Source organism: Hypomesus transpacificus, unplaced genomic scaffold (genome assembly GCF_021917145.1).
Source record: "Hypomesus transpacificus isolate Combined female unplaced genomic scaffold, fHypTra1 scaffold_31, whole genome shotgun sequence".
NCBI classification, from domain to species: Eukaryota; Metazoa; Chordata; class Actinopteri; order Osmeriformes; family Osmeridae; genus Hypomesus; species Hypomesus transpacificus.
In genome coordinates, this window is record NW_025813837.1 from 479,478 (window position 1) to 618,689 (window position 139,212).

Below are 139,212 nucleotides of genomic sequence, written 5' to 3' on the forward strand. Positions count from 1 at the left end.
ACTAACAAAGTTTTTTGATAATACAAAACTTGTTTTTAGTCAACCATTATGTCAAGACCTTTTAGGCCCGTGGTGACCTCTGAAAAAAGAAATATCAACACTGTCATTACCATAACATAACGTTTGGTAGTTAAAAAGTCAATTGGCAGAGCTAGTTCAGCCATGGCACTCAGGCTGCGCGTCACGTCATCTGCTGGTGTCACTCACGCAGTCAACTGCAGGTGTGTTAATTGAAGGTCTAATATGGAGTTAGATTAGTTTCATAATTCAAACAAACAAACGCAACACGATTCAAACAAATTTAACACGATCCAAACAAACGTAACACGATTCATACAAACATAACACGATTCAAACAAACAAACGTAACACGATTCAAACAAACGTAACACGATTCACAAATGTATTTCGTGATTCACAATTGTAACGCGATTCACAAATAAATGACCCTATTACATTCGTTTGCAACCTGACAAACACAAGTTACAAATCCCTGCATTCGTTGGTGTGAATCCTTGCATTCGTTCGTGTGGATTTTTGGAACTTTCCTGACGCGCTTTGATCCACAAATGCATTTTTTCTAAAAGATATCCTCAGCAGCCTATCAGGTCGTCTCTTCCAATTTTAGCCAATCACATTAACGTGTCTATGTGGACTTCAACAACCTGCCATAATGACGGACATCGTCTCCTTCAGATCATGAGCAATGTCGTCTGGTTGCATGTAGGTGAAATATTGCTTGTTAATCTTATTAAACCGATGATCATACCTTATTAAATATTGTTGAGAATGGCAGGATTCATGTTTAGTCATTTTCCGTGTTTCCTAGGCTAACGCAGAGCCCGTCTACCCATATTAGACATTCTCCGGTGATTGGCTAAAATTGGAAGAGACGACCTGATAGGCTGCTGAGGATATCTTTTAGAAAAAATGCATTTGTGGATCAAAGCGCGTCAGGAAAGTTCCAAAAATCCACACGAACGAATGCAAGGATTCACACCAACGAATTTAGGGATTTGTAACTTGTGTTTGTCAGGTTGCAAACGAATGTAATAGGGTCATTTATTTGTGAATCGCGTTACATTTGTGAATCACGAAATACATTTGTGAATCGTGTTACGTTTGTTTGTTTGAATCGTGTTATGTTTGTATGAATCGTGTTACGTTTGTTTGGATCGTGTTAAGTTTGTTTGAATCGTGTTGCGTTTGTTTGTTTGAATTATGAAACTAATCTAACTCCATAGTCTAAGCCTTGCCCCGTAGAGGACCTGAATACTGCATTCATGCACAGACGCAGCAGGCACACATGCTGACGCATCATGCGTTGCTATGTTCCTGAATATTGTGCGGATCCTGCGACTGTCTTCTGTATAGTTCATACAGGATGTTGTTGTTCCGTGAAGCGAGCTGTGAATCGTTGAAATGATTCCTGTCTACCGGGGAATCTTATGTCCTATGCTCCCTGCCTTGTTATTGCATGCACTTGTAGTATGCTAGTTACACTCCAAGGCAGGGAGGTTCCCCTTAGAAAGAACCACACCGCCAACGACAAACCTATTTCCATTGCATTAAAGGGTTAAATCAATATGTGAGTGTCTTGACTGAACTCCTTTGTCACCAGTGTCACAGACTTAACAGAATACACTCGATAAAGTTGATGTACTGATGCCACAGTGTATCTGGTCTGTTCCTCTTGCAGGAGCATGCGTTCGAGAGCAGTCAGAAGTACAAGGAAGGGAAATTCATAATCGAGCTGGCGCACATGATCAAGGACAACGGATGGGAGTGACCTCCAGGATATGCTTCCTGCTTCATGACTTTCGAACTCTGTCACGACTCCACAGACCACCAACAGCCCGGCGATCAACAACAGCCATGACCCCCCATCCCTCCCGTCTCCCTGTCCCCTTAAAACACACCTACTGTAAACAGTAACACACCATAACACCCTGATCCCTAGGAAAACTGCACACCATAGTGAAGAGGAATCCAAAACAGGGATGACCCAGCAGCAGGGATGACCCCCCCCCCCCCCCCCCCCCCCCTCAGCTGCCACAAAGAGTCTCTCCCTTCCTTTTAGTGAAGCTGCGTTTCTTCTTCTTGGCTCCCAGTTATGTTTGACCCTCCTCTCCTCCGGAGCTGCGTGTTTCTGATGACATGGTGGGCAGGATGTCGAAGGGGAGAAAGAGAGACACGACTGAGCCGTTTGTCTCCTTCCGCAGTGAGCCGGAGGTAGGGCTCTTCGGTTTGTTTTGTTCATTTTACGTGTGGAGGTTTTTTCGGCAGATGTTATAGTGTTACTGGTTCGTATTTGTGTCCTCCTCTGCCCTGGTTAAGGGTCTCTGTTCCTGGTGCTCTTTATCTGCAAGGTCCAAATGGGACTACGGGTTGGGGTAGGTATACCAAGGCTCACGTGTCAGCAACTGTCTATTTCAAAGTTAAGGAAAGAAACAGGCTCGATGGCAGTGGTTGTGGGGTTGTGTAACTACTGTGTTTTTTTATTACGTTATCTCCTATGATTAAAACCCTTTGTTTTCTGTATTGTCATTAAGACTTCACTGTGCAATCTGTGGGACATCCCTGTGCCTTAAAGCACCCTAAAAGCAAAATGATGTGTTTAAAAAAAAAACATTGAATAGGGTGCTTTACGGCACACATGCATACACAACTGTAATGTTTTACTAAATGTCATTTTGGCTGGTTCCATTTGACAACAGTACTGACACCCTACACTTAATGCATCATCGTGTTACATTGATAAAAAGTATATATACATGTGTATATTTATAGTAAGGATATGGATTATATTTACGTGTATGGACATTGCTCTCATACATGCATACAGTATATATACACGCTGTTTGTATATCTGCATGCCAATTTGTGTCAACTTGCGTATTTCTAAAGCAGTTTTAAGTACTTGAAAGCAGTTACTTTGTTTGCACTTTGCAGAGGCCTTTGGTTCATGAGTTTTGAGGCATTTTTTTTTTCCTATGCATCTGTCTTGAAGCCCTTTTTAATGGTTATTGAAATAGTGTACAAGATGCATTGAATTAAATAAAGAGTTATTAGACAGCAGGTGTGATAACATTTAAATTACAACCACTTGAGCAAACCACAATCTGAAAAAACCCACCTGTGAAATATTTTGCTGCTGTAACGGAAATTCTATTCTGAATTGATGTCTTTGAGAATGCATTCTCATACACATCATTCATAATGTAGACGTGTTAGTACTTTACCCCTATTGGAGAACCTCTAAATTATTTTGTTTTTTTTATTTGCCTCTAAGCAGCATGAATCTTGTGCCTCTTCAAAAATTGAGCCCTTTTCTCATCCTTTTGCTGTGGAGTGCGTAACTCAAAAAGATCCAGCAGAGAACTGATGGGTTTCTTCCTTCCTGTCAACATTCCCCTCAGAGACACTCTTCTTCAAAACTTCATAGAGCTCTGACTTGAGCCTATCCAAACCTAAATGTACCAAAACATTTGATCTAGTAGGAATTTAGTGCTGAAAATGTAAAGAGCAATGATTTAAAAAAACGGTTATTATATTCAGAGTAGAGTGAATCTGTATATGTACATGTTAGGGTATAGGGAAAAGGATCGTGTTCTATGGAGGAATGTATAGGGATGGGGATGGGGTTGTGAAGTAGCTTCTAATTACAAATATTCAGACTTCAACATATTTGTATTGCAGTTGTTGTAGCAGTTAGGAATTGAGTGGGTAAGGATGTTGGGTTGCTGGTTGAAGGGATTTGAAATCAGTGAGGGCTTACTTTGCCGGCAAGGTCAGGCCGATCACATAACCTTATAATCTAAAACAAAGACAATGAAACCCAACATGATTTCCAACAACCTACTTGAAGATCGAACAAAAAAACATTTAGTTGATACATTGTCTGAGTTTTTGTACGCAGTGACATATTTAAGGTTTTATACAAATTTCTACTGGATTTGTTCTTTTACTTCCCTGACTTAAAGCACTTTTGTTAACTATACCTCTGGCTTTATGGGGGGGGGTGAATGTTTATATGCAGGAGTGTGTCGGTTTGCCTTCCTCGTCTTTCATTTTGATTATCAAGTGTTCTTTTTATTTTGTGTTTGTGTTTGCGCTTTCTACCTGATTTGCAAGCTTTATAGCAAGTACATTTTTTCTTTGTATGCTTTCTTTTTATTTTGTCCCTTTTTTGTATTTTGTTTGTCAGCTGAAAATCGAAAAGAGGGCCATTTTTATCTTTGCTGAACCCAAACCGAAGTAGGTTTAGGATGAGCTGGGTTCTCCAATCAAGTTTTGAGAGACTATTGGCCAAGACCATATAACCTATACTTAAGACTCCCCTGTGCAATTATTTTACATTAATTGTACCAATCATGTAGGATTGCGGGCGATCCCCAAAACCTTTCCTCGTTTGTGACATTGAGCACACAGTCATTTTCCTCTGTGATTTTGCATGCCGACAGTTGTCACGGGAATGTATCATTGTCCGCAATGTATCTACATTGTCCGTCACTCCAATCGCCTTCTAGCACTGCTCAAATGAGACGTACACCACCCTTTCTCGTGCACATTTCCAGCCACAGGGACATGTGTATTCTATCTTGCTCACATAGTTTGTCGCTCACGTTGATTATTGTCGTGGGATATTATTTCGCAGGAGATGTATAGGATTCCTCTACCTTCCTAAAACATTGAAATAAAAAGGCAGTTTAAAGAAGGATAGACGAAATTACAATTACAGCTGATTAAGAAGCTGTCAACACTGTTTCCTTTTGACCACACCAACTGTTTACATCAGTGACTGTCTACTCTCAGTGTGTCTAGGAACAGCCAGAGTCCAGAAACATTGGTGCCACCAAAAGTGAAAGGATAATGTTTTTGAATACTACAGTGTATCTATTTATAGTGGCTATTACATTGCTGTGAACTTATATTTGCTGTCACAGACACACATTTCACTGATTTCACAGACTAGTTATATTTACGTTTTCTAATGTCAAACCATATTTGACACTGAACTATTTGAACTGTCGTTTTCTATTGGGTTTTTGCTTGAAGTACAGTTTTGATGGATGTTGTTAATTATGAGTCTTAATCGTTTATGATTAGTGAGAATATTCCATTAAGGCTGCTAAACGGCATTTAAAAGCAGGTACAGTCAAATTAACCTGTCAAAAATATATTGCCTGGATCCCATAGGTTAACATAATATTTTCTGTAGTGGGTCTCTTTAATTACACAGACACATGTAAAAGCAGCAGCTATTTTTTACTGTAGTGCAAACCAAATATCTTAACTAAACAATATGGGCACTTCATGTTTCCTGGAGATTCAACCACTAGGACAAACCAAAACAAAAAAAAACGAAATGCCTAGCCTCTCAAATATAACAAATCTTAAAGATTTTTGATGATTAACTTTTGTAACTTGAAAAGGCAGCCTACAACATGTACTGTTCAGATATCTGCTACTGAAAACAATCCCAGACATCTTATTTGGTTACACAGTAACTCTTTATCTGTCAGTCAGTATATTGGAAGGACTTGAATCCAGGTTAAAATGGTTTTACATTGGAAAGATTCATTATTAATAGTTCTTTTATAGGACTGTTAAAGTAACGAACAAGGTCTTTGGGATGTATTTTTCATATCTATATTAAAGTTTTGACCTTTTTTCGCCTTTTTTCTTTTTGCTTGACTACATTGCTTTACGTTCTGGTTGAGTAAAGTCATTAATCTGTTTTCATTTTGTTATTGTATCAGATATCACAATAAAATGTAAATGGAATTCAAATGTGAATTGTTTGTCTCACTATATAATACAAAAATTGCCTGTTCATCCAACTTGAATTTCCTTTGGGAAAATGAAGTCACTCATATCCACTGTGTGCAATTACCCAGGCTCAGCAAACGTACATGTAGTCATTTAGCAGACGCTCTTATCCAGAGCGACTTACAGTAGGTACAGGGACATTCCCCCCGAGGCAAGTAGGGTGAAGTGACTTGCCCAAGGACACAACGTCATTTGGCATGGCTGGGAATCGAACCGGCAACCTTCTGATTAATAGCCCGATTCCCTAACCGCTCAGCCATCTGACTCCTGAAACGTTTCTTACATATTTCCAAAGTGCGAGAGCAAAGCTCTGGACGGGTGGCTGATAGGAGACTGTGATTGTTCATTAAAGACCTGGCTCCTCGTGCCATATTTGACATAGTCCTCCGCTGACACAATACACGTCAAATGAAAGCTGTCAACGAGTCTGACTGTGCCACCTGGGTTTTTGTCACCTAGGAACTAACTAAGGCACTGCAAGGTTCACCTACCTACGTACAGAGGAGCAGTGTGTAAAATACTAAAAGGAAGGAGAAACTGGAGCAATTAAGAATAATTATTTATTGAATACTTTCAAATTGTCCTAGTAGTAGGTGTCTGAAGAGGTAAGGAAGTACTAATGACACCCTAATTCAGCCCTACATAGCCTAATTCAGCCCTATATACCCTAATTCAGCCCTATATACCTTCTGTCTTAAAGAATCTGATCATAGATCGATGTGTGGTTCAACCTCACCATTCATACGGTCCGTGTTTGTAAAATTGGGGAACTGCACACAGGCAGTTCGCTTATTAGGACTAATTGTAGGGCTTGTGCTAAAACACTAATTTGGTACTGTGTTATCAAACTTTTCATACAGTAAGTAGAATATTGTTTTTTGTCTGTTGTGTTTGTATCATTTTCTCTTCTGTTCATGTTGTTCAGCTGTGTGTCGACTGTATGAGTTTCAAGGATAATATTGACAAAGGCTCTCCTCCTCTGTGTTTCTTGTCTCTTCATTTCTTCCTCCCTCTCCCCATTCAACCATTCATCTCCATCTCTATCCCCCTCCCCTCTTGCTGTGTCTTTCACCTGAAAACAATAGCTGGAGGTGACCGTAGGGTGTGCAGACTCTCAGCTAGTTGCCACGACTTGAACGCTGCTTCTATTTAAAGTGCAGTGATGTCATCAGGGGGAGGGGCCACCTGTCCCCTGTGTGGAGATTCACGGCAAAAAGATGGGAAGGAAGCCATGGAGTAGAGGGGAGAGACTGCAAGGAATGTGCCTGCAACGTTTTCACAATGTTTTCCCCATGCTGTCACCTGGGCAACAGCAACCGATTCCATGCAGAGAGCAGGGCATGGGCAATAAAAATAACAAGAGTGTTTTTGGCCAACAACCAGAGACAGCTTCTAGCAAGACAATGTGCCACAGGTGTACAGCTCCAAAACAGCAACACATTCACAATCCGTCCGTCAAATTAGCTGATGATTAAATTGTTCATACATGTGACTAATTGTTCAGAGTTGAGTTCACGGAGTCAGATGAAATGTTGTGTTTACTTAATATAATGTTTACACAACCAATCCTTGACATGATCCGTTTTGCTCGAGACACAAGAACACACCATTGAAGAAGAAAACACAATGTTTGCCAAACAGATGAAAGGATCAACACGGACAGACACAAAAATCAGTGCAAAAACTTTCCCACGTTTCATCATTTGTAACAGTTTGATCTATTCATCCTCATGATTGCACTCTCCTCAGACACATCCTTTGGAACTGATCTTTTAATTATCTTCCAGTCCAGTGTATAATGTAGCAGTACTCTTACCCCCACCATCTCCATAGCTACAGAGCTGACACAACCACCTTTTCCGCCCATGTTTATTGGCAGGGCACCATTTGTCAGCCCATTAGACTGACAGGTGTTTTGTCCTATGATATTCCAACTTGGTGATGTCATTGGTTATAGGGAATCTGAAGGCCGGTCCTCCTATTTTTATCCGGCTGTTCCATTGCCCGTTTTCTAGTCTGGGTTTCCAACTTATTCATCCATCTCCTCATAAAAATGATCCTCTTTACTCTGTTTTCTGATATATATGTGTATACCATTCAGCATGTTCACTTCCTCAATTATTCTTAATTTTTCCAGGTCTTCTACGTGTCTCTTACCTTTTCTCTGTGAAATTCTCAGAACCTTGTGGTGCCACATTTGAAGGAATATGACTGCACTTCCTCTCTCTCCAGCGTCAATGTTAATGTCTTTAGATGTGTGTGCTCAGCCAGCTGTAGCTGGGCAGTCCAATGGTTATAGTTACATTACATTTACATTTAGTCATTTAGCAGACGCTCTTATCCAGAGCGACTTACAGTAAGTACAGGGACATTCCCCCCGAGGCAAGTAGGGTGAAGTGCCTTGCCCAAGGACACAACGTCATTTGGCACGGCGGGGAATCGATCCAGCAACCTTCTGATTACTAGCCCGACTCCCTCACCGCTCAGCTATCCGACTCCCTTCACATGTCTGGCTAACGTCACACGGATAATCACAACATCCAAAATCAAAAGGAAACCAAGCTCCTCTTCGTCTCTTCTAGACCCTCCCTCGCCTGAGCTGTCTCAGTACCGATGGCCTCTCTGTGGTAGCCTCTACGAAGCCTGCACGTCATCCTCGATGAAGAGCTGGATTTCGAGAGACACGTGGCTTGAATGAACTTGGGATCAAAGTGTGTGCATGTACTACTGTCCTTTCACCAGTCCAATCACCTTTTTTGTCGTTCAATTTCACTTTACAGTAAGAAAGAACGACATTTCGTTTCAGTAGGCTCAGGATAGTTCAGTGATGTGCTTACATAAATAAATGGGTATATTCACTATGTATACAAATTATGTCTAAAATATATATGAGATATTACATCCAATTCCCAGACATAGAAATCTGTGGGGAATGAGAAATCTCCACCAATCCTTTAATTTCTATCCATCTCTACGTTAGTTCATGTGCATTTCTTGACTTGGTGAATTTAAGTTCCTAATCTTTCTACATTGACTCACTTCTTTCCCCCTCAAATACCGAAGAAAGAGACTCAAGGAGCAGTAAACAACTGTCTGAAGCTAAAGGCCCGAGAACAAAAAAGCTCAAACTCTCACTGCTGTATTGAGCGTGTTTGATGAGGGGAAGAACACACCAAAACCTCAATGCGCGGTGGCCGGGAGTCAAGAGGGACCATTCTTGGAGCGAGTCAAGGAAGGAACTGAAGGCCTTCTGTACTGTGGGGCAGATACCAGGTGTTGGATGCAGGTGCACAACTTTTAATATGTTCAAAAGTACAAAGGGTCAGTTCAAGTCTGTTAGGGGTGGGGTCAGGAACAGGCAAGGGTCAGTTCAAGTGTGTAGGGGCGTGGTCAGGAACAGGTGATCAAGGTAATTCAAGAGTAGTCACAGGATAAGGGGCAGGAACTGGAACACGGGCAAAGGTTAATCCAAGGATACAAGAAGAAAAGGCAGGGTATACGTAAGGAACAGCAAAAACAAACTGTTACAATGTCACTATGTTGATGATCTACAGCAGTGGTTCTCAAAGTGGGGTCCGCGAACTATAGCCAGGGGGTCCGCAAAATCATTTGGCATAAATTATAATATTGGAAAATTGTGCTGTATCATTAAAAAGTGACAAATATAATACAATCTACAGATGGGGACCATTTGCGCCAGTAAAACAAGCATATTGTGTCCAGTTTAGACCACAAAGGGTATGTTGAATGGGTGTTAAGATCGTGGTGGGGTCCTTGGAAAATGTCCACCCCTGTAAGAGGTCCCTGGCCCCGAAAAGTTTGAGAACCCCTGATCTACAGGGCGCGAGTGGGATTCAGAACAGGTCTGTGGGAAGTGATGAACTAATCAAGAGATCAGGTGGGGCCAGCATTCGGGGAAGAGCGACCTCTGGTGGTGAAGCTGGGAAGGGTCATGAGGTCGTTGTGCTCATGTACAGTACATCAAAGGTGCTCAAGAACGAAATGAAGGAAGGGGTATGGAGTTGGAGAATATGTTGTTGGCTGACCGGGGCTTCAAATGGATTGTTCTGCCTGTTCTGCCGGTTTTAGTGCTACTAATAAATTAAACAATTCATGTCAAATGACATATCAAGAATTAGCCTATATCAATTAATCATTTGTGTATTTATGTTATGTCTAGTCTATCTAAAACAATAGTTTGGTTAAAACGGTTTGTGTTATTGTGAGTACATGAATGCATATTAAACCTATTACAAAGAGTTTACTCTTTGCCTATAATGCATCAAATGAAAGTTACTGATACAGCACACATAACCTCCCACATATTAAATGAGAGGAAAAACATCACATCACAACGATGACATTGCTGCTGCAGTTTTTTCTGACCCTGGACAAACGTTACTATTTTGTAATATGCCCCTTAAAATGACGTGCAATAATAATACATTGTGCATACTATCTGATTATGTAATCTGATTGCACCTCAATATTGAAAATATGGGAATGAACATGAGGTTTATGTTACATTATAAGCCTCGTGTGTTCTGATCTCAGATCACATGACCATCTCCATTAGCCTTCATGCTGCCAGTTTTCTCATCCGCTAGCGAAAGCAACTCATGCACACAGTTGAGCTGTGAGCAGTCTTTGAAACAAGCATCGTTTTGAACATATTGACCAAAGAGACCAAAGGAAGAAGCTGATTCACAATTCAATTCACAATCCTTGTTGCGCGTACAAGATTTACAGCAGCCTCGTTAAATAATGGCGACAGCTGCGGTATCTGCCACTGCTGCTTGCGGGCACAACCCCGGATCGGACGCCGAGTTAGTTCGCGGGCAGGCCTTCGATGTTGGGCCCCGTTACAGCAATCTTTCCTACATTGGAGAGGGGGCCTACGGAATGGTGTGGTAAGTTTTTTAACCAAAATGTCAATTATTTAGCATAAACTCTTACGTCTAAACTTTGTTAATCAGGAAATCAAATAAAAAATCATCCGCCATTAAATAGTTTATCGGCCTACGAATCGGGAAACGCCTTTAAGTATTGAAAATATATAGGTGTTGGCTAAATTGTTCTGCTACTTGTTGGTCATGTTACCTATGTGCTAGAAATAGAAAATGTTATGCTAAGTATACGCTGTTATACAGGGGTCTAGGCATCCACATTTTTGCGTCATTTATATGTAGCCTATGGCTAGGTTATCCGAAATATCAAATTCATTTCAGTTTGGGATATAGCAAAATATTGTGGTCAGAAATCAGAAGTTTTCGTTTGGCACAACTGGAAGAGGCTCTGGGTGGCAGTAGTGGCAGCGAATGGTTTGGGGGGAAATGCTATCTGGCATTGTGCAAGTAACCTACTTTGACGTTTAGGCTACCTAACATATTGTAGAGTTTAGAATAGTTTTTGTTCTCTACAATTGATTTGATGCAGAATGTTACAGTGCAGAACTGTATTTGCATTCTACACACCTGATTGCCTTAATGTTCTCTAGATGTGGGAGCGAGTAGGCTACGCGACTGAAACTGAAAACTCAATAGTGCAGCTTTTTCATCTCCCAATGTAGGCTACTGTGTGTAGGCCTACCTTGCAGAGCTTTACAATTTTGGGCACAGCTCTGCGTAGCAGCATGTATTGTGGGTGCATCAATTTTTATTATGTAAAATGATAATATACTTGCGCACTTGCATAACCTTCTGTAGACCTAATGGATTTATGGCTGTGCGCCTGGGACTTTATCAAGGCCAGCTAACTGGAGGTATTTTCAGTTATCTGATTCTATTGTAACTGAGCAAACTTGTTGTAATGCTAACGTTTCTCAAATGTCAGGATGTCAGACTTTTAACTTGCACTACCCTGTTATGGTGCTATGAAGATTTAATATATAATTTAAATATAATGTATATAATATTGTGTATAATATAATATAAAATAGCCTATAATATAATGTTTAAAACACATTCAGTATATTTTGCCTGATTTGTTTGATACTTCTTGGATTACCATACAAGCTTGAGTAAGAAAATTAAAAATACATGAATATACATGTTTCATGTCTTCACTCCATATTTTAAAAAAGTATTAAATTATGTTTAATCAGAAACGTTAATACTTTTTTTGTTGTTTTTAAGACATCTTTTTTGCCTTTTAGTGGCTGTTTTGGACAGACACAGTTAGAGATAGACAGGAAATGTCTGGGAGATAGAGAGAGAAGTGGGGGGAAGACGTGTAGAAATGGCTTAAGCAAGAATCAAGTCCGGACCGCTGAGCACGGGCCTCAGCCCGTAGAGTGCGTGCGCTATCCAGTGAGCTAGCGGCTAGCGGCGCGCCCCTACCTTATTGTTTATTTGACTCATCATAACATGTCTAGTGGAGGTAGCATTCCTTGCAGTGCTTTTTACAAGGAACTGATGCAGCCTTTTCATATTTTCTTTCTGGGGAAAGTTGAGTTACGTCTTGTATAGAAGGAATTTAAGACTCTCCTGGACCTGTGAACTGTGTTGACAAAACTTGCAAAACAGTTGCCCCCTGATTTCTAGAAATCCACACAGGCGTGTGTCGCTAATTATTATCTAACTATACAGACAGGAATCTCTGTTAGCGTGTCTGTGGATTGATTATCTCATGATCCAGGGACTGTAAGAAGTTGCAATTTGGGCAGTGTATTGCACAGAAGTGCAGTGTGACGTTGTTTGGCTTAGCTGCTTGCGCATGCCTTTGCTGTCATGTGGAGCTGCACTAAGTGATGGAGCCATGGCTCTCCACAGCAGCCAATGGGCAGTGCACTGGCTTTTGCCACCAACGGGCACTCCAGTAGATATTAATAATCTGAGCCGATCTACCAAGGGACTTTCATTCATTAAAATCGTTTGACAAAACAAATGGATGAGCTGTCCTATTGGGTAACATATTTCTTAGCCAAAATCACTCAAATGATGCATGTTTTAAGACGTCAAACTAAGATGGACGAATGAATTCCTCACCCCAATAGCCATGCTCACACCTTGCACTGGTGCTTTTGTCCTGGAGGGGGAGCCAGGTGTGTTTCCAAATACTGCCACCATGCCCATCTCTATGGCAACAGCTCTGGTGACGTCTGTACTACAACACTGTTGTGCAATTTACAGAGAGGGATAAAGTGTGTTTGATTACCCACAGTCTCCCTCTATCACTTCTAGAGCACATAAAACCACTGTGTTGTTATCTAAAGACTGGCCAGTGAGAACACAAGAGACCTTCATTCCTGCCTTAGTCTTAATTTGCATCAATGGGGTGGCAGCCATGAGGTAAAACAGATACACATATAAAATGTCTGAATCTATTTTAAGGTGATTTCCTTCTTGATAAGATTGATACAAAACATGCCCCAAGTTCCTGTTAGCAACACACATGATGAGCAACAATTCTGCATTGCACTTTCCTGCAGGGTTTCTGTTGAGTGACCTACCATATGCCATCACTAAACAGATATGACGTCATGGAGCGATGTGTTTCGTGTTCCAGAGACTTCTTGGTTTTCAGTGTTTACGTGGCTCCAAACCGTAAGATGCCAGAGGAAACTGAGTTAAATTGAATGTCATAAAACGACAACACCGAAACAAACGACACTCTACACCCACATGTATGTTGATGCAGACGCGGTATACTGACACCTGCTTTTCAAATCCCTGTCAGTTGAGATGGTCCAAACATTACTGCAAGAGTTTGCTTCCATTCGGCTACTAGATCATTAAAACAGGCCACTGATGTTGGCTGATTGTACCTGGCTTACAGAAGGTGTTTGCATTCATCTCAAATGCGTTTTTTTGGTGGTAACGTACTTGCACTGAAGTCTGCAAAACATTTCAGTATGGACCTTGCTTTTTGCATGGGCCATTATCTAGTCAAAACAGCTAGTAGCCTCTCAGAATGACCTCATCTATTTCGGTAGAACATCTTTGCTTGACCTCTAGATCTCTTGTGGCAGATGTAGTATTGGCTTCTAATCAAATGTTTAATTCAACTGTTTAACTATTCCAAGCCTTATCAGACTAGTGGAAGCAGTTGGCAGTTAGGGGCACAGAGGGCCCCCCAACTCTATATTAAAACTGATGATTATGGAATGAGATGTTCATCAAGGTGTCAGCAAGCGGAGCTGGGATCTTATTTGGTGCGCTGAGCGGGTCTCTGAAGATGAACTGGCCTCTCCATGCTGGGGACTTGTTAGGGAGGGCTTTTCTTTACAGCCAAATAAATTGTACTTGACTTGCTATAATTGTTCTAGATTACAGTAGTACAAAAGGCATTGAGCTTTGAGTCCTTTGAGAGTGGGTAATACTGTTCCCCAGTAGCTTCCAAACATAACTCTAGCCTACATAATGAACATCCCATTTGGCAATAGAGAAATTGAGACAACATGCACCCATCTATTATGGCCAGGCATCTCCCCTGTTGTTCCCCTCGTGAAGGAACACAGCACTTTAGCACCAGATGCTGAACCTACCAGTCGAGCTACTCCTTTCACCCCCTTACCCACTAACACATTGTCATGGCAACAGCTTGTTGCATAAAAAGCAACATTGGCTCCAGTATAAAGCCTTGAAGTCAGTTTCCTTGGAAACAATCCCCCCCCCATCCTCCCTCTTCCTGCGTACGAAAAAACTACAGAAAAGTGCATATATTCTTTTCAAAATGTAGGCTATTGTGTGTCATGAAATTCTTAACGGTCCCTCGCTTTTCTAGGTGTAATCCTTAGAAACTAGCAGAGATGGTCTATCAAGCCTGCCAACTTTAACCGACCAACCAGCTGGCTTGTGAATCTTTTAAAATTGTTCCAGTACATGCACTACCAGACCAACATGGCTACAACAGCGAGCCTAGGTGCCAATCAGGGGCTGTTGACACGTGACTTGCAATATAATAAAATGAAATATACATTATTCTAATATAAGAAAAATATGAGTAGTTTCCTGCCCGTCCATAAAGATATACTGTCTAGCTGTTTACGTCTCTATTGAGTGAATTATAATGTTAAGATTGTTGTGAAGGCCTCACAAAAGTGGTTAAAGATTCAACTTCATGGACTGTGTGATGAGTGCTACTGCTCTTCTCCCTGCCCACACACTTCTGTGAAGCTGCAAAACGTGGAACAGTGTTGTTGAAGGTCTCTTAAAATGGCTTTCCGGGAATCCTGTACACATTTCTCATCTTTTAAATTTAATCTGATTCATCACTAGAGCAACCGATTCTCATTACTTTTTAATGTTTGTATGTTTTGGTGTGACAGTTTCCGCTTCAAGTTGTGTGTGGTGTAACGTTGCACAAACCCCCAGCAGATCTGCCAGAGTTAAGACTAGGTGACGTGTTCCTTCCTTATGAAATCAACCCGTTCAAAGCCATTTGGTCACCTTCCATTGTCAGTCATTCTGAAATGGATTTCCGCAAATTAATTAATTTCACTGGATTGGATTGACCAGATTTGAACAAAACTCCTACTTGATAACGATATAGTCCTCACGAGCCAGACAGTGGTCTGCAGGCACCCACGTTTTTGGGACACTGCACAATAAAAATCCCTTGTCAACAAGGAAGTATGGATTAAAGTTATATCAATCTCATTATTCGATATCTCATAATTTTTGTAAGCTCATTTGCACTTTTTGTTTAGTGCCTTTTCTGTAAATGTTCTTGTTACATATTTTATCTTGGTTGGTAGGTAATTAAAGAGAGAGAAATTATTACTGAAAAGATCTCTAAGAAAAGTTTTTTATTCAACACATTTTCCTGTTGATCTCAGAGCATCGAAACCTTTCCCAAACATTGTTACATTACATCTTCATAATAACAAAAGAGTATCCTTGTTGATCCACATATAATACCACATGATGACAACATAAACGGCAATGTTGATTTTTTAAAAATAATATCTGATTTCAAAATATAGACATTCAATAATTGTCTGAAACATGAATCTTATATTTGTTGTCATGTCTGTCACAGCTCTGCCTATGACCAGGACAACAAGGTACGCGTGGCCATTAAGAAGATCAGCCCCTTCGAGCACCAAACGTACTGTCAGCGCACCCTGAGAGAGATCAAGATCCTGCTGCGCTTCAAACATGAAAACATCATCGGAATCAATGACATCATCCGCACACCAACTGCTGACCTGATGAAAGATGTGTATCCTTGTTCTTAAGCTCTTTATTTGTCCTACAATGTTTTTGAAGAACTGGAAATGATCCTTTTGCCTTCTTAATGGACTTTTTATCATGTTTGATTGATCAAGAATTACAGAAGAAGGAGAAAGGAACAGAAGGCAATATTTTAGCATGAGTACTAAGATATTGTGCTTTATCTGGAAATGTTTTCATGGATAGGATGGAGTTGCCAGTTCTGATGCGCTTACACGATTATCAATAAATGGGAAGTCATTATAAAGCTCTATTTCAACTAACACTTATTATGAAGACCAATATAAAGCTTGGTGCTCAACTAATCCCCATTTTGTGTAGTTGCTATGCATTTTCAGGGGATCATAATTCCTGCGCGTGTAGGCCGCAAAGGCCGCAAGCTATAGAGTGAGGAAAAGCCCTCAGGAAAAAAAAAAATTGTGTTCCTCATTGTTAATGAAACACAAGACGATGCTTCAACTGGCTCTCTGTCTCTGTGGATTTCTGTCACCCTCCATGACTGGATGCCACAGAAAACATGTGTTTGCCATTTTATCTGAAAGCTCGGGTGTGAACAATCAGATTGGGAGATGGGAACTACTCATGTCACTTTATATTTCAAATGAGAGTGTTGTCACTGATTTGTTGCACGAATGTCAAATAGTTTCTTTAACACATTGCTATGAAGCTATATTGTCCAGGATCTGATGGAGACAGACCTCTACAAACTCCTGAAGACCCAGCACCTGAGCAACGACCACATCTGCTACTTCCTGTACCAAATCCTGAGAGGACTCAAGTACATCCATTCTGCCAACGTTCTTCACAGAGACCTCAAACCCTCGAACTTACTGCTCAACACGACCTGCGATCTCAAGGTACGCCACCCTTGTCCTCTGTTCTGAAAACGGACGATTTAGAGAACACACAAGCTCAACAACAGTGTGACTCTCTTGGACACAAAGCAGCAACAGGCTTTGTCATGTTGCTGCATGTTGTATTGGGCTGTGTATTTTAGGCATATGTTGGCCAAAACCTGAAATAAACGAATGGCATTACAGGGTAACAAAAAATACTGAGCGGGAAATGTAATTACTGTTTATAGGCCATTATATTTGTAGCCAATTCCAGAAAGAAATTAAACCAAAGCTTCTGCTTGAGCGTTTTGCATTTAAATCACCACGCCAATAATGACTTCAACCTTTTACCGGCTTAAAGAATGACGATTACTTATTCATGAATACAAAACGCATTTTATTACATGGTCGGCAGATCCCCTTTGTTTTGTAGTTGCATTATTCGCATGTCGCTTTGGATAAAAGCGTCTGTTAAACAAATGACAATTTTAACGTGGATACGCTTTTCAAGCAGGCAATGATAGTGATGGATGGAGATAATGTACAGGGTTAAACTGGACAATGTATTTTTATGAACCAAATATGCTAGGATTGCGGTTATTTGGATTAGATTTGTATTGGTTACATTAGCAAGAATTGTCAATGTAAAGTTAAATGAAATTTATATTTAATAATTAGCAAATGAATTAAATCGGTTACAAGGCAAAATACAAAATGAAGGTTTGAAATCTTACTTACTCTACCATGAATATTATAAATCGGAGAGAGAAGACAATGGCAAGTACAAGGAGAAGCAGGAGCTTCGGAGAAGTACCTAAGGAGAACAATGTAGATAACAATGTTCCACATTCCCTTTTATACCCAATTGTTATCCGTAGAACAACCAATCAAACCACATCTTGACCTTTGCTTAACAACATGACATAATATTACGACTACCAATGCAACAAGAAGTCACACAATGAGGTGTGAGAACCATCATGCAAAAGCAATTCAAGTTTATAGCCAATGACGGGTAAGGATCGGATACCTTCCAAATTACAATAATAATGCCGTGATAAGCTCCCTGCATGCATCGTTTCAATTAGTTGGGACCAAAGGTGTTAAGCAGAAAGTGATTTCCACTGACACCCTTTTCCACAGCTTTGACATCTCTGTGGCATTGCTGCTGCTACTGTAACCCTTTCTTCAATCCTTTTTCTTCAGGTCTGTGACTTTGGTCTGGCCCGCGTGGCCGACCCTGACCACGATCACACCGGCTTCCTGACCGAGTACGTGGCCACCCGCTGGTACCGGGCTCCTGAAATCATGCTCAACTCCAAAGTAAGCCCCTCGCACTGCCGCACCGCGATAACTGTAGGCGATGGTAACCAAAAGGACTTCTGTGTTGTCCCTTGGGCGGTGGATAATTGGCATTGTGTGTTGGTCATAAAGGAGAGCTCTTGTCTTTTAATGTTATTTATGATCTTTTTCTTTCTCTCCCCCTCCGTCTCTCTTAGGGTTACACCAAGTCCATTGACATCTGGTCAGTCGGCTGCATCCTAGCAGAAATGCTATCCAACAGGCCTATCTTCCCTGGAAAACATTACTTGGATCAGCTCAACCATATTTTAGGTAAACTAACATTGCTTGGGCTTATGTTCACTCTACAGTAATAACACTAATACTACCACTTAACTAAACAACTCAAAACTATTTGCAGTGCACATAAAGGTAATGTAAAGAAAAGCTGCTATTATGACTAACACTTAACCATGCGCACGTACATTCACACCCTTAGTTTTGCCTCCACCTAGCTACGAAATTGAGTTTGTCAGGTCATGTGATTCATTACAAAGTAGGGTCAGCATACACCTGTGGTTAACATTGTTACTCCGTCACCATCCTTCTCAGGTATACTAGGTTCTCCGTCCCAGGAAGACCTGAACTGTATCATCAATATCAAGGCAAGGAACTACCTGTTGTCTCTCCCCCTGCGCTGCAAAGTGCCCTGGAACCGCCTCTTCACCAACGCCGACCCCAAAGGTAGAGAGGTCAAACTATGGGTCTAATTGAACATTTAGCACTTGTGCGACTGTTCCTTATTCCATTCTGTCTTGATCTTTCAGACATGTTGACTTTCTCCTGAAGAGGCATTGATTACAAATGAGTTTTTTTTCCTCAAACAATACAGTTTTAAAGACACGTCACATCTTTTTGATTCTGATTCTAAAATGACTATTGCAGCCTAGTTTAGTCTTGCTATTGCAGGCAGCAAGACACCTTAGTGCAATAAATCACATTGTACACCAGATCCTGTACTGTATGTTGTATAAATGTTATTTCAATATGCTTAAGAGTATGTCGACAAAAACTTGGCATATTGACTAGAATGCAGAATGTTTGTGTAAAGTATGGTCTCTCTTACTTCAATACTCTTCTCTTTTTCCATTCCTGCTGGTACAGCGCTGGACCTATTGGATAAGATGTTGACCTTCAACCCCCACAAAAGGATTGAGGTGGAGGAAGCTCTGGCCCACCCGTACCTGGAACAGTATTATGACCCCACAGATGAGGTGATAAGCGCCATATGTGTAGCTAAATGAATAAAATGCAAAACCCTTCATGTAAACTTGTCAGCTTCAACATATTGGTTTGTGGGTAGTTAAATTGATTCATGTCCTCTCCATTTCCTACTCTAGCCTGTAGCCGAAGCTCCATTTAAGTTTGACATGGAGCTTGATGACCTCCCCAAAGAAACATTAAAGGAGCTAATTTTTGAAGAAACGGCACGCTTCCAAACATGATTCAGGCCCTAACCTCCCACATAGGTAAGTTCAGCTCAGAAGCCCATAGAAATAGCAGCTGACCCCTCAATAATGCTCTACTTGTTAACTGACTTGAGATGTGAATGATTTGCAGCTTAATTTATAGAATGTAGTGTGTTTTTTTTGATCTGCCAAATACCAATGGTTTAGAGTTTGCCAATAACTGATATTTCTGACCAATATTCTTATTTCATGCTATAAAAAGTACAGAAATTATAGGCACCAACTTCCTTTAGAATAATTGGTTTACTCAACCTTCAATGAAAATTAAGTTTTATCCTTCTATTGGTATTGTTGTTCACGTTTACTTTTGATTTGTTGGTTGCCATTTGTTTTGGTGCTATTTAAAGTAATCATAATTATAACAATAATAATTAGAAAAAAAAGCAGATCTATCATTGAAGGACATAACTTATTACTAAGTTGAAAATGTAAAAAGAACATTGCGTGATAGTGTAGAGCTACAGTACATTTTAGATATTGTTATATGTGTAGAAAGTTTTGAATTTCCTCTTTTTGACCACAGTGACATAATAAGATGTATTTGACGGCTATAAGATTCTTGCTTCTAGATTCTTGCTGAGGGGAAGTGTACTTCAACAAAATCAAATTTGCGGAAGTTTATACAACACATACTAGAATATAGTAATGCCATTATCTGGGCTCTTAAAGTGAAATATTATTGCGCTTATTCAGCACGCCATGGTCCTCCACTGTTAATGACACAGCACTCATTTTATGATTGAGCCTAGCTAAAAGTATACGTGTCAACAATTTCCGCACGTGGTAAACATGAAGCTTTAATCCAGTTTTGTGCCCTCCCCTTCCCCCTCTAGACGATGCTCCGGACTTGCTTCTGCTTCGCCACAGTTCTGCCTCTACCTTGTCGCTGTGGTTTAACCTGTCTCCAGGATTGCCTGTATTCCGTTGTTTGTCCACTGCTCAGGAAGGATGTCAAATCAGTCTCTTTTTCCTCTCTCTCTCTCCCCCCCCCCCCCCCCCCCCCTCCTCACATCCCTCAATTCCCATTTTCCAATTTTCTGATCCGGGTGTGATTTTATTTTTATTTTTTTCTCTTCCCCTGTTCCTTTCTCCATGATATCCTTCACCCTTTGTGTATTGGGTGAATGGCTTATTAATGTGGAGGTGCTTATGTATTGAAGCCAAGATTAACAAATATGCTATTTCTGTTCAATAAGATATTTGTCTGTCTTGTCAAATTAGTCATGAACTTGCTGTTCTGTGCAAATTTACTTGTGGCTATTATAAATATACAATGCACAAGCAATGGTAAATTTGGTGAATTGCTTTTGGAGGGAACGTCTGATTATTAACATACATTTCAGTTTTAAACTTGAGCCCAATTTTAAAGTATATAATTTGTTAGCTCTTACATTAGAGATCAAATCAACGGATTTATGCAATGGATTAATCACCTGATGACTTCTAGGTCACTAATGGGTTTTGAGGGAGAGCACATGTAGGGATAGGGTTTGTTAATGGGTCTTATTGGGGCTTCGAAAATGGCTAACCAACACTCGGAGCAACAACATTTCCTTGGACACCATATAGATCTGCTAAGAGCATATTGTCACCAAAGCCTGACAGTTTGTCATTATATTGTAGACTGAATAGGAGGGAAAGGTGAGGGATCATATAGATTGATGCGTTTACTAATGGACCAGCTGGAAAATTACGTGAAGACCACATTGTTCCCATTGAAGATTTGGATCTTTTGTAGTTCAGTCTTTTTGCTTGTGGTCAGTTGGAGAGATTTTCCTTTCCAATTAAAAATGCCTGGAAAGGGTGTTCCACTAGTTCAATCTAATTTGTGGGAGACAAACACAAATAAAATCTACAATTTAAATGACCATAACATCACAGATCAATGAATGAATTACACTGATAACTCATTTGTAAATAAAAGAATTAAGTGCAGTTCCGCCTTTTTCTCCCTTCAGATTTTCTATGTGCCTCGTTGCGTGTGTCTTCTGTTTCTTGCCAAGTGCTCTTTGCATGACTGTTAAAGCTCTGTATACAAAGACAGTGTAAGTGCCACATAGTCAGATATTCTAACTGGGATGCCAAGGCTCTTCTTATTTTACCTTTTGTGGTCTCAATCTTCCTAATCACAGGGTTCTTTCTTTTCCTTTTTTTTACCTCTTATTTTCAGTTTTTATTCTGCTATTAGTTTGTCTTTTTGTATTTATTTTTATTTTGTATTTATTAAAAATGTGTTTTGTTACGGTGCATTACTTTTTAAAGCAGTTTTCCTTCGCATGCTAAAACATTTTGGTTTAATGGTTGTACCAGGCTGAGGAATTTGGTTCCTGGGAAATCATGCTGCATAATGTACCTGTACAGGATTATGTATTTAGAGAATCATCTGGGCCTCTTGTAGATTTTTTTTTAGTTTCTCTTTCCAACTAATGCCAGAATAATGTCTAAATTATGAACGGTTCTTTTTAAGATTTTGTCCACTGGAAATGTAGAATTTTATAAGTACTGTAATATTAAATATAATTAGTGGTTACATCATATCATTGCAGCATCTCAGGTTCTAACCCTGGCTTTCATTTACTACTGGCTTTACATGCACTTACGCCGTTAGTTATTGAAATGAAAACAAAATTACAATCCAAAATTCACAAAAAATATTATCTGTGCTTTTGTGTGTAACACTTTTTCGACAAACAATGATTGCACTTATTTCAGTGTTTTTTTTACAATGCTTTCTTTGGACGTGTCGATTCAGAATCAGGTGCCAACAGGGCCTTAACTCACTCCACTGCATATCTGTTCTAATATAAGCTTCATTAAGTCTGTGTACACCCTGTTTGCTTTTTGTGCCTTTCTTAAATTTTATTTCATGTTCATGGACAAGTATTCTTAGATTTGTTTTGTTAGATATTTTGTGATGACAGTCAGTGGTTTAAAACTATAAAGAAAATGAACACAAAAAAATATTGCTACATTATATTTGTTTCTGCAACCTTTCAACTGTGATTAAGTATAATTTTGGCTTAATGTATTACTGCCTCTATTGCTTATTTCCTGATGTTGGCATATATTATTTTGTGAAATGAATGTTATTAAATATTGATCATGTGTAAGATGTTAGCATGAATTTAAACGCTTCTGGGTATATTTTGAGTAAGAACCTTTAATTAGAAATGTCAAGGGATCGAAAAGTTACTGTTTGTGTTGTATTTTTGCAGTTTACATTGGCATCAGTCGGTAAGAAAAAAAAAAAAAAGCAACTTTGTCATTTAGTCTTGTCTCGGATTTGAACAAACCATATGCAAATGTTTAGGGCTTAGTCGCTTATGATTTATCCAGTTCTTGTCATATACCATACTATATCATTTAGAAACTATTAAATACCCTGTTTTATTTCATGTCTAGAGCTGTGTCTTTCGAAACATTTGGAAAACTATGTATAACTACTGTATGGCGCTCTGCTTCTCTCCATGAACTGCTTAATAAGACAAGATGGCTTTAATTCAATGTACTCCAGTAAAATACTGTGCTCATCATAAATTGCTTTAATTATGTATTAAGAAGAAAAGATTTGCATGTGTCATTGCGTCGGTCGTCAGTATAGTTTCCTCCTTCGTTTGTCCACACTGGGGTAAGAACTGCTGACACACTCAACCACCTCATAAACACTGCTTTAGCCAGAAACACCGCTGAAAGGTTTAGGCCCTGGTGGGTGGTATTTATCCTGAGGAGTGACTTTAACCAATTCAACTCGGTTGCACGTTTCATGGGGTAACTTGGGATAAGTAAGTGTGTCCGTACCATGCTTGGTAGTATGTGGCGGAGTTGGGTCACCTCTGCTTACACTAGTGACCGCCAGCCACTAGTTGCCTTGGAATGGGCTTGACAGTGTCATGGTTTTGGTTGAATGTGTTCTTAATGGAGTTGCACATAAATCACATCAGGTCACTCATTGCCCTTTCCCTACTGTGGGGCCTTATACCTCTATCCCACCAGACCACAACGTTCATAATTCTGTGTAGTCCCCACTGTTTGTTCTCACCTTTTCATTTACAACAGCTGTTCTGTTCCAAGACAGTAAAATACATATTTTTGGTTAAAAGGGTCAGCTGTTCCCATAATACATGAGTATAAAATTGATATGCATCTATGGGGTATCTGGCGATTTATGCAAATCAATTTATATAAATGTGATGTAGTGCCACTCACTGGGTACTTTTAAGGGGTTATTGGCCTCAGTGTGATTACTGCTGACAACCTTCAGCAACCAACCTTAGTCAGTGTGTGATCAGGGACAATCCATGAGTGCTGATGTTTGATAACAGCACAGGTACTTAGTTAGGCCTACTATGCAAGAGCTCTAGGAATGTAGTTTGACTGAGTCAATGAAAAAACGATTCCATCAAAACCTCTTATTTTAAGGATGTATTTTCAAACAGGTTGCCTGGATTTGTTACACCAAAGATAGATATTGAGATCTCTAAAGATAGAGACAGTTGTACAGTTAATTTGGGATCAACGGCAATACATTAGTCTGATCCATCATATCTTGATCAGCCATACAGCACTATGACCACCTGCCTAATATTGGTTCCCCTTTTGCCCACAAACAGCCCTTATCCGTCGAGACATGGACTCCACTACACCTCTGAAAGAGTACTGTGATGTCCTTTAAGTCCTGTAAATTGCGAGGTGGGGGCATCCATGGAACAGCTGGATCAGCCATGATAACGAGATAGCCTATATTCACTTCACCAGTCAGTTGTCATTATATTTTGGCTGATTGGTATATTCCATTATGGGTGAATTCTGACAATATTAATTTTTTAGGGAAACATGGACAAAGATATGATGGCCAACAAACATTTTCAGGTATTTTAATTTATTAGCAGACTAGCTCTACAAATAGAAAAGTACAGCAGGAAAAAATATATATATTTACTCCAGAGAGGCTGGAACATTTGGTAATATAGCCAATTTTTTGCTTATTATTGATGCAGTCTACAACTTTGGCCCAGTTTGGCTGCTTTACTTTATCTGAAAAACTAAGGGAAATGTTAGAGGGTATGGGAAGGTCTGAATATGTATTTCTTCATTTTATTTCAAATTATACTGTATTAATAGTCTTTCTAGTTACATAAAGACTACATTGATTAAAGCAGTGGTTTGCTGGGGGGTGGGGTGATAACGCATGTGATCTCATTTCAAGCTTTTGATCAAACTTGAGGAGCCTGAAAGTAGGCTACAGCAATATAGAGGATGTAGTGACCTTTGAACTAGAGCAACATTTTTTATGACTATCTGATCGGATTCGGTTTGTGGTATATAGACCTTTGAAAAAACCTTATTATTTGACGATTTCATTTATCATTTAAAATTTGTTAGGAAAAAAACTTCAATACAAAATCCCATTGACAGATTATCTAATGTGTAGGTTTAGTGCCTACTCCCAGACCGACTGTGCTAGCTGATACCTAACCTGTGGAGGGCAGCGTTTAGTGTGCCGCAAACCAAATAGAAGAAGAGAAGCTAATGCGGAAGTGGCTGTAAACTCGAGTCTGATGTTTTGTTATGCTAATCAAGCTGCTAGTCTTTATTTGGCAAACTCACTCCACCCTTTGGATGAAATGCTTGAGTATATGATTGTAAAATAAATCTTCTTAACCATAATCAGGTAAAAAGAAAAGCATCTTTCTTTGATTTTTCATTTATGTTTTGCGTTCCAGCACAGTATACAGTACAAGAAAGCTCGGTGGCTAGATCTAACTAAGTAAGTCATTGCAAGTGTAGCTAGAGCTAGCATTTAAAATACAATGGCGCAATTTGGCACTATATTCGCTTTAAAAATAAATACATTTAGACCTATTACCTAGATTTCTAAGTATTTCCAGCCAACAAGTGTTTGCTACCATTTACATCTAGCAAACTCGTTGCCTACCTATTCCGTCTTGTCTTGAGCGGGTTTGCTAGCTGCTGTAGCTGGTAGCATGGCGACTGACTATTAGCCAAACTATATAGAGGCTAGAGCTAGCTGACCAAGTGACAAAACTTTTGAACTTACTAGCTCGTTATAAACAAATCATTTGGCTGAAATGGATAACCTTATAACATGTTCATGTTAATTTATTAGAACTTTCAACAACGCTATGGAAGACCAGTGGCCCATGTTTGTATAATAACCACTGCTGTGACTTCCCTGTGAAAAGTAGCTCTAGGTGGCACCATGGCTGACCACAATGATGTTAGCCTTTCACCAGAGCAACGCGTCCGCGCCTTGACCAAGAAGGGCAGTTCTGTGGATGTGAACGATGATGTGCCCCCACGCCGTTACTTTCGCTCTGGAATGGAAATTATTCGGATGGCATGTATCTACACAGAGGAGGGGAACGTTGAACACGCTTTCGTTCTCTACAATAAGTATATCACGTAAGGAAAAGTGCATGTTGTCATATCATTCAAAGGACTTGGATGTAGCTAGGTGACTAGAAAGATACATTGGAATGAAATGCCATAATGGAGTAAGATGCATTAATTATACCTTTTAACAGCAAACTTGCTTTAAAATTGAGTTTATTGACAATATTATACTTAAGCATGAGCTATCAGAACAGTTGTCGAATGCAGTGTGTGATTGTAATGCTTTATGAAGTCTCCGTTCTGTCATTCGTATGTATAGGCTATTTATTGAGAAACTTCCCAAGCATAGAGATTATAAATCATCAAACATTCCGGAGAAGAAGGACACTCTTAAGGTATGTTGTAAAGTTACACACTAGCCTACATTGTGTATTCTGTGCAAATGTCAATAAAATGTGATGGCACATAGTAGTAGCCTCACATGCTATTTTGCTTTCAAACAGAAACTGAAGGAGGTTGCCTTTCCTCAAGCAGAGGTGCTGAAAAAAGCACTTTTAAAAAGATATGAGCAAGAACATGCACAGTATCTTGTCAAAAAGGTAAACTTCACAGCTGAAGATATTAAATGTATCGTCTGATGAAACGTATTTTCATCGCCATATGGTTCTGTCCCTTGAATGTACTTCTTTAAAAATTGACTTGAAAATGACTTTTGGACCATACTGTATTTTCTATTTTTATTTTTTATATAGGCTATATAACATATATGTATATGTGTTTTTTTATTTATTTATTGGGGGTCTTGATAAGGAAACATGAATGAAATCCATTTGAAATGAAGACCAAATTTGACATCAACTCCTGTTGATGTGTTCTGCTTCCAGAAAGCCGAGCTGGCCGCCCTGGCCCAGGAGCAGTCCAAGCAGAGGGCCCTGGACGCCGAACGGGAACGCGTGGCCCAGCTGCAGCGGCGGCAGCGGGAGCAGGAGCAGTTCAGCGCCTTCGAGGAGATGATTCACCGGCAGGAGCTGGAAAAGCAGCGTCAGCGAGTGCTGCTGGAGTTTGCCACCCCGGGAACCCCCCCACCGGACGCCCCCCTCCTTCCTGGCATTCAGGGTCCCCCTCTGCCCCTGGTGGTGTCCCCCACCCCGCCGCAGAGCCCGGGGGACACAAACAACCACCGCTCTGCTCCTGTGGCTGGACCTCCGACTGGACCTCCTACGATTGACCGTTCGCTAAAGCCTGGGTCCCTGGTCAGCCCTGGGGACAACAGTGAGTTGATTACACATTTCATACATGAGCACCAAAGGTTTTTGACTGTGACACATTGTACTGTTTATTGATGCGACTCCAGGACTAGGGTTTGAGTGAAACAATGAATATGTTGGAAGTGAAGACTGTAATGTTATTTTCATACATCCGGTTTTTAAGTATGATCTGAAGCCCTTATTGGAAAATTCTGTAAAACCACAGTATGGATAAGTTATGGTGTAGGCTTCTGGTTCTCCATCTATCCCTTTCCTCATTACAACCACAGCTCCGGGGGATTGCTGTTAATCAAATGAGTGCTTTAAATAAGGTGAAATTAGACACAATTAGGAGAGTAAATATGGATTCATTCAACAACTTGTTATTGGTAAATGACTGTACAAAGTTCAGACAGCCAGTCTTTGAGCACGGAGCAACATGCACCATCATGTGCCAGAGGGTGTTAAGACATTTCTTTCAATACAAAGACCATGCTTGTCCCCCTCCCTATAAACCAAAAGCATACTTTGGGCAGTCCTTGGTATTCATCCTTCTGATATCCCATGGTTCGAAAAAAGGCCCGTAATCTGACGATCGTTGCGCTTGTTCATGCGGTGTAACTGTAAATACAGGTTTACATATTCATCCACTTCTAAATGAGGGCTGATAACCTGTGATTCCAGTTTGGAATCCTTTGATGTTTCACCCAATATTTAATTAAATGTCATCAGATAAACCATCGACTTGAAAAGTTTATTTTCTATCAACAGCTACAATGGATGATGCCCTTCGACAATTATCAGTGCCTGCTGAGCTGTGCAGGAGTTTTTTGAGGATGGCAGATGCCAACACAAGCCGAGCAGTGGAAACCTGTGGTATTCTCTGTGGCAAGCTGGTGAGTTCTTCTATTTCTTTTACTTTAGCAAGTAAACCCCCATTCATGGTTTCCTCATGTAGCTGTGTTAAATCAGGATGGTAAAAAAAAAACTCAACATTCTTCCCTGTCTGAAGCATTTCTGTTTGTTAAAAAAGATCTCTCATATCATAACATCTCAGCTCCTAACAAACCATAATGCCTATGTTTAGCAAATAGCTGCCCCCCTGTTGATAATTATTGCGAAGAAATGGACCACATTCAAATCTTTATTAGCAGAGCAATTAACAAAACATAATGAACGTGTAATTCAATGATAAAGCAACATTAAACCTAATGTAAAAACGGACTCGATGACTTGAAGAACACTTACATGCATTTAATGGCGCCCATGTCTGTGTGCTTGTGTACCTTTTTGTGTCAGACCAGGAACGCCTTTACTGTTACCCATGTAATTGTGCCGAAGCAGTCTGGTGGACCAGACTACTGTGACACGGAGAATGAAGAAGAGCTTTTTCTTATCCAGGATCAGTATGACCTCATCACCCTTGGCTGGATTCATGTGAGTAAACACTATCATGATGTGCTTGAATCAGACAACAAGGTTGTTTTGCCGGGTTCACATTTCCTAGTTTTCATGTGATTCTGGAAATAATATCTAAATTGGCCTGAAGTCAACAAGACTTCCTCTGTAGGGAAAAAGAACATTTTGATAGTGTGCCACCTGGTGGTTGTGTGGTGTATTTGCAATTCATTCAGAAAGGAAGTTCAAAATAAATCTGTGCTTTAGATTTCAAATAAATCATTTCGTAATCTTTGCCAACTGGATTTGCACAGTATCAGCAAAGTATATAGATTTTTGGAAGTCTTAGGAATGTGTTGTATGCTAATGTAGATCTGGAAGTGTAAAACCATATGTAAATTGTACAGTATGTAAATATATGTGTTGTTTGTCCTAGACCCACCCCACACAGACGGCTTTCTTGTCCAGCGTCGACCTTCACACTCACTGCTCTTATCAGATCATGTTACCAGAGGCCATCGCCATCGTCTGCTCACCCAAATTCAATGAGTGAGTATTTCAGTCTGTGATTTAGCCTTTATTTGTAAACTTGAATTATATTTTATTGTGTGTAGTTCAAATATAAACACAATAAATAATTCTATACATTTTGGAGTAAGGCTGTAATGTAACAAAATGTGCCAATGTGCCAATGTGTTAGAATACTCTCCTAATGCACTGGACAGAGAAACCGCTGTGAATCAATCTATCACACGTGCTATACTCGACTACATACAATTTCATTTTACATGTTCTAATGTTAAAATGAAAGGCAGTATTTTCAATTGTTGATGGTGTTTGCATACATTATACTCCGGAATCCATTGGTATTGCAGGACTGGGTACTTCAGGCTTACAGATCATGGAATGGAAGATATCTCCACATGCAAGCAGAAAGGCTTCCACCCGCACAGCAAAGAGCCTCCTCTGTTTATAGTGAGTCATATTTTATTCTATTCTATTTCATTAAGATATTACAGTCAAGGACTGAAGAGCACGACTTTTTGGAGTAAGAATAGAGAACGTTTGGAGCTTTCATAGTAGTGCCGGTCCTTCCTATAGGCGACATAAGCAGTCGCCTAGGGCGGCATGAAGAGGGGGGGCAATTTCCCAAGTGCATCCATTAATTAACTCTCCTGCTGTCCTTGAGTTTCAAACGCACTACCAGCGGAGGGCGCCAACCGCGGCACGTCATATGTCCGGGGGTGGGGGGGCTGGGAGGGGTGTAGTTAAACCTTGCCTAGGGCACCAAATGTGCTAGGACCGGTACTGCTTCCTAGTGCATTAGGCTGAATGTTGTGAAGTCATTTGAAGTGACCTTCTTCATTTAACACACTCACCCCCCACCCCCTCCCTTCCTCTTCATAGGGAGCAGGTCATATCATCATCACCGACGACAGAGTGTCCATGTTGGATCTGCGGTGATTTTTCTACCATCACACTCCCAATTAGCTAATAACCAAACACCAACAGGCGGATTATTTTATAAAAACCCTTTTTTGAAATTGTAGTGCACTGCGGCATTGCTCTTTCTGGCAGTTTCCAGACACGTGAACTCATATCCTCATGCCCATTCAGAGAAAATGTTTACTTTGTAGTGGGGCAGAATAAGTCCAGCTTTTTAGACCTATGAAGGATGTTGGCATATATTTAATTTGTTTGCTCTTATTGAATCTGAGAAATCTTCATGCAAATGGTTGGTGCATACAGTCTGTCGCAAACAGTTTATGATGCAACTCCTGGTAGAAATCAGGTTTTAATTGCCATTTTGAAACCAGTGCTCTAATTCAGCTGCTTCTAAAGGCAACAATGTCCATTGTGTTTAATGTTGTGCATGGACCTAATTGACTCAACACAGCTCTTAACTTTACCGACTGAAAACACTGAAACTGACCAACGACTCCCGTTCATGTTATTTAATTGATATACACAATATCAAATTGCTCTGTGGACTCTATGATGACTGAGGGGTGCCAATAACACAGCAGCTGATGCACTGTTGCTCAGAGATGTGAGCAGTGTGGCCTCTCCGTGGGTGTGTCATGTTTTTGTCTGTCTTGATTTGTTTAAAGTTTTTCAACAGTAGTTGCATATTTGTGAATTTTGTTCCCCATGAGTTGTCAAAAATGTTTTGCTAATGATTCCGTTTTGTTTTGAAAGCATAGGCTATTTGTCTAACAGAGGCAGTCTGAATGTTGACGGAAATAAGAAACATGTAGGCCTGCAGCACAAGTTGCTTACGCTTGAATAATAACTACTTTTGATCATATTCAGCTAGTCTTAAAATTTGAATTAAATACGCAATATTATGCTTTAGCAGGGGTGTTTTTTCCTTTTCTCTTTTTTTCTCATTTTTTGGGGGGGGGTTTAAGAAACTCTTCAGTGTAGGCTGAAAGCCAACAAGCAGCTGTCCAATCAGGAATACAGACCAATCAGAATGTTTAAAATGATCAGAAACAGGTTAGGATCATAGTCAATATCCACAGTTATAAGGTAAAATAATGTCAAATGTGAGTCTTTCCCCATGTCAAATATGAAGAGGAGAGGAGATTGTCGTAGTTATATTTTTTAGTATTTTTTTTTTAAGGGTATATAAACTTTCTGTCAGTGCTGCAGAGATAAGAAATCACATGTAGCCTACATAGACAGTAATGATTTTAATTATATTACCTGAAACCGTTCAAGTTGTCATTATTCCTTAACGTTTCATTTACCTGGTGTTGAGTCTACTGGTTTATCTCTTTGTGAATGTCCTGCAGACTATTAAATTACGTTATGATCTAAAAAATCACACGATGGGGGAACAAGAGACCACAACGCATCAATAGACGTTCTTTAAAGGTACAATTTGAAACGGGTTTGTCCCCAAACATGTGTATGCTACACAGCTCCAAGCCAAGGGAAAGTACATTTTTATTTTATTTTAAGCATCCTCAATTTTCCAGACAATTTTCTTCCAATCCTTCCAAATATTCGGTTAGGCGGTCTTCCCTCCTCGGCATATTTTGTGAATCCAAATCTGCATTGGTTTTGGTGTTAATGCTTTAAAGTCAATTGAATAATAATTCAACCTTGTATCTTTTTTTCCCAATTACTTATCTAACACACTAATTATCCACTGTGAGCAGAACGTTTGACCTCAAGGGTTGTCTTTGCTATTATGTTTATGCCTAAAGTGTTTTTTTGGAGGGGGGGGTATCCTATTTGTAGTTAATTTAGTTGACATTGGAGTATGTTGAAAGTGACCAACCAATATATTGAAACTAGATTGAGGCTGGCTTTACTCTGCCCAGGAAACGTGTTCCTTTTAAGACTTTAGCAAATAACTAAATCACACAGGGCCTTTATTTTGAAGGTTGCAGTCCTTTTGGAGTTTGTTGTCGCTGGCTCCAAGATCCTCACCAACCGGTTCATTGGTCGACTCGAAAGTATACGACATTTTTGCTTCGGGTTATCACGTGAAATTTTATTGAAAGATGGCCGAGGACGAGGTGAAGTCTCCAACCGGACTTTTCGAGGATGCACACGTTTTGGAAAGTTTGGTCTCCTCGAGTGACGGGAGACAACGTTTACAACACAATAACGGGATAGACAGTTGTCCGGAGGAGACTTTCTCTCCGACCTCAGTTATTTACTTTAAAGAGGCTCTACATTCGTCCAACATAAGGTTTTCGAAAACATCATTGTCCTCATCGCCCCCAGTACAATATGACTTCCAAATCGAAAGATCGAGGAAGACCAAAAGTAAGTAGCAAGTCTAATTTAATTGAAACACAATCACATGCACATTGATGGCTAGCTACAGTGCTTGTTTAGAGCTACATGTCAGATTACTAGTAGTGTCACTGGATAGCTAGCCTTGCTAGCTAGGTCAGGTAGAGTTTGCTAATTTACTGTGGGATGGATTTATAACTTTTGTATGATTTTTTATGTCTACCGTAGTTTGCTAATCTGTCATCAGAAATTTGCTCGACACTATCCCAAAATGTATATGCCCGCCTTGGCAAAATACATCCTTTTGGCCCTATCATCGTAGCGTTCACATTATTATTGAGACAGACAACCGCACTAAACAGTTTTTGTTTTAGTTTGGTCAACAGTTCTACGTCTTAAAATGTTCAAACATATTTAACAGCCAGAGTTATCCGTCGCCAACGTGTTGCGAGTTGTCATTAGCACTAAATTGGTAGTCTATATTTAGAGCTATCTCCGGAAGTCTTCGCTTTGTCAACAAAGTTGGCTTGTTGGTTTAGATAGTTAGTTTCATGTTCTGAAACAAACAAACATATTCACCTCAACCAATTTTGTCGAGTTTGCTAGCTAGAAATCACAGGATTGTACTAGTAGTTTAGTTGTGATCACGCCACGTGATTCGGTCTTAATCTCTGCCAACCTAGCCTTTAAAATTAAATGGAGCGAGTTGCAACATGTTCAGAGGTGGACATTGATTATCAACTTCATATTACATTCAAAACATTGTTTGAATGAAATGTTACTATTTTCTTAATAATAATAATAACCAGTATTTGTAATCGCTATTTGCAAGGTCTGAGCAACATGAACACAAATATATGGCGATTTCTTAAAATAGACATTGCGATTTTCTACATCTTTTAGGTTTAACACATTTCCTTGTGACATTGTCAAAAACACGTGCTGTTGTCTAACACCCAAATTCTATCGTTTACTAACAAATCGTTTACTACTTTGCACTAACAAAGTTTTTCCAGAACATAGCTTGACCTGTTATAGCACTGTATCTTCTTAAATCTACTCACCACTGGTCAGGTTGCTTTGAATTTAAACATAGTAGAAAAAGTTTGTCGTGATGGTCATTTTAATTCAACAAGACCGTTCCAAAGCATACATCAACATTTGTATGTTTTATAATAGTTTTATATTTCCCATATTTTCTTTACTGTAGGGTTCTTCTATAATAACCTTAAAAAATGTAATACTAAAATGTACTTTAATGGATCATGGGCTTAAACCGAAGAGGGAGTGTAGTGATTAGAGCATTTGACTGAAGATCACAAGATTGCAGGTTCACATTTCCCCAGGACTGTACGTTGATTTGGATAAAAGCATCTGTTAAATACATATTTATATAACCCCTTCCTGGTTCTCATAGGACGTAAACAAGTATGCTCACTGAAGGAATGTAAAAGTATGCTTTATATCTGCTGCTCTGATTCCATCGGTGGGTGTGTGTGTGTGAATGGGTGAATTTGAGGCACATTGAAAAAAATGCTTTGAGTATCGTGAAGGTAAAAAATAATAAGTGCAGTCCATTTTTTAACACTGCAGTAAGGTTGAGGTCAGTCTGGTCTGTGATCAGACCAGACTGACATTGTAAAATGATGTCAACCAACAGTTGGCTGTTGTACTATCCCATACTCGTCCAGAGTAGGCTAATTCAGACCAAAGTTTGGTCCACAGCTGAGACACATGAATATGAAATGCAGCCTGTGTTTTATCAGCTTAGAAGAGTGACAGCCATTGAGGTGGATAAAGATTTTATGAGTTCAAGTCTGTGTATGAAATAAATGATCAAGTTTGAAACGTACTCGGGGCTGTATGTAATTATGCACATGAGATTTCAGTTTGAGTTTTAATATAAAAAAGACTTCTAATACCATGTTTTCACTGCATAGGGTGTTGTGTGTATGCTTTGGAAATATTTTGTGAATATAGGGTTGCTAATATTAAAAAACACTTACACATACAAGTAATATGGATGCCTTTCTTCTGACAGCAGTACAATTAGCTTATTTTGTACAGCCAGTGGCAGATCTTGACATTTTCACCTGGTGTGGCAGGGTGTTGTTGTAAGGAGGTGTGGAGACCCGATGCCACCAGACATTATTCTAACATTGTAGTTTAATTAATGCCAATAATATTAATATTATTGAATGAAATGTACGATATTGTAAAGAAAAGTTTTATTTTTTAGCATGGAGAGATTGGGGTGGCAAGTCTTTTTTGCTGGAGACACACCCCTTGGATCTGCCAGCGTACACAGCACAACAATTAATATAAATATGTAAAATGATGATAAAACTAAAACAAAAATTTAACTTGAAAAAAAAAAATGAAAAAAAGATTTTCATCAAAAGACACACATCTGTCAAATATAAACCATTTCAGACATTGTACCTTGAGATTGTACAATATAGCTGATGGCAAATTGGGCCATGAAAATAAATCTCATACTAAGCTACAACAACAGCAGCATGCAGGGACCAAATGTAGACTTCAGTTTAGCTGTGGTTTTTAGAGCTCTGTCTTCAACTGAAGTGCATGTTCACTCTCACTGACCATTTGGCAGTAGTCATTTGTGTTTTTTAGTGTTTGACTAGTAGCTCATCCTCCAGGTCAAGATATGTCACTGATGCTTCAGAGATGGAACAGCAATTTCACCCAACACTAGCATTCAATGTGCTTAAACCCAACCCCACCCCCTCATTTTTTTTTTTTTTTTTACGCATGCACCATCTGCTCACGTGACTCTTGGATCCTCTACCAGGCTCATTAGACCGCCATCTTGGTCAACACCCACTCCAGTGCACTCACTGCGCACGGCCAATACAATTACTGCTCTCCCAGCATCGTAAGTCCCCCAGCTGAGCTCAACAGACCACAGCAGATTGGAGAAGAGAGGGCACGGCAGCCTTTTGTTGAGCCGGCAGATTTTTCTTCTAACTGATCGGTTAAGAAAGAAGAAAAGGGATAGGCAACGGAGATACAAAGAGGAGGGGGAGAAAAAAAACCCACAGCATCCTTTCTGAAAAGAACCGCTAGGAGCTTTCGCCTGCCTCATTTCCCCCTTTTTGTATTACAAATTTCCCTTTTTTTAAGCTCAAACGCTGAAGGCTTCCGCGACAGAACCTGGAGAGATTCATCCTTCTGTCTTTTTCGCCGGGGTTACTGGAGAGAGAACTGCTCTTCCACCCCCCTGTTGTTGTTGTCACAGCCTCCGCTGAGTCATCATGTCTGATTTAACGCCTCAGAGTGACGCCCCGACCCCCACCACAGACAAAATCACACAGGCCGCTCGAGAAACTATTTACCTTTGCAATTTCCGTGTATCAGTGGATGGAGAATGGCTCTGCTTGCGCGAGCTCAACGATATCTCCCTAACCCCAGACCCCGAGCCGGCCCATGAAGGTAGGTGTCTGGCAACCTTACATGGGAGCTGCTCAGTCAGGGTGGTGGTAAACCAGGCCTCGACATGCAACAATACCTAGGACTTCTGCTGTCGTAGTGTTAGAGACTCTTGTACTCTACAACCGACACATAAAGGTGCTCTTATTAAGCCGTGGAAGGGACAATCGGAAGGGTTTCACGACTATTTGTAAATAAGGTGTGTCTGCAGCCGTAATGGTCCACATAGAAGGCCTTGTAATTCAGTACTTGTGATTCAGTTCATGATCATCCTGTCACAGACTTGAGTTTTTTCCGACCTCCTGTGGAAATAAGTGGTTGTGTATGTATGTATAGCTTTCAGACAGCATTTTCTCCCTTGTGTAATGCGTTCTGCATTACATTTGTCTTATTTTGGAAATGCTCATAAAATGTATTTTGATTGGCCTATTTGCCATCACCTTTTCAGGGTGTAACGTGTAAATAGGTCTATATTTGTAAGGTTTGCAGACATTTAGGAAATTAAATGCTTATGGTTTAACATGTCTGTATTTATCATTTTGTAGGCTCATATAAGATGCCGTACAATGTCATCGAGCTGGTGTCAGGAGAGGTTTCTGTAGTAAAAGCCAGAGTCTGTTCCCCAGAGTCAGTTAGTCTGTTCCCCAGTATTCTAATGTGATTAGGTCGAAATTAAGATTATGGCAGGCATGCTAGGATATCAATTTTCAAAGCCCCTTCTCCTACTCCTGACGGAGAAGGATTGTGTCCCTAGCAGTGGAGTCACATCAGCAGGTTTTGGGGATTTTTTGGCGTGTGTGCCAGTTTGAAAGGAATGTCCTTGTTGGGCAGCATTTGGTAGGACCACTTGTGTCCTAGTTGGTTTGGGGTTTTAAGTAATACTTACATGGGTTTTAAAAAACCCATGTATCATGCTTTAGTAGTTTTAAAAATGGTCATATGTTTCTGTTTGTGCCAGTGGTATGCCGAGCACATTGTAGTCTTTTATTTTGTTTCTTTTGCTTTGTAAAGACTGCTGTCCCTTGCCTGAACTTAGAATTATTTATTATCAGGTGATCAATCTCTGCTATGAATCCAGCTACTGCAGACTGAACTGCTGGCAGAGCGGTCTGCTTGGCCCCTCACCATGTTCAGGATTATAACGTGACTTAAGTGTTGTTCCTCAACAAGCCACGTTGACATATCAAACTCAGTGGTTCAAATGATGCATCGCTATGAATCAGAATTGTCGCACACATTTAGAATGGAAAATCACCAAGAATCCCCTGTGTCGAGTCTGGCATGATCTTTTAATAAGCAGGTCTGGTCTGATCTGCATCTCTGCCATCAGCTCCAGTACTTGTGAAAACATTTTGGGGACTTTGCTGAACCAGGGGGGGGGTTGATCTCCTCGTTTTCAAGCTTACAAAGACCCCTTTCAAATAAGTAGCACAGCAGTTGCCATAGCATGTTTATGTATGGATAGACGGCCATTGTAACATCATCCCCTCGAAAATGACCCCCCCCCAACGTGTCATTTCCCTCTTCTGTTCCAGATCCCAAGGACCCCATTGCCATCGAGAGGCTCAACCTGATGAACATGGCCAAGCTGAGCATCAAGGGTCTCATTGAGTCTGCCCTCAACCTGGGCCGCACGCTGGACTCCGACTACGCGCCTCTCCAACAATTCTTTGTCGTGATGGAGCACTGCCTGAAACATGGCTTGAAAAGTACGAAGGAACGAGAGGTGCAAACGCCCCAAACGGCACGCTCTCGCGGCCCACCGTCTTCCATCCCTCATCGACATTTCTTGTCTCCGTGTTCTTCCTTCCCGCAGCAAAGAAGACGTTCCTTGGCCAGAACAAGTCGTTTTGGGGCGCTCTGGAGCTGGTGGAGAAGTTGACCCCAGAGGCGGGGGAGATCACAGCCAGTGTGAAAGACCTTCCCGGGCTCAAGTAAGAGGGTCTAACAGCTGGCTGACGACGGTCTTTACACTTGTCAGCCCAATCTCAGACGCGTGTTGTTGAGACTGCAGAAATCGGCGCGCTGAACTTCACAATGATTGACATATTCGTTGAGCAGACGCTTTTATCCAAAGCCCCACATGCAGTACGGGGGGGGAGGGGGGGGGGTGTTAAAGAGGTGCTACACCCTCTCCTAGCTGTACGTCAGTCAAATGGAAGAAGACAAACTAAATGTACCAGCATATTACCGACATTACATGGGTAATAGTAAGACATTTGGGGAAGTTGCACAGGAGTTGAGTGGTGCAAAATACCCCAGGGTTCTTTGGAGAGAGCTGGCCTTGAGTCTCTTGCGAAAGATGCGCAGAGTCGTTCTGTCAGTAGAAGGTCTCTCCACCCCAGGAGCAAGTTAAGGGTATAATCTTGTCTCCTATCACAGAACTCCCCTTGGAAGAGGACGTGCCTGGCTGCGATTGGCCCTGATGCAGAAGAAGCTGTCAGACTATATGAAGACCATCATCAACAGAAAGGATCTTCTGAGGTAAGCCTGGCTAACAGGATAGGCTACTATGTTTTGTTTACACCTAAATGCAGCTGGCGATGCTGACATTCACACACTAACATACATCTTTGTCCCTCTTTGTTAATTCTCTCTGAAATGTCTGCCTTCTCTTGGAGTGTTTTGATACATTTTATGTTATACCTTTTTAGTGAGTTCTATGAGGCCAATTCCTTGATGATGGAGGAAGAGGGAGCTGTGATCGCTGGGCTGCTGGTGGGGCTGAATGTCATAGACGCAAACCTATGTATGAAAGGAGAAGATTTAGACTCTCAGGTCAGTAGGCCTATTTCTCTTAAAGTGTATCCTTCCTCTAATCTTGACCCACTACGAGTGACGTAACTAATACCTGTGACTAGGGTTGCAAAGGGGTGGAACATTCCAGACCATTTTTTGTCTGTGTCCAAAATTCCCAGTTAATTCAGCAAAATTGAAATAGTCTCCCTCCTGAAAAGAGTTTTCTGTGCTGTTTTTCCAGGTTGGAGTTATAGACTTCTCCATGTATCTAAAGGACGGTGGACACAGCAGCAAGAGCACAGAGGGGTACGTTTCATTCTTTCACTAATGGTTTCTAACTGAGATCATGCGTTTGACCCTTCCCCTTAGTTATTGGAGACCAGATTAAAACAATGTGGAAGTGAAATAATAGGTGAAGCTATACTAAGTGAAGTACTCCTACAATTGGATGAAAAGTAATAATTTGTGAAAAACAACAGAATTGACTTAAAATCGATTACCCATTGCTGCTCCCAACTAAATGTACATTTCTTATATTTGACTTTAGAGTGTTGCCTGTGTACAAAAGAGCAGCAAGTCAGTGTGAGGTCCCTGAATAAAAAATTGTTAAATAAATATCCGGTCTCTTATTTGTACAGAGATGGTCAGATCACAGCCATTCTTGATCAGAAGAATTACGTTGAGGAGTTGAACAGACATTTAAGGTACTGCCGGGTTTTTGGGAAGTCACTTTTACCACTTGATGTTCTGGTCTTGATGTGTGCTTTTTTCCTCTTACCAGTGCATCAGTAAATAATCTCCAAGCAAAAGTGGATGCGCTTGAAAAGTCCAATTCAAAACTAACAGAAGAGGTGTGTCTGCGTTCTTACACTTAGAGAACAGTTTCATCAGTGAATGATGGTTATACTTTTATTTTGAAAGGTTTTAATATAAATAAGTGACGTCTAGTGTGCCCCGGTCTAAATGAAAGGTCCCATGCCTGTCTTCTATTTCAACAGCTTGCTGTTGCAAACAACAGGATCATCACCTTGCAAGAGGATGTAGAACGAGTCAAGGAGGAGAGTTCTTACCAGTTAGAATCCAATCACAAGGTCTCCAGAATGTTTTTATTTATTTGCTTATTAAGGAAAATTGTGTTTGGCATTCGTTCATGGTAGCAATTATTACAACCAGTATAACCAATTATTTAGTGTGCATGTCTCATCAAGAAGCTAGACATCCAAGAGGAAGATGAGAAATGTTTCTGAACATGTCCTGCCATGTTCTGCCCAGGCTCTGAGAACCGACAGATCACTTGATGGGCAGGTTCTCAACGAGGCACACAAACAGCTCAAGGAAGAAACACAGCTCCGATTGGTCGGTATCACCAATTAGTTCCTCCTTTCTTCTCAAATTCCTTAAGTCGTACCACAGCAAATTCATCACATTGTCGTGCATTTGTTCTATCAAGTCTCGAGTGTTTTACTTCGGACCCAATCAGGATGTGGGGGTGTTTTTGTATGAAGGGCCATGGTGTTTTGTGATTGGCTCTAGGATGTGGGGGCGGTTTTGTATGAAGGGCCGTGGTGTTTTGTGATTGGCTCTAGGACGTGGAGCGAGAGCTGGAGGTGCAGATCGGGATGAAGCAGGAGATGGAGCTGTCGATGAAGATGCTGGAGAAGGACATCTGTGAGAAGCAGGACACCCTGCTGGAGATCAGGCAGCAGATGGAGGATCTGCTGGCCCTAAACCAGCAGCTGTCCCACAAGTCACAGGTACAGACGCCATGATCCAAATCACACAGCAGTGACCCTTCTATCGATGGGCACTGATGCCTTAACCTCTACATCAACCTTCAAACCAAAGTCAGAGCCACCAGCCCCCGTCAGCAACTCTCACTCCTCACACTCCTGCGACACTGGAGTTAGATTTCTGTATGAAAGCAGTCACTGAACTACTGGAAAGTACTAGAAGGAATATATGATTTTTTGATTAAAGGACTTGGGAGTACTTTTTTAAATGAGATTTTGTGAAAACCACTCAGACCCCATCCAGACTTATTCTGAGCCTGATATTCTGGCTTGTTTTGGGGGAATGTCTCTGCAGAGCTCGGAGTCCAGCAGCAAACAGAAGAATGAGGTCATCAGTCGCTTGGAGGAGAAGATGAACCAGATGGCAGGGACTATTAAACAACTGGACAGCAGGTCAGGACACGCCTCACTTTGAACAAGTCTAAATAATGGACTATTAGGGTGACACAGCTTTTACTGGGTGGGTGACAACCGAGAAAAGATACATACCTTTTAAAAAAGAGAACTTTGTATTTAACATGATTTAAGTTGATTTCAAGAACACATTTAATCTAAACCAGGTCTTGTCTACATGACACCCAGAAATCAATACCTACATGAAACACAGCAACAGCAGTTAATTTTATAATGGCATTTTGAATTAAAGTTGGAACCACTTGTTGGCAATAATAATCCATCTCTGTTCATATTTCTTTTTCTGTCTATATTCCTTTTTCATTGTTTGTTCTCCCCTCGGTTTTTTGAAACAGTGAGAAAGATTTGGTGAAGCAGGCTAAAACCTTAAACTCCACTGCAGGGAAGTTACTCTGGATGCAGAAATAGGGTTTTAGTTCTCTCCGTACATCCGTTTCATAATCTACATTCTGAACCGAGTCATAAAAACGTCCTATAAAACTAAACGTAATGTTTGTCCTGGTATGTTTTCTGTTAAAGCCTTTCTTACAATCTGTTAGAATGTTTTCCGCCATGCCCCTCCTGGTGTAGCTGTTCAGCTGCAGCTGTGATTAGACTGGACTGATAGAACCCCCACCCTTGTGTTCCTCCACATTACTGTCACTGCAGGGTGAAGCGTTCAAATTCACAATGTGTCAAGTAGGCTACAGGAAATACTTCCCCTTTAATTCCACCTAGAACACCTAATCTTGTCATTTCTGCTTGCAATTCTGATGACACATTCGACTGTTGTTAGGGAGTCCAGCTGGACACCATGTCAGGAATTGTAAAAATCTTACAGCTTACAGACACAACATAATGTATACAGATAAAAATCCGAAGTTGCACATCTTGGCAAAGCAGATGAATGAGCTCCTAGTCAAACAACATGCAATTGTAAATGCTCAATTATTTAAAGATTTTTGAGTTTGGACCTTTCCATATTTGCTTGATTCAATTTCACATTTAAAAGATGGAAAAGCAAGCTGGTTTAGTACAACTCTGCTAGTACTGCTAGGCAGACATATCACAAGTTACACTGTGATTGAATTATTAAGCTCAATTTCTTGGCCTTATAGCAAAAGTTGTTGAAACCACTTGAAATAATTTTCTGACGGTTTCCTTAATATCTTATTTAAACAACTAGTTGGCTCCTTACATTGCATTCAATGGTGCTCATTCTATTGGCGATTCATTAATTTTTAGGGCAATTTAAACATGTTAACCAACTTCAGCGTGGTCCATATTACCAATACAAGGATATTTATGTCCTAGCAACCCACAGCAAAATGTAAGGCTTAACTTTCTGAACGGTGATGTCAGGATGACAAATACTCTGACCAGCGGCAAAACATGTATGTGGACATAACAAATGTAAACTGTAGTATACAACTAGCATAATAAAAGGAGTCCAAATCTAAGTCAACATTGTGCCCGTTTCATCTGTTTTAAAGAACTGCCTCTTTTCCAATTACTCTACTTGTCTCAGTGCAAGTTATTCAGTTATTCCCAATCAATTATTATTATTTGCAATGGGATCTTTCCCCCCTCCCCCTTCTTCCTTTCATCACATTCCTGTTTTCATTTTGTTTTATCATAAGTTGATGTGCCCCCTCCCCCCAACACCTTTCCAAAAAAAACGAACAGATACAAGCAAGCTGAACAAGAGAGGCAGCTGGCAGAAGACGCCAACCGACTGTTCAAGCTGGAGTTTGGGGACAAGATCGAGAGACAACAGGCGGAGATGGAGCAGCTAAAGAGAGAGCGGTACGTAGTGTTACTGGTGACTGGTACAAATACAGCACCCTATACTGGTGACTGATACAAATACGTGATATTCTGTAAACTGCACCAGTACGGGCTTTCAAATCAAATGAACCGAAAGCGTGACCAAGATGAATGACGGCAACACTTTTTTTTTGTGTGTCCCAGGTCCTATTTTGATCAGGAACTTAGGAAAGAGAGAGATCAGAGAAGACAACGGCTTGATCCCGTGACAGGGCACCAGAAAGCCCCCAGACCACAGAAAGATTGGGGTAACAGAAAGGTATGTTAGATGAAGGTCGAGTATACCATTAAAGGTTGGGGTTCTGTTTTTGGATGCATCATGTTAAACTGCAAGATACACACAGAACCCCTCTAATTCTTGTTGTATGCAACTGGTGTACAGCATATTCAAATGTAATTACATATTCAATATTGAAAAGTTCTACCTTGCTGACAATGTATTTTAAAACATTAAAAAAGTTCCTTAGGGGTCCTCAAATTTGAGATTCTAAGTTATGAAGTAGGTCTACTCAGTGCAGACTTGTTTTGTCTCTTTCAGAATGAGTCTGTCCTTGACATCAGCCAGTCCTCAATCTGAGAAACTTGTGAACAAGAGGAGCCTGACCATGATGGAAGGTGCAGGAATGGTCCTACGGACCGTAACCACGGTGATTGGACTTCTCCCTGCATTTGCGAAATCTGATGCAGAGAATTTCTCAGAAATTCCCCCTCCCTTTCTGAGGGATCTGCAAGTCGACCAGCAGCTGACACGTGTTAGAACAACTTTGTTTTTTTGCAAAAACATAAAATAAATATTGCTTCTGCATGCAGCCAACAGAGCTGAAAGGTGAGACCAGTGTCCAGGAACACTCACACCCTGAACACCTTGGATTGAAGGCCCGTTTGTGGACTGATATACTAAGCCTCGTACCATATTTAAAACTGTAGAAATCAAACATACCATAAGAACATATCTCACTTAATAAGAGGGTGGTGTTTATATCCAAATTGTATTGTATTTAATAGGTTTTCCTTTGGGATTTAAAAAGGTCAAAGGTCACCTGTGATGTACTGTGATCAATTTTGATTTATGAAAATTGAATTAATTTTCATGAGTGGAGGTCAAAGATCACCTTTCATATTGTGTGATAAAAGGGCAATTAATTGGTAGTTTCTCCATTGATGTTGTGCATTTAATGGGGTATTAAATCATAATTATCACCATTAATTGTTAGTTTGAATCTTGACCTCAATATTTGAGTCAGTGTTTTTATTTATCAAATATACAGTTGCTCGAGTGACGGTGTCAACTAGAATTTTACTGTAAATAAAATCATTCACTTTAGTTTTTGGTTGTGGCATTCTGATTATTACAGTAGGTGCTGCTCGTGCTCTGTACCCGGATGTTTTAGTTCCTCTTAGACATTTTAAGAAATTAAGGATGTTTGTATGTGTTTGTATGTGTTTGTATGATTAGTGTTTTGTTTTATATTTGTTTCTAGAGAATATTCTTTGTCCTTTTTGACATTTTTGATCTGGAAAAAACCTTGGTCTCTGTGTGACTCTTGACAATATATAGTTAAAAAACCTGTTGCAAAACAATATAATAATGGACTCACCTTTTTTGGAATTTAATTGACAATTTCAATTAAGTACCATTGGCACATTGGGTAATATCATTGGCCAGACTAAAGAAGAAACATTCATCTTTACGAATACTTCTTGACAAAGGAAATGTACTCATTGACGTCATCGGATGAGCCCACTACAAATGGTACGCGCTCGTGGATGGATTCAGGCTTTACGTCCAGTATCCTCTGGGTCCCTGTGGTGGCGAGTCCCCCGGCCTGCTCGATAAGGAAGGCAATCGGGTTGCACTCGTAAAGCAGCCTCAGCTGGGGGTAAGGAATACAAAAATGTTCTGTGAAACTTGCAAACTATTACCATTTCCACCGCATAGTAAGGGACGTTACGGTATATAGACGGCAGATTAAAAGTGATTCTGTAGCTCCAGGATTTGGATTATTTAAATTTAAAACCACAACAAACCATTTTTCTAATCTGTGGTCTACCTACCTTGCCTTTGGGACTTTTCTCATTGGCTGGGTACATGAAGATGCCACCATAGGCTATGGTGCGGTGAATATCAGACACCATCGAGCCTACATACCTGGCACCATAAGGTTCGCTACCATCCTACAAGGACAACATTACATTTTAGAAGATTCATGAGTGAACAGCATTATTTCCCAACAAGCTGAACAAGAGGAATATTGTGTCATTTTCAGAGCCACCCTTCGATAAAAATTTGAACTGGTTGTCACAGCTGGCAAAGCACCCTGTACTCTGCTCTGAATCGTTGATATTATTTGAATAACTTGATGTGGTTGTGTGGACTACAGTAGTGACAAACCTCAATTGAATACACCATAACCATACTCTAGCCAGAAATACACAATGTTGTGCAGGAACTGGGTCAGCTCTTTAGTTATGTTGAGTAAAAATGTTATTTTGTAATAAGCTTTGGAGTAATTAATTGCCATTCAGACAGAACAAAAGGGATGTTAGTTAACGTTTCTTTACATTCAACCATTGAGGCACTTTTATTCATAGTGACGCACAAATAGTGCATCAATAACGTGCTGCAGATATTTTACACACCTCTGGATATTTCTTATGTTTCAGGTACTCGTTGATTGATGGGTGGAAGTACTTGGCATAGCCCTCATTCAGACTGTAGACCTTTCCTTTTTTCTTCATCTGTACGTTCTTTTCTGTCAAGATGAACTCACCAATCGCCTGAAAGTCAACATGACCAGTTATGGGGCTTCTCGGCCTTGTACTGTCTATCACATTGTATTTAAAATAAATCAAATTATTTACTGAGGTATTCTGTACTTCTGCAATGATTGTTCACAGATAGGAAAACACAAAAAAACACTGTTCAAAAGAACCACCATGAGTATAAAGTACTTGTGATGAAATATTATACATAACTTATTTGGATACTTTAAACTATTTTCTTACTCTGGAACAACTTAACATTTTTACTAGTATCCAAAAATGGCCTGTAACAGTGAATCAAAATGGATAAGTAGATCTTTAAAAGGTAGGGTTTTTTTGTGGTCTCAATTAGCTCTTATTTGATGTCACACAATATGCAGTGTATTAATGAACTGTATCTCAAGTTAAATTAAACCAGCAACAACACCCAATGAACGGAGCATATCCCTGTTTCTCTTGAAACCCCTGGATATCGGTGTGAACCATCCCATGTATGTGGGTGTACGTTTGACGTGAGCACACTCACAGGGTCCAGCATGAAGAAGTTAAGCCCAGCGCCATGGCTGAGTGCCACCAGGGTGGCGCTGCCGTACAGGGCATAGCCTGCACACACAATCTCTTTTCCAGGCTGTAAGGCATCTTGTACTGTGGGCTCTCCTTCAGATATCTGCCAGATTGGATTGAAAACCCCCCCGAAACATTTAGTGTAGAAAGTTGAACATTTGTAGATACATTGGCTGAAACTGTTTTCACATCCTGAAAGCAAGCAATAAATAAAACGCTTTGGCAATGGCAGAGATTGGTGCAGCTCCAATGTTCAGTTCCAGCTATACCTTCAACAGCATGCACTGCTAAACAAAGCCAGAAAATAAAGACTGCAGTAGGAAAGGGAACAACCAAAGAGGGTTTGGATAAAGCAAGAGGTCAAACCAGAGTCCACATTTATGAAATAGGAGAAAGGAGGAATGGGAGTCCACATGCTCACCCTTTTGTAAATGGCAAAAATGGTGCCTATGGAGGCTAGGCAGTCTATGTTCGAGGAGCCGTCCAGGGGGTCAAAACAGACAACATATTTGCCCTGTTGGAGATGAGATTTTGAGTTAGTGAGAAGTCCTTTAAGGTTTCAGTGAAATAGTCAAATAAGAATGTTATTCATAAGTGGATATCTAGTGGCCATGAGTGGAAATACTAAATAGAAATGGCGCTTTACAAAAACCAGCACTATGCTTTCACTGTTGTATGCAATGTTGATCTTTCACCAATTTAAATCACTTAAATTCTCAGTGAAACATTTAAAATGAACACATTTTCCAAAAACAACTCTAGGCATCTCTCCTTTTATATACAATGAATTAATGACCAAGCAGCTGGTCATTAAGTATTTTACTCAATTTGCATGCAGATACACATTTCAGTTATTTTTCCTAATTGTGGTAGATCCATGTATCAAGAATCCACCACACCTGGATAAGACACAGTGGGGTTTCCTACATACTCCCATAGAAGAGATGGACACTACATCCTACCCGCTTGTCTTTGGGAGTGATAACGATTTCTTTGTTCTCCTCAGACACCATGACACAGGTGCCAAAGGAAGCCTGCAGCATATTGATGACCAGGTCGTTTGACAGAACGTCCAGTTTTTTCACGTCATCCCCTGTCACGTTCACCTGCCCTGCCATGCCTTGTCTGCAAGATTGGACAGCACATAGAACTAGCAGGTGGGAAAGCTTTCATGACATCTGGCTGGGACCCTGGACCGTTATAGCATGTCTGTTGGTGTTTATACAGCCTTGGACAGGCAGGCACACAATAAAATGAGTAGATCTTGCGTGCACACACATACACACAGAGGGAAATCCTGTTGCACACGCATTATAAGGTAGAATGTGAAAATCTTGAATCAAAAGTTTTTCCATGTTAGCTGGCTACTGTCAGACACTGTTGTTTAGATGTGACAGCATTCACATTTCTGAGTTCAGAGTTTAAATGCCTGACTTTGACATACATACCAAGCATATCAGACTCATGTTTCCTCTACACAAGGACAGCAGAACATTCAGCTGAGAAATGACCAGACACATGGAAACCTACATGATGGGGTTATTTTGTTCAAATCAAAACATATATTTCTCCTTTCTCGTGTAAAAAACAACAACTTTCTAATGTGATCTATGCTTACCTAACTGGTTTGGTCTAAGCTATAATGTCACATTACAGGAAATACAGGAAACATGGGTTTCTGGAATTTGACAATGAGGCCACCAGATCCTTCAGACTCTACTTTCATGGTGGGAGGGACTATTCAAACCAGGCAAACGAAAACACAGCACTTACAGATGAGCAAGACCTGCCTTGCGCACAGCGGAGGAGATGGCTTTGATGGCCGTCAACAATGAGTTGATGAGCTGTGTCAATTCGCCCGTTGACCCCTTGACCTTGCGGCCAGTCTCCATGACAAAGCGGGTCAAGGTCCAGACATCCGTGTCAAAAGCTGATTGATCCGACATTTTGGCTCCTGGTTGTGCAGTTCTTTCTGAGGAGTTAGGCGCACGACTGTTCCTGAATGGAAAGGAAAGGCAGCAAACAGAGGCAGCGACCAGGAAAGGCAGCAAACAGAGGCAGCGACCAGGAAAGGCAGCAAACAGAGGCAGCGACCAGGAAAGGCAGCAAACAGAGGCAGCGACCAGGAAAGGCAGCAAACAGAGGCAGCGACCAGGAAAGGCAGCAAACAGAGGCAGCGACCAGGAAAGGCAGCAAACAGAGGCAGCGACCAGGAAAGGCAGCAACCGAGTGTGTGTGTGTGGAAGGCCTTTAGTAGGCGAGCCCTTTTCATTCCCTGTGGAGGGATGCCAAGTGTTATATTTGTGAGGTGGGCAGAGGGGGTATCATGTAACAGCAGTGAAGACTGATTCTGAAGGGGTAGGACGAGCATGTGCCACTACTACGGCCTGTGCTCTAGTAAGAAGCCAAAGATGTGTCTCACTGAGAAAAGACACTATGTTGGTAGTTTCAACACAACTCAATACATTATTTTAAAACTGCTTTCATCTACACTTGCATGGCAGGGATTTGAGAAAAGCTTGAACAGGACAGGCTAATGGGGCTCGCAAGCTCGAACAGTCTCATGTTCCTTAAATGTCAGTGGACTCCATGACCAATTATTGACCTTTACTTTAAAGGTCAGACTTTTTTGTATGTCACATCCCTGGCTTTGATGTCTCTTTTTGTGACCAACATTTTTGAAAAGTACAAAAAGATGCATGCTATCTCACTGTCCGAAAGTTAAAAGGTCCAGTGTGTTGCTAAAATGTCATCAACCTTCTATTGAACTGTAGCTTAAAAGGTCATCTCTTCTCTCCGTAGTGTGATCACATACCAGAGTGTACATTATAGCTTTGCAATTATTTATGTTTATTTCAGGCTTTTCTGATGACAGTCTCAAAGCTTAAAAGGTAAGCTCAAATTGTTACTCATCAGTAAAGTGCATGTCTATTTACTCCCAATGTTATTTTTATATATAGTGTGGCTGAGCTTATGAGAAATTCCTTACACTTTCTCCTTCACTCACACACAATTTTGTGCCATGTCATTATGGAGTATGTATGTAGAGGACCAACAATATTTTAAAAGAAAATAGAAACAGGAAGAACTGTCAAACAACTGTTTTCAAGCTTTATCAATCAAAACAATACAATTTACTGGAAAATATCAAGGCACTGTTGGAGGAATATATTGGCATGTTTTGACTCCCAAGACATTGAAATAAGCAGGTTATGGTTCAGAATTAGCAAGACTGCTTGACTTGTGTCAATCTAATCGCTTTCCTTTGGTTGTCCTGTTCAGAGTAATTTTGGTCTTTTGTTTAATTAGCAGATTTGTAATTATTGTATTCCTGCTTGAGTTTAGACTTGCACTGACAGTGGAGTGTGTCTTTACTGAACAGTGAAGTGTGTGTGTGTCTGGTCTTGTTAGCAGTTGGAGTACAGTGGGGGGTTTTTTGGGTCCTATTTCCAGTCTCAACTTTCTGTTGGGGTCAGGATCTTAGGATCAGGGTAGCAGGTGTGTGTGTGGGGAGGGGTCTGAGGGTTAGGACTAAACTTAGTCAAGGCGAAAACATTGGCTTTGGTCTCCCTACACAACATACTGTATTCTATGTGTCATGGGTCTTTGAGCTCTAGTGTGTGTCCATTCACTCAACATGTTTCACTTGGCATGTTTTTGATAGATGGCGATGTAATCTTGCACATCATCAGGGGAGCCCATGACTACAGGAGCCCGCTGGTGGATGCTGACTGGCTGGATGTCAAGAACACTGATGGACCCAGTAGTGGCTAATCCTCCAGCCTGTTCGATGATGAACGCCATGGGATTACACTCATACAGCAGCCTCAGCTGAGGAGAAAAGTTCAAACACACATAAGATTTTGTGCGATATTCAGTTGATTTATAGCAGTCTGGGTTGGATAAGAATCAAGATAGGTCATAATAAATATTCTGCTAACTTTAATCATTGTAATTTGGATTAAAACTACATTTATTCAGACATAATCTCTGAATAAAGTTTTCTGCAATATTTTATATCCACCTCAAAACATTTCTCTCTTATGTGCTGTCATAATGACTCGACAAAGCCAGAGATAAGTGGGCCGCAGCCTGGTGTAAGAATGGAAGTCATCAGTGCAACAACCTGAACACACTTGACTAATTCCTGTTTTCTCATGAACCACAGACATTTCCAAACATTTTAGGCCATTTTTTTTACGTGGACAATGACTTGTTTCATAAGCATCCAGTGTCATCATGAATTGCCTGTGTCAAGATCAGCATTTTTTTTAAATATCAAATTATTGATATCAATGTGCAGATTGATGAGGGACTTAAGTACATTTAGTATAGTAGTGGAGTAGAGCAGTAATAGACTCGTCCACCTATGCACTGTAACCATTCAAAAGGTGTGTCCAATCAATGGGATCCTATATTTTCTACTTCACCATACCTTTCCTTTGGGACTCTTTACATTAGCTGGGTAAAGGAAGATCCCTCCATATACCAGTGTTCGGTGTACATCAGCTACCATAGACCCAACATAGCGTGCGCTATACGGGGCACTGCCATCCTAAAACAGGAAAAACATTGCACTGAAATGAGATGACACTGACTGTAATGACAATTTTAAAGTTCTCGGCCAGTTTGGTTAGTTCAATGTGACATTGTATGTGTGTACATTACATTCACACACAGCAAGCAGCATGCGTCTATCAATATATGTATAGAAGGGTCCATTGCCACCCATTTTTATTGCATTTCTGAAATACGAATTTAGTTTGACAGGGATTACTTTAATAATCAAATTCAAATAAAGAAATGAAAAAGCTCCTCTTCCTCTCTCATTACAAGTGCTCCCAGTCAAGTTCCTTGTTCACCCTTTCCCAACAAACCTCAATAATTCTTTGATAAAGGAAGCTGAGGTGAATTGTGCCATCAGTCACATCCTTCTGCGGAGCGATGCATTGTTATGCAAACACAGCCCTTGCAATCACATATTCAAGATGACAAAAACACATGGTGATATGTGTTGGACATTCGAGCAGCTGTAAGCTAATTTCACAAATCCTGTTGTGAGTCAATCCCTTCCTTCGTTACAACCTCAGCTGTCGCAACACAAACTTGAAGAATTGACCAATCACGCCTTAAGAGGCCAGAGGGAGCAGTGATGTTAAATGATGGCATATATACGGCTGCTACAACACAAGGGTGCAACCAAAAGGTGCAGTAACATCCAAGACACACAAGCATGCAGGGCACAGACCAGACCCAGGGGGCAGGGCCTCTGGTGTTCTGACCAGCCTCTGTCAAACGGAGGAAAGGGAGTAAGCCGTCAACTCGACAGCCTGAGAACTGTAGGTTATCCATCGGAAAGGTCATTTCCTTGGCCTCCACCTTTGTGGATGGAACGTCTTCGGGAATCTGTCAGGGGGAACGACTGATATCGAAGCTCTTGCATGGCAGTATTCTTCCAAAATAAAATGACTAACTTTACCTTTGGGAACTTTTTTGCCTGTATGTACTCTGTAACAGCGGGGTCAAAGTCCGCCGCATAGCCCTCGTTGAGACTGTAGATCTTCCCTCTCTTCTTGATCTTCACATCCCGATCCACCAAAATGAACTCTCCAATGGCCTGACACAGAGTGATTTACAAGTGTCAACAAACATGAACTAGTCAACAGTGATTTCTCAAAAAAAGACAGAAGCCGACCACCAATAGGACTCACAGGGTCCAGCATAAAACAGTTGACTCCCTGCCCAGTGGAGAGCACCATCATTGTGGCACTTCCATAGAGGGCATACCCTGCTGCCACAAGCTTCCTTCCAGGCTGCAGAGCGTCATTCTCACAAGGTTCATCTTCTGTGGTCTGAGGACAAAGACAAACAAATCAGATACGGACTGCTATGAAATATTGACTGTTCGTTTGAAAAGTTTCAGGCTTGAAATATGTTGTACTATTTGACGGACCTTTCTATAGATGGCAAAGATGGTCCCGATGGAAACAAGACAGTCAATGTTTGATGACCCATCGAGGGGATCAAAGCACACAATGTATTTACCCTTAAAAAGATTGAAAAAAAGAATCAACGTCATTCAAAATATATGTCTCTCCTCTGCTTTCCGTAACATTCTTGTTAACTTCTCCAACATCAGCATCACGAAGTGGGCAGTAATTATGAAATCCAACAAGTTGCACACATACCCTTCTGTCAGGTTCAACTATGATGGCATTTTCATCCTCTTCAGACACCAACACACAGGAGGTGAAGGAGGATTTGATCATGTTGATGACCAAATCATTCGACAAAATGTCCAGTTTCTTTACCTGGTCGCCGGTCACATTGGTGCTGCCTGCAATGCCATAGCTGAAAAATAGGACAGAGAACATCCAATAAATTTAACTGACATGACGGACATCTATTAATGAAATAAGTCATTGGTCAGAAGAATAATAGGACCAAACATTTTACACTTGCCGCCAACTGATAGAGAACTTAATGACAAACACGTTTTAATACTAATATAAATAGCCTAACTCGTGTTTATAGTGTTTATTAATAATAAAATAAACGTATTAACATATTGTCATACATTTCCATAAACCTGGTTAGATACAGTTGGTTGAGGATATTATGCAAGATCCCCTACTTTCGCGATTTTTGGGCAAATAGGAGTACCAGATCCACCGAGGTTTTGGTTTAGGCTACTGTTCAATCTTTGTACATAAAGGTTGCATAAAACCGCGATAGCGAGAACGTGACGTTACACAGGTTCATACGTCGAAGTGAATGAGGTGTGTGAGGATAAAATACATTTTAAATACTAGGCCTACAGGTAAACCCAGCGACTTTCGATAGAGAACCTATAGACCTAGTCACCCTATTGTATTGTCAGTGGCTACTTACAGATGAGCAATACCAGCTTTCCGGACGGCTGTAGAGATAGCTTTGATGGCTGTGCACAACGAATTCAGAAGTGTTGTTAGTTCTCCTGTGCCTTTTGCCTTTCTTCCTTCTTCCAAAACAAATCGTGTTAAAGTGACTACGTTGGTATCAAACGATCCTCTGTCTGACATTGTTGCACATAGACCAGACGCCAATGCTTGTCAAAAGAAGACTGAAAAAGTCATTTGTAACGAAGTTAAATGCCTGCAAACACGGAATTTAGGAAAGAGGGGCGTGAAGATAAAGTAGCCAATCCAAAGTGAAAGCGCACAGAGAAAGGGGCGCGGCTACAACCCATTCTTCTGCCATACAATAATGCCTACAACCAATGACGATACTGTTAGCAATAGAGTTGGGGGATAATAGATTCTCTCATGCTTGAAATCAGGCTGACTTCTGCACTGCGTTTTGTTTGTCAGCGCAAATTTCTTCATTCTGTAAACATTGGTATCCATCTACCGTGATTCAACATTTTATTTCCCCCCATACATTTGGGGATCAACCAATGGGCAAAGTGAACTCTATAGTACATGTAAAATGAAAGTATGAATTTCCCGAGCCCACTATACATACGAGGCATCCATTGACAAACTTTTATAGAATAACCACAAGATGTCGCTCTTTACTTAGGCTGCATTCAGGTAGGCTGCAGTTGTGGACGTTAAAGAAAGTTGTATTTTAGTACGTCTTAGTACTAGTTGGGTCTTCTACATTTATTTTTTCCCAGAAACATGGACTTTTGTCCTTTATTTTTGCCTACCCTCCCCTTGTCAGTGATCTGATATGAATGTGTCACAATAGACATTCAACGTTTGATATCACCCATGCTTCTCTGAGGGCCTATCCCACTATTATGTAAAATCATTTAGCCTATGTCTGCCAAAAGATCGATAGGAAGAATAAGGTCAATTATAGGCTACGTTAGTTATAGGATCTTAACTCAACCCATGTCAAAAACGTATCACTTTTCTTTTTTTTTGTTTCGTGCAACAGGCGACAGATTTCAAACGCACGAAACAAAAGCGTACACAAAAATCATATGACAATCCAAGACTGTCACGAAGCCATAAGGAAGCACAGAGAACATTATATAGGCCTAAAGTATTCGACAATGGACGACGAACAACGTGTGTCACCTGTCTTCGAAATGGATACACTCCCAAATAGTCTAATAATGGGAGAATCGCGCAGCCATTGTGCGCATGAGCGCAGGAAAGTCGAGCCACTTGCAGAAGAACTACAAAGGGCCGAGTAATGTGCCGCAAAGAGTGGAAATCTTGGCAAATAGTGTGGAAAAGCCATTGATAATTAAAATACACAGCAGTGTCATCAAAAACTATGAATGAGATCCAATTAGCCTATTCGGAGCTACTTTAAAGTGGTTAAACTTACCTCAGACTTTACCTTCGATTACGAGACACTTCCGCCGGACATTTAGAAGGTAAGTTATTTTTCTCTTCCCAAAACATTGTAGTGTTTTTAAAAACGTGTGCGAGAACGTTACCCTCGAAGTACGATAATGATGCAAAGTGAGCGGAAAGCATATTACAAAAGTAATGTAGACTAATGCCTTTTCCCAAACGTAGGATACATATTTCCCTGTTTACATAGACAACGCATGTAGCCTACACCGTTTTCTTTAATGGCTTCATGTTGTTTCTTTCCTTGTGGGAGTCTTAAATAATTTCTCTAATGGCAAGGAATTTGAGAGTTGTTGGATTAAGGGTTAGCTGAGTACCCACTGAGTGCAAAGTTTAGACCTGAGGTTTGAGCGCTATTGTAGCCTATACTGCGAAGGCTGTCCTGGAATTTGGAGATTATCTCAGCCATTTAAAAGGTCACATCTATCCTGCGAGTTTTGTCACTGCCTTATTAAGATATGCAATATTAAAAGGCTATGTCAGGTAAAGAATGAGATCCTTGATTGTTTATGTATGGTTTCCATGTTTGCCCTTTGTGCATAATTCATCAAAGCAACAAACAAAAATCCACATGTTGGTATCACGCACATTCTTTGATGCCATCTGGGCGGATCTCGTTTTTGCAGCAGATGATACTCATTACTAGGGATATTGTTGTGTCCAGCTGTAAGTCTATCACTACTTGTTGTGTGGTGAATTGACAAGACATGGCACACCAAGTCATTCAAAGTGACCATATGATGCTAGTCACACAGACCTCCTCTGTTGATCCTTCCCTAAAAGGGATGACCAACAGTGGAAGTGGCTTTCAACAGGAGCAGTGATACATTTATTTGAACAAGCACTGGATGCGTGCGTTCGCTTAACTGTACATGGACCTGCCAATTGTCGAAATGCAATATCGCAGTCTTGTGAAACTTTATAGCACTGTAGTGTAGCTTTCACTAGTTGTGTAATTACTACTGCTAATGTGGTTTGCAGAGATGTTGGGCCCAAACGTTTTATTTTCTAACCATGCTAAAATAATCTTAATGAATAAAATTCCATTGACTGTTGGGGGAGTAGGCCTCTGTGTCCCAAGCATCCTACATTCTCCAGTTCAATATTCTGTTGACACACATGAACAGTACAATTGTCTTCGGCTGTTTCAAGTTGAAATATTTCCTAAATATTCGGGCTTTGCTGCTTGAACCCCTAAGTTCAAGGTGATTGGTTGGTTGACAGATCTATCAAAAGTGTCGATTTGATTAATCAGTCAAATACTTTTTTATGTTGCACAAAATTATTTTTAAACTGTCTTCTGCTAATATCTAGCCGCTGCGGTTTATTTCCCTGGCGAGTGTGTTGAACCCGATGGATACTTAGGCTCACTAGCCTCACATTACTGGGCCTGGTTAGGTTACTTGTTCTGTATGAGCTAGGTCATATGTTGTCACTTGCTGGTGCCTCTGTTGTGCGACAATACCAGGTCACTGCTGTTTGCCAAACTGTTGCTGTTCTGCCACGTCTGACCGTTGTCTTGCTGGTTTTTCACTGCTGCTACATGGGCACTTGTTGGGGAAGACTGGGCAGTGAGGAATGAAAACACGGGGGCTTGTTTCTCAAGGCTTGGGATGTTCTTTCAGCCTTGGGGACTAGTAATGACCAACAAAGATGGTTATACATCTTATTGTCCAAACTTTCACTTTTCAGCAAAGCATTTATCATAATTCATATTATTTTTCTGTTTGTGAGACTTCATTGAGATTTAAGAAGACTTTCCAATAACTTGTCAAGTCTATTGTGAACAGAAAACACCTTAGATAACTGCTTGAGTCTGCAAAAATGCTCCTGATGTAAGTCCTCTACCTACTTAGTCTCCATGTGTGCAGCTGTTGGCAAACACTACATTTTCACTACAGCCCTTTGACCCCTACAGTGGAGGTGACTCTACAGACCCATTTCCAGACATGTTTATGGATTTTTTACAATAACACAGATAGTATTATGGTTCCAGCATTATTTTTGGTGTTTTGAAATCATTTTCAAATGTTTTTTCAACTGCAATGTTGAAATATAGGGTGAAAAGGCCTTAAAAAAAAGACAGCCGTAGACACAGTCAACCCAAATACTGTCTGGGTGAAATATCTGGTGAAAATATCTGGTCTTGTACAACTGGTGCTCCTCAATCTAAATGACAGGAAGTTCTAAAATATCGTAATTTTGGTTTGTGGAATTTTGTTTATAGAAGAGATTTAAGCTACTTCCTAGTGTCACCGATGGTTGCATTTGCACCCATTTTACACATATTTGTGTTAAGTTTGATAGCTTTACACTCGACTGACATTTGTCAAGTGATTTTAAATGTAATACTACCAACAACGTAGTATTTGTTGTAAAGTGGGAGTTCACTGAATTTACATAAAAAGTACATCAGGTAAAGTAAGTATACCATGGTCTTTAACCCTCCACATTAAACGCCTCTTGAACTTTGTACTAGGCTATATTTTACTTGTGTACTACTTCATTTACAGGCCCTCTGTAATTGGGATGGACTTCAGTTTGTAGTGTCCTATGTAATACATCCAGAATGGTTGCTTGTGTAAACACAGGCCTCAGCACCTTGCTTAGCTGAAGAGAGCCCGATAATGATCCTCACCTCTCTCTGGTTTCAGTTTACACAAGAGGCTGGAGGGTTACCTAGGCAATTAGGGTCCGTGTCCACAAGGTTCTGAACATGTGCTGACTATCTGACTAAACAGCTCTGTCCAGAGCACCTGTATGCTGTGTCTTACTTCATTCTTATGTTTACCTTTTAAGAAATGAAACTGATCAGCCTTTACTAAATCTTACCCCTCATCCCTTACCAAATATGGATCAGGGAGTGTAGACCAGGCTAGCATTCATCTGTCTATCCCGTGTACCTCTGTACAGGCAAAGCAACAGGCCAGTCAATTTCTACTGGTGAAAGCAACCGCATCTCAGTTCCCACCCTGTCGGTGTGCTGTGCGGTGGAGAGATTCAGGCACCAAACCAGTTTGTTTTGCCAGCGAGGTGCTTTGGAAAATCTGTCAAAGCCAAGTTGGACACACACTCAAAAACAATCTGCATCAAATCTTTTCAAGCAGCCTTGCTCGTGGCTCATGCGACATGCATGTTTTAAATTACAGGCATTTTCCAGCCCGCGTTGAGCGACAACTGTCTGCCTGCTCATCTCATACTTGCCATTTTCGTTCCACCTCAGACCTGCACTTCAGTCCTGGCCTGGTTTTCTCAAAGTGTAATTTTCTAGCCCAAAAGTTGCGTAGGAGGCGGTCTGAGGGTAAGGGGTCATTAGGAGTGCTTGGCAAGGGGAGAAGAAGTGAAGTATGTGTGGAGAATGGTCTATTGAGCAGGGTTTTATAACAAGTGCTGTTATTTAGCAGAATTTGGAACGTTAAAGCTAAGATTCCACATCAGATGGAAATCAAATTCAGTTCGGAACGAGTAACAAAGTTAAGAAGTCTCGTGAGGTTTCTTTCCTGCATGTGTTTAGGATCAGTACATTTGCAGTACATAAGGGCAGTTAGGATACCCAGGAAGGGCAGCAGAGATTGTGTCCCACCTAACAGCACCCTGATTGGGACCCCTCAGCCATTCTGGCTCCACTCAAGAACTAAATAAATAAGAGGCTCCAGCCTGTCCTCCGTGCAGGCTGGGCTAGGGCTGATAACAATGAGCCGGGGGAGGGGGAGACAGGGAAAGAATCAGCATGAGAGAGTGCCTTGGCCTGAGAGTTGGAAAGAGGGAGGATAGTGACCCGAAGCACCAGCGGAGAAGAAGAAGAAACGACAGGAAATGGGACGAAGAAATACAAGTAGGACTAAGGATTTACATGTCTGGGAGAGGAGGAGAGGGAGGCAGCAGGGCTGTGCAGGGACAGAGAATGAAAGGCTGGTATAGAATGAATGGGTCAGATGAATGGCTGGCAGGTAAATGATAACTTGTTTTAGAAAATTCTCAGTGTTTCTCAGCCCATTAATACACTCTTGTAGTTACATTTACTGTTTGACGGTGGTAAGTCAATAAAGTTTTCCCATGGCACAGTAGTTGCAGTTCAATCAAATCATTTTGACAAGGCTAACTATGCAATGAACCCATTTCTGAAATATGCCCCATGGATTGCAGAATTATCTACTCTACGGAAATATTTGTGAACAGAAGTCATTATATAACTAAGTCCCTGTCTATTTCCACTGCATACATGAGGCAACCCGATTCCTAAAATTAGGAGGGATAGCTCCTTCTGAAAACCCTAGTGTAATTTGGGATCAAACGTAGCTACACCAACTTTAATCAGCTTATTGACAACTGTAGAAGTACGGTTGAAATTGGATCAGGTACATTTTTTAATGGATAGAATATGAGTTGTCAACACATGTAGCGTGTTGAAGTTGAAGATCTACATTCCTCAGCAACCTTGTCCAACTTACCTTTTTCTCTCAAATAATGGACAGGAACTGGCCAAGTCATTCACACTTTGGGTCTAATTCGGTATGAATGGCCTGTGACTCATTACCACCATTATTGGTCTTGCAGCTTGAGTGGTCAGGCCAAACAAAATTCTTCACTGGGAGTACAACAGTAATTGGGGGAGAAAATGTATGCCCTGCTCTAGAATTCCTGAAATAGTTCACCAGTTGTCAAACATGCCATATATGTTGTCAAGCTGGGTGTACAGTTTAGGTAATTTGATTCATTAGGTTTTGTCAAAATGTCCCATTTTATTCATAACTTATGTGACTTGCTGCACACAAATATTAAATTATAGGTTATTGGTTTTGGATCAGTATCAATCAAGTTGGATTCACAAGCAATTTTTATTACATTAAATTAAATGTTTCATCCCTCCAGAGGGAAGTCATGGAACCACCCTGCTTGCGTGCTAACGTGTAGCCTAGATGGTTTAGAACTATCAGGAAACCAGTTGATTGTAATTCAATTGCCTATTTGAAAAGGCTGTTTATGAATCATATGAAGGAAGCTTGATTTCTACTCCCGATTGGAGGGAGCTAGTCCCTGTTGTCAGGGAGCTAGTCCCAGTTGAGGGAGCTAGTCCCTGTTGTCAGGGAGCTAGTCCCAGTTGTCAGGGAGCTAGTCCCAGTTGAGGGAGCTAGTCCCTGTTGTCAGGGAGCTAGTCCCAGTTGTCAGGGAGCTAGTCCCAGTTAAGGGAGCTAGTCCCTGTTGTCAGGGAGCTAGTCCCATTGTCAGGGAGCTAGTCCCATTGTCAGGGAGCTAGTCCCAGTTGAGGGAGCTAGTCCCTGTTGTCAGGGAGCTAGTCCCTGTTGTCAGGGAGCTAGTCCCAGTTGAGGGAGCTAGTCCCTGTTGTCAGGGAGCTAGTCCCAGTTGTCAGGGAGCTAGTCCCAGTTAAGGAAGCTAGTCCCTGTTGTCAGGGAGCTAGTCCCAGTTGTCAGGGAGCTAGTCCCAGTTAAGGGAGCTAGTCCCTGTTGTCAGGGAGCTAGTCCCATTGTCAGGGAGCTAGTCCCATTGTCAGGGAGCTAGTCCCAGTTTGTGTAGATTTTAAAGTTTGTTCCACCGAGTCTCCAATGGCCCCCTGCAGAGATGGTCACGTGACCTTCGCAGACATATCCCGCCCGCGCTACAGCAAGGTTGTTTATGGCCAAACACACACACCCACCAGTGGCCTGCTCTTCATTTACATGGAAACCTGCCCCTCAAGATATAATTAAGCACCCACACATCATGTGTCACATGACCAAAATAACCCTTCAAAACAGCACGGCCTGCTTTCTCCCGGAGCTGTAGGTCAGTGTGGTGTGGAAGGGAGACTTTTGTGATCATGCCATCAGCCCTTCTCTACCTAGAGGCCTCCCAAACAGTCTTAATGATTTGTTTCCTCATATAGGGCCCAGCTCATCTGGCTGCCATCTGAGAGAGTGCTAATCTTAGCCTCTACCCCACCTAACACTCTCTCTCTGTATGCGGGCGGTACAGGGTTTGTTGATTCACTAGCTCATGCTACCTGCATGCTCGCTGGAGGAAATTAAAATGAAAGTAGGAGGTAAGGTTATCAATATGTTAACTAGTAACTCAATGTCTTCGGGATTCATATGATGTGTGAAAGAATCTTGTTAGTTGAGATGCAGATTTGATGCATAGCACAGGGAAGTTGCTCATGACATGAGTTGAGGATGAGTTCTATTTCTTTATACTTCCAAGTGATTTACATGATCTGCACACAAATGTTAACAAAATGTGTTTGAACTGCAGCTGTCGTGTGATATGTTACGCACGCACAATTTGATGTCTACTGACATGCACATTACAATAAGGTGGAAGTGGTCATTCCAGGAGAGCTTTATTTTCCCCCATACAACGTGCCGAACGTCTTAGAACACGGCATGTTTGCTGCGAGCTTGTTCTCATTTTTAGAACAGCTTGGGTTCTGATCCTTTTGCTGTGAGCTATGTTTTGTGAGGGTAAATTTTGTTGTCTGACCATTTATCTAATGGCCTAATATTCTCTCAATATGAGTGACATATTAGCCTGACAAATTTTCTAAGAATCATTCCAGCACGATGTGCTCTCCGAAAGAAAACCAAATGGGAAGAAAGTACTGATGTTACTTATTATCCGGTGTCTGAAGTTGGTTATTGCGTGTGAGGCCAAACTATTTCAAGGTCCTTTGCTCCCTGTTCTGCAGGTGTGTACAGCCAGCCCATGGAGCGGGAAGCCCTGCACAGCTTGGGTCAGTGGTCTGTGTGGACTCACGAGCCTGCACTGTTGGCACTCGCATGTTTGTGCTTTTTGGCATACGCTTGGGCCGACATATGTTACGACTCATCCAGAAAGGGGTGGTACAACGGGAATGGGCCTTGACCAGAGATGGAAAAAGTACTGTGAATTGCAAACAACAACACTAACAAACAGCACTACTGTCTATGCCGTGAAAAGTGTCCATTTTACAGTGTGCACGTCTACATTTTTCTCACCAGCCAACAGAGGGCAGTACAACAGCAGTCCCCAGCTAAGCTGACACAGGTGTCAATAACTGGCATAGGTGTCGTAGAGGGGGTGGGCTGCATAAAGGGATAACATAATTAATGTGACAAATACTCAGACCCGACTTTCCCTGGCCATGATGCGGAATGGCAACATGTGGGCTGACGTCTCGTACTGACGTGCCATTACAGGCTGGTGAGGCAGGGTAACCACTTTAGAAATGGGTCATTCAGACATATAACGCTAGCCTAGCACAAGCACTGATTACTTGACTGCAGACAGAATTAAGTAGTTCTTGTGCAACCCCAGGAACTCCTGTAGCAGGAAGCCAGTATATATATTCATCAGTTTGTTACAGGTATTTGTTAAACAGTGATCAGTTGCGTTTCAATCTTTTGCATGCACTGGCGTGTTTTTTTGTTTTGTTTTTTTGGGACTATGGAATGATGCACCACCCTAAAACCCTTCAATAATTCCACCCACACAAGGAAAAACATTTACTTTGACTTCTACGGAAATACAGCGTTTTATATAGCTGCCTGGACCCTTTTCACCTGGAAACTTACAGGTAACCTGCTGGACTGCTGTTGTTGTACACCTCACGTTCTTGAAACACGAGAAAACGTTCTTGAGTTCTGTGTTTTGATTTTCATGCCTACCGTTTGCAGGTTGCATGGTACACTGGACTTGACGCATGGCAGTTGCATGATTCCAGTCTTGTGGGATTGAAAGCACGCAGCCACCAACCATGGCTCAAACCATGCACGCTAACGGCAATGACACAGGTAACCTCTCCTCCTGTCCCTTGTGATGAATGTGTGTATAACCAGCCTGTCTACTTACAGTTAGATCTTCTTTGAAACAGCTGGACATTTTATTCTCCAATCACCCAACTGTGTATCTTGTGAATCCACTTGTAGACATGTAAAATCCGAAGCTGGCCTTCCATTTCAGCTTATCTGTTCCCGTGTTTCCAGGACAGTCTGACTTGTGCTGTACATTTGTTGTCAAAGCAAGACATGGATATTCCTCTTCAAAACACTGCTTAAATTGTTTTTGCTTTTAAAGTTTTTTTTGTGACTGCTACTTGGAATAGAGCCACTGTGTGCTTGTCATAACAACAAATTATTTAAGACGAGGAGCATGCTGTGGAATTCTAAATATAGTACAATCATTTTAGCCTTGGATTAATTAGATGTGGTTGGTCTAGTCATGATTCAATATTATATATTGACTTTCTGAATACAATTGAAAGGTTTTTCGACAGGTTCATAAATGAGATGGATTGAGACATACGTAAGTTGTAGCACTGGCAATAGTGTACACAGTTCACACTCCTGCATTGGTATTCATTGCAAGTATTGGTATTGATTGTAAATGTGACATTTATTAGAATATCTACAGTACCTGTCCCTCTTTAGTCTTTTTTCATTTGCAATATTATTTTTTGTGTACTTAAAACATACGTGTGCTCTGAACTGTTGAGGAGTAAGCAGTTTATTAACTTTGGTTGGCTTAAATCATGAATACGGAGTTGGTTTACATTTACAATTATTCATTTAGCAGACAATTTTATCCAAAGCGACTTCCAAGAGAGAGCTTTACAAAAGTGCATAGGTCACTGATCATAACAACGAGATAGCCCCAAACATTGTGGGTAGCCAAAACATCAAGCATACATTGTGAAAAACCATAATAAGTAACAATAAGTGCCAAAGGCAAGAACCGTAAGCATGTAATTAAACAAGTTACAATTAAACAACATGAACCTCAAAAGTGCAAGAGTGTACCTGCAGAAAAGCAAGCAGCAATAATATATTTCACAGCGAGTACAATAATTTAATATCAGTTACAACTAACCAACAAGAGCAACAAGTCTCTCTATAAGAGTCATTGGGATCCTGGAGGAAACTAACCACTTCGCTACTTTGCAGCTCTCAATGCCTCCATTCTTATGAGAATGCTTTCCAGTAGGTTTTGGAACTGATGCAGAGTTTGTTTCCATTTAGCCACAGGACCATTAGCGAGATTCAGTGCTAATGTTGAGCAATTAGGCCTGACTCGCCTTTGGCAATAGATTTCAGACCAAAGATGTTTGTTGGAGCTGGAGTTCAGGGCCTTGTGCAGGACAGTCAAGTTCTCCCACACCTAACTTGACAAAAGTGGGAGTCGGTTGGCTGAGCGGTTAGGGAATTAGGCTAGTAATCTGAAGGTTGCTAGTTTGATTCCCGGCCATGCCAAATGACGTTGTGGCCTTGGGTAAGGCACTTCACCCTACTTGCCTCGGGGGAATGTCCCTGTACTTACTCCAGTCGCTCTGGATAAGAGCGTCTGCTAAATGACTAAATGTAAATGTAAACCACTATATGTGGACCTCATTTTATGTACAAGTGTGTCATCAGGCTGAAACTAGACCTTTCTCAACATGAGAAACCCAGCCTCACCAGTGCTCTTGTGGCTGAAAGGAAAGCATTGTTGGAAAGCTTTCCCAGAAGAGTTGAGGGGTGACGCGGTGGATCTGGCCCACTGTGGCCCTCGACTGTCTGGATGCGGACTTCCCGAGCAAGCTTGAGAAGACTGTGGTGCTTCCGCCTGGTCCTCACTGTATAGGTGTTCCAACGGAAAAGAAGCCTTCGTTTTTGTCCTGTAACCCCCGCTTATTCGTTTGGGTTCTCGGTACTCAGAAGAACACAAGGGTTATTCCCTCAATGTACTCACAATTGCAATGTCTGTCTCAACAACTGGAGGATGAATAAGGTCCTCTACTCACAGTTAAACCTAGAATCTTAAATGGTCCTGTCCCTTTTTGTCCAAAATTGGATTATAATGATATCCTTTCAGCACGAACCCTGCTGGACATACTGTGGTCTTGTATCTTCTTTATCCATGCGGCAGTTATTTTATTTTTTTTACTTGTCCAACCCTTTTAAAAAGGTGCCTTAATGCATGTTCTACGGTTTAAACAAAATAGCTTCCTTTGGTCTGCAACCTCAGGTCGAACGTCAGTTGTTGAGTTTGGCCGGAGAATTTGGCAGTCAAGCCTTACCTTGTCACGCCAAATCTGGCTTGTAATGTACGGTGTCATTCACGTTTTCCCACATACATTCGGTTTGGATGTTGCCATGAGCTGACGTCTGTCACCAGAATGTTGACCCGACGGGCGGATGTTGATTTAATAGCAGTCTGAAGGCTTTGTTGGCTGACGAGGCTCCCAACGTGCAGGGGCAGGAAATACCAAGAGGGTTTGGGAGAACAGGCCCCTTTTTAGCAGTTAGTGTTACATTGTGCGCCTGTTTGTGTGTGCATGCGTACTCCAGAGCGCCGTTTCCTGAGTCCAGTCATTTGGATCTTGCGCCTCTCCCTGCATTCAGCATCAGGCACAAAGCGTGAGTACTTTATTTGAAAGAACTGGACTTGTTTGTTACTGTAATCATTCTCATTAAATACTGGTTTAGACGTTCACTGAGCAGATTTTAAAGTGTCCTAAGACGCAATTGCGTTGTAACCTACTCCTCAGTGTCATAAGCCTGTTTGAGGTCTACATGCCAGCAATGTAAGTCGTTTGTGTTGTTGTGGATGATGATTATGATTGTGTGGCTTATGGCTTGTGATTTGCTTGATGGGTATATATTGGATTTAGTTTGTGGAGTGTGGCGTTCTGAAATTTGAGATTATAAACGGGTTTGATCAGTGTCCAAGAGTGTTGTCAAACCACAGCAGATTTTCTTTCATGTGTGTAGTCAAGTATATTTTTACTGTCTGAATAGGACTGACCATGAAGTATTTGTCTTAAATGTACCTACTTTTAGTACTCTATCACAAGCTAAAAAGACCATATTATGTGGATTAGGATGCACCGCACAAATTGTGCAGTTTTGCTCCAACCCTTACAAAAGATGTGATTGTGGAATGCTCCAAATGGTTTAATAACAGGAAAGTATAAAACCATAGTCCTGTTCTTAGTCTTGGGATTTTGAGAGGAAACTGGCAAGTTAGATTTTTTAAAGACACAAATTACTTTTATGACTGTCTAAGAAATGTTGCTCAAGAGTACATCTGAGAAAATAACTATTTGTTGTAAAATTCAAAGCACACACAGCCATTGTAACTTTAGTCAAGCTTTGATGTTTGTTGTGTCATGATGTGACCTTTTACATTCGTTGTGAAAAATGAAAGAACACCATGTATGGGGTATGTAGAAGAATAGAGTTGAAGCAATTGTTCCATAAAGTTACGTTAACGTAATCCTATCATCCAATAATGTCCACAAAAACTGTCTTGACAGAGAGCTGTACTTTGAAGAACTGTTTCAACAACCTTTAGCTAAGGGATACCAGTAATTAGCTGCCACATTGGTTGTCTTAGGTAATAGAAAATTGTCTTACGCGTTTGTATTAGACAGGCTCAATTTGTCTTAGTCAACTAGTTGTCCCTCATGCACCAGTTTACAACCTACTGTCTTTGTAATACAGTTTCTGTCCCATTTGGTCCCAGCAGTTATGTTCTTGTCTTCTGCTACTTTATGAAACGTTTGATGCAAGCACAGTACCAAACAGTCTCCCCGAACCTGCCATCCCTTATTCAGAAAAAAAGATCCTGTGGAAATACTTTGGTGCCAATGTGTTGGGCAACACAAGCCTGATTTGTTAGTTGTTAATTATAGAAGCAGCCAGTCTCTGGGACTCCAGTCAGTGGATGTCAATACGTCTTTGTTGACCCTCTGTCACGTGGTAATGAGGTCACAGCCCAGCTGTCCAGGGGTCCATGTATGGCACCAGACAGTAATATAGTTGCTATGTCAGTTCAGTGACATCAGTGATTGTATACAGTTGGTAACTAGTGCCATGGAATCACTAGCTCCAGTTGTGTAATTATGGTGTTAAGGATTAGACTGAGACACAACAATACACGATGTGTTAGCAATGATTGCATTACAAATACAAAGCTACATTCAATGAAATGGTTCCTATAGGGTACATTTCCCCACCATAACTATTACAATCATGAAATTATATACATAAATTAAGTTGAATGTAAAAAAATAAAAAATAATAGTAAATAACTGAAGAAAAATAATGAATGTTAAGAAAAGGATAAGAAGGAATGTTTTTTTTTAAATAATTAAATCAGCTGAATCACAAACAAACATAATAAAGAATACATTGCTACATTACTCTTTATATTTGCTTTTTCTACCTGTTTGTTGCTTTAGCTGCATTTGTTTATGACTAAATTCTGGCACATTCAGTGTAGGGGGTTAGAGGGAGATAATGTTTCTCCATTGGTCTACCAGTTTTAGATTGACAGTTCTTATAAGTTGACTGGACACTTCTTGTGCCATATCTGTAAAGTTGTTCTTTTTGTTACACAACATTCATACTTACGCAAAGTATGAAGACATCTTTGGCCATATCAATACAAAAACCACATATATGGAGCACAGTAGGAACCGCCTGGTCTCTGATTGGATATATATATAGAAGATGTATCAATCTAAAACTGGTGGACCAATGGATTTGCATTGTAGCCCTGACATCCCACCCATCCCATGTTAAAAACAAATACCAAAACAAGCAATTGTTAAAACTGACAGCTAGAGCAAAGAAAGACAAAAGTAGAGAAATGTAACTAAGGAAAGCAAAAGTGGACAGAAAGCAGAGGGCAGGAACGGAGAAAAGAGAGGGGGAGAGAGAGAGAGGAAGATAGAGGGGGAGAGTGCGCAAGACGGTATGACAGCTCATACAGCCTGTTCTTATTAGCAACACCAACCAGAGAAAGAGCGAGTGAGGGAGCGAGACAGAGAGGAAAAAAGACTGCATGCCTGTTTGTCTAAGGTAAGTGAAGCTTTAACAAAAGAGGCAGTGAGCTTTAACGCCAGGCTTCTCTTTCCTTCTCCTCTGTTTTAACTGAATAGACAAGGATTGGGCTAATAGTTTGACAGAGAAAAATATGGTCAGGAGTTTAAGGGTCCCAGCCATTTTATTCTGTTTGCTATGTTGTGGCAAAAGTTCCACACATACCAAGGAAAGGGGCTTTCTTTGGCTTGCACAGTCTGAATGTGTAGTTGTGGTGGAGTATGTGTGTAGTTCTTCTGGTATGGAAAATAGTTTGTTTTCATGGGGGCGGCTCTCATTTTATACCTTTTTGAAAGGCATTATCTGTCCCTGATATGGAAATAGTTATAAGCGATAAAGGGCCAATCGGGGAAAAAAAACCTACCGATCTATTTTAACAAACATGACTAACATGCTATGTGTTGTTTTGAGCTAGGTGGGCAATTGAAATGTTGCTACATTTCTCTTACTGGTGTATTTTGGACTGGGAAAATATTTACTCTGCATGTTGACAGTTATTTCCCTGCCCCGACTGTGTTCCATGAACCTTAGGATGGATTTTGGCCTGCTTTTGCTCGTGCCAGAGATAACATATCAGCTATTTAAACAAGAACGTTACACAAATTAATTAGTAATATGTAATCCCTTGCTTTTTCTTGTTGCATTTGTGCTACACATAGAGCACATAGTTGTCATCTGCCTTGAACAGCCCCTCGCCAAGATGATAAACAGTCATGCTTTCCCAAGTCAAGTATGCTAAACTCTTAAGTCATGTTTGTACTTGCACCAGCATATTAGTGTGATCGTTTTCTCAGACACAGGGTACGTTTTTTTTATTTTTTTTTTACTTGACAATTCAGTCCATTTTAGGACATGATAAATGGATGTGTAGAAATAGTTGGCACCCTAGTATACATACATGTCATATCAGAAATAAATGGGGGTTTAATGTTGTTGAGTTGAAATGTAATTGGTTTGTCTGTTTTCTTTTAAAGTCGTATATATTTTCTCCATGAGGTGGTTATTTTCTAGTCTTTAGGAATTACATCGTATAACCAATCATGAATCTGAATATGGATCATGTCAGTAATTCCATAAAGGCACAATGAATGATGGTTCACAGTTGTATGAAGTAGCCAAAATCCAAGTACTGCAAAAAATAGTCTCCAAAAGGAACTTGCTGCAAAAATAAAAACTCAATTTATTTTCCTTTTCCCACAGAAAGAAAAGAAAGAAGTGCCAGACCAGAGGATGAAAAGGAGTCCTTGGCCCCTTATTACCTGGAAACCCCTTACGGTTATCAGTTAGATCTGGACTTCCTGAAGTATGTGGATGAAATTGAGCGGGGCGACACTTTAAAAAAACTGAACATACAGAGGAAGTCTAAATTGTCGGTGAGTCAGGCAGGCACCGGGGGGGCGTGCACGCAGGCCAGATGCATGTCCACAGACTCCTTGTCCTCCTCTAACAGCGACGAGAGGGTGCAGTCTCCGGTGTTCTTCACCTTCCCGACACCGGCCGCTCCGCAACCCCCCCTCACACTAACCCCCAACCGAACTCCTGCCCCTGGCAGGGCAGCCCCGGCCTATGAAGTCCCACCCCAGACATATCTGACCGTCTCGGACCCCAAGCAGCAGCTGCTGCTGCCTCCCTCCCCCAGAGTGCCCCCGCGCCACAACCTCCAGGTGGAAAAGACCCTCATGGAGACGCGACGGCGACTGGAACAGGAGCGTGTTCTCATGCAGCCCCCTGGGGAATTCCACACTCCCCGCCGCAGGTTGGCCAGTTTTGGGGGGCTGGGCTCAAACAGTTCCCTTTCCTCCTTTTCTGGGTCTCTGGGCCCCAGTCATACTTCCCTCAGCTGTCATGCCTTTTTGCCCAATGGCCAGCCGGTCAACGGAGAGTACAACCCCTACACCCCGTCCGTGGGAAGCTCTATCCGTCAAAGCCCCATGAACTCCGGCATGACCACGCCGGTTACCAATGTCAGTCCGCTACACCTGCAGCACATTCGCGAGCAGATGGTCGTGGCCTTAAATCGGCTAAAGGAGCTGGAGGAGCAAGTCAAGACGATCCCCGTCCTGCGGGTGAAGATCTCGGTGTTACAGGAGGAGAAGAGGCAACTGACCGCCCAGGCCAAGAACCCGGGCCTCGCCGGCGGCTTCCGCAAGCGCTCCTACAGCGTGGGGAGCGCCGACCAGCTGGAGGCCTCGGCCCTCATCGCGAAGGAACCGGAGCTCTGCATCGTGGAACCTGAGATCGTGGAGCAAAACCCTCTGATGCTGAAGGAGTTCCGCTTCCTGGCTGCTGAGGTCCAGGCTCTGGAGAAGAAGACTTTGGACAACAGCGTGCCTGGGCGAGGGACAGAAGATGCCACCGTCACCCAGACTCGGGATAGCCGGCCATCCCTTGCCGTAGACGCTGACGAAAACATGAATAACGTCATAGTCCCTCAAAGGAAATTGCCTTCACCCGTGAAATGTTCGACCCGGGACGTTGGTGTGGCAACCGAGCACCAGGAAAGTCAGAATGCGGGGGTGGGCGTGACCGAGGCCATGCTGGGTATGACAAATGAGGCGGAGGCAGAGATCGAGCTACAGCACCAGACCATCGAAGGCCTGAAGGACAAGATCTACCTCCTGGAGGTGCAGCTGAAGGAGACCACACACCAGATGGAAATGGGAAAGCTCAAGCTGGAGCTCCAGGCTGCCGGTGGCACCAACAGGAAGAAGGCAGATAAAGGTTGCACGGCCAGACCCGAAACCTACAGCACGGCTGTGGAGGCGAAGATTCAAACTCACTCCCAAGGTGTGGGCAACCATGTGGAACTCATCCACTCCAGCACAAATAACAGTCCCCAAACAAACACAGTAGGAGTATCTTGCCAACCCCATACGTGTAGCGCTGCCGTGGGTCCAGACATCCCAATGGAGAGATGGGTGGTGCATGACAGAGCAGAGCTCCAAGACCAGTGTGTGGGCAGGCAGGTGGAGACCTGCCACAAGGGAGTCGGGGCGGAGCTGAGCCAGGTCGAAGGGAACACTGACCTTTCGGTGGGCGGCTTGGAACTCCATGAAGCCAATGTAACGAAGGAGTCAAGGTCAATTGGCTGTGGAGAGTGTACTGTCGATGTCACCGTCAGCCCCATCAAAGAGCTGTTGTCTCGCGGAACCGGCCCAGACCGAGTGAACAGAGTAGATCTGGGTGTCATGGTCACCCCCGAAACAACGTCAAAACACACAAACACAGGTGTAGAAGTCGTGAGTCAGTCCACCAACACTGTATCTGCGCTCCTCGCAGACTCCTTTACCAACACAGTATTGCACACTTGTGAGAAACACACGAGCACTGCCCTGGCCGAGACCAGAACTGTTGCCGTCGGGGAAGGGCTTGTGATAGACCCTCCGAACATACCAAAGACCCATTCTGTTTCCGTGGGAACCACTGCCGAGTTGGAGCCTACCCTCCCGCCGTCATCCACTGCCACGACTAAAGACCAGGGGGTGGGGTCAATCAGTGTTCACCAGAACTTTCTGGTTGGATTAAAAATCAGGAGCATATCCTGCGGCCCATCTCATCCAGAAGAAACTAGTCAGAGGGGTGACAGCAGTCATGCTGTGCCCCTGCAGGTCCAGGCAGAGGGCAGTGGTGGGCTGGACCACTACATTGAGAGGGTGCAGAAGCTACTGCAGGAGCAGCAGATGTTGCTGGCTGAGAACTACACCGAGCTGGCAGATGCCTTTGGTCAGCCCCACTCCCAGTTTGGGTCCATCAACAGCCAGCTGGTCAACACCCTCACCTCCATCAACTCGGTCATGAAGTGCGGTAGCGTCGAGGAGCTTCGTAGTGGCGTGGATATCCTGCAAGTGCAGTCCGAATCCACAGCTACCAACAAAGGTAAGACAAACGGTGCATTTAAGACGGTCCTCATTCTCTTTCTCTCATTTTCCAAGGATGGTTAAGTCAATTTTATATTTTCAATCATTTTCAAAAAAGAAATTAATTAGAGACATGCGAGACCAACACACACACACGCACACAAATCCCCTGAGTTGAAATATGAATAGTATGTCAAATCTTTCCTAACCAGTAACCAAAAGAGGTGGCATCATTCCCAGAGGAACACAAAAATGTGAGGAATTTGAAACACGTCTGATTCCCTCTTTCCGTCTTTGTTGGCCTGTCCTCTTTCATGTCACACAAGTTAACACTTATCTTCAACTAGATTCCCTCACATTAGCAATGATTAAAGTAATGCTGCTGCAGTAATGCAGGCTGCCTTTGAGTGTTCCAGTTGAACATTGCTTTGACATACCAGTTGTACAGTTATCTGAAAAAAGCTGCAATGAGTTAATCAGTGCATACCAGTCCCCACGTCTTGTTTTTTAAAAGGGCTGGAACCCCCTAATAGACAGGAAAACGGCTTTGTCAGCCTTTCTTTTTAATATATATATTTTTTTTTTACAACAATGCGATTGGTCTTGCAAGACAAATAAATGGCTTTTGTTCAAAGGTTATTATCATTATTAATCAGTGGATTCCCCAGTACCTCTTTTGCCACCTTATGGTATGAGAGTACTGTCTAGATGCGTGAACTTGATGCTTGATAGGGTCTGAAAGGCCACAATTATCTCTGACCCTCAAAAATGCTGCTGGGGCTTTGGATCTGAACCAACAGTGAGCTCCATGTCTTTTGTGACTCGGCAGTGCGGACTAAATAGCCACTTGTTTTCTTTGTCGTCCCTTTTCCACTTCATACCTCAACACTCCTGCGGGCCCTCCTCCTCGGGCGGGGGGTTCCTACATCCTCCAGGGTTATGTAACTCCCAGCTCAGGGGTTCATATGCAGTATCCTTGTTCTTGGCTCAGTTTTGGGTGGACTCTTGCCACCTCTGTTTTGTATGGTGTGAGGGGGGGAAATGATTTGATGAAATGTTCACACTGAACCAGTGACTAAGACATGATTTGTTTTTTTGATGTTAGCTTATTCCCTCAGACATGTTGGCATATTGATCCGAGTTCTGAGTCAAATCAAACGGAATCAAATCTAATCAAACAGACAACGACAAGCTAACGTTTCTGCAGTATCGCCGAGTGATAGCGGTTTATTATTCAGTAGAGTGCAGTCAACGGAATAAGTCAACAGCGTGCTCACTCAGCCACAATGCCCCTTTCACCCTCACGGTCACCTGTGTAAATACACCTGCCTACTTGCAACACACCACCAATGGACAGATAACACTCAACACAGAAATGGCTCCTACACAGCTCAATATTAACACAAAATTATTGTGTGTGTTTTATGTATATAAATTATGAATTATTCAAGGTTTTTTTTCCAACAAATTCTTAATTACTCCTTATAATAATACAGTCCCCTGCCACACTTTCCAATTTCCAACTGAATAGACAGCTAAATCGGTTAAGATTAGGAGAACTGACTGGAATGGAACTTGATGGAGTGGTGCAGGGAATTGTATTCTTCTTCAAGTAAATGTTATCCTTGAATTATGACGTGATCCAGATATGAAATCAAAATGTCTGTTGTGAAACAAATGAAGGATGCATTCTACATTTCAGCAACAGTGTCCAAATCCATCACTTGACAGCCCCCCCCCCCCCCCCCCCCCCCCATCTTGTTGATTTCCCTAGACGAAAGTCAGACGATCTCTGAAGTCTGCTCCCAGTCTGCCACCGTGTCTTTTGTGGTGAGCGACCCCAAGCCCCCTGCGCAGCAGCCCTGCACAGCTGAGCAGAAGAGCCGCATGGACCTGCAACTGTCCACCGCCCTGCACGGTAACTACAACCTGGAACTGGAAGCAAACGACCAAATAATCCTCCTTTCCTGACACACTGACGTGTTATATTACACTTTGAACCAATTATCCTGCCTGTGTTGAACCATGCCAGTTACACTTTGGACACTCAATGTGCCTGTACTTTTTCGCCTGCCTGTATTATACTTATTGACGGTATCATTTCCTGGAGTCAATCCTTGAATTAACTTGAAAAGTATGAAGGGTTTCAATTTCTGGAGTTTATTCTGTTAACGATTCACCTTTGGTTGAACTATTTTGGTGTTCAATTCCATGCATGCATAAATGTCTAACAGCAAACCGGTAATGAACACATGCTGTACTGCATATCCATCTATTTCTAAGTCAGGTGACTACCAACTTAGTAGTCTACTAACTAAATATTTTTGATTATTATGCCTGCTTGGAGGCAGTCTTCCTTTGGCCAAAATGTAATACCAGCACGACATGTATATCCTAAACAAAATCTGTAGTATTCTTTATTTTGGGTAGTTTATGTTTACCAACCAAACTAAAGGTACTCAAAGGTAAAGAGGCTCTTGAGTTTGAACCAGTCGACTAAAATTAGGCCTGACTTGACAACTTCCATGTTTTCACTAGAGGGATTCAGTAGCATTGTTACATGAGTCCCTTACTTACCCTCTCTGGTGTTTGAGTACCACACAAATGACCACCTGTTAAAAACTTGGACAAAAATGTGGAATGTGTATGTGGGCAGTATTTCTACTGAGAAGCGAGTTTAACCAATCCAACTGTAGTTATACTCTCCCTCTTAAACTCACTCCTACACACCACAGCGACCTCAGCTGGTCGAGCCAAGCCCAACTGTGTATCCGGAGTGAACGATATCACTTTCCCGGGTGTCATGACCTCTGATCAGTGCAGCTTCCTCTCTCACTTGCCCTCTGGGGGGTTCAGTACCAGGTTTCATGATTTAAACATGCAACTGTAACTCTGTTACATTAACATTATATCAGAAAGGTATAGAGACACTTAAAGATCGATTAGCTCAGAATAAAAGAGATCTAACTTTTTCAAAATTGCTGTTTTACTGTTAACAGGAATGTTTTCTTTTTCTTCCATGTTATGTCCAATGTATGGAATGTGAAAATGATGAAATCTGGCTGATGCATGGCATCTGTATACTATTTAGTTTGCCTGAAAACTATTTAGTTTGTCTAATACAGTTAACCAAATGTATAAGGATATCTTTTAATATAACAATATCCAACTATTCTTTCAGGGCAGCCATTCAGTCAGAACACCCTGAAATCCATAATGAAAAAGAAAGATGGCCGCCAGGGTTCCAACAGCACCAAAAAGAACCTGCAGTTTGTTGGCGTCAATGGAGGGTGAGGCTCTATTTTTGTGTAAACAGAATGTCTACCACATCTACATAAAACTTGCCCTACCTTTCTGTTCTCACACTTCAGCCTTGCAAAATGTCTCATGTGGACATTTGACTGATGAAACACAGTTGACAATGATGTGATGCTGTAGCATATTTATGTTTGGAAGATCAATCTGGTAATCCAGCCTGTGCTGATGTTTGTTTTCCCTCTTGGATGTAGGTATGAAAGTACATCGAGTGACGATTCCAGTTCGGATGAAAGTAGCTCTTCTGGATCCGAGGATGAAGAGGAAGAGAAGGAGAAGGTGTCAGGGGGAGAGGAGAGCTTTGGAAACATGGAGGGAAATATAAACGAGGTGTTAGTGGAAGTGGAAAGGAGAGAAGAGGATGGGCGCTCTGAGAAGCCTGAAGTGAGAGAGAGGTAGGTGGAAGGTTGATACATTGTTTACGAGAATGGTGAATAGTAAATAAATACCATATAGCAATACATTATTAGAAAATGCTGTGTAATAGAAAAATACATTTGAATTATTTTCATATGAGGCGTCATGGTCTTTCTACAACAAATTCCTGCCTTTATGTATTTTTGTCAACTTCCTGTATTACAGGTTTGAACTGAGTGAAAAGATGTTGGCTGCGTGCACCATGCTGAAAACACACCTGGACGACCCCAAGGCTACGCCCAGTAAAGATATAGTGAGCATCTTTTCCCCTCAACACACATCTTCAGCAGTACATTACTGCACGTTCATTCTGACGAGGTTATCATTCAGCATAATTAGCAACATAGTATCCATTGCTAACTGTTTCATTAAAGGTCATTTATCACATGAAGCCTGGGTAATCAAGCCTGCTATCCTCTTCAGCTGCTTGCCGTCTTTGTCCCCACCTTGAACACATTGAGGTCTGCTTCATCATTAGTACAATAGAGGCAGGCCTCTGGATGATCTGTGTACAACAGGCCACTCCTCCTGCCAGCCCCCCACCCAATTGAGTCGCTCACTTGACTTCTTTTGACCAATTAGCGCCGCTAAATGTTGAGGATTAAAACGTGCTCCTATCTCCTGTTATCAGTGTAGGGTATTTATCCCCATCCAACTCTTTTGTGTTCAGCAGGCACACAGGAAGGCAGTTCTTAACTGTCCCGGGTTCTTGTTTTTGAAGCCTCAAATAAGACTCAGTGACTCATCAGCTTTATCTCCCATCACCCGGGTGAAATATGCCAGCGTCTCTAACCAAAACCTCCCTGTCCCCCTCCCCCCCCCAATACACAGAGAGCTTGTCTCAACACGGTGCAAAACGAGTGGTTCCGCGTGTCCAGCCAGAAACTGGCGCTTCCTGCCATGGTGGAGGACTACCTGGAGGCTTTCGCCGTCCTCTCCCCCACCGTGCTGCGGCACGTGGTCAACATGGCCGACGGCAACGGCAACACGGCGCTGCACTACAGCGTCTCCCACTCCAACTTTGACATCGTCAAGAAGCTGCTGTGCGCAGGTGAGGGGGGGGGGGGTTCAACGGAATCCTCAAACCACACGTTAGAAAAACTTTTGGAACCCGACGAGATTGCAAAGTATACTGAAGCATTAAAGAACGCCATCACACCCTCTTAGCTTTGATACTAAAGTTATCCTTTGGTGCCATGTTGATTTTTGATGGCTGTGAGAGTAAAGAGCACTAAATGGAGCCAATTAACAGTTGTCATTTAAGTCGAGACTCCAAGGGTGCCCTTTGTGTAACTATGGCAGGCTGTAATTTTAAATGGATATGTCTGTGTTCCCCCTTTGGTACATACTGCTTTGATATCACGGAAAGGTCTTGATCAAAGAGCCTGGGGTTGAATGGAGAGCAGAGGGGTGCATCCTCTCCAGTTGCCCTCATTTGTGGGTTGTGGCCAATCAAGCCTCCACTCTAACGCTAGAGGTGATTATCTTTCACCAACGCACTCCCGCATCGGCGCGCTCATCCGCCCGTGTCTCTCTCTCTCTCCTTCCGTGCCTTCCGTTCCCCAGGCGTGTGTGACGTGAATCACCAGAACAAGGCGGGCTACACCCCCATCATGCTGGCGGCTCTGGCGGCGGTGGAGTCGCCCAAGGACATGCGCATCGTGGAGGAGCTCCTCAGCAACGGGGACGTCAACGCCCGCGCCAGCCAGGTCTGTGGGTCAGCGTCGGGCGCTGAGGCCGAAACCTCAGCCCCCTCACCATCACCATCACCCCCACCCCCACGTTCAATATCGTCAGCAAAAAAAAAAATTATAGCAAGAAATCATCTTTTCCTCCTCCTGTCCCTGTCAGGCGGGCCAGACCGGGCTGATGCTGGCGGTCAGCCACGGCCGGATGGACATGGTGCTGGCCCTGCTGGCTCAGGGCGCGGAGGTCAACATCCAGGACGACGAAGGCTCCACGGCGCTGATGTGCGCCAGCGAGCACGGCCACGCCGAGATCGTCAAGCTGCTGTTGGCCCAGCCCGGCTGCGACGCCACCCTCAGAGACAGCGTAGGTGGAACCCCCTCCCTCCCCCCCCAGCCCCGTGCTTGTACGGCGTGGTTGAATATGTGTTCCTCATGGTTCCTGTGTTCCGTACAGGATGAGAGTGATGCCCTGTCCATTGCTCTGGAAGCAGGACACAAGGACATCGCAATGCTGTTGTACGCTCACGTCAACTTCTCCAAAGCCCAATCACCGGTGGGTATCTTACTTCCTCTTATTCAGTTCAGATAGCCAAGCAGTTATACTATTTGATAAATTAGCTAGTCGTCGTCGAGAAATAGAACATTTGGTTCAGCAAATTTGAAACTTCAGGATATTCACTGCATTTTAACAGGCGGACAACGTAAATCTTTATTACGTTACGTAACTTGTAAGGCAAGTGTACATTCCATCTTGTTGTACATTCAAAACGGACCTACTTGTGACGGATCACGGTAATGAATATAAAAAATATTAGTTGATAGCGACATGGTCTTATAATACACTCGTTGCCAGATCTCAGTCCTATTGACCAGGGATGGGATGCTGTCGGAAAAGACAGACCAAGCTATTCAGTGTAAAGGTTTTAAGCCAACTTGAATTTTTAGCTTAACCCAGTTGTCAACCTGGGTTAGCAGCCATGTGAAATGGTTCTGACATCATTTAGAGTCCATCACCCGACTAAGCAGTTCAGAGGACAAAACTGGATCCAATTCAATATTACAAAAGGTGTAATGACGTAGACACTTCATGTATATCACTTTTCACAAGCAGCCTAGTAGTGTGGACGGAATTAGTTTTGAAGCCGTTTTTTTATTGTCTATGTCGTAAACCTTTTCTATATTATAAAATAAAGCGTTGATGTGGGTTATAAAATAAAGCATTGATGTGGGTTTTCTCTCCAGGGGACCCCTCGTCTGAACAGAAAGACTTCCCCGAGTCCTACCAGGCGGGGCATGTTTGATTAAGAGCACTTCCTCCTTCCACAGTCCCAGCTCTGCGAGTGGAACTGTGTTGGTTGTTGTGTAAGGACAATATACCCACAATCCCTGTGCACTAAAGTTGTACAATCCTCAAACAACCAACCAACTAACTAATCAGCCATTTTGGGAATCATGCATGTTGAATCTTAGAATGAAAGCCTGTCATTTACAATTGCTTTACTACACTATGGGGTTGAATATTATTCTTTATCTACCGTTTTTCAACTAATTGCAGATTAGGGATTTCTCAAAGGATGAGAGAAGTTAATGTTTCAATTCTTGAGTATTCTTAAGTGCACATATAATGTTTACCTCATTAATTGGTTTGGTATCATGTACTTTGTATTCTACAAGCTTGATTGACAACACCAATGTTTAATTGCATATCTTTATCTAGATTGGATTATGAAATCTACTTTTATACAAATCTTTAGAATATATTTAAAAATATAATTATTTTGAATATATCCTTCTTAATAATACATGAGGTTATATATTTATCAATGAATAGTTTTCTCTGCAAATATAAGTGTATTTTATTGTAATGTCTTTAAATAATTAGAGATGGAAGATTTCCTGCTTTCTGTCGGTTGGGGTATTGAAGTGTTCTCTGCTACTGTACAACACTACATTCATCTTTAATTTAAATTACATGACCTATGTGCCTAACGTGCCTTGCTATAATAATAAACTTATATATTAAGTTTATCAAATATATTGGTTGTTCTCAGTCTGTCAAAGCATAGTCCTCCATTTATTTCTAATAGCTACTTGCATATTGACAAGAAATTTACCAAAGACTAGTTTGTCGTCTCAGTTAAAACATTTATGGTACAGTATTGGCAGATATTGATTTGCCTTTATTTTCAGTAGAATGCCCACAAATATATCTTGGACGAGCCCAGTAGATGCCACAGTTGAATGCCTTTGATAATATTTTTTTATTGGCAGGACAACATTCAACTTTGCAATACCCCATATATGATTCCACATCAGAGGTGCCATAATGTTATATGTCAGGATAGCAATGACCATGGGTACTGTTGGAAAGTGTCAACATGAGTGAATCTCAGTTTCAAAGGTCTGTATAGCTTTATTTACAGTATATGTAACTTTATTGAAACTGCTGAAGAACCACGAGGAATGTAACAGCCTTTGTTATACTGCTAAGTTATGGGTATGCTTTTATTTTTGAGGTAGCTCACCAATATTACCAACTTTTTACTACATCAATACGATTCGGAATCCCAATCTTTGTTTTTAGTTAGTCTTATAGTGTCTAATGATGGTCCTTGGCACTGTGTCAATCCGAGCCTGTTTAATCCTAATCGTCTCCAGATGAATGGTTTTGCCTGTCCAATTGGTATACTATTTCTTGGCTGTAGGGTTTGGCTTTGCTTTTGGACTAAACAATAGTTAGCTATTCATCAAATGTGCTGATCTACTAGTGTGATGTATAATATATTTGTTAAAAAGTATTTATGAAATGTTTATTTTCTCCCTGGTTTGTCAGCTTTGATCTGATGTTGAAGGTAGATTTTCTGTTAACTAACTCCCTCTGCTGGTGTAGTAGTGTTTTATACCCACCATGCAATTCTTCAGTGCTGTTCTATACTGCAGTGATCTTCAACCCTGGTCCTCAGGGCCCACTGTCCTATATGTTCTCGATGTTTCCCTGCTCCAACACATCGATGATTCAAATGAATGGTTGTTATCAGGCTTCTGCAGAGCTGGTGTATTGGAGCACGGAGACGTCTAAAACTTACAGGACGGTGGGCCCTAAGGACCAGTGTTAAAGACCACTGCTACGGTATACTGTAAATTGCATTCCTAAAATGAACTTAACAACTGTTGAGAAGTGCTGCTTTGCTGACCATCTTCATTCACCTACAACTGAGAAATTATAACATGGGGTCTTTTATTATGAAAAATTACTGCTTTGTCATATGTCATGTGCATCTTTTCCAATGTGTGAAATGACTGAAGTGTGAAGTGTCTGAAGTAGGTTTTGTGCATCTGACAAATTTTCTGGATCACATTTTTTTAATTAAATGGTTGTTGTATCGATGTCTCTTAAATGTGAGATTATAGAATGTTGTACATAAAGTAGGCTATAATTCTGTCAGTTTTCATGCAGTTTTAGTTTAAAATATGAAACAATGCACTGCAATAAATACATGTTAAAACTATATTAAATATTTCACAATCATGTTACATTTTGTTGAGGTGTCTGTGTGCAAATGCTAATTTATGGTTTCTGATTGGCTAGTTGACGGGCCCTAATTTGATGGCAGGAAGTAGGTACTTCAGTCAGGTGTTTGTGGACACCTGATCCTCACACCAATATGGGCTTGTTGGACATCCCATCCCAAAACCATAGGCAGTAATGAGGAGTTATTTCTGTATGGACCACAACGCATGGGGGCATTATCAAGTCAGTTAACAATACGGGCCGTTTTTCATGGTTTTGGTAGAGCCCCTAGTTCCACTGGTGGCAACATTAATGTTAAAGTATTAAAAAGGAGTTCAAGACAATTCTTTGCTTTAAACTTTGAGGCAATCATTTTGGGAAGGCCCTATCTTGTTTCAGCTTGAACATGCAGTTTGGTGTGAAACTTTGACTGGCCTGCATAGGTCACTGACCTGAACACAAACACATTGGGAATAAATCCTAATGCCAACTGTAAACCAGGTCTAATCCCTAATCAGGTCTATGGTATAGGAATTTGTATCAGTATTATAAATTAACAATTGCTATTAATATATATTCATAGTGCTTAATAGTATTATTGTTTAAGAACAATTTGTATAAACAGTAAGTAATGGCTGTTAAATAGAATGGAAAAAGATTAATGTCTCACTAATCCTAGACTATTACATACCATGATATTAAGTTGATTAAACACAAAGCTTTTGTGTTTAATCATATTTAGTATAATATATGGTTAATAAACATGACTTTAAAAAACAAAATACTGAGTAGACCCCACCCCACCCCCCCCTTCATCAACATCATCCCCCACATGTCCCGATTCCTCACGAGTCATACTGTACTTAGTTGGAATGTTGCAGTTGATTGCGCCAAAGTGTCAAAAAGGCGCGAGGACAATTGGTCTGAAGAGCGGACAGTGAACTAACGGCAGACATGAGCGACGAAGATCAAGCCAAGCAGCTATTAGAGTGTGTGGGAAGATTGTCCCCGTCCTCGAGCAAGAAAGCACCACGGATGCCGAAGTGCTCCAGATGCAGGAACCACGGTTATGTCTCACCGTTGAAGGGACATAAACGATTTTGCAACTGGAGAGATTGCCAATGCCAAAAATGTAAACTGATTGCAGAAAGACAGAGAGTGATGGCTGCCCAGGTAATAAAGTTGTATGTGCTAACAAGCTAGTTAAAATTATATGTGTCAATTGTGTAAGTATGCAATAGTTACATTTATCACATTTGGAACAAATTACTTTGTATTTAAGGTTAGCGAGCTAGCGAACATATTTAACGTCTGTTAGCTAGCTAGATAGATTATGGTTGTTTTTGTGGTTAGAACTAGGCAATATTTATTTATTTTAAATGTAAATGTAGTTACCTTATTGACATTTGTTACTTTTATTGTGTCTTCAAGGTATAACATAACAATGGCTATTTGTTTACACACAATTGATACAAATCGTTTAACTAGCTAGCTAAACAACCACTTTAAAAGAGACACACGCCACGATGACGTCAAAAAGGTTGTCACATGTAGCTAGCAAGCAACCTCCAAATATAAAAATGTACTGCAGAACCTACTTTCTGGTGAATGAACACACGCATGCATAACAAGTGGTAGACCTTGGTAAGTAAATATGCTGCAAACTTGTTAGTAGAACAAACATATTAAGCCACACAATATTAAAGGACAAGATAGCGATGCGACGGAGCATACATCATTGGCACTCAATTAAATGTTTATTGCTCATTAAAGTGCTTTAATCACAAAATAAAATATCATGTCAGAACCCCAAAAAGAATACATAGCAGGAGAAAAACCTATATTGTTTCCCATGGTTCTCAACCCTGATTGTCAGGGACCAACTATCATGCAGGTTTAGACGTTCCCCTGCTCCAACACACCTGATTCGAATGAAGGGTAGTTAACGATCCTTTCATTTGAATCAGGAGTGTTGGTGCAATCGTTTATCTCCTGACTGTTGGCGACACCTTGTTTGCAGGTGGCCCTCCGCCGCCAGCAGGCCCAGGAAGAGGAGATGGGCATCTGTAACCCAGTCTCCATTTCCAGCTCTGAGATCGTAGTGAAGAATGAGCCATCAGGCGACTGCCTGTTTTCTGTTGGGGGAAGATCCTCAACCACAACGACCATGACTTCTGCTGCCTCTGCCTCAGGTCAGTCACAGGCCTGCTGCCTCCCCCTCTGCCTCAGGTCAGTCACAGGCCTGCAGCCTTACCCATGTGTTGTTCCTAATGGCAGAAACTACGTAGGCCCTGTTTCCCAGACATAGATTAAGCCTAGTCGTAGACTTAAAAACGTTTTAAATGGAGATTGCATTTTTCTCTTACTTTAGGACTAGGCTTAATCCATGCCTGGGGAAACTGAGCTGTAGAGTATATTTTAAAGAACATAAAAAAAACAAGAGACTTGTGTTCCAGTCTGCTGGAATTGTAGAATATACTTTACAGAGGTTCATTGGTCAGAGCAAAAATTTAATTTATCTCTAAGCACAGGCAGATGCAAACTCATGCACAGTAAGTCCTGTTGGCAGGCAGAACAATGTCGAAAGTGGCATTGCTCACCCAGGGATGCACCTTATCTCTTCCTGCAAGAAGGGGCGTGTCCTCTTGCCAGTAAGGGCTGTCATAGATTGTTCTCTGTATATTAAGTAGTTAACATAAAGCATGCTTTTACAATGAAGCATCTTGTGCATTGTTTAATTATGGAAAGACATGAGAAATGTTTCAGAATCAAAAATGCGTTAAATTATATTGATCTCTTTCATGAGAACTTAACTGTGGGAACGTTGAAAATGAATGGGAGGGGAAGTTAGAAATGTAGGTATTACCTAAAGTAGAAAGCACAAGTCTCCATTACCTGATTTTATGAGTTTCTGACCAATATGTTGCATAAGACAGTGACTGTGACAGATTAATGTTGAACATCATGTTAGATCAATCTTGTACAATTGTTTAGAAAGTGAAAAACATATAGATCAGATTGAAAACTGTTGAGCCTCTGCTCAACCATTGCATAAGGCTTTTGGGAAACCTTTCAAATATTATTGCCCGTATAAAAAAGGTTGGTTACATTTTCTGAAGTGGCTGTAAATGTCACATATTACATTTGAAATGCACTTTTCAGGCTCTCCTTGTCTGAATAATTTGTATTTATAAACCTAATTGTTCATCCATCAAAGTTTGCTTGTTATCTTTTGAAGTAGCTGACCGCATGTAAAACGTTTCCTATCTATAATGAACATGGCTTCATATCAAACCTCCAGAAGGCCAGTGAGTCACCCGAACAATACAGAAAGTAGGAAAGTGATAGATGAGGAGAGATTAGAACGGGGTACAGCCTCTTCCATCATCCTCTACAGTCGTCCTAGTGTTTGCGTGGCTGCTTGCTGGCCATATTTTGATTGCTTCTTGGCAAACTTTGAGAGACAGGCTGTTCTTGGTGGCCAGATAGGGGATTCAGGAGTGGAATACCAACTCGGTCAAGGTTGCCCACCCTGCCTAGCTTGTGCCACAGAGCTCTGTGTGTGTGTGTGCGCACGTGTGTGTAGCTCGTCTGGCCCCCCCCGAAAGAGGAGAGACACTGAAAGGAGTTGAGCACTCGCGATTATGAAAGACAAAAGGGTCAAACGGCTTGAGAAAAATGTGGCCTTGTTGATATGAAACGCTTTACAGATGATGTCTGATACTGGAATCATTGTTTTTCCGTCAAGACCAACCTCCTGTTTTTTGGTTTGTTCTGGCTAATATCATTACGTTTTTATTGTGCTACCTTGATCATTATTACCAGTAGATGGTGCCATCTGTCAATAATCCTTTGCTTGAATACCTCTTGTTTAAATCTTTATGGTTGCGGTCAACAATGTCAGGCATTTCTGACTTAAACCCTTTATATGTACAGAAATAGGCTAGGAAAACAATTGGTATTGTATAGCAACCGATATCAAAACTCAATTACCCGATTAACCAACTGTCACATGCTTTGCAATACATGACCACTACATAACCAATACGTACTCGGTACATAAGCAGTATTTCCTGAGTGGCGCTCAGTGTTTGGTATGACAGTCTTGTGTGTGCTCCGTGCTCCCCCAGGTGCCCGCCCCCCACTGTCTCCCAGCCCCTCAGCCACCAGCAGGGGCCAGCCTGAGGGGACGTCAGACCTGGTGGTGGATGCCTCCTACTACAACTTCTACCAGCCTTCCCGCTATCCGGCCTACTACAGCAACCTCTACAACTATCAGCAATACCAGGTGAATACAACTGCGTTACTGTGTACATACATTACCCCCCACAATACCAGGTGAATACAGCTACATTACTGTGTACCCCCCCCCCCCCCCCCCCCCCCCCCCCCCCCCCAATAATTCACCTTTAAACCTTTCACCAGACTCATCATTAGGCTTTTGTCATGCATGTTTTAGTATTCCCTCCTCCAGCTGGGGGTTCTGTAAGATTCTCCTGTGTCGGGCTTCATTTTAAAAAGTGTCCACCAACATGTCTTTCTGAGAGATTGTCCCATTTATTACTTGATCATTTATTGCTAGAATGTAAAATTGTGCATGTTCATCCTTTTAAATATTGGAACTGGAGAGAGGAGGAGGGAGTGTTCTTAGTAGAATCCCAGTCATATACACTGTGTTTCTGACTCCCACCCTCCCCCCAACAGTATAGGGCCACCAGGATTTATGTCTAAATGTTCCTTTGTGTGTCAGATCAGATTATGCATGAAACAGATTAGATCTATATTTCTTTGAGTGGGTTATTCCTCCACGGGTTGGTGATGGGCTGTGTTTTCACGGTGTTTGCACATTTGTGCTTCCTGATGGCAACATATTGTTCTGGGGTCACTGCCTCCGCTAACCTGTCTTCATGCAGAAAAGCCTGAACTGCAAAGGTCAGTGATATTAGCTGTTGAAGTGGCTCAGGCGTGATTTGTGCTCCGTAAAAAAAAAACGTCTGCATTAGCATATTTTAGAAATATTTAGCTATACTTGTTATTCATTATCATTGGGTTGAATGTTGAGCAGTGAGTTCTACAGTTATGTTGATTCCAGTGGGTTTCCTCAGATTAATGATTGGTATCAAAGATGGGGCAGGATTTGAGGTATTTTATCTCTGATGCCAATCGTCAATTAGCTCCATTTTCCAGAAAACGTAGACGGAAACAGACTAGTAGTTTGATAGTCCTGCATCCGGAGTGTTCTGGCCATATCTCAGACTGTTGTTCCACATAGAGGCTGAGGCAGAGTTTGTCACTGTCCTGTCTTCCTACAGCAAGACATCCCCACCCGACTCTCAACTGGAGCTCATCCACATCCAATGTGTCACTTTGAAGGTGAAAGGACACAACTGCAACAATTGACTGGTTTTATGGCTTACTGGATGAAACAAAGTTTCCGGACATTAAAAACCGTGCCCCAAAGATGCTTGCTTTATTTGTGTGTGCGTGTGTGTATACAACCATTCTCAGTCATGAACTACAACAAATCCTCTCACAGGGCGAAATGTAGCATCCACTTGTCATCTGTTGTGGGGGCATCTCTAAATCAAAGATGACACCAGACGTTGATGCCTTTTCCGAGAGAGATGACCAGACCCATTGATCACATGAACGTTCCGGTAACCTAGACTGCAGGGTTATGGTAAGGGGCAGAAGAGGTGTGTGTGTGTGTGATGGCTCTAATGCTTGTTTCAATGAGAGGTCCGTTTTTAGTGTGATAGTTGTTTTTTTGTTAGCGAGAGGCATTGCTGCGTGACTGAAGCTCAGGCCTATAAACGTGTCAGTGTTTGGCCTGCGCTGCTGTCGGAGAATAAAGGATGGGAGAGACCAGAACCACCATGCAGTGCCACATATCAGACAGGTACACCTTCAACAGAGGAACCCACACGTCCAGATAGAAGTCAGGCTTCTCTCATGGGGGGGGGGTCAGGACTGCTTGAGGATGTAGATGTTGCGGAGGAGTGGAACTGCAACGGCTTGCGTGAAAGTGCAATCTTAACTGCTCCTTGCAACACACTTGATTGTCTCAAGTCTTTAGTGGCAATTTAGGTTCAGGGGTTACCCTTCTGAATGTTAAACTCTCTGTTAGGGTACTGGAGATGAACTGTTTAGTGTATACGAGCCACGATGAGTCACGTAAGATGTGCTGTGGCGAATGTGTCTTGCAAAGTGTTCGAGCCAGAGTGTTTGTTTGAACTCGAGGGCAATCTCTCCGGTGTTTGTCACAGCCCAATACAAGTGCCAGGCGCAGCTTAAACAACAGTTTAGCTCTCCTGAGAAGTGATGGCGTGAACAACATGAGATGACAAATGACAGGCCGACAAAGAGATGGAGGTGAAATTGAAAACCCTCTTCAAAGTGTCCTGTGCCACTGAGTGAGTTGCCTGTTGAGGTTGTCCTGGGATTGGAGAAACCTGAACCGTTTGTTGCCGTCCCGTGTCCTGTGAAGTCAGCTAGGACTTCATACTTGTATTCCTCTCCTGACCTCTATTATATGTTAATGGCTGATTTGATAGGCTTGTCAAAAAGATATTCTCAGTTTTCATTCCCCTAAAAGGTGTTAAATTGCCAATGATTTTATAAACGGGTTAAATTGAAATTGTTATGTTGAATTGACCATTTTTAGGAAGTACCCTCTGACAACTTGTCCCTATGGCTCCTGACCACATGTGCAGGCGTTATGGCAGCGGCCAGGGTTCGATTCCAGCCCCGGCCCTTTGCTGCATGTCAGCCTCTCTCTCCCCTGCCTGTCCTGTCTTTCACAAACTGTCAGTATCAAATAAACTGTATAAAAAAAAATACTTATACCATTAGCCAGCACCGTTAAACGCACGATACCTACACATGTCTGTTCACTTTATTGTCCAAACATTTAATAAGGGAGTACCAGATAACGTCTGTGTTTGCTTGTGTCTCCGTGTTTGTCGAGCAGATTCCCAACGGTGACGGTCGCCTGCCCAGCCACAATGTGTCTCCCCAGTACCGGATGCACTCGTATTACTCTGCAGCCTCCTACCTGAGCCAAGGCCTTGGGACGTCTGCCTGCGTGGGTCCCATCTTCCCCTTGGAAGAGAACGGCACCTGCCCCGAGGCCAAGTCATCCTGTGAGTAGCGATCACACAGCCTACAGCGTCGAGTATTGCGCTCGCGCTGAAAAGACCGATCCACAGTGTGTTCGGATCCCTTTTTTTTTTTTTTTTCTCCACACATTTGTTGGTTACAGCTTAACGCCAAAGGTTCCCTGTAGATCTACACAGAATACCACACAAGGAAACATTTCTATTTTGTACACATTTATTAAAACTATTATAAACTATTGTATATGTGTGATATATATATATATATATATATATATAAGTATTCAGACCCTTTACGATGACACTCAATGTCTAAAACTTGATTGGAGTCCACCTGTGGTAAATCTATTTCATTAGACAAGATTTGTAAATGGATAAGATCCCACACTGCTTGTCAGTATACGAGTATCAGTACAGGAGCTCAGACCATGTTTAGTTCTTTCTCCTTTTTAGAAAAGGCTGAATTCCAGGTCATTCAAAATATACTGTAACCTAAATCCTCCATCTCATCTGCATGCATAGTTAACTTTCACCCTTCACCATTCCGTAATGTCCGTGATATGTTAGTTTTTTTGTAAAGTCATACTTAGTTTTTCCATGTGCCAATATTCTTGAGTGACCTTGCTGAACTGCACATTTTGGAGATTTTTTTTGGGACTGCTTATCAGAATAGAATACCCCTCCTTTGTACCACATCAACACCACTCAATGTTCTTTTCGTCACCAACGATAATGCCAGAACAACCAGTGCTTATGACTTGGCTCCCCTTAGCTTGAGTTGGGTCCTAGCGAGTGAGTGAGTGAGTGTGTGTGTGCTGTATCCAAACCTCCAGAACACTATGCTTTTCGAGCATGTCATGCATTCAATCAGGGCTCAATTATGTTTGTACAATGTTCACCCACATTGACCATTCAATACCCACATCAAAAATCCCCATTTATGTACCCCTGTAGATGTTTTGTTATCAAATTGTGTTATTGTGCTATCTGAACACACTCTGTGTCGGGCCTGGAGGACTTGAGGAACAGTCTGTGACTGGCTGAGGAGCCTCCCCCCCCCTTCCCGTGCGTTCTGCCAAACGGCGTCCATTGTATTTATCTCTCCTCCAGGAAGGGGTAATCAGTTGGCCAAATATAGGGAGCCAAATAACCTTCAGGAGTGCCATGCTGTCCTTTCTCCACCTGGCCTCCGCTGTCTCCGCAAAATTGCCTCTGGAGTTAGTGAGCGGGAACAGTTAAGATTTACAAACAATGATGAAGCTTGTCATGCGTCTTTCTCCATCCGTCACGCCGGGCGGAGGCGTGGGGTGGGGCAGGCCCGTCTCGGTGTTCTTCATAAAACCTAGCTCGCTGTGAAATACGCCCCTGCACGCCTGTTTACTGCCCCGAGCTCGTCAGCAGCGCGGCGCCGTAAATCGCCCGTGCGGGAGGTGACACCGCAGTCTATCAACCCCCTCCCCCTTCCCCACCTCCCTTACCTCACCTCGCCACCTCCCCGCGATGGAGGCACTACCCTGGGCTTCCATGATGAGCTGCCCCTCCTGAGTTATGGAGGAATTTCAGTGTTATATGAGACAGCTGTGGGTGAGGGTTTGTTGTTCTTTCAGTTGTTTGAAGTCATGGGGTTCTTTTTCTATCAAAAGTGTTTAAAGTTGTCCCTTGGTGGGACGCGCGGGGTTATGTACTCTGGAATGTCTGTGAATGCAAACAGAAACGCCGTTATTGTAGATGCGTCTGGTTTCAGACTGCAGGGTTGAAAGCTTTATCGATTCTAAGTTTGTTTTGTTATATTGGTGTATGCCCAGGATGTACAGTCATTTAAATGCAAATCAGAGCCTGGAGATATTGTAGATGTTAATCCTTCAAATCAATCGACCTGTTTGCACCCACTAAGTTAGAAATCCATTACTTTCTTTCCAGACTATATTCTATAGATTTGTGTCTGGTTCAATCAATAGTGTTCTGTATGTGAAATGAGTCTCTGCGTGTAGACCCAAGTCCATTCCAAGTTCTCTTCTCCTCAGAAAAAATCACAGATGGGGGGAAAAAAGACATTGGTGTTACAGAACGCTACTGCACTTAGCATTCAGTAAGTGTTATTCTCTCCTTGTGCGTATTGACCTTACCTGTTTCAACTTTTGACTTGAGACTTTATTGTCACCAAGGGGAAATTACTTTCCACAGCACTGTACGTCAGACAACCCCAGCACACAGTAACGACAAACGATGACAAACTGAAGTTTAGCGACTTCATACAGTTGTCTTGCTATTTTTTTACACCTACACACACATTCTAACAATACATGTGGTAGAATCATCCCTTTTTTTACAACTGTACACACAGTTACATTTAATATTTTCTAAAAACGACCAATTCAAAGAGATCGGCAGGGATTGGCTTTCTCTGTCATGTTAATGAGACTTAATTGGTTACGACAGTCTTGGAGTGTTGCGCCTCACTTCAAGACCATGCCATGAAAAGTGTCTGTACCGTCGGTTCATCAAAGTTGTTGAAGCAATGCCACGGCCAACCAATAGAGGGCAACACATCAGTACTGGCCCATGTGTGCCTTATGAAAATAATGCTGATAAAGGGCACTGCCTCATTTATTAGGTACACCTTGCTAATACCGGGTTGTAGATTCAAGAAGGTGCCGGAAACATTCCTCAAACATTTTTGCTTGTTGCCATGTGTGATTAACACAAGATTGTTGCCATGTGTCACTGCCGATTAGTCGTCTGCACATCTATGATATGACTCCCAAAGGTGTTCAGTTGGATTCAAATCTGATGACTGTGGAGGCCATTTGAGTACCATGAACTCATTGTCATTTTCGAGGAACCAGTTTAGGATTATTTGAGCTTTGATGGCATGGCGCGTTGTCCTGCTGGAAGTAGCCATTAGAAAATCGGTGCGCGTTGGTCATAAAGGGAGGGACATGGTCAGCAATAATACTCAGGAAGGCTGTGGCATTTAAATTATGCTCAATTGGTGCTAAGGGACCGAAAGTGTGCCAAGAAAATATCCCCCACACTATTCCACCAGCAGCAGCCTGAAGTGTTGCTACAAAGCAGGATGGATCCATGCGTTCATAATGTTTACACCAAATGATGACTCCACAGTAAATGAGTGTCACATCCTTGTTTGCATTGTCTGTTTTACAATAACCAGAATGGTGGGAATGGCTAAGATGGCTCTAGCTAGCAACTACGTTTTTGTTGACATGTCTGTAATCAAAATGTAGCTCTGGGACAATTGACATGCGTCAAGCAAGAGGCAGGAGATAGGCTTGTGTTCCTTGTGAAAGAACTAAAAAAGAAATATAACATGCAGAGAATATTCTTGATTCTGTTTACAAAGTGTCTTTTCTTTAGGGAAACTATAGGCAATTATATCAAGAGGGCCTTGTATTTATTTTTTGAAAGTGGTGGAGGTCAGTTTGGCACTTCATTAATAATAATAAGGAAATTCATTTTTCATCTCCAAAATAACGAAATATATTTGAAAAATTATTTTCTGTTTTGTAAATCGAAAATCAAGCGTGGTGTTTTAAGGCCATGTCACCCAACCCTTCTCCTACATGTAAGAAAGAATCAGAAGCAGAGCTCCTGCCTCCTCTGGGACTCCTCACCAAAGCCCTGCCGGCCATCTCTTAATCAGCTGCTAAGTGAAAACCTATGGCAGGTTTTAGCTGCAGGGAACAGTATAGAACGTCTTCTGCACTATATTTTGCATGAGTGCTTGGCTAAAACCATTGTGATTGGCTGCCATAGGCTCAAGCATTGTAGTAAGATTTTGTACAACAACTCCATTAACACCGCACCTGGGGCTGTATATAGATTAAATGACTTTGGTACCTCAGTTAGGCCCTCTTGTCTTCCTCAGACAGACACACACACTGCCCAGCAGCATGGCACATCTAAAGAGATTAGGGACACGTCATGTTCCTTTTAACAGCTTCAGGCCAAGAGGACTGCAGGTCATATTTTCTGAGCCTAATCAGGAAAGCCTTAGGGTATTAACATTAAGTAACTTTATGTCACTTTTGCTTATATTTGCCTTCTTGATTTCATACTTTTCTGATCGTTTTAAAGGAGTAACAGGATTTTGATAGTTCTGTAGCAATGCTATTTGTGTTCATTAATAATGGTCTGTTGGGTTGGTCATGTTACTTTGAATTTCATAGTGTGAACCACATGATTGAAGCCCCTTGTCTTGGTTTCAGTTTGGCTCAAATGATCGGGACTGTTGGCGATTTGACAAAAGTGTGTGCCGTTTAATAATTTTGAAAACAAGTCATGTATTCAAACTCATTTGGCATTTCTCCCAAGAGGAATCTCTTCTAGTTATATTTCCCCATAGCGATGCATTTCGCTTTTTCTTCAGTCCCTTACTTTCCTTTGAATCTTTTCACTTGTAATGAATGAATTATTGTTGTAATGAAAAGAGAATCTGACATCGATCAGCTACCCATCTTCATTATTGTTTATCCATAATGGTTCGACGTTTCATAGGAGAAGGTGGAAAGATAGACAGACAGGTCATTTTATGAGTTGATGGTGCACAGTAGCTGAGATTAACATTTAGCTTCGGGACAAGGCTAGAGTCCCGCCCCTCTGAGTCCCCTCTCTGGGGACAGATTGGGTAACAATGCAAGAGTAGAGGTTCTTCTGTGTTTAATTAGCCTTTGACCCCATACTGATGTCTTGTGTCAGCCAGCGCTGACCAGTCAAAACACTCACTAACACACCGATAATGGGGATTTGACTGTCCACAGTTTACACTAATGGGAAACTGAAAGCCAGCATCCTTTTCAACAACTTTGCAAGAGAGCATGGTCACATATTCCTCCTCTGTTGGCGCTTGGCTTCGGTAAACAAAGCCAAAACGGAATATGCGACAAATGTTTTGCTCAATTGCTATCAGTAACATTGTCACTTTTTACTTCTCTTTTTGTTTTGACGCAAACCTTGACCCCCCCTCACCCCCCCCCCCCCCCCCCCCCCCTCTCTCTCTCTCCCGCCGTCGCTGTCCCGTCTGTCTGTCTGCATGCCTGCCTGCTCTTTGACTGAGTTTTCTGGGCCATTAAGTCCTGCCACTGCCCTAATGATGAGCGATACGCCCATGTCGTTCCCCGCAGAAAGAACGTGCATCTCTCAGAGGGTCGCCCTCCGTCAAGTCATGTCCTAGCCCCTACGCTTTGTTGACCCTCTCTTGGAAGTCCAGGGCTAGTTTAATTTCTTTTAACATCTCATCATTTTAACAAGGCTAGTGGATTTGAGGCCAACCTTGCCATGAGACAGGAATCTCATAGTTTAAGACTCAAAATTAGTTTTTAAATATGGCTTATATATCATTTCATATGTTTTAAAAGATAAGTCGGTCAGTTAGTGTAAAAGGGGGAGGGTGCTGTTTGAAATGGATTCAAAGATTTTTGGAACAAGACCTCATGTTTCAGGGAATCTAGCCTCTCGCATACAGAGCACAGCCAAGTTTGTGCATGTGCGTTTAAGTTTGTTATCCCCTGTCTTCCTGTGACTGTGTAGGCACTTGAGCCCCATGGTGAGGGCCTATCGAGCATGGATCAGACAGAATTACCATCTCTTCTCACATCTGGGCTTTTGTTTCCTCGTCGCTGTGGCAGAAATGATTGAGCTTCTTTCACTTACTTCCTCCCTCTTTCTCAAGGCAGGGAGAGGGGGGGGGGGGAAAGCTTCCTTTTGTTAAACCACACAAAGACAGTTTAATAGTTTGGAAATCTTAGATAGCCCATAGAGACAAGGTACAAAGGGCAAAAGTTCATTTGAGAGTATATAAACCAGTACCAAGCATCTCTGACTGCTAAAGGCTGGCTTGTTTCACTTTTTGGGGGGGACACGTGGTTTTAAAGGGAAGCTGCAGACCACTATTTTTTATTTTACATGCATAGATAAGCAAAAGAAGTGCACTGGGATTTATGACTACAACTTATGCAAAAAATCTTATAATGAACTAAGTTTATTTTAACTAACATGTCTGACTACTGGTATTAATCTGCATTGTGTCTATTGCCTGGTCACGGAAAACAATACAGGTTTGACTGAATGTTTTTCTGGAAATCTCTCGCAAACCAATGGGGCCCTGAAAGCAGGGAGGTTTAGCTCTGACCATAATGTCATTAGGTTTGGGATTCCAGGTGAAATTGAGTTGCATATGCCACTGTGACAAAACTGTATACTATCGATGCCACATTCAAGCATGCCTTCTTCTGTGATCCGTCATGGCCAGAGGAGTCTGTCAGACTGCCAGATGGTGATGCATTTTCAACTCCAGAGACTGCAGTCGTACTGTTCTCCAGTTTGATGGTGGCGAGTTTTACGTCACTCCAACCAACACTTGGCTTAGTACATGGTGATCCACTTAATGGAGCTACCATAGGCTGTTTGAAACTCTTGTTGTAGGAAGTGTTGCAACCAAAGTCTTGGTGATTTGCTAAATGCTTCAAAGCTAGTTGAAACCGGAAGGTTCATGTTAGGGTCTGGGGTTACAGAAGTAAAACACTTAGATAAAGTTACTACAAATAAGGAAAGAAACATTGTGAACACAACAGCAGACATCTTTCTGGAAAGTGAACGCAGATATCCTGCTCCAAAGGTTAACACTTTCTCTCAAACCAACCACCGCCCCAGGAAATGTAGGGACTTACTGTCTAGTTGTTACTGGGTAGTGATAAGATACTATCATTTTTTAACTCAAAAACAACCCAACAGATTTGTAGAAAATGTTCTTATATGTAATTTGATGTGCCGATGGGGATTGACATCTGTTTCAAAACTTCAGATATGAAAGTGCATATTAGACATTTGGGATAATATCAAGGCTATTTATAAAAGCTAAGATAGAGCCACCTATATAGCTAAATGACAATTCAATAGCTTAAAAGGGAAATTGATACATATTGAATAATTCAACTAATTATCTCAACCAACCATTTTTTTTAAACTTGGATTATGAAATCAATTTGCAGGGACCTACCAAACTCCCCTATTTGTTGGATGGGGCAGTAAAATATAGGTCAAACTCTGATCTCAGGATTGTGTCTTGTTTCCTTCAGCCTTCGCCCCCAGTAGTGTTGGCGGCCATGACTCAGCGATGGGCTGCCTCTCCATCAACTCCCTTGTCAACTCGGAAGCTAAAAACGATTGTGAAGGCAACTCTGAGTCAGATACCTTCACTGTGGAGTCCATCATTGAAGGAGCCACCAAGTAAAGGGGGACAAAACAGCTTTTTGATACTTCTTTCCAAAATCAGTGTGTTCAAAGTATATTTATTTGTAGTATACACTGCATTTATTTCATTTTGTGTGGGTGGGGGGTGGGGCAAAACAATTATAATAAAGTTAACCAATGCTAAATGTGTGGAGCAAGCTAAAAAAGAGAATACAGTATTTAAAATATGAAGCATTTCAAGAGGAACTTCATTATCTGTACTTTTTAAAATTACATTCTGTGAAACTGGTTCAATATTGCATGTTCACACATTAGGGAATTATTTTTAAGGCTCTGGTGTTTGATGTTTTGAAAGAGATTTTTCAAAGAAAAAAAAAAACATGACTGTGGAATAGTTCTTTTTCTCGTTAACATGAGAAAGAAGTAAAAAAAGTTGTCGTTTTTTTCTGTGGTTCTGTGACAGCAGTTGCAAACAATTTGATGTTTGCAAAACAAATGTACAAACTACAACATGTATTTCATAAACATAAGCCACTACTTAAGCAAAGTTTTCATAGTTGGTTTTTGATTGTTAATCAGTTGTTTGTTCCATTTTTATATTTCCTGTATTAAGACTCCATTACTGTTTATTGCAAGTTCTTTCATGTTTTGTCTTGAACTATAACATGGATTTTAGGCAAGTGGATTCAGTAAAACTTTTGTGGGGTCAAGGGCTGTATTAAAGGTTCAAGATTATGAAACATGTCAAATAAACAGTAACTTGGCATCCTCCTGCTTTTTGACATAATGACATAAGTTGATGTGCTCAAAAGAAATTGCAGCCTTTGTTGTAAAACACCTCAAAAACCTTTTTGGGTTATTTTTCATATCGTTGGATGAACGTGTTGATGTTTCACCAACACATTGTATCAATGTCATTGTAATATTTAACATCTTTTAATCAAAAGGAGATCACAACATTTGGCTTTTGTCCCAAAACTATATGTTGCTGTAAATCACAAAAGCCAGCATGCCAACTGATACTTCAGAGCATGGTATCCTCTGCAGAAATATGCCATAGTATTGGTTTTGCCAGTAATTGCGTGAACAACAGAAATCATGTTGCCTTTTCCCAACACTGTGAGCACGAGATGCTTATTTATCGTGTCCACCAAATTAACATCATTTGCATTTGTATTGTGCATATGATCTCTGCCTATCTTGAAGCTACAGTTGTACAGTAGAGCCATCTTAATCCTGCCTTGTAATTCTCTGCAACCTACCTTGTTGTAAATCAACTACAGTATCCAATCATTCCAGTCTATTGTGTAAGGGATTAAACACTATTAATTCCCTTTTTTATTGCTGGACTGTGTTCAAAAGGAAATACCAATATAGTATACATCCCTTTAAATTGTTCATTGTTCAGGTTGCACTGGCATATTAAGTCTAGGAAATTGTCTGCTTGATTAACTTCTGAAATTACTTTTGTCAATTACAGTATTCAGCATTACTGTTATGTAAGTTTCAAGTGAATTCATTTTTAATTACATGTTCAAGAAAATGTTTAGTTATAGTTATATTTTAACACCAGCAGCATATGTTATAGTTTATGTATAGCTTCAAGTTTGGAAAAAAATTACATGTTTTAGATGACTTAGTGTAACCGTTTGTGTGAGGGACCATGATATAAAACAGAAATGGAAAATTGCTTGTATTTTGTTTGCACTGCGCTTTGAAAACATTCATTTGATTCTGCCCTATCTGTTGCAATCAATAACCCAACCATCTTGTTTTTTTATTAAATGCACTTACTCTTAATTTCATCCACCAGTGGTTTTAGAGAGAATAATGTGGAGTTACCTATATGGCTTTGACATTATAAATCACTTCTCAAGACCAGATTGTACAGCAGTATCGATTGATCCTGATATATCACAGAAATTTATTGTCACTTCTGTTTTCAATTAAAGATACAATCAGTCAGATAATGACTTAATTGGATTTTACAGAAGATTGAGTTTTATTGCCGTGTGCTTTACGAGTTTAGTTAAAGAAGGCCATTTTATCAGTGTCAGGGGTGGCTGGCTGGCTGGCTGGCTGGCTGGCTGGCTGCTTGAAGTCCCCTTGTGTAGCGGCTCTCTACCTGTGCAGAGCAGGGGGAGAAAGTGTCACAGGATTGGTTTTCCTTGAGGTGCCCTACGTTCATGACTCATGTCTCTCTGCAAGTGATTGATAAAACCTGCTCGCATCCCTCTGACACTGCTTGTCAGAGTGGCAGTATCAGAGGTTATCTGGGTATGTGGAGTACAAAGAGGTCAGTATTGTCATCATGTTGTGCATCTTAACCATTGTGTGCACTTTAAAACAAACCCCCCAAATTTTAAGCTTTAATCAATTTGGAATGCGTGTAAAATATTATAATTATGGTGGTCAGTATCCCATGAAAGTTTAATTATGCCTGTGATGTGTAATTGTTTGGTTCAGATGTTTGTTGTTTACAGACTTACAGGATGTGGTGGGCGTTTATTTTTATTTTACTCATGTCTATACAGGTCAGGTCATTATTTTTAGTAAGCAGAGTCTTACTTTAATTTGACATTAGTTAATTATTTCATTTGTGTGAGAACAGATACTATTTACTTAACACATACTACATTACTTGATCATTGCATTAGAGTGACTATACTGTAGTTTGCTGTAATGTCTTGTCACCCTGTCCCTCAGATAACCTCTACTGAAATTGCTTACATTAGCATCCAGTTCAACTCTAGCACAAATACACCTTCTCTTCCCCTCAATAATGCACTAGTTTAATTTACTTTCTCTTACTCACTCACTTTCACTCACTCCCATTTTAGTATGCGGTGTGGTTGTATTCCAAGTTTACAATGATGAAAGCAGTGGCCTGCTTGTCATTCCAAATGAGTGTCACTATTTGTTTGTGTTTATCTCAGTCCTATTCACAGAATTGATAGGACTGGATAGAATAAACCTCAACAATCCCTCTTGTAAAAGAATTATGGAATTTAATAAAGGAAGCATCTGGTATGGAAATAGTTGAGGTCGTTTCTTGGTTGATAGTAAGGCAAGACCATTGGATAAATAGAGGCTTTGGGCAGCGGACTGTGGTTTACCAGGCTACCTCTGTGCAGTCATGTTAGATTGAAGGACAGACGGTTCTCTGGCTGTAAATGTCTGTACCACAAGAGCCAAGCACCAATAAACAGGTGATACTAGACAAGCTAAACCAACTTATGGGTCCAGTGTTGCCAGTGTGCGTCCCCAGACAATCTGGGATGCACAAATAGTTGCCTACTCGGGGCATGCACGCCTCACGGACCATGTTATGAACGTCTACGATGAAGTCAGAGGTGCAGTGTGAGGGCTTCGGAAAGCCGTCCCAGACGCCCAGGGGTTTTCAAACACGTTCGATAGTCCAGGCGCCCCAGCGGGTTTGAGCAATGTAAGAAAACGTTTTCTTCTATAACCTGTACAAAACGCGAGTGCGCTGGCTACTTTAAGCGCTCATTCTTGTTTGACCTTCATTAGCTGTCCCCCACAGTCATGTTTCATTTTGGTTTTTCGTGTGACAACATGCTTAGAATCCTCACCACCAATTCACAATGTGTTGTGTGTGGCCCTGTGTGTGGCCCTGTGTGTGGCCTCCTTTGTGACTGGTTTGCTCCCCACTACGTTTCCATATAATTGTGTGCAAGGCCCAAATATTTATATATATTTTTTACATGCATTCAAGATGTTATGAGCATTTGTTATAATGTATGCTAGAACGCTGGAAATACCGATATGCCATATTCCTCAGTTTGCTTATTCGTTTTTCTATTGCAGTTTTTAAAGGATGGTGCTGTAATTCATGAATGTAAATACAGCACTACGCAATAGGGCCACTGCATATGTTTGGATCAAACATAACACCATGTAACAGCCGTTAAGGATAGCACACCGACAGGTTTTCTCCCAGGGTGTGACACGGGACTGACAAGGATCCTACAGGTCGCGACAGACTGACTGATGCCTAGACATCTGTCCTGTGAAAAGTCCTGCTAATTCAGATGTCCTGCTTGTTCCTGAGGGCGCCGCCTCTAAGCGTATTCAATTCATCTCTCACGCCTCTCTGACAGAGCTATTCAGGCCCGGCTACACCCACAATATTTCACTATTCACACACTCGTTGGCTGTGCAAACCTTATGTAGTTTTCGCTTTTTGTCTATTTGCACAAACTGTTTTTGAAAATTCATCAGCCGGCATTGCAGTGTTAAATGGATTGTGCAGAAGAGGCAGGAAGAGACTTATGCCAAGTCCTCTCTTTAGTACATATTTCAATATAAAACAGGGAACACTACTGTGTTAACACTTAGGCGTCAAAGAACCATTGTGATATATTGTAGGTCAATGAGAGAGAAAAAAATATTGAATGCCTAAATTACTAGACAAAAACTCAAATGAAAATGTTAATAAGAAACACTGCAATACATTCACAAAGATTTAAATTGACAGTTAATGGTATTGAGAGTATAGAAACCATATGCGTGTTACTGATATAGCATGTTAACGTTAATTACAAGGTGTTGTGGTGCACCTATTTTGTTTTTAAATAGCCTACTGAATATTTAAGTCCAAATGATGGGTGCACATCTTTAAAGGTGTTGCTAATGCCGGGCATATAGACTAGGGTAGGCTACACGATTTTTGCCACCATAGGGATGGTTCAGATAGATTTTTGACATCAGTTGCCTTATCGGGGTGCGCACGCATCACCGACCCTGATATGAACTTGTGTGTTGAATTCAGAGGCAAGATTTTGGGCTTCGTAGAGCCGTCCCAGACGCCCGGGGGTTTTCAAACGTGTTTGATATTCCAGGTACTGTCATCAAGTTTAAATCTTTTATGTTAAACAAATATTCTACTTTCTGTACAAAACATGAATGCGCTTGCTACTTTAAAAGTTCTATTTTTTATACCTTCAGTCACGTTTCCTTCTTCTTTTCAGTTGACAACACGCATAGAATCCTCACCACAAATGTTAAATACCTGTGGTGTGTGGCCTCCTTTGTGACAAAGTATGCACCCCCTCTCCGTTTTCCAAACAATGAATGTTAGTATGCTGTGCATGGCCCACATATTTTAACATGCTTCATTTAATTTTGGGTGCAAAATTACAATAAGCTTACGTAGGCTAAAACATCTGTCGAACGTTAATTTAATCGCCAACTTTTAAGTATATCCTCGTTAATTATTAAAATATTTCTAATTTAAACCAATATGGACACATTGCCTAAAGTAAAATGTTACAAAAGATGCACATGGACCCACAGGAAAACATAAATTAATAAAGTGTGGCCTGTGTTTTCTTTAAACTCGTTGATCGAAAAATAGATTTTCTTTTCTTTTACATTAACTTAGCCTAATTTAAGGATCCTAATGTCACTAAACTACAGCACTGTGAACAGGTCACAACATTACATTATTTTAGTATGCACAGTTTATATTAGAGGGGACATTACATTTATTTAGGTTGATGTGTTTTACACTCTACTAACGAACAACATAAATAATTTTACTATGCATTGTCTTACAGCCGTTCATCCACCGCTGCCTCCCACTCCTACGAATTTACGCGGCCTGCACAAAATGTAAAAGCATTATAGTCACCTTGAAATTTCCTCTGCAATTTTCCAATTAAAAGCTTAATAGCCCTGTAGACAGGGTTCATGTGGTGAAGTTTACCGTGGCCACTATTCTCAAAACCGAATAGCTTGGATCCCATTACTTGCTTGAATAAACCTTTTTACCGTCAGAAGTGGGACGCAGGGTTGTCCAGTGTTGTGTTTCAATGGCCTCAATAATGTGAGGTGAAAAGGACATATAGCCACCCTAAATATTTAATCCTCGGTCCATTTTTAATGATCAACATTTTAAGGGCTTGCTAGATCTAATACCAAAAAACAATGCAAGTTTTTTTTTTAAGTCGATAAAAGAGTGGTCATTAGGCAATATTCGTTGGAAAATTCTGATGGGCCTACCCTTTAAAAAGGCTAAAATTAAAATACGTTTTTTGAACCATATACATTCAAGTGTGTAGAATAAAAAGTAAACGTGTATTAGGCTACTTTAAAGACATGTTACAGCCATGTGTTTACATCTGCTTACAAATAAGATGCTCTCATTGCTTTTTAGGTGGAATTTTGGATTATGTCTAAACGCGATATTAGCTATATAGCACTAGGCCTATATAGCATTGTGCGAAATCTGCCCCAATTGTAAGGAAAACATGCTGTCATATGCCCATTTGTGTATTTAATCAACAGATAAAAATGCACGCACCCATCGCCTTGCGGGTCCTCATTTATTGATGATTGCGTATGAGAATAAACATATATGGCTTGTAATGTATTCTCCAATTAAAGGAACCATTTAGGCTATTCAACATTTAGTTAGGTTGCATGCGTCAATGAGAACGTATTTGGTACAGTAAATGACTGTCTCCCTTAAACTTGCTTTGTGAGTATTAGTGTTGCTAGCCTATTTACCCGTTCTCATGAATGCGTTTCAGATTGTATGATGCGTGTGTTTATTGCGAGCAGAGGTGGATCCTAGCTTACAATCCAGCATCTCTCATCATGCGTGTAGCGAGCCGCTAAGGGGTTTGATCTTTTGACTGGTGGGCTGACAACACTCTTCACCACACATTATCAGATGCACTTGTGCCTCCAGCTTTGAGTAGCGAGCGCCTCGTGTGAAAAAATGAATGGCTACGGATCACCCTACCTCTATATGGGGAGCGCCGTGTCCCAACCACGAGCACCTTTGCAGAGGACCCCCAAGTGCGCACGATGCAGGAACCATGGGGTGCTTTCCTGGCTGAAGGGACACAAGCGCTACTGTCGTTTCAAAGATTGCACCTGCGAGAAATGCATTCTCATCATCGAACGACAAAGGGTCATGGCTGCACAGGTTGCGCTGCGGAGGCAACAAGCAAACGAGAGTTTAGAGAGTCTCATCCCGGAGTCTCTGAGAGCCCTGCCCGGCATGTCTGTGCCCGGGGGCGCTGAGGTGAACCAGAGACCCCCGTCGCGCACCGGGGACTTAGACCTGAGATGGACTACAGAGCAAGCAGCGAATACCCAACTTGTCGCCGGTAAGAGATGCATTTGCAGTTTTATTTATTCATTTAATCCCAAGATCTGACTAGCCTATGTCACAATGACTGAGAGACTACTTCTACTTTTTTAGGTGGTTGACATATTGAAAATACTAATGATAATTATACTCAGTTATTGCATCAAAGGTGTTATAAATTACATTATTAGTATTAGTAAACAATGCCTGATTTAAAAGTTATCTCAAAATACATCGAATAAATCCTTAATTCCTCCATGTATTGTAAACAAAAGTTGTTGAACCTTTCATTATTATATCATTGTTATTATTGCGGCGATTATTGTCAATATTTGCTGAAGCTATATTTTGTAGGTCTAAAACAGCATTTGTATGAAGCTCACCTAAAATACTGAAAGTGAAATAATGAAATGAAAATTGTGTTACTATTTCATAGGAAGGAACCTTTTATTGTGTATCTGATCTGATGGTATAGCATTCTATGTGGTCACAGATTGACTTATTCATAACTTATGATATCAGTAACCTTAAGCTTCCATCAGTTTTCAAGAGTTAGGCTTGCATACTTAAAATGATCATGTTCGTATTCTGATCAATTGAAAATTGTTGCATCAAATTTGTACAGTAATATAGTATCAGTTTATTGCAAGTGGATTCTCATGCCATATTTAATTCCTGATTCGTTAACCAACATTCCCTAAATTCATGAGGAATAACTGTGATTGTACTTTAGATTCTTTTGACCTTAAGCTTACCTAGATATTACATAAGACACTTAAGCAGGGGAAATTGCCGATGGCTAATTTATAATTGACGAGTATACTTCAGTGAGTTAAAAGATTACAGTAAACAGTGCTGGACAGGGTAGATCGAATGTAATCAGCAAATTTTGCAGGAAGTCAACTTCAAGTGAAATGTTACCAAACAACAGGCAGTCAGTTTACAAAATGTGGTTAAAAGGTATTGACTGGACATTCCTCACAGGTCAGCACTTTCTGCTAATAGCTTTGGAGAGGGAAAATCCTCATAAATCACAATGTCGGAAGACAAATTTATAACTTACAACTTGCATGTTGCCAATCTCTTTGATAAGGTTTGATTAGATCAAGCCATGGCATTAAACCTCAATTAAGTGCTTGTAAAATATGTATAATATGTCTGTAACATAGGATGTTCTCCCACAAAAAAAATATTTTAATTATATAATCGTGGTCTTAAAAGTCAATTCAATGTTTATATTTGATCCGCTAGGATGTTTAGCAAAATACAAAAGAGAAAACAGATCTAAAACGTCAAAAATAAGAACTCTCGCTTATTCTCTCTCTTCTGTTTTAGATCTGAATGAGGATGTGTCTGGCGAGCAGTCTGGAGGTGAAAACGGGGGGACTTCCAGCGAGAAGGAGCAAGATCCTAGTAGCTCCCCCGAGGGCTCCAAACCAAACTCCTGCTGCAACCAGGAGCCCCCTGACATCCCTTCCCAGCCCGAGGAGGGAGGTTACACCCTGTCCAAAGTCTGCACCGCCGAGAGGGAGCCTAAAGGCGAGAGCCCTCCCAAGTACCCTGGAGAACCGAACCTGCTGATCGAAGGTCTTTCTGGGTCTGTCTCCCTACCGTTCAACCTCCGATCCAATCGTCCCCCACTGGAGGTCCTCAAGAAGATCTTCCCTGCTCACAAGCCCCCTGTCCTGGACCTCATCCTCAAAGGGTGTGGAGGGGACCTGGTGGGGGCCATTGAGGTGCTTTTGTCGAGCAGGACATCAGACTCCAGCCGGCACCCCGACTCAGACTCTCACTCTGACACCCTCATGCTTCCCTCCAACGGCCATCTCTTTGAACACACCCTGGGGTCCTACCACCCCATGTCCAGCTCTGCCAAGTGGTCGGTGGGCTCAGCGTTCCGGGTGCCCGAGTCTATCCGCTTCTCGTCCGACTCGCCCTCCAGCATGGTGCCCGCGGGCGCCCTGGGCATGCCCCTGCAGCATCCCTCCTTCCCCCAGCCGCCCCGCTACCCGCTCATGCTGCGCAACTCGCTCACGCGCTCCCAAGCCAGCCCCTTCATGCACAACGACGTGACGCTCTGGAACACCATGACTCTGCAGCAGCAGTACCAGCTCCGCTCCGCCGCCCAGTACGTCTCCTCGTTTGCCCCCTCCGCCGCAGCAGCCTCTGGGGGCGGGGTGTTTCGCGGTTCCCCGGTGCTGTCGTCCCGATCCCCGGAGGACCACCGAATCATCATCCAGGAGGACGGCTGCCCGGTGGTCAACCCCAAACCCAGCATCTACGCACCGGAGGAGGAATACGATGAGCGGTCCGATTCTTCAGACTCACGGATCTTAAACTCCTCCACCTAATCATGAATGAATACTGCTATATGGCAATGGAGACACCAAAAAATGTATTGGGATGAAGATCAAATGAGTTTTATTGCAAGAAATATATTGAAAAGGGTACTTTTTGTTTTTTGGACTTAACTTAAGCAGCTGCCTACTTGAATGTTGAATAGATATTATCCCGTAACATTATGTCATCATGGTATTTATAATATATCCAGTTAGCAAATGGATATGACCAAAATAATAATGTAAAAGTGAACTTGTGTTGTGAAAATCTTCATCTCCAGTATGCATGTGTGAAACTGAAATGTAAAGATCTTCAGTAATGCATGTCAATAGTATGCCATATACACCTTGGTAATGCCACATTGTTATTAATTTATCCACCAAATAATATAATAAAATATATTGAGATATCAAGTATTTCTGGATGTTTAACTATTTTGATGTATGCTGTGCACGTGTTGCACTGTGGTTTGAAATCTTATAATATTATAATCCCACTTATTAAATATCAACTCGTATTTTCAGTTTTTTATTTGTCTGACAATGCATACACTCAAATGGTGTACCGTTGATAAAATGTCTTTGTATAAGAAATAATAAAATGGGTGGCCAAATCAATTTCCAGACCACAAAAAATGGGCTATTTACTGATAGGAAGACTATTTGATGGTTTCCTTTTACTGAGGTTTTACACCCATCATCAGATCAGTCGTAACATTTTTACATTGCTTAACTGTGTTTCAATTATGTTGTCTTCAACCAATATAATGTTGTCTTGGTAATTCCTGAAAATAGCCTTTATAGACTTGCACTTATCCCCAATAACACATTCTCAGCTGAACATATAGTTCATGCTTGCAAAGTGCAGTTAGAAAATATTCACTCATAACATTTTAGCACAATACAAGACAGAAATATTATATTTACATAAGAATTTAGGGTTAGGGTCTACTCAGCACTTTTTAATTTCCTTCTATTTAGTGTTTACAGTCTTGACTTTTCTTGTTTGAGTTTTTTTGGAACTGGTTTCCATAATGCAGACCATAGTCTCCCAGTCTGTAGGGACAGTATTGTCCAGGTGATGAGGAGTGCCTGAATTCCTCCAGACATCACATTTGGCATTCAGGCCAAGAGCAGTAGTAAATCTTGATTATCATGGCTTGAGGGTCCTTTAGGTGCCTTTTGGCAAACTCCAAGTGGGCTGTCATGTACCATTTATTAAGGAGTGGCTTCATCTGGCCAAGCTCTCATAAAGACCCAGATGGTTGAGAGTTGCAGAGATGACTGTTCTTCTGGAAGGTTCTCCAATCTCCACAGAGGTCCTGTAGAGCTGTCAGTCACCATCGGGATCATAAATGGAAACAAGATGCACCAGAGCTCAGTTCTGAGTGTCACAGCAAAGGAATTACTCTAACTGTTCTGTTCAGTATTTCTATTGATTGATGAGGAAAACAGTGAGTCGACATGTTTAATACTCATGTACTGCTAAACAAACAAATCCTCATTCAAATGCCTCTAATCTATCCTAAACATAAGGTTGAAATATTTGATAACTCTTTAACAACAACATGCGGAATGAGGGAAAGGGTCAGAATGCTCTCTGAATGACTGCGTTGACTACATTTTAATGTACAAGCAAGATGTTTTGTGATGTTAGTACAGTAGGCTACACCAACATTGCTACAGTGATCTCACAAACAGGACACTGTATGAAGTTTAAAATCTGCCGGTGTATTAAGGATGTGCAGTGCTGCAAGTGACGTTGCTTGGATTGATTTTAGCGTTTGCGAAAAATAATGGGGCACTATAAATATGACCGCAATGCTTATAGGTTATTTTATAGGCAAACCGGTCATCCAAACATGCTTGACACTATTCAGTCGAAATGCTGTAGCTTTCAGACAAACTCATTAAAGAGAAGCGGACAAGGAAAAAGTACAACATAAACATTGCCCCGAATTGAGTGTTTAAGGGAATATGTATTGTTGACTTGGCGATCGGCTGGAACCGGATGATTGGATGTAGCCGGCGAAACAAAACTTTATTACTGAATAAATCTAATTGTATCTTTAGGCTTTTCGAGACCACCCATGAAATGTAACTGATCCGTTTTAAATGTGTCATTGCTATCTTCAGAGAAACTTGGACATAGCCTATAACTAACGTATAATTAACCTAAACTGTTTATGGATAAACCAGCAAAATCAGAATAGAATAGGTCTACTGGAAAGATTGACAAAGGTAGAAGGTTAGAAGTGTTTGCAAACAGTCACAATTATCTAATAATTCAAATGACACTCAACAATAGGTAGTTACATTTATTGCAAAAGAATGCAGATAAGACCTAACGTTTTAGAGAAAGTCATGACAATGATGCGCTACTGTAGTTGAGGATAACAAAAATAGTTCCAGCATTGTAATCACATGGTTACGCAACGGGAAATATATTAATGTTGAATTGCAATAGCCCCTCTACTAGAGGCACTATAATTCTAGAAAATGAAATAAAAAAGTTAATGTATGGACATCTTGCCTAAATGTCTATCTCTGTTTCCATCCCGTGCTATTCACGTTCCTTCTCTCATGCTTCAGATTGCTCCTCTAGGCTTGACAAGTATACCTTCAGACTCTTCCCAAAAAGGATTGGAACCTGTAATTTCCACATGTATGGTTAGGTGGGCCAACCCAGATATCTGGCCCAGATGTTTGATGGTTGCTACACCTTCATGGCTTAGCACGGCAACGCTATGGGTGAAGGAATAACATCGTTCAGATGGTTAGGTATATAGGCTACTAATGGGTTGGGAAATGAATCAAGACAGCTCTAATAATCCCTTGGTTACTCACTTATGTGGTACATGGGGCAGCAGATGTTTGGGTAATGAGAGGTCGCCATTATTATTAATTATGTCTATTATTATTAGAAATATTAAATGATAGGATGTGTACCCTAATGGTAGGAATTGCTTGATTCATTCACAGATCACAATTGGTCGTTATGTATCACAGTAGGCTACTGCCATTGGCCCCCTCACTTTTAACCCCAGACCTACATCCTTGTAATTAGGTGTGTAACAGGAGCTGTGAGCTGTCACGAGGCATGGCCCAAACAGAAGCTCCTGCTCCAATTTCAGGAATTCTGGTACGGTTCAATCCTGCCCCCAAGTGGCTAAAAGAGGTACTGGTCTACATCTTTCTCTTGAGTGTATATGCCTGTTTTTATTTACTTCTGTTCTAAACGATTTAACTCTTGCAATTTTTATAGAAACATTTTTTTTTAAATTATATTAAATATTAAAATAAAACATTGATATCGGCTAGAGGAAACATTATGGAAATATAACTGTGCAATATAGCGTTCAATACATGGAATTGAATAGGAATATTAGGATAAAGGTTGTGAAAGTTGCCCATTCATTCCACAAACTTCACTAAGGGAACCTGAGGGGAGTATGCTAGTTTGCAACATCAGACACGTGATGACTTGCAGTCACTGCCAACTTAACCCATGTGTTCCATTCTGCGATAAGCATGGTCCAGTCCACAGCCGATTTCTCATGGAGACAAACATGTACCACTATTGTAGAGGTGCTCAGGGTGTGCATAACTGATAAACTGCTATTGTAACCAAGCCTACATCTTTAGGCATTTGATTTTAATTAGATTTAAAACTATGTTTTTAAGGATACTTGACGTTAATGGATGAGGAGGGACATATATCATTCGACTTATTATTTTAAATTAACAACGTAAAATACACAAATATTTTGTGCGGACTTCCGATCTGCCACGGTCTTCTTCAAAGCTAATTAACATAACGGTACCAAAGATCCCACACAGCCAACCCCTTATGTGTAAACAGCTCAAGTTTCACTTTACTGCGAGGCGAAAGAGCAACTTGTAGCGAGTCCCACGAGAACGAAATTGCAAGACATTTGTTAACTAGCCTATGGTTTTAGCTCAGCATTAGCAATTGCCCAACACCGATAAATATCTATATGATCAACAGATGTATATCAGCTCAGTTTGTCGTGTAGAACAGAACAATTAAAACAATTAGCATGTTCTATTTATAAATAGAAATTCGGTCTACTTGATGCACATATTTTGAATCGTTCATATAAAGTACAGTAGCCTGTATGGCTTGAGGTTGCCCTACCTCTGAATAAAGAAAGAAAAAACGTATTTTTCCCCCTGAAAGACCAACACCTCACAAAGACTTGATGCGGTACTCATAATTAGCCATCTATCTATTTTGAAGAGAGTGACCGGGCAAGATCAAAGCATTCTTTATAAGGATTGCACCCAGGGTAGCTCTCAAGGTAGCTGGGTCGTAAACTTGCCAATAAATTAAAGAAGACGAGGAAAGGCGAAGCTACACCTGCATGGCTGACGTCTTCACCACATGTGAAAGTCCAGCAAGTCTCAGTTAAGCCTTGTGTTTTCGAAATTCTTATATTTTATCGGATAGACCGTCTGTTCAGCTTCCTGAAATATAATCTACATCAATCAACCAGGTTTATGCAATATTATAACCTTGTAATAATCCATTGATGTTATGTTATCTCTATACAATAACATACATCTATCTATAGCCTATTATGTTACTGATGCTTAATAATATCAACCTAAGGCTACTCAAGTTTAGTTTCACTCACGCAAATAAGTAGTAGTTTGCACAAAGAGGAGGGCAATGTCCTCATGAGATCATCATGCCTTACATTTGGACGAATTACAATATTTTAGGCAACATCAAGGCACTATGTCCTAGGCTTAAAACATTATTATCGTCGTCAACAGATAAAACGGAATGAATGTGAACGAGGCATTCAAGGCTCATTTAGCCATTAAGACAATACGTGTGCTACCAATAGAAAATGTAGGCCTACTGTTATTTAAACATTAGGTTTACTTGTCAACAAGGTGGACACATTAAAAGGTTGAATTAAACGTTCTTTAGTCGGCTAAGGCAAACGGAAATGTAAATATATACTGTAAACTGTATTTCTTTGCATGCAGTAGCCTATGGTCTCGTATAGGTTCCCACAAGGATAATGCTTGAATTCCACAGATGTCACATTAACATCGCATTTTCTTTTCAGGCAAAGGGCGTTAAAGTGGTGATATTGATGACTACTTTGATTTACTTTTTTCTTTTTAACTATCACACAAAGCCGGTGACATGGGGCAGTGAAAGTTTTGTTTTGTGTCCCGCATGCTGACAATGTGCTTTTAGAAATGCGTTTGTTGTGAAAACATTATTATCCCGTCTCATCTGAAGGCCTATACTCAGTCTCACTATTATTTTCTCGTGAATACTGCCCAACACAGTTTGAAGCCCAAACAGAACAGTTCAAAAGCTTATCCTCCCACAGGTTAGATAGGCGATACCTGATCAAAACTGTGGACATGGCATCAACTTGTCACCACCTGAACCATTCTCATCGAACTAATTCATAAGAGGCTTAGATTGTTTAACAATGTGTATAATGTGTAGAACTAAACATAACGTGAAATAATCTCATGTGACTTCAAATGCAGCAAGTTTATGAAGTTGATAACTCTTTTATTGAAAGTAGAACAAGAATGGGCAGCTTTAATCATCGCAATGTTGCACTAGACCCAGGGATATCAAGCTATTAAAATAGCACATCTAAGAAAATGACACAAGTCAACAGTTTATATTCAATAAAAGTTCCAGAATTTCTTTGTGTTTATTTCTTTTCATCGATACCATTGTGCACGGTCTGTTCAAGACAAACTCTTATACCTCTTAAAATGCGTAATTCGTAAGCTAAGACACTCGTGGGATAAGGCATATAATAGTTTATTATCTATTAATTTTAATTTGTAACATCACGTCCCCAACAAGAAGGAAAATGTAGGGGCAAATAAGATCGTGATGTTTAAAACCAGCCAATCAAAATCCATTCAGCTCACTCCCAAATTCCTCATAGGGGTGGTGCTTTCACCTTGCTTTGGAGAAAACTTTGGAGCACATAGAAGTGACAGCATCACGGACAAGTCATTACTTGAAGTGCAGAAATGAACACTTGAACAACTTATTTGACCTGGCTTGGAGAATTTATAAAATCTATTGTGTCAACATTTTGTCTACTTTGGCAAAAACATGTAAGTATCTGGATTTTACAAAGGCCTTTCAATACCTATCACCATTGGCCATCTTCATCTTTATATAAAGGTAAGATATTTTGTAATGCATTTAATCTAAAAGCTATTTTTCAGAATTATATATGCCATATGACTTAAGAGTGTTAGTCTTTGTTGTAAGCTATATAATGCAAATACAACTATGTGTGTGAGGGTGTGGGTGAGAACCCAAAACAGCCACCCGACGCATTTCTTACTGAATTTACTTTCTGTGTTTCCGACAATTCAGGGGGACGTGAGACAGACCGAGGCCACGGTTGCAGACATGACGGAAATCTCCGGACCTGAGTTTGAAATAGATGTGGAGAGCTTGGAAACGGAAAGTGACGACCAAGCAGAGTGTAGTGTCTCAACATTATCCGTCACAGGAGAGGAAAATGCTGGAACCAAAAGCGATGAAAAATCGGGATCCGGGATTTGTTCGGGCGACCAGAGGAAACTGAGCCGAACACCGAAATGTGCGCGTTGCAGGAATCACGGAGTGGTGTCATGCCTTAAGGGACATAAACGTTTCTGTCGCTGGCGTGACTGTCAGTGTGCCAACTGTCTGCTGGTGGTGGAAAGACAGCGCGTCATGGCAGCGCAGGTAGCACTTCGCAGACAGCAGGCGACAGAGGTGTGTATTTTCCGTGAACTTCCATGAAGGACTTAGGTGTTCCATCTTGTGACTTCATGTTCCTAGTTTGAGAAATATTGCCGGATAATTGTTATGCTTTGTATGTTATAATTAGTTGTATATATATATATATATATATATATATATATATATATATTTATATATATATATATATATTAAAACACTAGACTTAAGAACCTTTAACTGTTTGGCTATTCACGAAAAATAGAATTAATAGGGCATGCACAATCCTAACGCAAAATATATATATCAAAAATTCTAATTGATTTAAATATATACGTATTAGGATAAGAAAGGCATTACTGCTAAGCAGAGTCCGACTGAGAGGAGGACAATCTACCAAAGACATATTCGACCATCAACTATGCTGGCAAAAAGTATTTTAGAAGGTAAGTTAAAAAATGCAACTATCTTTTTTTACTTTTTTTATTTTTGATTACTTTAGTTTTTTATTTATTTATTTATTTACTAGAGACCAAATACTGCATAATTCTTTCTTCAAGATCTTACTTTATACTGTACATCCTTTATGTATTCTTTTCTAATTTCTCTTTGTCTTGAATATTTGCCCATTTAACCTTTCACTAACTGGTCATGTAATTTTGGTGTCACATACACCTTGGTTAAACAAGTAAATAATGTAGACATTGATACACTGAGTTGTATGACAGCACCACACAAAAGTGACTGAACCATAACATTAGTTTCAGCATAAGTTTAAAAAATGTATTCAGCTGTGACCCTCATTTTCTTTTACGATACATGCAAACACGTATTATCGTTTTATATTTACAGCCTTTACTTACCAGTTATCTTGACTGTCATTCGAATTTATTTAGAATTTAAAAAACAAACTGACGCTAACCTTACACCTTGCAGGATACCGCCCAGTTCAGACAGACCCATTTATGGGTGGCAACGCATCTCTCCCTCCACCTCTGAGCGACAGGATGAGGAAGAGAAGAGCCTTCGCCGACAAGGAGCTGGAAACCATCATGCTGGAGCGGGAATACAAAGAACGGGAGCTTCTAGAATCCAGCCAGGCCGCTACGGCCTCCCTGCTCTTCCCCGGCAGCATGGTCCACCACGCCACCGAATACAACTCCTACAAATCTGCTTACTCATCCGGCGCGCAGATGGAGCCCCACACTAAAGACATGTGTAACTTCTTAGGGCCCAACTGCCTCGATCTGTCCATGCAGTACACGGCCGGCTCGGCCAACGTGGAGCTGATCTCATCCAACGTCAGCGTGGCCACCACCTACCGGCAGTACCCCCTCCACCCGTCGCGGGGCAGCTTCATGATGTGGCCGCGCGGCTCCGCCAACCTCGGCGACGCTCTTCTCTACCAGCAGTGCCTGCTGAACGCCACCGCCATGCAGAGCATGAAGCCCGCCGTCGCCGCTCTGGAGGCAAAGACGACGCCCGCGGCCGGCTCTGAGAGCGCTCTTCCGGAGCAGGACGGCGCTTCCAAACTGGAGGGGTCACGAGCTGCCCCTCTCCCCGACCCGGACGTGCTCCAGCACGGGGACCTCTACGCCATGGTTGCCCAGGCGGTACCCAGAGAACGATCGGCTTTTTCCCCCCCCAAGAGGGGCTTCGGACAGGCCTTCCCCGTCACCCCTCACCCCCAGTCCAACCCCAACGCCCCCGGCCACGAACGCGTCCTGGCCAAGGTGAGCAAGGACAGTGCGAAGCACTCGCTCTCCGTGAAGCTCAACTCGTTTCACTCTCTGTTCGAGCAGAGCCTCAGTGAAAAAGTTGGGGCGGGAGCGAGGGTCGGGGCCGGGGCCGAGCTCAGGGGCCCTTACTGTACAGAGCTCCTGGAGGAAGCCGCTCGCAAGTACAGAGAGGGCTCCAGCAGAGACAGCCACAGCTTGAAAACGACAGGCACGGACAGGTACGCTAAAGACTTTTTGTCTAAGCCAATGGGGACCAAGATGGCATCCAACGAGGCGTTGTCTTTTTCGGTCGAGGCCATCCTAAAGAGACCCTCGCCTGCTATGAATCGAGCGTTGCAGTAAATCCATGGGATTGTTTGTGGTGGTTTATGCTGTCAGTTCCACCCCAGGCTATGTTACACATTTAATTCCTTTTCTTGTCTGAAATGAACGCTGGTTTCTGAAAGTCACTGTGCTAGTAGCAGTTGTTGGTCTGTGTTTTAATGCACTTATACAGTGTCTTGTGCCCCCAGAATACACACACACGTATTTTATACCAGCATTGTAAATTATTTTATCATAAAATATATTTAAGCATATGATTTAAGATGTTTCTTTTATGTTTCAATAAACGTTTTAAAGAGTAATCTCCTCTGGTGAACTTCTTTGTGTTTAAAATGATGCTTTAATTAACCACATCAATTTTGTTTTATTTAAATGTTCTTAATGTTTGCATTAAATGGATGTCATGTTAATGACACTTTTGTGTGAACGTACGCTTTTCATTACATCAAGGGCGGTCGTGTATGTTGCAATGGAAAATGCGACTTCTGATCTCTGTAGTAAAACATCCTTTCGGTTTTCTGTAATTATGGAAGGTAACAGATTACTATTGTCAGTTCTAACTATTGTGCTGCTTGTTGTTGAAAGATCATCATATTAGTGACTGTCCATTACATTTTAGAATCTCTTAAATTAAGTAGGCATCCCAAGGTAAGGTAGTCATGGGAAAGATAAGACAATAATTGATAAAGACAATTTTCTTTTTTGGGATCATATGATATTACTTCAATACTTTTACTCTGTGGTATGAACTGTTGACATGAATTGGAATCCGCAAACAGTGATCTAAAATATCATGCTGTTTGATATCTCTTGATGTCTGTGTTATGAACCCCTCTTTCGAGTATCGTACACTATACTTGCAAATTTAAGTAGTAAAAGTAGCCTTCTAAACCTTACTCCATTATTTAGGCTAACAAAACGGAATATAACAACTTTTTGTCATTAGTGGTTATCTGCTGGAGTTTGGACCATGACTATGGGACATAGTCAGTGTAGCCATGACACTATATGTTATGGCGGCAATATGAGAACACCAAACATTGTATATTGTAATCTAAAATACAATACAAATCTCTACATTCTAAAATATTTTTTTCTCGTTTGTTTGAGTAGCAGGCTTATGTGGGAGAATGTGAGAGGATTGTGGACGAGTGACTTGACAAAGATGGCTTCCACAGGCCTGGTGAAGGGGGTGAACACTGATCCGCGGGGTGTAAACAAGATACCGAAGAACCATCAGGTAAATCTACCCAGTAAGTACAGTAATCTGTAGGAGACAGTCAGTTGATTGGAAAATGTCCAGTATTCTGGGTCTGACTTACAATGAATGTCTGTGTTGCCAGAGAAGAATGCATACTCATATTCAAACACACAAACATACTCTTATGAATTACTGACACAAAGTGCATGAGATACAATTATGCATCCATACTGACTTATACACATACTGTACATTAGCAAAAGATGGATGCATCTGATGAAATAAAAATAATTGTTTTAGATACAAGTAAGAGATACTATTTTTATTTTATTTTACCAGATTTGTTTCAGTGGGGTTGTAGTTCCATTCCCAAAACATGTGTACAGATACTTGATGTAAGTTAGCAACGGGAACGTTTTAGCAGGTAGCTAACATAGACGCTGATTAATGGTGACACGGGTCATGGTTAGTTGTTGCCACTTGTGAACCAACGATTAGCTTTGGGTAAACTGTCAGTACTGGAATGGAGTCTTCATAAGATAAGATATACTTGAGTTTTCATAAGCATTCCTATCACCTTAGAGCACAATCACACTCAGAAAACAGAAAGGAAAATTGCCCGAAAGCACTGGAAAGAAGCAAACCAATGCACACAACACTAAAAACCATGCAAAGCACAACTGAAAACTGTCCAGCCGTAAGAAATAAGGCCAAACCAAATGTTAAACATGGAAATGTTGCTGTCAGGGCCTCAATAAAGGTTGTTCAGTTATTAGTTGTTGTTATTATGCCCTGATTGCAGCTTTGTAACCTTTCTTACCTCTCACCTGAAGCACTGTTGCAACTATCCCGGGCCGTGATAACACGTCTACTCTAATTTCTACTCTAATTATAAACACCCGGCATTTGTTTGATTTACATATTTAATAACCACATAGATTTGTGAAGGACAGATGTAGTTTGTTTGTATTACATTTTGAATACAAAACAATAGTGTCTGAGAAAGAGACAAAAAGGATTAAAACAGCTATACCCATTCTCCCTTGCCAGCTCTTTCTTATTCAGATGAAAAAGATAAGTCAACATTATTAGCCTCCAGGCCCTTTTGTTACTTTTTATCCACCCATCAACATGCTATGTTTGATCTGAATTATATCATTGTAGTTCAGTAACATTTGCATATAAAATAGCACAAAACATTTTAGTGCAGTACTTCATAAACTGTTAATGGTGGATTTGCTGTGTCTGCTTGAGGATTGAGTCTAAAAATGTATTTGACATCTTGTTTTGATGTCATTTCATTCAATGTGGATTAGGGTTGAGGCCAAAGGTGGAGAGGATTGCGCAATTCCCCTATCAAGTCCACAACAGGTCTATTTATCTCCTGCCCATATTACATTTGGCTGCCCTGCTTGTGACTTGCATCCGTTTATTTCTTTAACCCACTCTCAGTGTCCATAACCAGCCCTTCTCCACCCCTCCCTCTGTTCTCCCACCCCGATCCTTCCCCCTACAGGTGTTAATCCAAATCACCTATCCCCTTGTTGACTTTGTCACTCCAATAACTCCCAGTAACACAAAGGTATCTGATATGCTACAATCATTTGCACGTTAAGAATCTATTAATCTAAGATGTATGCAAACTCCCTTCTGCCGCACGTTAGATACAGATGCACACGCTGCTGGTTATTAGACAGACACAGACACGCGGCAGGTTATTGGATACACATGCACACACACCGCGGGTTATTTTGACTTGGGAAATGAATGGCACATGCTGTATTTTGCATTGGTGTGAAGCAGGTGTGAAGAACAGGGTTGGATCCCTATTCATTTGCCCTCAGGTTGACAGGACTGTTTTCCTTTCACCCACCAGCAGCAAGCACAGAAACACCAGTCTGTCCACATATTCCTCCTCCGAAACATGTAATCTAATAAGACATGTGTAGCTTTGGAGCAGTTAAGTACCGACCACTTAATTTAGACGTTAGCTGGGCGGATAAGAGTTTGGGCGGCTGAAAATACCTATGGAATTACACCAGATTGTTTGTGTTTATCTACAAATGCACATTACTCTCGCACGTGTATGTGCTGTTAGTGCACACACTCACACGCACATGCACACACACTTGTACTCACACATACACACACAAACACACACACAAGCATATGGACTCACACACACACTCACTCACACATATGCTTGAATGCACACATACGCATACATCTCATCTCTATCACAACATACTGACAAAATAGTGTGTTAGTTTTAGTGTGGACTGCACTAGCTTTTGGCACGGGCGCAACATCTAAATAATCTGTGTACCTCTTAATTAACCAGTAATTTACTTTTTTTCCACATGTGTAAAATTCCGCAAGTCTTCTGTATTGACTGTTGCTTTGACAGAAGAAGGGGTTTGTGTTACTGACATTTACTGTGTTTTACTGTGTAGCTATTTCCAACAGCACTCATTTATACTTCTTTTAGACCTACAAGAAAATCAAGGTGAAATGCAAATATCCGAACTAAACTAAGTTAAGAAAACAAGGACATTTGCAAGTTCATGCAAATAGTTGTACATCTATGAATACATTTTGTAAGCCTCAAATGGTAGGAAAGAAAAAAAAAACGGACTTTGAGACCCTGTCTTGCTACTTGCCATCCAGCATACAGTGAACATAGCAGTTCAAACACTGAATTACAGTAAGTCTTTGCTTAATTTAGTATGTGATAGATGTTTCCTAATATCTTTGCACCTAGTTTGCACAAATAATTTCAGAATCCCTTATCGGTGCAACTATTGAAGATTTAGTTAGTGTGTATTGTTTCCTTTCCTTCTACTGAGCCATGGCACTGCATTTGCTAGTCTAAAAGTGCATGTAAATTCTATGAAAAAACACTTTGTGTTGCATCTTTGGCCAAAGAAAACACGATCGTTGTCAATGTAGCAAATGGTTGCAAGCAAGTCAGGAATAATTGCACGGCTATCAGTATTGTTGGGACTGTAATAACACCACCATTCAAGTTATCACATTTAAATGGGAGCAGTGGGGCTCGTAGCAAGCCTTGCGTGTCCAAGTTGTTAGGTTCACAGCTGTAAGGGGAGAATCACGTTGATAAATGACCATAGCACCTGGTTTGTGCTGTCTTAACACGAGTAAACACGTACAAGTACAAGTACACGGGGAATGGCCAGGTTAACACTTATATGGATTTGCATAACCTAGTATATCTTCATTCAAATATATTCCCTTGTGCAAACAGAACATGCTGTTTAGAGAAGTAAATATAAGTTGTTGTTTTTTCCCTCAGGCTGGAAAGATAACAATAGCACATATTCCAATAGAAGCCATGGTTTTCAGCAATGGTATAAATTACTTGAAATTTGTCTCCTGAAGTTTGTGGAGTTTTACATTTGGTGTGTTGAAGGATGATTCTCAGCACACAGAACATTTGAGATTGATAGTAAGGGTCTATACTACCTCCTACCTAGAGCAATAGCATCCATAACAAATTTGTAACATGTCATATCTACCATAAACCTCCCTATTTATTGTTGCTCAATCCAAAGGTGGGCCTCATCCGTGACATTTGGTCTCCATAACGTTCAGTTGCTTGTTATCAACTAGTTAACAGTGGCCTCAGCAGTGTTCTAATGAAATGGCACCCCCTTCCTGCACCCACACTGTCAGGGTTCACTAAAGTTGCAGTTGAGCCGTGCAATTACTTATTGATAATAGTTTAATTGATATCAGATTCATTTTCTCTGGGTTTAGTAGTTCAGTATCCAACATAATGTGATACGACCAACCAAGTTGACCAAGTTTCAATATAATGTTCTGGTGAATAATAATGGCAAAAGTAATTTAGCCAGATAAAGAATACTCTCTAATCTAATATCATTCCCTTTATTCATAATCTGACATATTCTCTTTGGGGGTGCAGACTTAAGGGAAAGAGGGGTGAGATGTTACATGGGTGTGTATTGGAGGATTTGGGTAGGGAATCACTTCATTTTCACAGTGAGGGACAGACAGGGACCATTTTACCTAAGTGTTCGTTTGCGGTGGTTGGGTGGAAGCCAGGTAACATGGGATCTGGAGTTTGCCACTGCTGACTGTTCACTGACTACTGGCCATCAGTAGCCAGCTATAGACTTGGAAAACTGATGTGTAATATTTCACAGAATCTATTTAACCCTGTGTAATCCACAACATAGGAAGGTTCCAGAAAAGCAGGATGAACATGCTCGGCCACTAACTTTCCAAAATATTTTCTAGAAACATTTAATATTTATGCAAATAGCAATACACATTTAAATTGACATGTATTTGTACCAGCAACACTACAAGCACATTTTTAGTTTTGCCTTATGTTTTTTTGTATCAGTTGACTTCAGTCGGTATTTAAGGTTGACGTCAGTAGAAAAATGTAATTATGATGGTGTTTGAATATGGTTTAACCTTGGAAGTGAACTGACAGAGCCGGTTGCCACTGTGACACTTAAGCCCTGTTTTGTCAACAAAGAGTGTGCTATTCTCAGTGTTTTTGCATAAACACACCTTGTTTCCTGCACAATATAGTCTGAAGAACAGAATAACTCACATACAGTAAACAGACATTGTATCCTGTACAGTAAGGTCTGAACAGGTTTGTATTTCTTATCTCCTCGGGTTTCCAGAAAGGGCAATAGTATTGGTATGAAATGTTTTGTCCTAAAGGTTTAACAGCAAGGTTTTTAATTTCTGCAATGAATCATGTACCTGAAAGCCATTTCTTAAAATCTTTGAAGTTGCACACATCTAGACAAATTCTTGACTGCAATTCTTTTGCAATTTGACTTTATACCTTATAATCTCACCTTCAAAATCATCAGTTATATTTTTTTAAACAAACAAATATGTGATCATTGTGAATGTAATATTAAATATGCTTTGCTACAGCTCGAGTAAACTTCTAACTTCTATCTAGACTGTAACAAAAATAAACATATATAGCTCAGCCCACTATAACTCAGAACATTGTAGTATCATCCAATAGTTGATATAACCTGATTAGTAAAAACAAAATTCTTGATGATTCAGTTATGTTAATGGTACCATTACAAAAACACTGGTGAGGAAATTTACAGTTTGCTGGTTTCATTGGTGAAACATATACTTGAGTTGAGGGCACCTCGATGTACGTTGATCTCACCTTAAATTTCTAATTGGAAAAAAAGAACATAACAAAAAGATTTCAGAAAAATAAATGCTTGTTTACAAGCATTGTTTTGAAACAAATCAAAACGCTTTGATCTATCTCCACCGTACAACTTTACAAGTGACATTTTCATCGAACTACACAAAAGTGTTTTTTAGGGACCTGCACATAGACCCACAGGGGTTCCATCTTGGAAAGGGAGTTTGCACAGGTCTTGACTTGTGCAGTTCATCACCTGTCAGTGTCTCAGCATCCTCTTCATTGATCTTAATGAATGCAATGTTTACTCAATTTCAAGGAGGCTGATTGTCCACGTTACAAAATAGCGACAGAAATGGCATGTATTTGTCATAATATGTTTTCAACCCCCACATGATTTACCACTTGATTTATAGTGGACTTCATTTACAATAAAAGGACAACAGTAATGAAACATGACTGGTGGTATTTACTGTGAATAATTCACCCTAACCAGCACTCCATCCTTATGTTTAAATATTGCTTTTATTGACCCAAATATTTTTTTCCCAACTAATCCTGCCAGACCCATTCTTCACAGTCCAGAACCTTCACAGGTTTTTGTGTGTTAATGTGAAGATATGTGTTACTTCAGAATGATGCAGCTTTCATGGTACAGTTATGTTAAAGTCAGAGCACTTTTGACACTAACTACGTTTTTTTTCAGAGGCCCCTTTCTTGACATAACCTCACACACCTCTGCTACACTGCCATGTTATTTCCCGGCATAAGAACTATTAGAGTTGGTGTAGAATATTAATGATGAAATAGGATCTTTGACGTTCTGGCATGTCAAGTTCATAACTGTAAAGTTTGATGTGGTGATGTGGGTCTGATGTGAACTGATTTATACTGCAGATCTCATCAGTGAAAGTAATGAGGCCTAAAATCTCCTTACCTACAGAACTATTCCTGGTACTTGAATCCATGGAGTATATCAAGAAACCAAAACCCCCATTATCACTCCTGTGAGAATGAACTGCAAATGTGCAGTGCATCAGATAAAAGGAGCAGACCTAATAATGTCCCCTTTTAAAGTCACAGGGGAAAGAAAAAAATGAATTGAAAATTGAATAACTATGGTTGCATTATGGATGTTAAAAAGACAAACTATCAGCTACATTTATCAAATTAAAGAAACAATATTGTGTATTTCAGTACCTCACAAAGTTACCTTTACTTTGATTTTTTTTTTATGAAGAGAGCATTTGGAAGACAGCAGGAGGTCTGCTAACATGTGCTGCTCAGATGTGGCTCTCGGCCTGAGTTGTGGGCCTGTGCCCTTCAGAAGATATGTTACTTGTGTTACAATAATGGATGAACGATTTATGCTTGTTCTTAAACAATAGTCTTCCAGTCCCCTTGCTTAATTCAGTGTTAAATGTTTGTTGTCAATAACATCACCCTGATGTCATCCATGTTTAACAACTTGACTCCTAGAGCCGCAAGACCTCTGTGTTAGGGTTCATTGGGTTGTTGGCCACCTGCACCACATGGCCCTACTTGCCCAGTTGTGTTTAGCCTGGTGTCTGTCTCTAGGAATGTTGGTGGTTTCAAACTTGTTAAATTTCAAAATGATGGAATCCACTGTAGCTAGTTTTATAACCTTCTGTAACCTCCTTGGAGGACTATGGAGAGTCCCTAAGACTTCTTCACTTGTCCATTGGTGAGTACACAATGTTTAGAATAGACCAACATACAATGCTGCGACAGGTGTATAGCTGTGTGCTGTAAAATCCTTGTTTGTGCATCAGTCGTTAGAGTTTTGATTTGATTTGAGAGTTGTATGCGGCCATTTGATTGGTCATTTCTTTTCATTTGAGACTTTTCACAAACCTTGACTCAGAACTTCATGTGTCGTTAAATGTGATATTTCTTTGGGCTTTGACAGTTGATGAAAACATGTTCCACCCTAGCCTAGGGCTAGGATGTAAACACAAAGGACTTCAGCTGAGTTGCATGATTGTCAATATTATTATTTGTCTTTTTTTTTCACTGTAAACTCCCAACCCTCCTATGCCCTCACCAATGAGGGCTTAACCATGGTAGGCTTCTCTGTTGAAAGGTCACATTATATAATCAGCCAATGGGATTTTGCTGTAGCATTGATGCTGAAGAAGGGAAGATAATGACGGTCCAATTTGGAGATGTTGTGGCCAACATGACTAAGAACATAGAAAATAAACACTATGCTTCCACAGAGGGTTGGACGGATTCATCCTATATGACGATGACAGCTCTTAATGACAAGACATACAATGTGAATGATTCAAGTTGCTTGGACTTGATAACAAGGACACCATCCTGATTGGATATCAAGAAGATTCTGGCTCTGACCACTAAATTAATGGGAAAGACAGACACCATGTGTACTATTTTACAGAGGGCTGCTCTTTTGTTTTCTCTGTGGAAAATCCTTCTCCATACCACTGTTTCAGCTGCTAAGCGAACAGGAAGGAGTTATATAGGCCTCTAGCATGACACGTGTAAGTAGATATAGCTGCATTTGAAGTTTTTAAAGCTTCTGCCTGAAAGATTTAGTATTAAGAGGGGGAATGGTATATGGCACCCTTGCAAGGCCGCTTATAAATTGGAATCAAGTTTTCAAAGGAAATAGTAAAAACGATTTTTCTTTTCCCATCGCAGTGCCACGCTGATGGGTCCTTTCAAAACTTTCTATCGACATTCTTTTACGATTACCACTAAGTATCCTTCTCAAGTCTCTACCTTCAGTGTCATAGCTCTCGAGCTGAGGTAACCTTTTTTAACAGTCCAATTTGACCGATTTGTACATCACATTATGATATATATGTGGTATTGTTTGGAAAGGGCAAAGAATAATATTGGACTGCAGAGGATTATAAAGCCATAGACATCCCTACAACTTGACCAAATTGATGATAAAACCAAAGTGTGTGTAATGGCTTGGATGGCTTTTTAAAGCCCTTCTTTTGATTATGGTGATGTCATACAATATTATATGCATGCTGTTACCTCCACATCAAAATCATTTGATTCAATTTATCATTGCGCCATTCACTTTATTACAGGAGATGCATTTAGCATGCACCATTGTTGAATCAAAAAGTGAACATCACTACTTATTAGCAGTATAACACTGGGAATTGTGGTTGCCATGGTGCCGAAAGATAGTCATCGATAGCTGGTGTTGTTGTTTCCTGGGCGATCTGTTGGGTCCTGCTGTGGTTGTTTAAGGTTGTGTTGTAAAAATGACTGTGACACACACACACGCACAAGAACACATCTTTTTCTGAAATAATGTATCGAGTACATCTCAGCAAGCACAGTTGGATTTGTAAAGTGTCACCCATCCAGAACAAACCATGGGGAAAAAAGGAAATGATACTTCTGAATAAACTGTGAAGGAAAACTAAATGAAGATGCGTCCCACTTTCCAGTCCTGTCTGGCCACAGGCCATGTTCTCTCAGGTAGCAGTCTTGGTCCTCTTCTGCTGTCCTGTCCCTGACTTTCACTTCTTCTCTGCCTCCATCTGCACAGTTGGCATCCATTGTTCTCCAAAACAGAAGAGCTCACCTTTTGCCTTTTTGCTAACGCTGTTATTGCACTGGTAGCCCATGTGAGGACTCAGTATGTCAAATTAGTGATCTGAGTTTAGCATTCTGAATGGCAGTGTTTTCCATCGGAACACAAGACATTTCGTAATTAAAGATTCATTCTTGAATTGTTTGTATTGTTTTGCAAACAATGTGTTTTAGAACTAGAAAATAAGTGAAAATATGGAAATATGTTTGAATTTGTGCTAAATAGATGATAAGGTGCATGAATTTCAGGTTTTGGTCATTGTGGATTCATTTTCCAGTGTGTTGGTGTGTTAACAGTTGATAAAAAACTGTAAAAATATATATTCATTTGATGGTGTGCATGTCATTTAAAGACACATTTTCCACCGGACAAGGCAGCATCGTTTTTAACAATGTTTGTCATTGCAAGAGATTTGTGGAGTTTGGGGTATTGTATGCAAAATGATTTGTGTTTTAAGTGATCAGGCATGCTTTCAGAAAATGTGTGTAAACAATCGAGGAAATCGGTGACTTCCCAGCTCAAAGAACCTTCTGGAACTTTTACTTTCCCTTCTTCTATTATATCCCATAATGAGCTAATAAATCAGTCCACCGAAGCTACATGAGTGGCCCAAACAGTGTGGGCCCTATGTTATGTTTGCAGGCATCGACAGAAGGTTAAGTAGCTTGTTATTTGATTATCTCTAGGGAGTGGCTTTATATTCTGGAGTCCTTTTAGTTCATGAATGAAAGAGTGAAAGTGCAGGCCCATGGCAGGAGAAGCTAACCTCGTAAAGCATCTTCAACTCTCTCACTTCCACATTGTCTTTCGCTTCATTGACCTCGGTCTGGATTCACTTTCTAGCACGTCCCTTTCTCCTCGCAGTCCTTCTCTTTCTGTCTTTCTCTCGGCTGAATCAATGAGTGATGGCCTAACAGCGTGTAACCCAAGTGGTCTTCTTCAAACATTATTCAATGTCTAGAAAGCTGCTCTAAACATTGGCATGTCTCCTCGCACACCTTTGAGACCGGGGGCCAGTGCCCTTCTTTAACACAGCATGTGTTCATAAACACTGTGACGACAAGTGTGCGAATACATTCCAGCCAATTCCATTGACTGGATTTGTCCTTTACTTCGAAAATCAGGGACTCGTTTGTGTTTATGCTACCTCTTACCTTGCAAAGCACAGCAAACAACACTGTTTTGATGTCATATTTGGCCAAATTGTCTACACAATGAAGGATGTGCAGTAGATGACTGATCTTGTATACCTTAGGCATATTTGTTACCCTACATGAGTACAAATCACTGTACATAATTGTCTCTTCAGTGTCCGCAGAATCTGAGCATGATCCCACGGGATATCTTTCATTGTCTGAAACCTATAGGCCTCCCAAAGCCTGATTTTTCTAAACCCTCCCCTATAGCTTTGTCGTCTAGCCTTACAACTTCTTAGCCATGCTAAGTCCGCATAGGCCTGGAAAGGTAATCCTTAAGGAGACTGATGCAGAAGCGCCTGAAACGGAGAGGCTTAGTCTTCGATATCATTGACCATGCAAGCCCCTGCACGCCCCACCTCCACATGTACTCACACTCACACAACACAATGCCCTAAGACAATATTGCGCAAAACTCCCATACAAGGCCCATACAAAGTGACGCCGTTGAACACGTTCTGAATGTGCGATTGCGTGTGGGAGTGCTTGAAAGAGGGGTAGCTCAAGAGAAAGTGAGAAAGTCTTTTTAAATCTTGGTAAAACTGGATAATAACACTGAGTTGATTTGTTTCCAAACTCTTAACAAAGTTACTGGAACAGTTTGCAAAACTACAGCCTCTATGGACTAAACTGTTTTTTTCATGGCTTTGGATTTGACAGATCTCTGCAGAGAATCGCCAAGTGACGGATCATGCATGCAAAGACATTTGTTCCCTGGTGTATTGCAATAGAGAACATGGGCTTCATGTGGATGAGAACTTGTGGCTAAATGCAGAAGACAGGCTTGAATAGTAACCCTGTATAGCTATTTCTATATCAATTGGGATCCGACAGATAGACACTTTACTTTGTGTCACAGTATTGGCATTGCTGTCGTTTAATTTGGCGTATGTTGGAATGACAATACTCAATGCAAAACAAAACTAAAGTATACAGAAGCATATTTCAGAATCTATGATTAGTTGCTGTTACCATTGTTGCCATATACTGCAGTATTTTGCAATGCAGTGAGTTGCCATTCTCATTTTATAAAGGAATGTTAGTTTATTTACGAAATCCACAACATAATGTGAGATTTATGCAGTGCAAAGATGCATGATCGTGAAATAACTAAAGCAAGAGTTTTAGAAAGTAGATTCGGTATTGAGAAACGCATCTAACCACTGTTTGTGACCCAGATCAACACAATCATCTCCTAAACTGAAACCAAACGCAATCAAAGACCCTTCCCTCCTTCCTTGATGACAAAGAATATCCCTCCTCCAAGTAGTGATGTTTTTATGCATGCAGATTATTTTAGAGATTAATATGGCAGTTAATTTGTGTGTGTGTTTGCAACAGAGAGACAGAGATAGAGATGGATTGTTTATCAACGATCCCTCCCTAACGACACACGTATTGCCCCTGCTATTTGAACAGCAAAGCCCCTGATGTTGACCCCTTCTCCTCAACCCCTGTGTTTATTCATTAAGGTGAAGGAGTTTGCTTTCACTCTGTGTCGTCTATGCGAGTGGTGTTGCGTGAGTGATATCTGTGCATCGCCCCTCTGGTGTGTGTGTCTTCTCCCCTGGTGGGCTGCTGGACGTTAAAGTGCCCCTAGGCCCTGCTGTGAGAGGCCTCCTCCCAGGTCAGCGGCCCTCCCCCCGCCCCTCCCCCCGCCCCCAATCTAGCCTGTACTGCGACGACTAATCAAGCTGTGTACACAATCTACTGTGGCAACAGAGGACACAAGCCAAATGCAATAGCAGGCTACTTAACCAGAGACCGTTTTAAGAGGCAGTTGTTTGGGTGAACAGGGACCACAAATCGAAGACAATTGCCTCATTACTTTTGTATAATAAATGTTACATGGTTTTGATTGATTTGAAAATGTGAAAGGTGATTTATTGTTGAGACAGCTATGGGAAAACTGTGATTGAACAAAAGATTAGGGCTGACTAATGACATTTCCATACTAGCTTTTAACTAATTCACTCTTAAACACCTAGTAAAGCAACAGCTCCAGTCAGATCTCAGAGAATCTCATCACGCCCAAGCACAATGTTTTTTTATTAAATGTAATGCTGTCATGGTACTCCATCCTACACAGGTACACCAACCTACCTGCAGTGTGAAATGGTGACACATGCAACCCCCAAAAATCCCCTATAGCAATGTGATCTAAATACATTAATCATTGTCTTTAAATTATTAGTACATTTGCCTATACTTTTCAAATATTAAATATTAACGACATTTGCTTCAAAAACCTGCTTCAAAAACAATACAATAATGTGTTATAAAGGTTGTTGTGAACAATACATCAACACTGAATGTTGATGTCTGATTTGATAAAAACGTCACGCGTAACCACCCCTTCATTTGCCACTTCATCGTGAGATGCAGAACAGTGTCGTGCGGGTTTTCACTTTTTGTCTTTGTCCTGCAAACATGTATCCCTCAACCTCATCATAAAAACCTTGTATAAAGCAAGGTGTAAGTCTATGTGCATGACCTTGTATAAACACTTCCCATAAAAGTTAACACAGAGGATTTTAAGTTTAAGCTCCTTGGTGTGAGCTCAATTGATGACCTGCCCAGATCTCGTCTCGTCCTGAACGGGGCCAGCTGCCTCCCCAGCCATAGGGTGGTTCCTTCAATCGAGCTCGGCCAGTATGACACAGCTATATCCACAAAGGGGTTACAATGCCTCAGGAATGCTCACAAAGCTATAAAAGTGTAAGGGATCTGGAATCTACATTGGGATAAAAGGACGGCAATAACCTATGCTGGAGGTTTCCCTTTTGTTTCTGGACGTCTCTGGTTTGCAAGGGGTGCCGTTGACCTCCTGTCTCTACAACTCCAGGTTTAACAAACCCTCAATCTCTCCCTCCACCCCATCTCTCGGCTGCCTGCTCACTCCGATAACTTGAGAGATGGCACGGGGGGTTAGGAGGGAGAGAATATAGAAAGGAAGTCGGGTGATGTGATCCACTGAACTAATCTTGTTCTTGGATACTGTAGCCTGTGAGGATAAATCAGGGACGGGTCGGCCTCTTCTTCCTCCTCCTCTGTTCCTCCTGCTCCTCTCCGGTTTTTTCCCTTTCTTCTTCAAACCCACATGTGCTTCATATATCACCTTGAGTGTATCACCTTCTCCTTTTTGTTTATCATCTCTGAGGATAACCATGTGGAATCCTCATCTTCTCCCCTTTCCCTTGTCTTGAGGATTTCCAAAAGTATTTTACAAGCGACTGGTTACTGAGCCTAATGGTTTGCAGCAGTGGAGCTGGTAGCGCACATATGATATCTTAAATGTAACAATCAAAGAGGCATGCAAGATTTTGGTATTTCCGTGGCCTCACAGATGTGCTGTAGAATTTTAGTCCAAAAGCCATAACGTCAGATCGGCGCCCCTAAACCCCCCCCCCCCCCCCCCCCCCCCCCCAAAAAAAAAGAAAAAGAACAACTTCAAACAAACTAACATCTTATTGCCATATGTCAATAGATCATAGTGAAACACTCAAAAGTGCCTGGTTTCATCCACGACAACGTATACATCCATGGCTTCAATCGTTTCAGTGTGTACTGTATATTTTCAGTAGCAGGACAACAATTAAAATGTATTGCATATGGTAGTCTGTGCGTTTCAGTTTCCATTAGCAAAAGGCAACAAAAAAAAATAGATTATGAACTCTCATTGTTGAAGGTATTTTCCTTTGTTAAAACGAAGTTGATGCTTCACTATTCAACAACATCGCTAAAGGAACTGTTGAGAAAGACGATTGAATAAATACGCAAATTCAGTATTAAAACCCCCCAAAACTGGATTTGATCCCAGCCATGTCACACGAGAATAAATCTCCCTGTTCAAATGCATGGAGACACTAGGTCAATGGACAGTCAATGAGCTGGTCAGCACGGGGGCTCCACGGGGGGACTCCGAGCAGCGTCTGGCAGGGTTTAGGTGTGCTTGGTGCCGTTAAAACGTCTGCACCTGTGTGTTTCTAAGGTAACCCCGAATGGAAAGATTTTTTTACGTTTCTAATCGCATGTCAGGGTAGGGTAAAGACACTGAACCAGGATTAATCTCAGTGCAGACTTAGATCTTAATTATATCATGGATAGAAAATACTCTGATCCATAGAAGAAGGCAAGAAAAGTGGTGATAATACTTAACATGATATTAAGTGTTAATACAAGTGTTACACAATGATCATAAGACAAAAGCCAAGCATCTCTCATATTTCTTAACCCAAGCAGAACCTCCTTGTCCAGCTTTTTCTCTTGTTGAATGAAGATTTGTGGCCGCAAAGCCTCTTTCTGATTGGCTAAGTGTCATTGCAAATGGCTCCCCAGGGAGGAACTGATCTCCATCATCACTGAGGAGAAGTCGAACTCATGATATTCTTGTGAGAGCTGCAACAGTGCTTTGGAGTGTCAATATGTTTTACAACACACACATTTGTGTTTGGACAAAACAGTAAGTGATGATGTGTACCATGTAAACACCCAAAGGGGGGCTGGGACTGGAAGCGAGGATGCGTATGGGGACTTTCCATGAACTAGATACTTTTGCTCGGTTTCAACGAGATAAGCTGCCAGTTACAGTGGAAAAAGGCTAGCTTTGTTGACACATCAAACAGATTGTGTCACATTCAATGAGACCCCTGTGCTTGGTTGGTTAACAAGCTAAACAGTTTGCGCACTGTGTGATGTTTACTGCTCTCAAACAGATTTCCAGTTGCAGTTAATCCTGACATCACGGCAAATGTGCCTAAATCAGGGGTTAAACCCCAAACCATGCTCGCTTTTACTCAGATAAGGTAATTTAAAAATAAAAAAATATAACCAAAATGTCCTTAATTAATCATTCATCTAATTAAGTGGAAGACAGCTTGCTTAAGTATTTGGATCACTATTGATGGTCATTTTATATGTCGCTTTGGATAAAAGTGTCTGCTAAATGAATGAAAAATAATGCCGAAATGTCATGTAAATGTAATATTATGACTAGACCAGAAGGAAATGAAAGGAATGGTCTGAAGAAAGGGGCTGCTACTAAAACGTTGAATGAAACGAACAGAAGCTTCTGCAATGTATTTGATGACTGCATGATGCCTGTTTGGATCTCATGGATACAGCTTGAGAATATTCTGTTTTCTTTGCTTTTCCGCTCCCTTGTGGTCTTTAGGGGTGTCTCGAACAATGTTCATTGGATCTTTATTAGTCAGTAAAGAGCTGTGATGTATGGAAAACAACTTTATCACTAGCCGCCGTTTTCCCTTGGCTGTTAGTCAGTTCACACCAGAACTAATCCATCTCCATCTGAGGTCCGGGTGTGAAGGCTATAAATCTACAACAGGAGCGTGGAGAGAAGAGTCCGGATCAAAAATGGAGAGAGAGAGAGAGACGGGAGTGCATGCAAGAATTAGAGGAAGAAAAGAGAAACGTGGCCAGTTAGCCAGAGAGATAAGAGAAGAGGCAGATAGAGAGAGAGAGAGAGAGAGAGAGAGAGAGAGAGAGAGAGAGAGAGTAGAAAACAAGGGAGTGAAGGTTTGAAGGAGGAGGAGGGAATATGGTTTCGATACAGAGCCTGTGAAACCAGTGCAGAGAGTGATAAGAGCTCTTAGAATATGAACAGTGAAATAAACAGAGAGATAATATATCAGACCAGGTGGAATAAAATGAGACATAAAGAGAGCCTGGAGAGAGAGTTGGCCATGCATTCTATCTTTCCATATCTAGGTCTGAATCTCTGGGAACCACATAACTGAAAGCGACCGTATAAACAGAGAACCGTGCTTCAGTGGGAAGATAGTTTCCTTTTTATGCTTAGTACTACAACAGAGATAGACCATCAAAGTGGAATTGTTCTTGTTCATCTCAGAACCATGAAATCAGAGATGGTCTGTAATTCCAAGGTCCTGATTTATGAAATGCTCTCGAATTGTTCAGACTGCATCACAACATTTTGTTAGGTTCATTTAAATATAACATTTTGACCAGCCCACTAACCAATCAAATTTATTGAATCACATTTTTGTGTTGATACAATGGTGAGTTTAGATGAGTTTAGATGCGCAAATCATGCCGATGACCATAGAAAACCTTTTAAATGCAGCAATTTAAACTGCAAAAAATATGCTCAAAGAAATGATGTAGATAGGACACTTTTTGCCTCGCCCGTGACTGTCATAGTTCCTGATTGTGTGCACACCCCGGAGAGAGGATCCGTATTCTAGCCAATACAACCCAGTTGTTTATGGGAAAACAGTTTTAAAAGGTATCATAGAAGAAGCCTACCTTGACAAATGCATTGAACAAACAACATTAGTGTAACAATTTCGATTAAGTAAGTTATGGTTTGTGAAAAGCATTTCACCCTTTTTGGAGTAGAAGAGTTGCTTCCGAAGCATGTGGAATATAATTCAGCGAATATAAGTGAGTTATAGTTACGCTTCAACATCAGGCAGTTTGACAAAATAAACTGGGTGTGACGGATACAAGGACAAGACAACACAGCTAAATATAAAGCTGAACACAAGTAGAAGTGGTCTGGGTCTGTTCTTCATGGTTCTGGCTGGACTCTTTTATTCCTCAGAATTCATAGTCAATGTTACAGTATACTGAACAGTGACATTCCAATTCTGTATTTTGAACTGTGTTGCAATACTTTGGGGAAGGCCCTTTCCTGTTTTGGCTTGATAAAGCCCCTATGTTTAAAGCAAGGTTTACAGTATACAGAAATGTATGCTTTACAACAATGTATGTTCGCTCTCTTAAAATTCAGGTGTTCCAAAACTTTTCCAGCAATCTTTATTACAAAATCATGTTCCATGTAGGCAGTTACTTCATGTCATTAGAAGCGTCCACTCAATACTTGACAAAGCAAGACATAAATTTGTTTATAGCAGCGCTTGAAGCCATCAACAAATAATCCAAAATATTTCTGTTCCTTAATTGTGCTCAAATGGAAACCAACTAACCTCATTCCACATAATTACCCTTAAATGTATGTAAAAGTGGCAAAGGTATGTGTCTAGATTATGGACTTCTTTGTGGTTGTGCAGGCCTTTTAGTTGAGGCAGGTTAAGTCACTGACTAAAAAGAATACTTTGCAGCCCGCAATACCCCCCCCCCCCCGACCCCACCCCGACACACACACACACACCCCAACACACACATACACACCAAATGCACAACTGCCCCCCACATACGGGAAAACTATAGGAAGCAGTTAAAATCCCAACCTGGCAACGGCCTTTCTTGACACCAAGGCCCTGAAACTCTTGACGAGGGGTGCCTGCTAAAGAGATAAAGTATTTTCCCCAGCTTCTGTTACACCTCTCCACCCCCTGTGCACACACACACAAACACCCCCAACCCCTTAACTGAAGGCTGTTTATTTGCTTACACAGCTTTCCAATTGCCCAGCCTAGTCAATGACTGAGGGTTAATGGCCAATCAGCACCTGTCTTGGTCAACCCTGTTTCTTACAATGTCAGCTACTTCTTAATGACAGAAGGGAAAGGAACACATGATAATGTTTGAGCTGCCCCAGCCATCTTCCATTTATCTCTCTTCCATATAAACGTGAGCTGTTTTCCCTACCCTGATCCACAATGGGTTAAGAATTCAGACCATCTCAATTTAAGATGATGTGCAAACCAATCCTATCCTAGCTATTTAGAGTTTTGAATCCCAATGTGTCAGATCTAAGATATATAATGATACATGACATTGTTATTTGACATAATTACATCATATTTATTATTATAATACTAGAGCTGAGTTCCACAAAGTTAGATACTTGTTTTAACTCTTAAGTGATTTCCATGATCTTAAATTGAGATGTATATCAACAGATGGCCACATAAATACATTCAATAAATGTTCCATGTGAATAACCACAGCTTTACTTCCACAGAGGGATAGTGTAGTATACCAAGAGGCATAATGACATCTAAATCAAGATTCAGCTGTTGTTTTAACTTTTGCCTACTTCTGTTTCTGCTGCCAGGCGGATTTTGGCTCTAGTTTTCCCACCTCTTCAGAGGCCTACAATCTGCACCAAATGTTTCACATTACCCGGTGTGAAAATCCGCCTATTCTCTTGGATTTTTTACAAGTCCATGCATCCCTAGAAACTTGATATTTCATATTTCATTCTGGTTTAAGGATGTCATTGTGAGTGGACACCAGTTCACATGCAACAGGCCCCCCTTTGATCAGCTTGACCAGAACTAATTGCACAGGGAGAACCAATTTTAAAAAAATTGACAGATTTCATGGGAATTGACAAAATGAGGTAAGCTTCCCTAGTGTTTTCATTTGTACAAATGTTTAGTTAATACTAATTTCAGAATGGATTGTGTTTCCTCTTTAAGATAAAGTTAACAGTTATTAGATAAACAGTTTCACAAGTGGAGGCTGACACTGGGATCCCCAAAAACTTTAGTTTTTTGTCACATCACAAGAGTATTTTCTTTGAGTAAACTATGATGAAGAGAGTCCAGGGAAATAACATATCTCCATTTGAATCTGCTTCAGTAACACTGACACACAAATAAACTGTATTTGGTAACATAACATTAACATTGTTCCCTTCTATAAAAGTATTTTCAGTATATATTGGCCTGGTGTGTCCAAGTAAGGTAATTACTGATGTGTCCAAAAATAACACCCCCTTTAGGCTTGTACAACTATAAAATCCTTATATTCACTTCATGGAATAGATATCAAGAGGTAGACGTCAAAATAACTTTAAGCAGCATAAACGTTCTTACTGTATAGTTTAAGACAACTCTGTAGGGACTTGTTTGGGAAGGACACATGCTCCTTGTGAAGTATGTTTTCATCAGTTGTATGGACAGACATACCTAACTGTGTTCAATTACCAACATGACCTTTGATTACTCAACCACTAGTCTTTAGTGAAAGATCTAACTTCATGCAAAGCGCAACAAATATTTGACCCACAAAAAACGAAACACATGACTGAACTACTCAAATATGCCCAAGAAAATTAAACGATTGGTATGTATCCAGCCTTGACCTGCACAGTTTTGAGGAGCGTTTTTGAAAGGCGGACAATTTTACGGTTCTTTAAAGCAGGTCACTTATGGTCACAGCAGCAGGTGACTGGAATGAGGTCATGATATGGTCATGTGGGGGGGGGGGGGGGGGGGGGGGGGGGGGGGTTGAAACTTAGAAGCAACTGCTGTGAGAGAAGGTAAAATACATCAGAAACCTTGCCAGTGTTTTTTTGTCTTCCCCTCATCTCCTCTTCAGGTGTCGTCTAGCACATCACATTTCTGAGTGATGTTCCAGGCACTGTATCTTAAAATATGACAGTGAAGGATTGATAGGGATGTCCTCAGAAATGCCATGGTGACCGGCTCTTTGTACACCACCTGTGCACAAGTATTTTACGTGTTCGGTTTGTTGTGCACTGCTAATTTCCGTTTTTTTTGTAATGTTTTTACGGCTTTTATTGCTAATACAGTACATCATCAGATTGTTGTAAGTATTCGTAACTGCTCGTCGTTTCTTGAACTGTGAGTCTAAATATAAAGGGATGTATTTTGTGAGGTATCCGCTCTTTGTTTTCCATCCGTTTTCTTTGCATGTCTTTACAAAGAATTGAACTTGGCAGTCTGTTGCCTGAATTCCTTGTTTGATAGTCCTTCAAACCTGTGGCCAATCCTCTGAGAAGAGCCATGGGAGCAAAGTGCATTATGACTCCATTCTGTAATGAGGCTGAAACACACCCGGTGTCTGGCTGGGGGAAATAGAGACTCAAACCATATTAAAACAAAGCCTGAAATCTATTCTCAATTGCTTCAAATTTTTACCGGTTATCTGATATGATTAATTGAGGCAATAAAAAATATCAGTGCAATAAGTATGTGTGAAATTCTCACAGCTTGGTGCTGTTGCTTTCAAATGTGAAAAGATAAATGAGCTTGATGAGTTCTCCAATTTCGACTTTGGCTTCCTGCATCTGGTGTTCATGGATCTGGCAAATGGAGCTACTTTACAGGAGCCATGAGAAATTCCAACATCAAAAATGACTTTGTTAGGGGTTCCTTCTGAGGGGATGCGAAAGGGAAAGAAGAGGGGAAGGAGAAAAAGAAAGAAAACATTGGTAATGGATCATAAATTACACTTTTTACAGGGTGACGTGATTCGATCTGGGTGTCAGCTCTTCAAAAGTGATTGGTGAGACCAAAGCCAATGCATTTTCTAAGCCCATTCTACTACAGATGGGCTCGTGAGTTATGCATTGCATAAAGGTAAGAGGACAGTTAGGCAGAAACAATTAGTCTCAATTGACCCAAACACCAGACCACTCCAATTATCTTCAAACCACAACATTCAGATGTTGTGTGGGAAATGTTTTATGTTTCTTATTTAAAGATTTGGTTGAAAAACATTTCTGTTACAGAACATGTTTTTTAAGTGTAAAACATGTTGCATCAAATAAACTAGGCCTATGCAGTCAAATCACAATTTAGGGCAACACTTCACATTGACATGGCATCAGCTACAATATAACTAGATAGCAATACATATAGTAAAAACATAGTAGGTCCATGGGACCTGCTATGTAAGTACATGTATTAAGTGTTAGCAGTATAGGTTGATGAAAAGGGCCCAGGGTAAGGTGTGCCTGGGGTAAGTGGATGTTGTAAAGGGGCAGTTGAAGGTTGTCTAAGCAAAACAACAAAATGTTAACATCCAATTACCCCTTACCGCTAACCCCAACTCCTACGGCAATCACTGTGGCCCATTATCCTCGTGTTTCCCAACCAAATGTCTCTCGCCCCACTACGTGCTCCTAGTTCCAACAGTAATCATCAGATTACCCATGCCCAAACATCAGAGGAGTTCAGGAGGCTCCTCAACAAGTGCAGCCTCCACATACCACACTTTAACAAGTATCTTACCACATTTCCACTGTATCCAAGTCAAACCACATGGGCCGAGGAGAGGGGAAGGGTTTCTAACGCTTCCAGGATCGGGCCATTAGTCATGTTGAAATTCTTGGAGAAACAACATGTGGAGCACTATCACCATGGAATTAGAAAACATGAACCAGGGAGCTGACACAGTTTTACACTACATTTGTAATTTTTTCGAACACTAATTATAGGTAATGCATCGTGACTTTTAACGTGGTCGAATTCACAAATCCAGCATAATTTGTATCCTTTTGTCAGCGTCCTTGTTACCAACAGTAGACAGCAGGGTCATTTGTAAATAATAACTAAACTACAGACTCCAGTTGTTATGTGTTTGTGATGTACTGCTAAAATAGATACAAAATAACCTTCTATAAGCCCAGCAGTAATTTCCAAGCGTAAAAAGTCCATTGATATAAAGTACATGCTTCTTTCCTATGAAAGGATGAATAAGTTGCCTTTGTGATTAGAGACAGGCAAATGAAAAATGTTCCTCTGTTGACAGGTCCCGTTGAAAGTAGCCGTGACAGTGAGTACAAAATGATCTACGTTCAAATAGCTTGAGTCTTCCTCCTTCACAGACATTTTCGGTTCTACACAGCATGCTCATATAATGGTTAGCCACCTGGCCCGGCACTGTTTTAATGGGGGAATTTCAGACTAATTCTGCCTGGAATGTCAGATGGCTTCCCAAGATGATGCACCTGATACTAAAAAGCAGTTCACAAGAGTTCCAGAACAAGACAGATAGCTCCCTTGCGGAAAGCTTCCCCTTCTTTCCATATTGTCGGCACAGAATCCGATTTTTTTCCTCTCCTCCGCCTGCTGGCATGTATTTGACAACTACCTATCATATACCATTAATTTCAAACATATAGAGGGAATCCTGGGGGGGTCAGGGGGGGGGGGGGTTCCACACATGTTGCAATCCCCCAATCCCTCTTTGCTCAATTGTCACAATCACCCCCCCCCCCCCCCCAAACTATGAGATAGATATAAAGTTTTTAGGATGGCAGAGTTTTGGCATCAACTACTGAGGGAGAACACCTCTGGATCAGGTCAATTAGAGTTTGCGTGCCCGTGTCCAGGTTTATGGTGGCTTTTCATTGGAACAGAAACTCTTTGTTGGTGGGAGAAGCAAGGCAGGTGTTCTCCTGCCGTCATCCTGGACCCATGTAATGTGATGAAGTCTGGGGCTTGCTCCAGATACGTCTTGGGCAATATGTAATTAAAGCATACAGCATACATAAGCATGGACTTGCGTCCCATACAAAGATCACAAGAGATGCATCGTTGAAACAAACCTTAGATATAGAATTTGAAATGGCTCATCAAGAAAACCCCATGTTCTTGACAGTTGCCAATGTATGTTGAGTGCCTTTACCATTTCAGCACAGTCTCACTTCAGGGGTTCCTTACCAGGGCAACTATATCAAAGGACTCCCACCTCATTCTGTGCGTGTGGGAGTCTCAATCGTTACTGCCCCACACTCTTAACACCTAAGGAACCACACAGCTGGCAAAGTGCCAAAAGTCTTCGAGTAATGCTTTGTAGTGTTTATTCTTTGAATGATTCGGCAATGAATTCAGATGAACAAATATGGCTGACATGGGTTTGAGCATAAATTACACTGACTGGTATCAATATGGGCATTAGTCTAAATAAATCCATCTGATTCCAATTACCTGTAAAGGCAAAATGCTTCAAGAGGTGTATTCAAGAAGTGTATGCTTGACTGAATGCGATAATAGAACCGTGCATAAGTAAATAGCCTGACCCAAGTTTCATCATGGTGACCTGCATAAATATGTTGCTAAGTTATGTTTTGGTCATTTTTGATTGTGCTACCGTGCCTTTAACGGTGTATCCTCAAGCATAATCTGTGACCCGTACTATCCTAACACCATTCCAGCTGCTGCCGTCTGGCAAATGGTACTACAGTTTTAAAGCCCAGATCAACAGGCTCAGAGACAGCTTCTTTCCCCAAACCATCCGACTTTTGAACTAATAAGCCTGATGGTGTTTCTATAGTTTATCATATAGTTATGATTAAAGTACATCTGTATAAAGTTGCAGTGAAATTGTATCATGTTGTACGCATATGTGTAATTATGACCTGTAATTATGAATTATGATTGTAGTCATGTATGATTGTATAATAATTATACTGTGTATAATAATATAATTACATGCATAACGTTTTTATATATTAGCTATAAAAAAAAATTGATCTTAAATGTATGTATTTTCTTCTTTTTCTTTTTTCATCATCATATCATCATATGTAGGAACTGGAATGTAGTTACATTTCATTAGGATTTAGTGGAGGTTTGGCTTTTTAGGGGTCAGTGAAATGTTAACATCGATATTGTTTTGGCAACACAACCTTCAACTGCCCCTTAACAACATCCACTTACCCCTTACACTCCTCTCCCATACTGTGCATTCAAACACTTTTGTAATAACCTGTAATATACATAATACAATTTAATTGCATATAATGTTTTTACAATAAGCAATTACATGTAGTTAATGTAAACTTTTTTGAAGTGTTCAAACTACTCGTCTTAACATATTTGAGCGGAAAATCATACATTCATAGTTATTTTTAACTTGTCAATATGCTTCCACAAGGATATTATGAAACATCTCTCCTCATTATCATGCTGATCAAATTCCCTGCATATCCACTGGGATTAAAGTATCCAGGTTAAATTGTCTTACTGCAAGTTATGTTTCTTAGACAGCATTTCCAACCAAGGTGACTCCTCATTGCAACAATGTTTTCACCAACTGTCTCACAATCAGATGTCAGTGTTTGCAAAAAAATGCAATATAATACAAATGTGCCATGGCTAGCTGTTGCTTGATTACATAGCTCAACATTCTACATACCGAAGTAACTGCAGTTTTACATTTGACTCCATAATTACAGTTTTACTCCATAACTCCTTTATACCAGTAATTTTACTTCTACAAATTTCATCAAAGTAATAGAAATTTTACTTTAAACATCTGATCTAACCACAAGCAAAGCGTTAAAGAAAAGGTTTATACAATTGTTTAAAATGTACCAGACTAGAGAGCTATTCCTCTGCAATAAACCCATCGTCTTGGTAGCTACAATATGACATTGATACAACAATGTTTACTTTTGGTCAAAGAGTATGGCCTTTATCTGATTTTCAAACCATCAATATGCCATCATGATATCAATGATGGCGTGAACTATAAACTCATTTTTGCTTTGCATATGGGGAAAGGTACCCTCTAGTCAGAATCTATGTTTTGATCAACAACTCAGCAAGATCTGTTCAGATCGAAACAGCAACAACACCTGCAGCCATGCTGTTTGGCCATGCTCGGTTGCTAGCTTCCCCGCTGATGGTGAGAGATTGCAGGGGTATTTCTCCCAAATAAAATGACCAACAAACCTTTGTAAAGTTGATGAGGGATGTGCAAACTCTGACTGCACTTTTCTACAGAGACTGTAGTTTTCTTTACCTGAGTGGTTAGATTTCATTAATGTCATCCAATTGCATGGCCTGAACAAGATTATGTTATCACCAAAAACTTTTTGACATTTTAGTGATGTCATAGTTATGTCTGGACCTTGCTATGCACTCAGTTACTGAGAACTTATGAACCATTTACAAATATGACTTCACTTCTATCTGAACTTTTGGTTTAAGTGTGTTGTTATTTCAACCAGAGAAAAACAAAAAATGACAAAGACCTGACGTATGGGTGCAGTATGTTGTTTCATCAACATTGGTAGAACATTTGTCAGTGCTGCTTGCAGCTGCTAGGGTACGTTCTAAAAAATGTGTATTTATGACTTCCCCATCTGCAATAGTGGTTTGTTACCCAGGGGGTCATGTATTGCAGAACATATTGGTTATGTAGTTTCTTTGTAAGTAAAATATTTAAATATCTATCTGTATAAGGCATTTATCAATACATATTTTTTTGTATGAAATCTGAACCAGCTCAGTAATTTGTTTTAAGTATCAAGGTCATTGGTGAATCACTGGTGGTCACATTGTTGTGTTTGCAGCCATTATTTTCTTTGTAAAGTTCGGACTAACTGGACCATCATGACAATTACATTGTACCTATACTGTTTACCTTACCTGATAGATCAGATAGTCGGATAGAAGTTAGAGTAAGATTGAAATAAAAAACTTAAGGCTTACGGTTTATGCTGAAGGGATTGAATATCTGTTGATGCAACAATTCTTCTTTAAGGGTAGAGTTTTGTTTATTAGAAATCCATATTTGACATCAAACAAATGCCACTGCTCTGTGTTATGTTTCAACTATATTTCTTGTGTATATAACAATATATATTTTGGTTTCACCATCATTGTTTATTCGCACTGTCATATTTTCTGCCAATTTTCCAGTAAAAAGCCTGACCTGATTTTCAGGTATTCGGATATTATTGTTAAATAGAAAGTAGTGTCACTACAATCGGGGCAAACTATCTGTACATTATTTTAATTAACAATAGCTTTGGGATAGTATATGAATTGGAATTCAATCTAATGAGGTTCTTTAGCAGGCCCCTTTGCCCCTA

The 139,212-nt window shown here is 41.0% G+C and overlaps 10 protein-coding genes across 20 annotated transcripts in view; 8 read left to right on the forward strand and 2 right to left on the reverse strand.

The window, feature by feature from the left end:
• LOC124463932 (protein yippee-like 1) overlaps positions 1-5,787 on the forward strand; it is a 14,848-nt gene extending 9,061 nt beyond the window's left edge. For both annotated transcript variants that reach the window (XM_047015763.1, XM_047015764.1), the window contains exon 5: positions 1,700-5,787. In XM_047015763.1, coding sequence (XP_046871719.1) covers positions 1,700-1,789 — 90 coding nt within the window. In that variant the 3' untranslated portion in view covers positions 1,790-5,787. The remainder of the gene's footprint in view (positions 1-1,699) is intronic.
• Positions 5,788-10,401: 4,614 nt separating this feature from the next.
• On the forward strand, positions 10,402-23,043 carry mapk1 (mitogen-activated protein kinase 1). The gene is made up of 9 exons (XM_047015873.1): positions 10,402-10,742; positions 15,814-15,996; positions 16,675-16,864; positions 18,050-18,166; positions 18,343-18,457; positions 18,737-18,868; positions 19,289-19,398; positions 19,525-19,653; positions 20,487-23,043. The coding sequence occupies exons 1-8, from the start codon at positions 10,597-10,599 to the stop codon at positions 19,627-19,629; spliced, it is 1,098 nt and encodes a 365-aa protein (XP_046871829.1). The 5' UTR covers positions 10,402-10,596; the 3' UTR covers positions 19,630-19,653; positions 20,487-23,043.
• Positions 23,044-25,154: 2,111 nt separating this feature from the next.
• On the forward strand, positions 25,155-31,372 carry LOC124463822 (STAM-binding protein-like A). Of its 2 annotated transcripts, none has more exons than XM_047015594.1 (10): positions 25,155-25,324; positions 25,857-26,076; positions 26,327-26,402; positions 26,511-26,606; positions 26,892-27,279; positions 28,026-28,150; positions 28,554-28,691; positions 29,089-29,201; positions 29,528-29,627; positions 30,060-31,372. In XM_047015594.1, exons 2-10 carry the CDS (start codon positions 25,874-25,876, stop codon positions 30,114-30,116), a joined length of 1,296 nt encoding a protein of 431 aa, XP_046871550.1. In that variant the 5' UTR covers positions 25,155-25,324; positions 25,857-25,873; the 3' UTR covers positions 30,117-31,372. The 2 variants fall into 2 exon arrangements, with proteins under 2 accessions (XP_046871550.1, XP_046871551.1); XM_047015595.1 differs by having other exon boundaries at positions 25,860-26,076.
• A 722-nt stretch (positions 31,373-32,094) lies between these two features.
• rufy3 (RUN and FYVE domain containing 3) lies at positions 32,095-43,928 on the forward strand. Of its 4 annotated transcripts, XM_047015591.1 has the most exons (16): positions 32,369-32,435; positions 35,218-35,858; positions 37,391-37,564; positions 37,672-37,789; positions 38,238-38,339; positions 38,510-38,633; positions 38,836-38,900; positions 39,233-39,298; positions 39,376-39,445; positions 39,593-39,685; positions 39,867-39,950; positions 40,181-40,348; positions 40,680-40,777; positions 42,464-42,583; positions 42,749-42,863; positions 43,143-43,928. In XM_047015591.1, exons 2-16 carry the CDS (start codon positions 35,681-35,683, stop codon positions 43,179-43,181), a joined length of 1,614 nt encoding a protein of 537 aa, XP_046871547.1. In that variant the 5' UTR covers positions 32,369-32,435; positions 35,218-35,680; the 3' UTR covers positions 43,182-43,928. The 4 variants fall into 4 exon arrangements, with proteins under 4 accessions (XP_046871548.1, XP_046871546.1, XP_046871549.1 ...); XM_047015590.1 differs by lacking the exon at positions 35,218-35,858 and having other exon boundaries at positions 32,099-32,435; XM_047015593.1 differs by lacking the exons at positions 42,749-42,863; positions 43,143-43,928 and having other exon boundaries at positions 32,366-32,435; positions 41,134-42,556.
• A 262-nt stretch (positions 43,929-44,190) lies between these two features.
• On the reverse strand, positions 44,191-48,182 carry fbp2 (fructose-1,6-bisphosphatase 2). Its single transcript, XM_047015599.1, has 7 exons — positions 47,705-48,182; positions 46,894-47,056; positions 46,353-46,445; positions 45,894-46,034; positions 45,245-45,382; positions 44,660-44,779; positions 44,191-44,478 (listed from the first exon to the last, which is right to left on the reverse strand). The coding sequence occupies exons 1-7, from the start codon at positions 47,875-47,877 to the stop codon at positions 44,293-44,295; spliced, it is 1,014 nt and encodes a 337-aa protein (XP_046871555.1). The 5' UTR covers positions 47,878-48,182; the 3' UTR covers positions 44,191-44,292.
• Positions 48,183-49,017: 835 nt separating this feature from the next.
• On the reverse strand, positions 49,018-53,112 carry fbp1a (fructose-1,6-bisphosphatase 1a). Of its 2 annotated transcripts, XM_047015596.1 has the most exons (7): positions 52,823-53,109; positions 52,120-52,282; positions 51,885-51,977; positions 51,643-51,783; positions 51,411-51,548; positions 50,367-50,486; positions 49,018-49,762 (listed from the first exon to the last, which is right to left on the reverse strand). In XM_047015596.1, the coding sequence occupies exons 1-7, from the start codon at positions 52,990-52,992 to the stop codon at positions 49,574-49,576; spliced, it is 1,014 nt and encodes a 337-aa protein (XP_046871552.1). In that variant the 5' UTR covers positions 52,993-53,109; the 3' UTR covers positions 49,018-49,573. The 2 variants fall into 2 exon arrangements, with proteins under 2 accessions (XP_046871552.1, XP_046871554.1); XM_047015598.1 differs by lacking the exons at positions 49,018-49,762; positions 50,367-50,486 and adding an exon at positions 50,507-51,219 and having other exon boundaries at positions 52,823-53,112.
• Positions 53,113-53,844: 732 nt separating this feature from the next.
• On the forward strand, positions 53,845-79,923 carry kank1a (KN motif and ankyrin repeat domains 1a). 4 transcript variants are annotated; one of them, XM_047015746.1, is made up of 12 exons: positions 53,845-54,302; positions 61,932-62,048; positions 68,319-70,994; positions 72,750-72,893; positions 74,157-74,265; positions 74,485-74,685; positions 74,873-74,960; positions 75,539-75,758; positions 76,274-76,416; positions 76,559-76,759; positions 76,850-76,948; positions 77,638-79,923. In XM_047015746.1, the coding sequence occupies exons 2-12, from the start codon at positions 62,012-62,014 to the stop codon at positions 77,698-77,700; spliced, it is 3,981 nt and encodes a 1,326-aa protein (XP_046871702.1). In that variant the 5' UTR covers positions 53,845-54,302; positions 61,932-62,011; the 3' UTR covers positions 77,701-79,923. The 4 variants fall into 4 exon arrangements, with proteins under 4 accessions (XP_046871702.1, XP_046871699.1, XP_046871701.1 ...); XM_047015743.1 differs by lacking the exons at positions 53,845-54,302; positions 61,932-62,048 and adding exons at positions 60,232-60,322; positions 60,965-61,009; XM_047015745.1 differs by lacking the exon at positions 53,845-54,302 and adding an exon at positions 61,752-61,831.
• Positions 79,924-80,860: 937 nt separating this feature from the next.
• On the forward strand, positions 80,861-94,270 carry dmrt1 (doublesex and mab-3 related transcription factor 1). The gene is made up of 5 exons (XM_047015819.1): positions 80,861-81,079; positions 81,927-82,098; positions 84,037-84,194; positions 86,877-87,052; positions 94,129-94,270. The coding sequence occupies exons 1-5, from the start codon at positions 80,861-80,863 to the stop codon at positions 94,268-94,270; spliced, it is 867 nt and encodes a 288-aa protein (XP_046871775.1).
• A 6,705-nt stretch (positions 94,271-100,975) lies between these two features.
• On the forward strand, positions 100,976-103,701 carry dmrt3a (doublesex and mab-3 related transcription factor 3a). The gene is made up of 2 exons (XM_047015963.1): positions 100,976-101,369; positions 102,686-103,701. Exons 1-2 carry the CDS (start codon positions 100,976-100,978, stop codon positions 103,699-103,701), a joined length of 1,410 nt encoding a protein of 469 aa, XP_046871919.1.
• A 5,703-nt stretch (positions 103,702-109,404) lies between these two features.
• On the forward strand, positions 109,405-112,930 carry dmrt2a (doublesex and mab-3 related transcription factor 2a). 2 transcript variants are annotated; one of them, XM_047015996.1, is made up of 4 exons: positions 109,405-109,821; positions 110,090-110,476; positions 110,784-110,886; positions 111,377-112,930. In XM_047015996.1, the coding sequence occupies exons 2-4, from the start codon at positions 110,126-110,128 to the stop codon at positions 112,519-112,521; spliced, it is 1,599 nt and encodes a 532-aa protein (XP_046871952.1). In that variant the 5' UTR covers positions 109,405-109,821; positions 110,090-110,125; the 3' UTR covers positions 112,522-112,930. The 2 variants fall into 2 exon arrangements, with proteins under 2 accessions (XP_046871952.1, XP_046871951.1); XM_047015995.1 differs by having other exon boundaries at positions 109,408-109,891.
• The last annotated feature ends 26,282 nt before the right edge of the window (positions 112,931-139,212 follow it).

Excerpts from the sequence above, each read along its gene's own strand:
- mapk1 (XM_047015873.1), top strand. The coding sequence starts at position 10,597 with ATGGCGACAGCTGCGGTATCTGCCACTGCTGCTTGCGGGCACAACCCC. Across the intron at positions 15,997-16,674 it reads GCTGACCTGATGAAAGATGT|CTATATTGTCCAGGATCTGA; the intron begins GTATCCTTGTTC and ends ATTGCTATGAAG. Across the intron at positions 18,869-19,288 it reads CACCAACGCCGACCCCAAAG|CGCTGGACCTATTGGATAAG; the intron begins GTAGAGAGGTCA and ends CTGCTGGTACAG.
- LOC124463822 (XM_047015594.1), top strand. The coding sequence starts at position 25,874 with ATGGCTGACCACAATGATGTTAGCCTTTCACCAGAGCAACGCGTCCGC. Across the intron at positions 28,151-28,553 it reads GTATTCTCTGTGGCAAGCTG|ACCAGGAACGCCTTTACTGT; the intron begins GTGAGTTCTTCT and ends TTTTTGTGTCAG. Across the intron at positions 29,628-30,059 it reads AAGAGCCTCCTCTGTTTATA|GGAGCAGGTCATATCATCAT; the intron begins GTGAGTCATATT and ends TCCTCTTCATAG.
- rufy3 (XM_047015590.1), top strand. The coding sequence starts at position 32,168 with ATGGCCGAGGACGAGGTGAAGTCTCCAACCGGACTTTTCGAGGATGCA. Across the intron at positions 37,565-37,671 it reads CCTGAAACATGGCTTGAAAA|CAAAGAAGACGTTCCTTGGC; the intron begins GTACGAAGGAAC and ends TCCTTCCCGCAG. Across the intron at positions 40,349-40,679 it reads AGCTGTCCCACAAGTCACAG|AGCTCGGAGTCCAGCAGCAA; the intron begins GTACAGACGCCA and ends ATGTCTCTGCAG.
- fbp2 (XM_047015599.1), bottom strand. The coding sequence starts at position 47,877 with ATGTCGGATCAATCAGCTTTTGACACGGATGTCTGGACCTTGACCCGC. Across the intron at positions 44,780-45,244 it reads AACATAAGAAATATCCAGAG|GATGGTAGCGAACCTTATGG; the intron begins GTGTGTAAAATA and ends TTGTCCTTGTAG. Across the intron at positions 44,479-44,659 it reads AGAAAAGTCCCAAAGGCAAG|CTGAGGCTGCTTTACGAGTG; the intron begins GTAGGTAGACCA and ends CCTTACCCCCAG.
- fbp1a (XM_047015596.1), bottom strand. The coding sequence starts at position 52,992 with ATGTCAGACAGAGGATCGTTTGATACCAACGTAGTCACTTTAACACGA. Across the intron at positions 51,784-51,884 it reads TCTTTGCCATCTATAGAAAG|ACCACAGAAGATGAACCTTG; the intron begins GTCCGTCAAATA and ends CTTTGTCCTCAG. Across the intron at positions 51,549-51,642 it reads ACTGTTTTATGCTGGACCCT|GCCATTGGAGAGTTCATTTT; the intron begins GTGAGTCCTATT and ends ACTCTGTGTCAG.
- kank1a (XM_047015743.1), top strand. The coding sequence starts at position 60,277 with ATGCTACCTGCATGCTCGCTGGAGGAAATTAAAATGAAAGTAGGAG. Across the intron at positions 74,686-74,872 it reads AAGCCTGAAGTGAGAGAGAG|GTTTGAACTGAGTGAAAAGA; the intron begins GTAGGTGGAAGG and ends CCTGTATTACAG. Across the intron at positions 74,961-75,538 it reads CTACGCCCAGTAAAGATATA|AGAGCTTGTCTCAACACGGT; the intron begins GTGAGCATCTTT and ends CCCAATACACAG.
- dmrt1 (XM_047015819.1), top strand. The coding sequence starts at position 80,861 with ATGAGCGACGAAGATCAAGCCAAGCAGCTATTAGAGTGTGTGGGAAGA. Across the intron at positions 81,080-81,926 it reads AGAGAGTGATGGCTGCCCAG|GTGGCCCTCCGCCGCCAGCA; the intron begins GTAATAAAGTTG and ends CCTTGTTTGCAG. Across the intron at positions 87,053-94,128 it reads GAGGCCAAGTCATCCTGTGA|TAGTGTTGGCGGCCATGACT; the intron begins GTAGCGATCACA and ends CTTCGCCCCCAG.
- dmrt3a (XM_047015963.1), top strand. The coding sequence starts at position 100,976 with ATGAATGGCTACGGATCACCCTACCTCTATATGGGGAGCGCCGTGTCC. Across the intron at positions 101,370-102,685 it reads GAATACCCAACTTGTCGCCG|ATCTGAATGAGGATGTGTCT; the intron begins GTAAGAGATGCA and ends CTTCTGTTTTAG.
- dmrt2a (XM_047015996.1), top strand. The coding sequence starts at position 110,126 with ATGACGGAAATCTCCGGACCTGAGTTTGAAATAGATGTGGAGAGCTTG. Across the intron at positions 110,477-110,783 it reads GCAGACAGCAGGCGACAGAG|GATAAGAAAGGCATTACTGC; the intron begins GTGTGTATTTTC and ends TATACGTATTAG. Across the intron at positions 110,887-111,376 it reads GGCAAAAAGTATTTTAGAAG|GATACCGCCCAGTTCAGACA; the intron begins GTAAGTTAAAAA and ends TACACCTTGCAG.